Below are 144179 nucleotides of genomic sequence, written 5' to 3'. Positions count from 1 at the left end.
ATGTTGGAACAGCATACATATTTGACAGCTTCTTAATCTAAAACGCCTGCAAAAATCCACCATTTCACAAGCTGAAGAGCAATTTTCATAATTATAATTACACAGAAGCATGCACATAAACTTGGCAATCCCCTTGTAGGCAACTAGCTCAGACTAAACTTAAATTGTTAATGCTCCTTTACATAGATTCAAGCAAAAGAGAGCTGTGAGACCTGATTTTGCTAATAAAGCTGATTATCTGAGATAACACCCACTAAACTGCCAACATTTGTTGCAGCTACAAGCTTCACTAAGGGTAAAATTTTATATTAACAATCTCCAGAAAGAAAGACCACTGCTAGTGAACATTTTCCATTCTGGAAATGGCTGTGTCTGCCCTGCAGACAATGTACCCAGACCCTTTAAACACAAGTTAGTGCCACTGTTGAGGCAGAAAGAAGTCATCTTGCTTTAGCTGATGGAAAGCAGTGGGCCCAAAACAGCCACCATGAACTGGAGCAATGTGAAGGTGTTCGTGTCATGAACACGTGACTGCCCTGTGCAGCCAAAATCTGGGAAAAGAATGACTGAACTCCACGCCAGCTCTCCGTGTCTGCGAGCACCAGCTAAGCTGATGTGATGGGCCCAGATACGCTGGCTGGAGAGCCAGACTGCACTACAGGTTCAACACAAAACATCCAGAGCACCCCAGGGAGTCTGGCTGCAGTTATCCTGTCATGGGACTGAGTCCAAGCCCTAATGCTATCCACACTTGTGCTGCGGGTAGAAGCACGAACTCCCTGCCCACTCATCCCCGCTAGAGTAGGTCAAGACAAAACTTAAATATTTGCAAGGCTCCAAAGCTCTGTAAAGCCGCAAAGCTTTGGTGTAGACTAAGTCTAAACTGCTGTTTCTGTATAAAAACATGAGGCACAAATCTTGGGTGCTGGTAAACATCAGGTTTGATACTCTGCTCTAGGACCAGTTCATGTTGCTCCCGTCATCTGTATGGTAATGATGCAGTGTTAAACCCCAAGCTCACAAGATATGCAAGTACAAATTTATCACAATATGTCAAATATGCTGGTCACCCTGAAAAATTGCATTTTCATTTCCCTTCTCACCCATGCAAGGAGTCCGACTTGGCTCTCTAAATCCCTAAATTTCCAGTGAACTGAAAAAAAGTAAGCAATATTTTTCAGGAGGAAAAAAAAACCCACAGCTCTCATTTGTACCCTGCAAGCAGAGCAAATCAAGGTCATGGAGTACTGTCAAATGATTATTTTTTTCCTTCTTTTCATTTAGAATGGGTTTCAGCACTGATTTTGGAAGGAAAAAGGCAACCGATGAACAAAACTGGTGTCAAAACTCATTTTTGAAAGTAAAAGATACTAAGCTACAATACATGAACTGTATTACCAAAGAGGATGTCCCAGACAGATTCTTTCTATAACAGGACAACCTTTCCAGATCCTTTTCTGTCCCATATCCATCACAGACTGTATCTACTACTTTTCTTTGCATTGCCTTACTTCTGAAGCAGGCAGAAGAAAGACACCTTTCAAGCAGTTATATTTCAAAACAACCCAAGCAACCAACACTTGTGCATGTTGTTTAGTATTATTGCTGCAGGATGGTACAGAGACTGTTTCTAACGTGTAGGTCCTCAGATACTTTGCAGCATCCCTAAGCATTGAATGAAACTGGGATTTTACTAGAATACTGGTGTTAGAATATTCCTTAAAATAATATATAGATGCTAACATTTTAATGACTTGTATGATTTCCAATACCTAGAATTATTGCACAATAACACTATGAAAACTGCACTGCACTTTTGAAGGAGATTGCCAGGAGATTTTTTTGACTTGAAGTCAATGAAGTCCTGAAACATGAGCCATTATCAATAGCTCAGGAAGACCTCACTGATCTTTAAGGCATTCCCCAAAGATTTAGTCATTGTGCAAGTATCTCTCTGCTCCCAGACACGCAGTTGTGCTCAGTGAGGCTGCCCTTCTAGGCCAGCAAGAAGTCATCATGTTGCTTGACAAGCAGTTGTGCTGTAAAAAAAAACTGAAGTGGAATGAAAAGAAAAAACTGTCATGTGTTCACCTATGATAATCATGCAGCAGTGTCATGGGAACACACACCTGGATGCAGCTGGTACCTCTTGACCTGCCCAAGACTCCCCTGCATGACACAGGGTTGTTTTGAATGATGCATGGCTCAAGATCTGGTTGAAGGTCTCGAAATCTCTTGAGAGCCCTTAAATCACATACCTGAAATGCAGCAGCAACATTCTAATACTGCACATGATCTAGCTGAGTGATTTCTATTTGTGGTGATATAACTAAATTTGGGGCAATTTCAATTTGTGTTTTCCTCAGCAGGTTCATGGGGACTGCAGAAATAAGCCTTCCAAAATAGGATAAAACAATTCTGAAATCTGTTTCTAGTAAATTAATGTGTCTCATTGCATGAAAAAGACATTTTTAAAGTTCATGAAGACAGAACTTATTGCAGAATACTGTTGGCTGACCTTCACATGCTTCTGCTCTGTGCCCCAAAAGGCATTATATGCATGTAATTTCCAATATGGGAACAATTTGAGTTGTAATTAGGCAAATCTCAGAAGGTTCCGCCACTGATTTGTTCATTCTTTCAATATTATTCTATAGGACACACCAAAAACATTACATTAGGTTCAAGCAGGAGACAATTAAGAAAACTTTAATCCTGTTACAAGGGTATGTAAACATATCATCACTTCATAATGGTGTTATTATACTTTACATACTGGGCAGATGGGTCATATTGGTGTTCTGGCATTTCGTATTGCACATGCTGTCTCCAAATATAACTTGCCATATTAACAGACATATTTCCCATTATAAGACATATTTCCAATATTGCCATATTAACAGACATATTTCCCATAGAATGAGGGTTTTCTGCTATAAACTGTAATAAAAAATCTGTCAAAAGAAGTAGTGACAAAGTTAAGAAACTAGGACAACTTTTTTTAAATAAGCCTTTTGTTATGATGAAAAAAGTCAACAGATTAATATTACATTGAGGACAGGTCTAACAATATACAACTTTTATTTTAAAACTCTCTTCTGTGATGAGAGAAGAGCACTACTGTCCTTTTTGATATGCAATATTTTTTTCATTTTCTTTTCAGGTTGGTAACTTATGTGTCATTTCTATATCATTCATAAATGCATAATGTAAGTATAAAAATATGTCTACGAGCTTGCATACATGAACACATGTATGTATGTGTACATGTGTGTAAGGCAAGGGATATAGAGGACCCATTACTATGGGCACTAGTTGAAAGTCAGACCTTTTGTACACTGGTAAACACAGTTGAACTCAAAGATGTTGTGAAGCTCATAATATTTACTCAACATCCATTATTATATAATGCTTATTCTTTAAACTCAAAAAAGACCATTTCTTCTGTGAATTACATTAAAAAATAAGAATAAAAGAAACAAACTAATTGCATACATATATTATGTTCTTTTTGTCAGGTAATCAGTTACTATAATACCACAAAATATAGAGAGAATCTTTCACCCTTACTTGAATTCCAAAGTGATTAATCTCTCGAGGTAACTATTTTAACAACAGGATAACATTAAAAATCAGCTTATGTAAAACAATATGGGCTATTTTAGTATCAGCACGAAATTATAGAGAAACATAAAGAAGAAAACTGGAATCACAAATTCTGTGTGAACCAAATGCTCACAATATGGAGCATGAAACTGGGAGTGTTAGTACCCCAAATTTAGGATCTACTTGATGGAGATTTAACACCAGTTTATATTCACTGCTGTGTTTATAGTCCTAATTTTGCAAGAAGATCACAAAGATTGATCTGGGTCTGTGGGTGAGAGGATGACTAAGAAACTGCAGACCAGGAGAAAGGATTCTTCATGCCTCTCTTGGCATTCCTTTCCTACTGCAAATAATCAGAGGCACGAGGACTTCCTAAGAGAGAGATTATTTCTTCATGTTATTAGCCTTTGAGTACTCTTTTTCCATGAATTCATCTAATTGCTTTCTCAAATTCACATAAACTTTCAAGATTATAAGTGCCGCCCTTAAACTGTGCTGTTTATTTTGAACTTGCCATCCCACAACCTTCACAGAAGTCCCTTCATGTTTTGCTTTATGATAAACAGTGAATAAACGTTCCCCATTCACTAAAATCATGCCATATCTGATTCCTAACATGTCCTCTACCCTCCTCAATCATCCAGCACACTAAATTAGCAAAATTGCATGTTAGAGAATCTGAATGTATTGAAGTCTGAAAACTAACATTCCCTGACTGCTTAATTAGATTGTCTTTTAAAGTTCAAACTATTTTCACCTCCTCTCTAAAAAAAATACATATTTTTCTAAACTGTGCTTCAGAAAGATGTGCCTCTGGTTTTTTGGGGGCTGTGCTAGTGGATCAAATTACCAGGAAAATTAATAGCAAAAACAATTAATAGCATCACAGTGTGGTTATAATTCAAAGTGTGTAAGGCATATGTAAGTTCATTTTAACAGCACATGTGTGTATATCTGACAACTGTCAAAAATTATTTTTTAAAAAGAGAACAGGTTGTGTAAATTTAACAGGTGAAACCTCCTCTGTAGCAAGCATCCTTCAGGGATAAACCAGGCAGTGACTTAAACAAACAATCCTCTTCCTCCCCTGCAAAGTGAATCATATCACACAGCTGGTATTTGGGCACCACTAGTTAAAATGCATCTGGTTTTCCAACTGAGTCTGTCACAGACTGTGTGATGGTAGCATTAGAGACCTAAGCCAGCACAAAATGGTGAGAACAAAAGATCATGCACTCCCTACCAACAGAAACACAACACAAACAAACAAACAAAACCTGTTACTCATTAGGCTGATCCATGATTTCCAGCTTGAAAAACAAAAAAATATTTATTTCAGTTTTCATTGTTGAACTCTGACATGGACTGTCATGTGCAATTACACTCTGTAGATGTTTGACTGAGCATTATTTCTTTATGCAAAAAGAGAAAACACTTCCTAGCTCTACCAGCCTGCCTTTGAAGGAGCTTTGCAGCTTCTCACTTTTTGTCTTTGTAACACATAGCTCCAACTAAAATGTATTTAAGACAACAGTCTTCTCTTCATTGTTTTATTTGCAAATGGGCTCAGGCTAAACTCTTGACTGAAGCAGGGGCAGTATGGAAGTGATTAAACTTTTGCTCTCATTCAAGTCTGTGGCAGAGCATAATGTTGTATTACCAGATTTGAAGAGCAGAAGCAGAAGGGAAAACAGTTGTTCCCTGAAAAGCTTGGGATTGAGGTCTCATGGGTGTCATGAAAAGATGTGCTCTGAACCCTGGTCGGCAGATCGCCGCTGCTTCCTTTGGGCTCTGCCTGAAGTCAATCGGTGTGAGCTGAAAATGCCAATGAGAGAGATGAGCTCTGCTGGAGAAGACATTTGACGGGTGTCATCCACGTGCCCCTGCAGCCCAGTCTGTCCCCTTTCTCATCTGTGGCCCCACATGCCAGAGCTGCTTGCTGGCATAAAGCCTCAAACCAACCAGCATCACCAAGCCACTTGGGAGGCCGGGGGCAGAGGATTACCTCTCAGGCCCAGGAGGGTGATTCTTCCACAGCTTCAAGTTAATGCTGTCAACCCTTTCCCTTCTGCTGCCTCAACAGTGTTGTCATCCACAAATGCACACAGGAGCCATCAAATGAGGTTTCAAATTCACCAGAATAAGAGAAAAATTAAAGATGTGCCTCGGTCAGATGATTGGGGAATACTGATGGGAAGAAGAAGGTCTGGCAACCCAGACTGGAGCCTGCAGGGAGCAGACTCCTTGTCTGTCCAGGTTAAGGTGATGTGAAAGGGCAAGGACAGCTTAGAAACACTATCAAAAATTTCAGACTCTGAGAAACCATTATAATTTTTACCTCTCTTCCAGTCCTGGTGGTTCATTTTGCAAAAAAAGAGAAACTCAACAGCCAGACTAAATCATGGCTGTACCTTCAATGTTGTCAGAGTAACAACACGATGGTCAGGTTTTACAACAAAACTGGAGCAATACAGCAATGACTCAATTATTTGAGTATTTTTGTCAACATAAATGTTCCTGAGTGATAGCTACAGGCAGCTGCAAGAACACGATTTTCTCAGGCCACAATAGTGAAGTCATTTTTGTGGGGTTTTTTTTTTTCAAATAACTGAGTATAAGACCATGTGTTATATACATTTAGGATTTGGACAGTAGAGACATATACTGGAACCAGATCTTAATTAGGATTACACAGACTGTGAGATTAACAAATGCAGAGGACTTAATGAACCTATAATACTAAATTATTATTCATTTCGTATTCAAAGAATTAGCAATTACCTGGACTGTGGCAACAAACACAAGAATAATATGTAAGCATTTCTGTGTCCAGTTCAACAGTGTGCCCCACCAATCATATACCAATTCCATTTAAATTAGTGGGGTTACTAACATACATATGTTAAAACTAGGAATTATTAAATATTGGCTTAACACTTTTATACCTGTTCATATCAATATTGAGCAGATATTAATTTGCAAAACTAACCAGAAATTCCACAAGATCTTCCAGATCTAGTTTATCTAGCACGTAGACTTTTATACATTGATTTTCTGTTGTTTCTAATTTTTTATGCACATGTAAAATTGTATTATCTAATATTCAAAATCCACCTTTCTTTGAATTCTTCTAATTTTTAAATTTTTCCGCCTTGCTCTCTATTTAGAAAATACGCAACTTTTAAAGAACATATCTTTTTAAAAATGTGATCAGTGCTTGTTTTTTGCTTATTTCATGTTCTCTTTGCATCACACTAGAAGAAACAAGAGCCTCCCTGTTGCAGGTGGGTCTCAGACACAATGACTACATCCTTTCCAATAAACTGAGCAGCTCCAGGCCCCATTCTCTGGCCCTGGGAGCAGAAGCATACTGTCATAACATGGCCACATGCATTTATTAAACTCTCCTGGCCTCTAAAATGGGGAGGTCATATCCAAGCGGCTTTTTTTATTGTCCCTGACCCAAGCTAACTCTGGACCAGGGACAGTACGAGAGAGTAATGCACTTCTTTCAGTAAGTCCAAGCCAAACCCACACCAAGGACAGCTGTGACAATTTAAGGACAGAAATACCAGCATTCAGGGCCAAGACAAGAGCTCTGGCACCGCTGATGTGTCAGTACAGCCACCACAAAGGGATGTGGATAATTGCACAAGAGAGATGGGTGACTCTGAGCCCCTCAAGAGCGGTGAAGGCTCCCTGGGAGTGCTGTACCAGGAGCTCAGGAATTCCCCTGCCCTTGGCATGCTGCGCCCTTAACCCCACTCAGATGTCTTATACACTCTTTTGAGGAGGGTATAACAGTACCACAACCTTGCTACTGTCCCATTTTATTTCTTGGTCAGCCCTGCTCTCCCCCTTTCCTGCACAGAGCCCTCCAGCCCATTCCATTTTCTGCAGTGCTCTTCCAGCATCTCTGTGCCTACAAACTTAAGCTAACAAAGACCTGACTCAACACAAAAATTAACAAGGATGAGCATATTCACAGGACGTGGGCACGTGTCCCACTGAAGCCAAGAACTACAGGAAAATAACCAAAGAAAGAATACACTCCAGTGAGATTCACATCTGCAGCATACTCTATTAGGGCAACATTGTGAGATTATGTTACTAACAGTGCCTGAAATATCTGCTGCTGAAAGATAGATTCATATTAACAGCATGTGTCGTTTGCTGGGAGCATTGTGATAAAACAACTATCACATTGCTAGATGTTTGATGCTTTATAAAGGCTATGTGTCATGCAGCAGTCTTATGTCATCAGTGGGAGAGATGGAAATGATACTTCTTGGCTTCAGAGGCAAGTCTAGCTCTTAAACTGAAAAAGATAAAAAGTCACAGCACTTTACAGTGTACTGTCTCCTTTCTTGGCTTCATTCTGCTGTTCTCCCCGGTCTGCAGGTAACACCTGTCTTTTGGCAGCTCACGAGGCCACACCTTATGAGAAGCAGGCAGATGAACCTGTTGTTGATGTCACTTAGGGACGCCTTGCCAAGTTCCTGACATATCTGCACTGCCCAGCCAGGGTCCATCACCCTCAGGCTAACCTGACCACTCTCTTGAATCCTGCAGCTCAGGCCCACCCAGACTCCTCAGAGGGGCAGCATCTCATTTGGGGACAACATGGGGACTAATGAGCATGAGTTTCCAGCCCAGCAAGCAGGGCTATTTGTCTGTAAAATGGTGAGTTCTGGGTCCTGGCTACTGCTTGTGAGCCTCAGCACAAACCCCTGCAACAGCCCATGGAGTAGCAGGTTACCCCACCTGCTTCCTCCCTCTTTAGCCTTTCCTGCTGCATCTAGCACTTTTCTCTGCCCCCAGGAGCAGTTTCAAAAACAGGGAGAAGTAGGACCTTCCATTCTTTCCCCCTTTTTGCAAACAGCCTGATGGGGAGGATTTTTACAATGAATGGATATGTAGGATACTTCCCCACATTAAAGAAAACCTTTTTCTACCAATCCCTGTCATAATCACATTTATTTTGGTAGTAATAAATAATAATTCTGGCCTCATCATTAAATTATTTGGTTTGCTAATCGAGCGGTTTGCTCACAGGATTATTAAGTAATGATGTTAGGTATTTTTAACACAGCAAATTACTTCTCCAGGGGTGACCATTTTAGGACTATCTTCTCTATAAGAACAGGGTGGATGTAAAGCTCAACTCGTTGCAATGACTCCAGCAGGTTTTGGATCAAGAACCAACAGCCCTTACAGCAGTCAGGCCAGGCTGAAAATCTGCTGAGGAAAGTGCTTTCAAATTAAGTGTCCTCCCAAGGACTGAAAAGAAGTGCCCAGTAATTTTCTTCAGAACTACAAAAATACTACCACTGACAAAGGAAAGTGGTAAGATGGAGCACTTGTTCAGAATAAACCAGAACTGCCTAATCCCTAGAACCCCTCACATTTTTGGTGTTGTTAGCCAGATCAGATACTTTTGGATCAGATACATTCTGCTGTTCAGACAGATCTCAGAGCCTGGGTCCTGGCTGCTGCTCCTCACCAGCCACAGCGATTTCACGGTTCTTTTCCAGTAATTAACATAACACCAAAGGGCAACGAGGGGCTGTGGCTGAAAATTAATGCTATAGCAAAGGCCCATTAATCACAGCTTTCTGCACGCCAAATTAACTACAGAGGGTAGTGCTGATAACATGACAAAAATTAACTACAGAAAGCTGCTAAAAAAATGTAAATACAGCCTAAGGTTTTGGAACATTTGCCTTAAAGAGATTTTAAAATAAGAAAACAATTATTTTGGTTTAGAAAACAACCTGTCAACTTTTTTTTTCTATGCAGTATCAGATTAGCCCAACAATATCTTAGAGGATTTTATTTTCTGTTTATTGGTTTCTAACCAGGATCTAATCTGTGAAGGAAAAAAAAAAAAAACTTTCATTTCTGATGTGATCCTGCTGCCTACAGATGTCCATTTATTGTTATTAATGAACAATTATCCACTATTAGATATAAGAAGGTAGAAGAGAATAAAAACCAACCAATCCTCTCAATATAATTAATGGCACTAGTTTTCAATTAAAAATCACAATGTCCTTAACTCTTAACAACAGCTCATATCTTACGAATAACGGAAAGGTTTACTTTGAGGTTTTATGCTGAAAAAAATGCCAAACACTTTTATTCATAATTCAAAACTCACTGAAGTCTATGTAAAGATTTGGACCTTGGATCACATTGAAACCTTTCCCAGAAGGATTCCTTTTCCTGAGGGGGAAGAAAGCAGTCACAATGTATAAAATCAGCTTATAGAGCATGCATAAAGAGAGAGGGTTTATCTCTGAAAAGAAACCACACAAGCCACAAAGGACCTTTAGTTTGCAATTTCATGTTTGCAAGAATTTCATATAATAACTAAATAAACAGTATCATTCCATCAAGTGGAAGACTTAAACTGATTCTTCCAGGAATCCAATTAAAATTTCCAAGGACTTTGTGCAGGATTCACATGCCACAGTTTGCACATCTAAGACTTAGGTGTCTAAGTCTGAACTAATCCCTACATTCCCTTTAGGGTCAAAGAGAGAAGGAGCCACCTCCAGGAAACTATTTTATCCTGCAGCAGGCACAGCAGTCAGGGCTATGTGCTGGACATACCTAATTCTCTGAGAGATCCAGAGGAATATTTCCTTTTTCAGATACCACCTCAGGTCTGTGCAGCTGGACTTGATGAGTCCCACTGTAATAATGAGAACTGATGCTTAGATCAATAAAGGATACAAGTATGTGTCAGCCAAAGGAAAAGAGATCTGTGCTTTTCATCTGCACACAGAGTGAATGAGGAACTGTGATTTAGCTCAAAATCTAAAAAACACTCACTTGTATGCTCATTCTTTTTATACACTGATGTGAGGAAAACTAGGAACAAAAAATGTAGATGGGAAAGGGGAAAAATTGAAAAAATACAAGATTTTCTACAGAACATCTTTACTTTTGGAGTGAAACTCAGTAAAAGTCCATTCTCTGCTGAAATTAAATACATTATGCAAGAAAACAAGTTGAAAACACTCTTGATGCTAACCCTTCACAAACATTAACATAAAGCTGATTTCTTAAATGGAACAAAACACTTTTAATAAAATTTCTTCAAATTAAAAAAAAGTTTGATACAAAAGTTCCTGAAATCCAAAGCAGATAATGTCTGCATGTGTGTGTGTGAGAGAGAGAGAGAGAGAGGAGATAGTCCATCTGCCTTATCAAAAATTATGCAAAAGATTCAAATCAGGCCCTGACATGTGAGGCAAAACCAGATGTTTCAGCCCACAGAAAGCTTTTCATAAAATGCTTGAGGTTTTGTTTTTCTTCCAATGCAAAAATGAAAATAAATAGTCATATTTTAAGGAGGTAAACAGAATCCACCAGAAAGGCTTTTTTTAGCCTGAACTTTTCTGGTTCTTAGATACTGAAGGCACTTAAACACTCATATCCAAAAGGATGGGGAATGGCAGAGACAACCAACCATCCCTGGAACCATTGCAGCATTGAATGACATTTTTTTGTCCAGGGTTATCCAATACAAATGGTGAAAGGAGGAAGAGGAAACAGCCTGGCAGAGCCCCCATCACTCACCCCAGTACAAATGCAGAAAAACTCCCCTGCCCTCAGAAACATTCCTCTGGATTTACACTGGAGTAAATTAGAGAAGAATTCACTGCAATAATATAAAACTGTTTACAGTTTTAATAGGAAAAAAGGTTAAAAATACAAAGGGAACAGTGAAGCATCTTTTTCATATTACCAGTGTTTTTAAAACTTTATCAGACTTAAATTTAGCTTTTAAATGTAGGTCAGAATCAGAACCAGGTTTCAAATTTGCCAGCCCGCCCATGTTTTGTGCTTTCTGCTAAAAAAAAAGGGGTAAGTTTATTAAATCAAACTTGATGGAACTAGAATCTATAACCCCAAACTTATATATCCTGCTCATTGTTCTGTGTTGATTTGTTTTGTGATGATTTAGAATCACCATAAGGCAAAACAGTGTCTGAAAAGAGAAACTGTGGAAAAGGGAAAAAAATTAAAAGAAAAAAAAAAAGGAAAGAACTTCTTAACACACCCAAATGCTTCAGGAGAAGAAATGTGTAGAAATTTATCTAACTCAGAGTAAGTTTATTAGTCCTTTGAGAATGCAACACAAGTGCTATATTCCTGTAAAATTTGAAGGTGACTGAATAACCTCATGCTGGACCAAATACAGGCCCATTAAAATCCCTGGGAATCTCTGCATTGACTACAATAGGCTTTACATCAGGTCTCTTCTCCTTTTTTAGGCAAGGCAACACAAGATGGGGTGAAATTCTATCCCTAATGAAGTCAATGGGAGTTTTGCCACTGACTTCATTTGGACCAGGATTACACTCCTCCTCCATTATCAGAATATGAAGTGTGTTTTCCGGATATAATCTGCTGGTTGTAAAAAAGAACAGGAACAAAAAAACTGCAGCACCATCCAAAAGACAGCAGATATTATGAAATTACAATATTGCCACGTTTCCAAGTGACGTGAGACAATCTAAAGGAAAAGGCTGATGGAACATGAAGCAGTACAAGTGTATGGTAAAGGCTTCATTACCCAAATTACTTGTCAGTGCTCATTTATATTGCATGCTGTAACATAGAAATTTTGTGACAAATAAGAAGTCAGGAGTCACATTTCTAGAAATCCTGCCCTAGCTACGCATTTCTGTTGGCATTTCTGTGGCTGGTTATCTTTTTAAAGTTACACAAAAAATCTCAGACACAAAATGTTTGCACCTGATTTTCCATTCTATCTCTCCCCTTTCCATGCCCAGATAAATTTTTTTAAAAATCCTCCAGTCAAACCCTTTTTCCTTAAGTTGTCTTATGTGTGGAGACATAAAGAAAAACACAGCATATTTTTCTGACCCATCCAGTGTTGTGTGTTGTTAGGCCTTGTGCTTTTTGGGGGCAAGAGTGGGGTTGTTCTTCTCTCAGAGCAGCCCTTGCACTGCTCATCACAGAGTCACGTAGTCATTGGTCTGGGACAAGGTGTCTTGGGTTGAAAAATGTAACCAAAAATGTGTATTCTATTTTCCTCTGTTGAAACCATTCAGGAGATATTGTTCTTTATCTCCTGTAACTCTAGGGGGGAAAGGGCAGATGCCTTCTGTTAATGGGACACCTGATAACACCAGGTAAGGCAGTGCCTTCTTATCTCTTTCATGGACTTCATCTCCCTCTCTGGGGGATATCTTCTGCAAATGGGCCATTAAGGCTCACCAGTGACATGACACATTACACCATCCCATTGTGAGATGTTCCACCCAGTGGGGAGGAGCCAACCATTCCTTACCCAGACAAAATGGGGACACAGGGATCCTAGATCATCTGGTTTTCCACTGAAATCTTGGAGGAACACTGGACCCCTTTTTTTTCTACAGGATCATCTCTACTTCACAGAACAACATCTGTTACTCCAGGAAGACTAATTTGGACTGCTTCCAACACCCTGCCAACGGGGTGTCAGGTCTTATCTCTGACTCTGGCAGGGTTTTCTAGGACTTTTGTTTGTTTGCTTGTTTGGAATTTTTTCATAATACTGCATTTGTATTTTTTTTTAATATTCCTAGTAAACAACTGTTATTCCTATTCCCATATTTTTGCCTGCAAGCTCCTAATTACAAAATTGTAATAATTTGGAGGGAGGGGGTTTTTACATTCTCCATTCCAAGGGAAACTCTAGTTTTCCCTGACAGATACCTGTCTTTCCAAACCAAGACACAAGGGATGCAGGAAGTAAGGGCTCAGCCCTGGCAGTGTAAAGCTCTGGTCAAGGCACAGCTCCAGGTGGGATGCAGGTGCCATTCCTGACAGATGAGGAGGTGCAGCAGTGCCTGCCCTGGTGGAAAGTTCTCCAATCTCTCAAATCAGCTTGAGCCTGACCCGCTCATTCTCTCAGAGCCAACCTGGGAAACACACCAGAAAGCAGAAAAGGCACGTTGCAAAGTGAAACATCTGAAACTTGTGTCGGTCCAGGGGCAGGCACACGAAGAAGGAAACAGCACAGAAAGCTGTCTCTCTCACACAGCCTGCAGATCAGAGCCTGCAGACTGGGCCCCAGATGAGCGCGGCAGGAGGCAGCTGGCAAGGCACTGACTCATGTATGCACTGACAAGTAGCAGTATTAAAACAGGGCGTAAAGATGCCACAGCTCTGCGTGAGTGGTTCGTCAGCCAAGGCAGACAGCGAGAGCAGCAGCAGAGCCAGCAGTTCCCAACTGGAAAGGCATGATCCTAGAGCAGATGCACGGCCGTGCTGAGACCAAGGCTCTATCTGTACCAAAATAAATGAGGCCTTTGGCTTCTCCCACCAAACTGTGCCTGGGGAAGGTAGTCAGCACATGCCAGGGACCACGCTGCCAGTTTCACAGGAGGAATGGGGTGGAATCAGCCCCTCAAAGTCCTCCCAACTCCCTCCCAGGCCAGCATCCCACTGCTGCTACTACCAAAAGGAATGGCACCACCTGAGCAAAAGAAGCACAACCACAGACAGCAGTCTGGGTCCCTGACTTTCTGGGCACAGAATATCTCTGAAGGGAGAGATGGTGGCAGCAAGTCTGGGAAACACTGAACAAAATCGGGAGGAGAGCTGAGCAGAGAGGTCAAAACAAAACGTGAGGCCAGAGAGAAGGAACATGGAATTCAAGAGTAGCTGGGGGTCAGGCTACAAGATGTACTGAGAGCAGAGGCACTCTGAAACTATTTTAGGATTCAAGAGCAAACCTGGAGTCATGAGGGCATGGTGGTGACAGGGCAGCTGGTTTTCTGTGACACCCTGGACTCTTCAGGGCTCACAGCAAAGCCAGACTGAAGAAATCCACAGGGGAAAAGCATTAAACAATCCAATCTGAGATGACAAATGGAAAATGAAGAAAGGGGACTCTATTTGTCAGAGGACTCTATTTGTTCATAGAAAAAGAGCTGTTGGTTTAAATACCAAAGGCTAGCTGATAGTGGGCACAGTTTTGCAAGTGCTTTAAACTTTAAACTGGTATTTAGGTCTCCAGATTTAAGCATGATGCCCTGCAGCATCTCAGCTTGGAACCAGCTTAGAGCAGACCCCTCTGGAGGGCAGCACAGGGGCTGCTGAGAAAACTGCACCACCTGATCCCTCCCTGCCAGGCAGGAGAGAAGCGCAGAGCCCTGGGTTTGCAGTATTGCTGGGAGCAGGGCGAGCAGGCCTGTGACACCACATTTCAGCAGTTCCAAAGCTGGACACAACAAAGTTGACAGTCAGGTAACGGCCTGGGCTGTGCTCCTCACCGGGGCCGTGATCCAGGCTGCACCAGGGAGATGCAGGTGGATGCACCAGTGTCTGAGGGACACAGAGGGCTGCACTAGTCCACCTGAGGATGAACCAACATGCTCAGCAGTTTGCCAGTATCCCTAATTGTGGATTGACAAATATGCAGACCAGTCTGAAAGGATTTTTTCTCCTCACACTTTTTCCTGGATGTGATTTTGGCAGCTAGCTCCCTGGTAATCATATCTCTTAGTCACTGTCTGTCACTTGTAAGCCAGTGTTCTTTCATTCTGTAATTGCCTCCCATGTGTGAAGTTACTCCTGAAAGCCGCCTTTGATAATTGCTTTTTCTTCTTCACACTGGGTGAACATTAAAGACCCAGGCACAAGTGAAACAATAGACAGTCAGGATTCCTTTCTGACACACTCCATGGATGTGATCCAGTTGGCCATTCACAGTATATTTACCCACCCAGCCCAGCTCCAAGGTAAGCACCTACACTCATTGCTAGAGTGGTGACAGGCTTTATTTACTTTTGCTGTAATGGAGTGAATTCTGCCACAGAAACGACCTTTGTTAACAGTGGGGGCATGCATGGGACAAAGATTGACACTGCAGAGGTGGACTGTGGATCACAGGAATCTGCTACAGGAATCATGATACAGCAGCAAAAAGTAGGGGAAAATCACTTTAATTGCATGCTAAAAATAGTAATGCCTCCACACATGATTTGTTAAGAATCTTATGCAATGTGTCCAGCTCTGAAATTTGCATTTTAAAACAGACCAAAAGTTGGAAAGGTTTCAGAAAACACAACTTCCATCAAGAAATGTAAAAAGTTCAATCAGCTTAGGCCCTCTATGACAGAATTTTGAAAGCTTCTGAAGTGGAGAGTCATGATATGAGCCACCCCTTAATTGTATCAGAGAAAGGCCCAAGAAGATCGATCGGCTGAAAGTGCAAAGTAGAGAAATGTAAACTGAAAATAGGACACAAATTCCTTACAGTGAGAGAGTAATTAATCACTGGAATGTACTGCCCAGGGAAGTGGTAAATTCATCATCACTTGGAGCCTTAAAATTCAGATTGGATGTTTAAGTGACATGTCCTAGTAGTCCAACAGCAAGTTAACAACCACAGCATCATTCATTTGTCTAAGTGTAAAAATAATTCCATTTCCTTACACTGCAAAAATATTGCCTGCAATTAGGTGGTATTTGTCACAGAGTAGGTCAGATACACTGGGACAATGGTAACTTTCAGCTTCAAATCTCATTAACCTGTCAGCATTTGAATTGGTTTTTTGGTCAAACCCCTAATTTGGCTGTTACATATCATGCACCTTTAATATGTTACACTTATGCTAAAAGCAAACTTTGCAGGTAAAGAGAAACTAAGAGGAAAAAAAAGCATATGTACAACCAACAGAGGTAATTTGTAACAACAATTCAAGCTCTGGAATGTCTTACCTTCTCAACTCTAGCTATTCAGCCTCAGCACTCAAATAATTAATTATAGGAAGTTTTTGCTTATTTTATTTTCTAAACCTATGAATCATTTGTTGGTGAATTCATAAATCTCACTGCTTCAGAGAATAGAATATAAAGGTTTCTGTACTTTGTTAATCAGAGAGACCCAAAAGGCTTTACAGATTAAATTTAGCTTTCCCTGGTTGACTGAGTGCATTGCCATAAATGGATATTTTCAATCTGTGGAGCTGCAGTCCCTATTGACCACACCAGAATAAAGTAATTTATAATGGAAGAGATGGTGGGTAGCATTATAAGGGAAATCAGATAATATTATAAGATAAACCAGATTAATAAGTTAACTCAGATCTCTGACAGCTCATGACTGTTTTGGTATGTCAGAAATGTAGAAACCTGAACATCCATGGGTCAGTGCAATGAGCAAAGTCCAGAGGAAGTTTTTGAGGAGAGAGGGCAGAAGTTTGTGAGCTGCCACAAATGTCCAAGGAAAAAAGGGGATGATGAAGCAGCTGCCTGCTAAAGAGAAACAAACCCATGAAGTATTGGTAACTCTTTATACGGATAAAGGTGAATTGAATTCTGAACAATGAAAGAGAGCTGGATTAAGAACTGCAGGTCATGACCAGTTTCTATTTATTTCACGTAGGCAAACACAGTACAGGCCAAAGAGCAAAAATATTTGGGTATTTCCAAACAGTTATATTTTGACACTGGGAAAACACAAGAGAAATGTGGTAATAGGAAAAATGTGGACAAAAAATTATGAAAGACAGTGGAGAGTTCTTCAAGAACTTGTTAGATGATCAGGCTGCACATGATCAATGGAAAAAATAGCAGTACCTCAAAGCCTGCCTCAGTTCAGTGATGCACTGAATGCTTGGAATTTCAGAAGTTTTATTCAAGAAATAAGACATCAAACACAAACCAAACCATAGAGATTAACTTTTGTAAACAGCAGAAGGTGTGTAAAATGGGCAAAAGATCCTAAAGGAAAATGTCTTAGTTAGCAAAACTAGTTGAAGGAAAAAAATTAAATATAATGAGATCAAAGAAATGAATGTAGATTTCTCAGTGACAGGGGCAAAATTCTAAATGGAAATAATTTTTTTAAAAAAATTAAATAAATATGTTTTCTGTTGACCATGAGGTGTTCTCAATCACCCAAGTATGATCAGTCAATTTGTTATTTCAAATAAGAAAAAAAGGTACAAAATAGGGAATTAGATAATGTCTTATAGGGATGCACATTTTAAAGTCATTAGCTTGATAACTTGAACTCAGGAGTCATAAAGGACTTGCCTAAAGAAATCACTGCTCACTTGTTGCTTATTTTTACTAAATCCCAGAATACCAAACAAGTCTGAAAGCAGAAGATGAATGATCACCTTGTGCAAACATTTGAGAGGAGCAAACTACCTACCAGAGCTACATTACTGAGTATCCTGACATCGACCTCAAACAAAAGAATAAAAAAAGCACATATGGAATTTAACTGATAACAAAATAAAGGAGAACAATATAATGAATACCAGACAACATGAAATGGGTTATGGAAAACAGTGTTACTTAAACAAACTTGAGTTCATTCTCTAAGAAGTTTTTTTTGGATAAATTTAACTGTGTAGATATAATAAAATTTTATGGGGTGTTTGACTTGGTACCACACAATATTCTGATATAAAAATCAGCAGTATATAGTACTAAAAAACTGTATACAAAATATATTGAAAATTAGCTAACTGATACAAGCCAAAGTGTTTGCAAATAATGTAACAAATTGGACAGCTTCTAGGAGGTCACAAAATGATGGCTATAAATATGAGACCTACATACTATCCTCAAGCATTTGAAAGGAAATTTAAAATTACAGCTGATATTTTTTATGGATGATTTAAAAACAACGAATGGCAGACAAAAGTGTGGAGAGGGCGAGCAGAGTGAACTGTAGTGCCCACTAACCTGGGTCTACTAAAAAAAAGGCTTTTCATAAATTCCTACATGCAAGGAGAAAAAGAATGGGCTGTTCCTGCAAAACAGGAATGTTCTTTGGATAGCAGCAGTTCTGAGATGGATTTTAAAGCTCTAATGGGCCACACTGAGGTCCTGGCATCAAGCAAAAAGTACTGCTGCAGCCCTGAGAAATCTGCTAATGTGCTGTTATCTAAGATTAAATTCCTTCTGTATCTTTGGTGGGGCCAAAGCCACCACACTGAATAAAATTTTGACATTTTTAAAGAATACTGTTTTACTCTTTTCCCCACTCCTCACACACCCAGCAAACACAGGCAGACTGAAGAGCTCTACTGCACATACCACCAACGCATTATTAATGATGATTAAAATTTTGGTAATTTGATGGTCATATACCACAATCTTATGAAAATAAAGTAATGGATAGCACAGAGGCTCCTTAACCTGTCCAAATACACACAGAAAATTATTGTCAATGGCCAAAAGAAAACTGATTTCCAGTTAAGTGTTTGAGTAATTTTAGATAGATTGAACAACAAAAGAAACAAGACATGAAGAAGGTGAGCCACTCTTGAAAGGAAAGTGTAGGAGCTTTGCTGTTCTATCTGTGATTTAGCCAAATGTGACTTTTGGGCTCAGAAAGGGGTTAACTCAGTTATATGTAAGGAGGCCAAACTAGATGATCTCATGGTCTCTACTGACTTTAAACACTATGGAAAAGGACTTTGTGATTGGAATGAGATGTTCTCAGATGGGCAATCCCAAACTGAGGCATTAAAAATACATCACTGCAGAGGTTCTATTAAGCACATGGAAACCTGCTGAATTTCAACTTTTGTGACTTCAAAATTACTGATCCAAATTTCTTAGATTTTTGTCAGTTTATTTTATATTCCCTTTGAGGCAAGATTATTCCTCGCCTATCTATAAAATACCTCATGCTGAAGCTACTTGGAATTTTCTTTTCTCACCGTGGAAAATTCTGACTTTTCATTGGAAAAATGAAAAATAATAATAAAAAAAATCTATTTTCAGCCAAAATGCTATTTTTCAGGGGAAACTTTTCCCAAGAGTGATCATTTCTTCACCAAAATAAATTACTCTGTCAAAAGCAAAACCTTCATCCAAAAAAAAATTTTATGGAAATTTTTCAACCCACCATATCTAGAATATTGGTGGTGCTCTAAATAAACAGATCAAAAACACATTCATTGTTATCAGTTGCATGCCAGATAAAATAAATGATTCCTTCACTTTACCCTGAAACTTATTAAGTTTGACCTTTGTGGGTTGGTTTTAAAAAAATAAAGATTATCTCTGGTTTGTATTCCGTAGCTATGAAACTGGACCACCTTTTTATCTCCTGTCCATCCACAGGATGATCAACATTTGAATTTTAGCTTAATCTACAAAAAAAACTAAATGTGATTTGTTTCCTGTGTGGGGAAAAGCTAAATAATCCAAGGGTGCAGATCTCACCACTGTTGATGGAGCAGGGTGTTTCCTGGGGGCAGGCAGGTTTGATGTATCCCATGCCATGGGGATGACCACACAACCTGGTGCCAACCATGGGCACTGACTTCAAATGCATTCATTGGGTCAGGATGTTAAGAAATATACTGTAGGGTGAATGTATCTACAGTCATCTGCAGTGTGGAAAAAACTGCACTAAATTCCTCCACGCCAGTTTCCTACTTTGATTTCTGGTTATCTTGCCTTGGCTAATTTGTGTCAGAATTAATATTATTTCCTCTATGGTCAGCCTTCCATTTCAGTCACTGCTAAGGAATAATACTTTTATTCTGCAGATTATCTGGTGACAGTACAGTACATTTTCAGATCAGAGTGTTCATAATAATAATTTTACTCCTGCTAAACAATACAGGTTGCCTCATGACATTTGCTTCAAAGTAACAAAAGCTTTTGACTAACGAGTGGCAAGAATTTTTCAAGACAGGATCTCCTTAAGTTCACCTTAAGTTCTCCTTAATATTTTAGCTGTGCAAGTAAAAATGAAAAGCATATAGGTCACGTGTAGAACAGTGCAGTGCACACAATTGTCACCTGTTAGAATTTACTTGACCATTGTCCCTCTAACCTAGTCTGGATCCCACTGGTTTCGTTCCTACAGGACAAAAGTCAGTGCAGTCTAAGAGTCTCCAGGTTCCAAGAAAAAATTACAAGATGAAATAATGAAAACCACATGGAGACATCTATGAGAACACATGCAGGAAGATAAAGAGTGCTTTAAGATCTTCTTAGATAAGCCTATTGCAGTTGGCTGGCACAAAAAGAGAAGAAATTAGGTTCTGCCACTCCTTTAAGTAAAATAAAGAGGCTGGTGGACACCCAGCTCTTTTCTAAGATTAATCATACCAGAGAGTAATTTGTCATTCAGTGACATGCCATGTCTGGAGATTTAAAAGAAACCTCTAAATGTCCAGGAGGGAACAGGATTGTTGGGGTCCAGCGTGGAGAGGTGGAGGACTTATGTCCAGAGGTGATTTTGTCCTGCTGATGAAATCATGGCTCCTGTGATGGATGAGGGCAGGCAAGCTCCAAGGGACCCTGGGGCCACTGCACTCTGTGAAGAGGTGGCTCTGAGCTCTGTCCTCTTTTTTCTTACCTTCCTTCTTTAGTTTTTTGAACTCTATATGCACATCACTCCTATCTTCTGTCCATTGCAGGGATCCATCATCCCACAGACCACTGACATTCCAGACCAGGCTCCTGCTGGCAGCACTGGCTTTAAGCATTAGCTGCCCACAGCTGCAGAGATACACGCAGCATGCCCTGAAGGCAGACCCCACATACCAACAATCCATCCCTGACTGGATGGAAAGGGAAAAGTAAAAGTTTTGAAGAAGCAGCAGAGAAAAAATGGAGGGAAAAGTACAAGGGGTGAAACCTTGGTCCTTTCATAGTGAGAGCCTTGCTACTAGTTGCAGCTCTTTCCTGAGCTAGGCTTTGTCCTTTTGAGGACACTGCTGCTCACAGACAAGTGCTGAAGACTGCAGAAAATCTGGTCATATTGCTCATCCCAAATTTTCCAGGTGACAATTCATGAACTTCATGAAGGATGAGATCCTGAGCACACAGACATCAGTATCCAAGAACTCCAAACAGTGCCCAGGACAGCCACAAGTGACATGGGAGGGAGAACAGTGTGCAGCAATAATAACTGAAGTGTTTAAGCCGTGGGATGGCAAAAAAAAGGAGCCACACGGGCAGCAATGCACCTGGCCAACCTCATTCCTTACACACTGGCCATAGGCCCAGCACAGTCCCCTGAAATTCGGACTGCCATTGTAAATTCAGGGAAGAAATCAATCCCAGTCACCAGCCATGAGAGTTTGGCAGCTTGGACAGAAACCTCAATGGTACCACTGATGTCAGCCTGAAGGCTTGGAGAGGTGCTTTCAAACCAACCCACGTCTCTCCTTCACAAGCAGCTTCCACCAGCAGCCCAGTCTCTCTGAAAAAACACTTTTTTGGCTTCTGTCAGAGATCTGTTTGCCTCAGGAAACCTCAAGGTTATCCTCAAGGATAAAGTCAAAATTTTCTCTGCAGTTAGTCCCTGCCAGTTTGTGCTCAGTACAAATTGTAGACCTCAAAATTCTGGATGAATACAAAGAGGGAAAGTCAAAGAAAGGAGGGGGAAAAAATGTTCTGGCAATCATCCAGTCACCAATGGAACTGGAGGAAACCCTATCATATGAATCATTTAAAAATAAGATCAGTCTGGACACAGCCCTGGAAAATGTACCATGGGGAACAGGCTTGTATTGGCGGGGGAATGAACAGGATGAGCTAATCCTGCAGGTCTCTTCCATCTCTGGTTTCTGAGGGCCCAGGCCTCAAGGGACCTTGCAGGTTGGGCTTTCTCCATGTCCTATTGCTTCAAAGAGCATCAACAAGCACTAAGATAAAGCTGGGATCCCATTATCACAGATTAGCAAGCACCTTTGCAAAGGTCTCCAGAAATAAGACCTGATCTGAAAAATCAGAGTAGTTTTGAAAACACTTGATGAAGGGTAAAAGATAAAGCATCCCTTCTTTGACCAGACAGAGGCTCAAGGCTCAAAATCTCTATCTGATACTGTGCCTCTTAGGGGCTGGGATTTTAGTTCAGTGTATCATTAGAGACAAGGCCCAGCTGTGGAGCTTGGAGCTGAAGACAGTCTACTATGGTATCTGTTTACATCCAGAAATTTGGGTTGAGACGTTATCTAGTCAGAAAACACTGGCAACCTGCCTCATCCTATTCCAAAAAAAAAGCTCTGGATATTGCTAAGTCCAAACATCAATAAGAAATCTTTTTGGGAGAAGATGATGGAATAGAAAAAGACTCTGAACTTTCTTCCCAGTCACCACTTCAATAAACTGAAGTGTCAAGGGATGGCTGTGATCAGTATCAAAACCTTCTCTTCTCTGCACATTTTCAACTCGCTGTGTGTGAATTTGAATGGAGAGGTGAGAACAGGCATTCATCTACCGAGGCCATGAAATGAGCTATGAGATGTGAAGTTTGTGTCTGGTTCTAGTCATTGCTCACTTTCTCTCCCAGATCCTTAAGTTCTCTTTGCAATGGCTCTAAGGAAGCACTAGTGCCTACTTTCTGTAAAACGCTTTTGAATTCTCAGCTAACCGGTGCTTTCTCAGCGTGGAGCGCTAGTGCTGCTAACGAGGAGGAAGGAGAGGAACTGGGGAGGGTGGTGCAAGTGGGTAATGAGGGATATTTTAGGCTGGAAATCAGGAAAAAATTAACAGTGAAGCCCATTAGACTGTGGAATATGCTCCCAGAGGGAAATGCTGGCAACCCCACCACTGAGTCATTTCAAATAAGACTGGACAAAGCACTAGAAAATACACTGTAGGGAACAGCCCTGGGCTGACCTTTGGGGAGTGGAGAGAAGGAAGGGGGGAAAGTGGACTGTGTGACCTAACAGGTCTTTTCCATCCCTAATTTCTATGAATTTGTTACTGGCTAGTGAGAAAATGTGATGTAAGGGCAGCCTGCAGTGATTGGCAGACTAAATGAAGGTCAAGAGTAATTTTTTGGATGCCTTGAGCACAGTGCGTGTCCCAAGCACTGACCACACTCACTCGGCATGTTTAGCCACCTGGCAGCTCTGCTATAGCCAACCCAAATAGTTCATATAAAATTGAAGTGAAACAGCAAACAACATCATTCTCAGAAATGTTCACTTTTCCTGGGATTTCTTTTTCTCTCATTTCCTTTTCTTTTTTTCCCAGACAAACCAAAAACAAGTGATTGAGTTGAGGTACTTGCTGAGTGAACTCAGCCTGGTCAAGGCTGACTGGTGTCTGGTGGAACCATTGTTGGAAACAAATAAGCATTTGCAAGAGGAAAGTCCACCTGCTGTACTTGGATACCAGTTCAGGCTACTCTTGGGGCTGCAGACAGCTTCTCAAACTTGATAGGCCATCACAAACATGGGCTAGAAATTCTGCTTGCCTCCCCACAAAAATACATGCTTCATCCTAGGCTATCCATGTTGCCTTCTCAGTGCCTTTTTTTTCAGAAGTGGAAATAAAACTGCACCTGGAAAGGCCTGACTAGATCTCATTCCCCTACACTGCCAAAAGCACTGTCTCCTGTGATTACCAGTGTTCCCTTGTTCCTGTGCCCAAAGTGATATTCACTGACCCACGTGTGCTAGCTTTGTGTGTTTTGCTGGTGTGTTGGATTGCCATTCCTGATCTTGCCTTGGCCTCTTTCAGGTTTGTCTGCTGGAAGGAGGCAGGAGGAGTCCCAGGCTGAGCACTCGAACTGGCAAAGGATCTTGGTAAAGCACCAGAGAGGAAAGAGGGGAAGAAAACACTTGGGCAAGGGGAGGTGGGGGAAGTGGACTCAGCCAATAGAAGAACAGGAGGCATGACTAACTGGGGTAGGCAGAGAGGAGAGGGGATAATTGCCAATGAAAGGAAGATCTAGTGAAGCAGTGAAAAAGCCAGAGGTGTAGAGTTAACACACAGGTGGTCACACACAATTGAAATGCACCTCTTCAGCTTGGGAGGATTTGCATGCCCTTGCTCTGGAAGGTTGCCTGAATTTTATGCCAGTTTTGTTACGGCATTTTTGTGGCTCCAAGCAGTACAATCTCTGTACTGAGGGCCCTCAGGGTGGGTCCCTGTGTGCAGCCAGCCTGGCGGGCCCTTGGCCTTCACTGGAGATGCTCCACAGGGAGTCAGACCTGAGGAGGCAGCAGCCCCCAGCTCTTCCTGCACAGTCCAAGGACAACCAGGAGTGCGTTCTCTCTCCATTCCCTGTCAAAAGCAAACATCACAGCTGGCTCCACATCACCCCAGGAAGCAGATATCCCTTCCCATGGTCCTCAAGTACAGACAGGGCAATGAAATTGCCCCTTTGACTGTATGCCAGAAGATGCTTTCCTCTGCCAGTTTACTTTTCAGTCTCAAGAGAAGGAAAGCAGGGAACAGGGCAGGTTTACTTCCCTCCTTTTCTTACCTGGCAAAGAATCCACAGGTTTATTTTTCTTACCTGTGGTTTTATATGTCAGTCCAAGTACATCAAATCAAACATGAGTTTTGGTCTGGATGGATCTTGAAGGAAAAATGATACTTTCTTTCAACATTTTGTAGATCAGAAGAAGTTAAGCAAGGGCTGTAATTACAGTGGTATAAGCAGCAAGTGATGTGGGAAGGGAGATCAGATGATGACCGTCAAAATTAATTATGTGTAACAGGATCAATTGACCAAAGGCTGCCATAGGAAAAAATGAGCCAATGTGCACTGCAACCTGCACAAAATAGAAAGCATACTCTGCAAATCTGGGAGTGAAAGAAGTTATATTGCCTTATCATTGATGCATTCTTCAGAAGGACACATAGAGGTACAGTATGTCAGAGTCTTGTTCACCACCTGGTTTTCACTATTTTCTTGTCAGAGAGGAGCCAAAACAACTGACTTCCATATGAAGGCATGACCTAAAGTTCATTGCTTAAAATTCATTGTTTAAAATTAAAAATGCCAGGTTGTATTCATGCTGTTAGTCTGAAGAAAAAAAAAAAAAAAAAAAGACCTTTCAGAATCCTTCACAGGGACAGAGCATGACAATTTCCCTTTTGGTGTGGACCTGTCTTTTATGTTTATGCCTCTGAAGTACAAAGGAAGAAGTCTACAACCACACTAACAGTTTTCAAGTTTTTGTGCCTAGATCTTTCCCAGCAGAGATCCTGTGGATCTCACCTAGGAAACACATACCTAATGTGTGACCTGTTGGAATCTGCAGAGAGGAGGCTGAAATCAAAATGCTCTACAGTGGGGAAAACCAGCACCTGTCTCTTCACCAAACTACACTTTCAGGGTGACAACATTCCAATATTGCGGTCAGGTTTGTTGCTATTCCCAAGCTTTATCTTATTTTTGTCAGACAACATCAACATTTTTGGCCCACTACTCAGAAGGCAGCTAACACCTGCTTTCACACCAGGCATGGTTAGACATCCAAACTCAGGGCTCCAGGGAGCTCATTTGGCACCACTCTTGGCCCTGTTATTAACTTTCCATGTAGTTTCAGCCAGATCACACCAACTCAATATCCCCCTCCAATGAAGCAAGGATATGATTTCTCCTTTTGCTTGTATCTCTGCCACCACAGCTGCTACCAGCACCTCTAATAAACCTCTCTTCACAGAAAGCCCTCCCCTGGACCAAGGCTTCTCACACAGGGTCAGGCTCCCACTGGAGAGCACCTCAGATCTCCTCACACACCTGCTGTTTGCTGCTCTTCTGCAGTTTCCAAGCAAGAAGCAAATTATGATTCTGTCAGGCCAAGAGCAGGCTATAAGAGCAGACATGAATCCCTGTCTGCCCAAGATGTAATGAGCAATTCAGTTTTAAATTTATTGAATATCAAACAAGGGGAAGAGGACACTGAGCTGTTTCCCACAGTGTTCTCTCTCTACCTGAAGACAAGGCTTATAGATATTTTGATAGCAAAACTCCCCTTTTTCCTTTTCAGTCAACAAAATGTAAGTCTCCTGCTCATCAGTGAGCTATGCTGGAGCAGATTGTTTTGCATTTAGTAATGAATTGCATACCATCTTTAGATAGAGATCTTTTGGACTCATTTTTGGCATCTCCTAGGAAATATGCTCTCCACCTGCTCTCTGTCCAGTGCAAACACCATTCCCACAGCATGTTTCACTGCTGCAGACAGATCCTGCCACCTAGTGCATCCAGATGTGTACTAGCCCCACAGCACACCTGGAACAGCTGCCTGGACCCCCACTCCTCACCAGGCATGACCAGATTTCTCCATAACACCCCTTTCCTTCAGTCACTGAAGTAGAAACACCAACTCCAGAAGCAGTTTTCTGAGAGATGGACCTAGACAAATATTCTCCCAGGACCTGGATCAGTTCTCACAAAAGCAATTTTGATTTTCCTTTCCATTGAGAAAATGACACGTCTGTATTTGTCTGATAGTAACAGAGGAATAAAAGAAGAGACCTCATCACAGTCTACAGCTTCCTTATGAGGAGAACTGGAGGGGCAGGTACTGATGTCTTCTATGTAGTGACAGTGACAGTATCTCAGGGAATGGCCTGAAGTTGTGTCAGGGAAGGTTTAGGCTGGATATTAGTATAATATTCTTTAGCCAGAGGGTGGTTGGGAACTGGAACAGGTTCCCCCCATGCACCAAGCCTGACAGAGCTCAGGAAGAATTTGGACAACCCTCTCAGGCACATGGTGGTTCTTGAGATTGTCCTGTGTCAGGCCAGGAGTTGGACTCAATGATTCTTGTGCGTCCTTTCCAACTCCAGATATTCTATAATTCTACGATAATAAACCAGGTAAGCAGACACAGAAGCATCCTGTTTTGTTCTGCTCTTCTTCTTAGGTTATATCCCCTTTCTCTGGCTCACTCAGGCCAGCATCCAGCAAGGAACAGTATTGTTTTGGTTTTATTGTTTAGTATCTTTTTGCCCCCTTATTCTGTGGGGTTTCAGCTATGTCATGAAATGGATGGCCTTTCAGAAAGTCCTCAGTGCACTAACTTTGCTTCCAGTCAAAGGTTAAGTAGTGTGGCTACTGGAAAAGGAAAGAGTGCACAGCCCAAGGCTGGATTAGAAGTTGTCAGGAAAATGAAATGGGACTTAGGCATCCATGTGTGGCCTGATTCCCCTCCATAAGACTGAGCTACTCCTTGTGTGTGTGTTACAAACCACATTGTCTTCCTCTGAGAAATCAGGTCTGGGCACTGTCAGAGAGGGAATACCAAACTGGACACAAAAGATATGATATTTGACAAATTCTGTTTATCAAAGGAAAATGCTGCTTTCCTTTTACAGGAAGAGTTTATAAATCTTCAGTTCAGGTTTGGAAGTCTTAACTCTTCCACACTTTCCTCCTCAGAGCCAATGATACTGTATTCTGACATGACAACCACCAGATTTTTGCACTCTGCACTGAACAAATATCCACTTCTTTCCTCATCTCTCATCTCTGGGAGGAAGGTATTTGTTTTCCTCCACAGTAGCAATATAATGTATTGCTTCAATCCTTCATTAGCTGCCTAATCCAATTCATGTCAGCTTCTTCTCTTTCTTTCTGCCCTGTGTTTCTAACCTTGCACCTAGAAAAAAGCTGTCTTTGCTATCCCTTTTTTTCAAACTGTTGACCAGCCTTGCCAAATTTGCATTTCTCTTCTGCTCTGTGTTGAGTTTTTTTTCCCCCATGCTTCTGATGGTAAGTAGATTCAAACCAGTAAAGAGGTGTATGGTTTTTGCATCACTCTTTGAAATGACTTACCAAGAGCCTTGGTAGACTCTGCACCACTTGTGTGGCTTTTATATAAGGTCAGAGCCAAATCACAGCTGCAGGTGAGAGGGGCTGAGCCCAGAGCAGTGGGAAGGAGATCCACAAGCTGCCTGCTCGTGCAATGCCAGGAAAGAGGTGGAGGACTCCTCTGAGCCACAGCACATCTGGATGCCAGGGTAATGCCCTGATCCTGCCCCAAGGGAAGGATTGGGAATAGGGGTGGGGCACAGCTGGAGTGGGAAGCAGTTTATGGTGCATCCTGCTACTCCTGGCAGCAGAAAGGGCTGTTCTCCAGGTGTCCCCCCATCAAGACCCTTTCCTGCCTGTAGCCTTCTTCCCATCCATTTGTGTTAGTCTCCTGGCAGTAGGGGGGACTAGTAGGACAAATAGGAACAACACAAATTGGGGGCTGTTTCTTGCCTCAGGGGGTCAGCTGGGACTCAGGCTGTGAGGCTCATTCTCCTCTGAAGTATAGGAGCTGTAAATCCAGAGGGGAAAATCCAGTTTGATCTGGGGAGGATCCCTAATTCAAATGACAGTTCCCTCAAGCTACCCATGTCTCTCAAATCCCTCCCGCCCTCCACTCAGACCTCTCTCAAAAGTTTCATCACTTCCATTCCCTCTCTGGAATCCATGACTTTTCTTCTCCATCTCCAGCCTGTAAAGCTTCAATTTTAAACTGCCTGGCCCTGTGACCTCCTCCTGAAACACACACCTTCCAAAAAATAAACTTAATCACCTCCATATCTTCTCTGCAGTTGTCTGTGATATTTCCTGAGCCTGTTTGACACTTGTGGTCTCCAAAACCTCGCTAATCTCACACTTGCCTACTGGAGTACTCCTGACCCATCCCAGTATTCTCATCCCCATCTCCTGAAATCCCCTGGCCCCTTCCAGCCCTTATTCTCTCACAACCCGTCCTGCTGCTGCCCTGAAAAGAAATTTTTGCCTACACACACTGCCAAAAAGCCTTCAGCCATCTCTGATTACAATGGAAAACTTTCTTCAAGTACTCTCTCTCCCAGCTGCAGGAAATCCTGAGGGGGCTATTCAGTGACCTCCATAATGAAATAGGTCAGATTAGATAACCACAATAAGCTTTCCTGGCCCTAAAGGCCTCCTGCAAAACAAATTGCATGATCTAGCACATAAGAACATGGATTAATAGGGACATTCAGGGAGGACAAACCGCGTGTTCCTAAAGCCTTTGCAACTCCAGATGCCAAGAGCAGTCTAAACCTGGGGATCTAAAGAAGGAGGAAAACGAGTGTAAGTGCAAAGAAACAATCCATGTAGCCACGATCATACCAGCACTACACCCGTATCATTTGTTTTGTATTATTAGACGAGTTACACAGACATCCCGTATTCCCCAGTTTGAGCTAGCAAACTGCCAATGGACAAGGAAAAAAACCACAAAAGTTTGTTTTTGTAGGAATAATGTGATGACACATTTTCAGCAATATATACTATATTGTCAAGCCCTCATTAGACAAGCCAAATATTTTTGTGTAATTTCTGCAATAAAATATGAAAGCAGCAACATTCAGACAGAGAGGCTGGCTTTTGTTAGAGTGGGGCTCCAAGAATAACAGCTTGTGAATTACCAACACCATTGTTTGGGGGGAGAAAGTTGTTTGATATTAACAAATTCATTAAGCCCAAACTGACACGGCTGTTAAAGCAGCCATTAGTCTCAATCTTTGTGGATTTGTGTCCCAAACATACCAAATAACACCAATCATGGGTACTGTGTTGGGGCGCAGATATGTTTTCCAGCAGATGTTAACGATGATTTATGACTCACATTTCTTCCGTGTACTATGGCACTCGTACAACTCGTTTGTGCTACGTGCTTGCAGGAGTCATTTCACCCACCCACCATGCCAGGGAAAGGCAATTGTCTCCACGGATCAAAGGGAGGGAGGCTTGGAGCTGTTCCAGGAGCGCACACAGGTGTCTGGAGCAGAGCACACTCCTCTGCTAAGGCTCGCCTCACCAAAGAGGCTCCGAGCCTCTCTGGACCCCATTCCCTGATCTCCCACCCCAAGTTATCATCCCGGTGGGCAGCTGACCTGCAGCACGTGTCAGTGCCACCCTTTTCAGATGGGGACCATGCACAGGGACAGGGCGTGAGCCCGGCCTCAGTGCAGTCCAGGGTCTCTGCACATGGCAAACCCTCTTTTTTTCTCCAGTACAAACTGCCAAAAGCACTGAGGAAGATGGATAAGAATTCGCCCAGGAGAGATTTGGCGACAACGCTGCCGTAAACATTCCAACCCCTCTGATAAACTTCATATGATATTACAGCTTTAGGTATGCAGCAACAGTGTCTGACTACACAAAGTTTATTTATTTGCTGCTTGATTTGGTGTTTTTTTCAGTCTGAAGGACAGTTTCTCCTCATCTCCATCTCGTATCTTTGAGAGATCTGATCCAGGATAACAGGGGGAAAATTGGTTTCCACAGAATTATCAAGACAAATTACAGAAGGCATGCGGGAATCTGTATTTGAAGTACCCACATTGCTGAACAGCCATTTCCCTTGTTATCTCCTCCTTTTCCAAAGGAAATGGTTCATTCTTTCACCTCAGTGGAAACTCCCATTTGAACTTCAGAAATCTCATTTGTACTGTGTAAGGCTATCATGCTAGACATTCAAATTTGGATCTGGAAGGTCACAAACTTGAGTGAGCATCAAAATATGACACCACTGTGGTGGAAATTCTCTTTCCATTCCTTGAAAAAAAAAACTATAGGAACATTAACAGATATAGAGACATTAAAAGATAAAAGTTTTTACAGAAGCAGCAAAATTTTTAGGCTCAGGCTAGCCTAGGTTTAGCCCAGTTTGCCAAGAAATCCCTCCTGAAGCTCACATAAATCAATTTTAGACAAGGATTGTGCTAATTTTCAACTTCTTACCTGTCCACACATGTTTAATTTCTCTCCAAAATTACACTTCATTGTCAAAAGGGATCTCATGAGTACTCTAGAGATGTGCAACTCCCATCACAGTTAATTGACATCCTACAACACCATTTATGGAGCAGTGTCATCTGGAAAACGTTTCTTCCCTGCAGTAGTTTACAGCCTATATAGAAGAAAAATGTTAAATTTGGAGTGATGGAGACTTTCAAGTAAGAAAGCAATGCAAGGTTCACTTTAATCCCTAGGTCCCTGGGAAACTCAGCTGCCAAGTATCTGTCCTACCCAACAAAGAAAGCCAAAGTAGCCCTACTCCTACGTGTCACTGTCTTTTACCAGTCAAACAGAGCTAAGCTTTAGCTGGATTAAAGCAAAACTGCACAAACCACCAGAGACACATTATCAAACAAACCCTTAGACAGCATGGAGACTACCATGGCAGGATCAGATAGGAAAGACAGATCAGTGCATTATGCTTTTGTGTAACCAAAGAGTAGTATGAAGTAGCAGCAAATCATCTGTGTTATTCCTCCACCCTCCTCAGGGAATGCCCAGTGAATCCAAATCCACTTCTGCAGATCTTTCAAACAACCCATGGAAAGCCTGTTTCCTCCTTGCACTGTCACCAGTGACAAAACCTGAGCCCAGAGCCCCCAAGCAGCCCGTGGTAACCATAAAGGACACAGATTTCTGTCATGTTAAGCCTGCCCTGAACCAATACTGATCAATAACCTGTGTGATGTGCCAGCACAGCCTGTCAGCTGCATACAGATCCTAGAGGCCACAAAAAGTCAGTGCTGCATTGACAACTTCTGCTGACACTGTCAAAAGAATTACATGGGACCAAAAACCAAAACAGAGTAGCCACCAATTAAAACCCACTCTATTTTGTCAAGAAATGCTCTGTTTTCATTGAGAATGGAAAGACAAGTAGGTGATAAGCCACAGGCCCTTGTTCTGTGAAACATTATACCAGTAAACACAGGAAAATGTTGTCATTGGAAGGCAAGCTCTGCCCCTCTATTGCACTTGTCTGTGCTCACCAAAGCTTGCAGCACACAGGATGCTTGCTCTAGCTCACCTCACCAGCATAAACTCCAGCAAAATAATAGTTATAGTCATAGCAGGAAACAAACGAGCAAATTAGGTGACTTTGTTATTTGAGAGGACTGAAGACAATGTTCTAGAACTTCTCAAGGGCATACAAGCTGTAGCCCTGGGCTGAAATAGCCCCAGAAAATTTGATTATTTGGGACTGCGGGTAGAGTTTGTGGTTTGTTTTCCACTTTGCTGAATCCCTCCATTTACTCATTCTCTCTTCTTTCAGTCCCACATGTAGTGGCTGAGTTCTGGCACCCTGTCCATGTCTCCCCATCCTGGGAATACTGACCCCATTGGTTCTGGAATCAAAATGACCACACGGCACTTATAACATTTCCAGACAGACATAAATACACAGATTAGTCTTTTCTGCATTTTTCCTCATAAAAACAACAGCAGCTTCGAAGCGCATTGGCACAAGCACTGAGATTAAGTATTGCAACCTGCTATTGTTGGCAGGCTTGCTCTGGCTTCTTCTGCTTTCCCCACCTCCCTGTAATCCTCTCTCCTCTTGGAGAGTAGTTAAACGCTGTGTCCATTCATGTCACCACGGAGTAGTTTTGGCAGATGCACGCCCCAAGGCTGGGATGTTTTTACGAGAACCGTTTTCATATTTCACTGTTTGCCTGGCTGATCCTTTATCTGGTCTAACAGTTACACAACTAAACATACTGAACCTTCTGTCAGATGATTACATATTCCATGTTGAATTGCAGGATATGGAAGTCCTGCCAAACACAGTCCTGATCTAACTCTGTCAACTTCAGTGCATGGCTAAGAATGAATACAGACCTTAAACTCTTTTACACCGGTCTTTAAGAATAAATAGAAGCAAATCATCAGTAACGTGTCTTTCCTTTTGTGCATTTCTAGGCCTAAAGGCTCCTGTGGATGCCCTTTATCTGTGAGTGATGGGTCTGTATATACACCCCTCTGCTCAGAGGTGTGTATCGAGGGGGTCAGAATCCCACAGTCTAAAGCTGAAAGGTTTTTGGTCTAGAAGCAAGCTTGCCAGGCTCCTAATGAAAAAGAAACGATGGCAGCAGATGGAGCCCTTCCCTCCACTCCTCGCTGGGGACCTGGCAGAGCCAGGGGGAGGTGGGGGTGAGGGAGGGGGGAGCAGAGAGCAGCTCATTTCCCTTCTCCACCCAGCAGCATCTTCCCAGTGCCCCCAGCTCCGGCTGCACGGCTCCCAGCGGGCACTGGCTGCACACGCTCTGCTGCTGCTGCAGAAAAATTCAGGGGATTTTTCAGGTTGCATTTAAATATCTCCAAGATCATGAGGTGTTTGGGGTTTTTTTTATGAAGAAGACCTCATTTTTGAACTCCTGATTCCCTAGAGAACTGCTTCAGGTGGAAAAAGCTGATCTTATCTATTCCCTTATCATTCAGCTGCTACTACTGAATCAAACCATTAATACAGCCTGAGGGTCTGGTGTGCACCTGATCAGAAATGAACCAGACAACAGATGATTATTGCAAGAGTTCAGGGAGGGATTTTGTCCACAGGAGAATCCTAAGAGAGAATGGGCACATGGAAAGAAGGAAAAGCAAATGCACTGTTCATGTTTTAAAAACAGCTATCAAAGTGTTCTGTAACTTAGATTTTGAGTTTTTTCAAAGAGTCTCTGAGTCCTCCTATTAATATTGCCATCTGGGCACCTCCTGGATATTTTCGCCAGCTTTATCATGTGTCTATCTTATGTTTTCAGTGCTGTTACTCCAATCACAGCTGCCCACACACAACCAACATTCTTTTGTAATAAAAGCAGAGAAAGGTTTTTTATTTATTAGTTTCTTGTTTCTGTGTTTTGACAAGAGTGGCAACCTCATCCCCCACCAGTGTTAAAACAACACAAATGAGGCTAAAGTAAAGGAAAACTCAGTCATTAAAAGGTTGGAAGGGAAGTTTTCAGCAAAAAGTTCTTCAAAATATCACAGAGAGCAGCTGAATAATTATCTTCAGCATCTCTGGGTGACTCACACACTGAATTTCTTAAAAAAAAAAGTCATGTCCTCTTAATATTAGCATTTCAGTTCCTCAGTCTCCAAAGTTGGGGGACCACAGAGCCGTTCCTCTCCTCAAATCATTTTTCCCTGCATGACTTCTGTCCAGCCTCTGACTGTCCCAGCATCTCTAGATCCTAACAGCAATGTCTGCTCATGGCAGATTTAATGAGGAATGCCTGTTCCTGGCTATTTAGTTGGCTGTAGCTATAATTAGGCAGCTGACAAAGACTGGCTGATTGTGTGCTCTTTTTTTGTGTGATTACATATCATAGTTGGTCTATGCACAAGACAAAAAATGATTTTTCTTCTTTGTCACTCTCCAAACTCCTCAAGGGAGTTGATAAGAGTACTGGCTGCTTTCTGCCACTTACCTCACTATTAACAAGAGGACATTGTCATAATTTCTAAGCCAATAAGTGTGTTGAAGAGACATGCAGAGGAATCCAATCCTCCTGCCTATGTCAGCACTTTTCCCTTGTTTTACAGAAACCTGGTTGATTTTGGTGGGGGAGGGTGGTGGGAATGGAGAAATATAAATTAATATTTTAATCTTTAAGTGCTATGCTTCTTGTTTCATGAAAATAGCTGGGTGAACTGCATCTCCCAGTGCACTGTGCTGTCCTCACAGCAAAGGGAAGCAGTGCAAGGTGGCAATTCTGTGACTGCAGCAGTCTATATGAGAAAGTATGGACATGAAAATGGCCTGACATAAAACTTTTTAATGATATTTTTCACCTGAAATATTTCTTGGTTTCACTCAAATCTTTCTATCTTTCTATTTTTCTTGCAGAAGACTCAATCCTCCCATGAAATTAGAGCCTTTTAAGGAAAGACTCAAGGAAAAGGTTTTTAAACATGATGTGCTGGTAGAACATTTGTAAGTTTATTAAAATAAATAGATTACCTTCAGTAATCACTCACAGTAAAGCCTAGACTCAAAGTCAGACCAGAACATATATTTTGAGTGAGAAGACAGCATTTCCAAGACAGTTACTTTTCTAATCATAGTTCAGGACCCTACCAGCAGCAATAAAACTATCTGTAAAAGTACACAGTGCCATTCTTCATCTCCAGTTCACTGAGATGGGCAAGCAGAGTATTATTACCAAGATAAATGGGTAATGAAAAAAAAAAACTGAAAAATAAAGATCTATTTAAGAAAAAAAAAAAAGAAAAAAAAAAACAAGGAAAGACTTTTGATTCTGAGTCTGTGAAATCTCTCAGTGAAGGCAATGGAAATTATACTTGTGTTAGGACAAAGTTTCTACCCTACCAAAAAAGGCCATAAACACAGAAAAGTCAAGCGACAGATACTGGCACTCCTCACAACATGAATTTGCTCTGGATAACACCACATGTCTCCAACCAGAACCTGTCCAGAAAAAGATGGAAGGACTTTGTATCCCAAAAGAAGCAGAAACCTCCTGTATGCTTCGCACTTAAACATACAGGATGGAAATGTAGCCCCTCTCTGGACACTGGCCAGAAATGGCACTGCAAACTTTATTTTGTGTCATCAGAGGGGCAATGCAGGAATGGAGGTAAGCCTACAAGCCTGCAAGAAAAGCTCCATCATAACTGTACTGTGACCAACCCAACTCCAGCTGCTACACATTTTCTATCAGGTTACTTCTGGCAAGTGAACAACAAAAAGTAACTTATTCATTTTAGCAGCTACCACCAATTTCTACCTTTCTTCCTCTGTCAAGAATGCCCTGGCTATTGCTTAGATAGCACAAAAAGAGGTTTCCCACAGTCTCTCCTGCTTCCTTCCACTCTTCCATAATTCAGCACAGCACCTTGTAACACTCAGAAATTGCACCCCAGGGTATCATTCCTAACACCTTCCCAGTCCCCCCCAACATCTGCCCCCACTTGCCTTTCGGGCAGACCCCCTCACAAGTCAAGCGGGTTGGTAAAAATAGTTCTCCCTGTCTGCCCCACTTGTGATTCATGGTCCACTTAGGTAACGTCTCTTTCAGCTACATGGAATGGCTGGGGCCCCTGGACCCCAGGGACATTACATCCTCATAAATAAGGAGATTTATTTACAGATATAAATCAAGACACAACGTTTAGAACATGCTACGGGGAAACAGTAAAATGCAAGGAGAAGGAAAGAAGAATAATCAAAAGCCGAGGATTCTGGCCAAATTCTTCTTAAAATAGCTCTTCCAAGACATAGTGAACATTGTATCAAACTCACACAGGATCTTTGCTTCTTCATGACTCATTGCACTTGAGCTAGAGAGTAACAATTTCCTCCCTAGCCACCAACTCACACGGCTAAGACTAGACAGAAAGAACTCAACCTGTTGTGATGGATCAGGCCCCTCTTTAGGGTAAATGATGCATTTCATCAAACGCTACCATTCATCAAGATGTCAGCATCCAGAAAATCATCTTCTTTAACCCACACTGCCCCCCCTGCAGAGCCACACACCCCCGTGCACACCCACGGTGCTCAGATCATCACCTGCTAGTGTTAACATGCACACAAGCAATTACAGAGCAGACATCTGTTCAGGAGGTTGCTCACTGGATCAGCATCTTCGCACTGAGATGGCTGCAAGCCTTTGAAGCACTGATGTTCTGACCCTGTGCTGTCTACTAGTGTGGGATGGTTTGTCTGTAAACGTCCCTCGTGCTGGCACAGCTTTCATTGGTGTGAATTATCCAGGTTCTGGTTCAGAGCTCAAGCAATGAATGCTAATGGGGAAAAGCCAGCCTCGTGCAGACAAGATGAAGCCCACTTCTTTCAATTGTCGCTAAGTGGGAGTTACCGAGTCCTGCATGGAAGGGGTTTTGCAGATTTTCCTATAAGCAATAAATAAACAGCGTCAATATTGTGTTCTGTTTGACAAGATAGGAACCATCTCTGAGAAATCAAATAATTATTTGGAAACTAAAAACAGAACACAGGTCAGTTACAGGGTCTCATCTCAATTATATTAAAGTTTTAAAATGTTCCTCAGAATGAATGCCAAAGCAAAGTTTGATTTTCACTGTGATTTCTGAATGCAGACTGACGCAACTCCCTCTGAGGGCATTGGTAATATCTTGAGATTGTCCTCGAAGGTAATTAAAAATTAAACTGGACAGTGGTTGCCAAGAGGTGGTAAATGCCCTTGCCAAGGCCCTGGTCCTCTGTCCTGACATGCTGGTAGCAGAGGAGCACAGCCCTGGCCATGACACTGCAGAGGTCATCGTGCCCCAAATTCTGTGGCTCTGCACAATCACGCAAGTGCCAGTCCTTTCTGTGCCCATCAGCTATAAAAAAAGCACAAAAATAAATTTGAAACACATGTGAGCTAGACATTACTCTGGACTTCACCACACCCGACTTCAGGTGACCATGAATAACCACTGGGTATCCCAGCATCTTCATATGTCCATCCTAAAGGCCCCTTCTCCTGTGGGCTGAGAGCCAGGCAGAGCAAAGACACATGTTGAATTTGGACCCCTTCTCTGTACCACTGCCACTAAATATTGCAGATAAGGGAAGATAGACTGGGAGGAAGAGAGTATGGGAGAGGGAGAACAAGCTCTCATATCTAACACAGACAACAATTTTTAAGCCTGCACAGTTGTCTAATATTGCCCATACCAGGAGCTGGAGCCCATGCACTGGAGCTGGACACAGCAGTAGCTGGACGCAGCAGTAGCTGCACCTCCCTGCAGCACTGCCCCAGTGATACAGCCAGGACCATATTAATGGAGATGAAGCAGCACATTTTCTTGCAAACATTAATAACTCCTGTGCACATTGTCCACATTTTGCAACCACATTTTCAAACCACGGCATGTTTTTCAGAGGACAGCTGCTTGAGGAAAGCCTTTCTTGCTACCAAATGCTGGCACTTGGTTGCAACGGTCTGCTGTTGATTTAAAGAGTACAAATACAACAGGTCAGGCAGGAGAGCAGCACACATGGCACCCACAGGGGAACCCACTCATCCCCAGGCCACCATGGGGACCAGGCTGATCCCAGGTTCTTGGAGGCATTGAGCCCACGATGGACAGTGCCACTGGGACTTGTGTTTGCTCCATGCTGAGGTGGGGGGGAAGTGGGGAGCCAGTGCCACCTGAGCTGTCTGCCACAGGGCACCCAGGCTCTTGCTCCTGTTCAATGCCTGTGCTACATTCTTGTCCTGAGCAAGTATCCCATGCCTCCCCTTCCTGGACATGGTGCTATATTCCTGTCCTGAGCAGGTATCCCGTGCCTCCTCTCCCTGGACATGGTGCTATATTCTTTATCCTGAGCAGGTATCCCGTGCCTCCTCTCCCTGGACATGGTGCTATATTCCTGTCCTGAGCAGGTATCCCGTGCCTCCCCTCCCTGGACATGGAGCTATATTCTTATTCTGAGCAGGTATCCCGTGCCTCCTCTCCCTGGATATGGAGCTATATTCTTATTCTGAGCAGGTATCCCGTGCCTCCTCTCCCTGGACATGGTGCTATATTCTTTATCCTGAGCAGGTATCCCGTGCCTCCCCTCCCTGGACATGGAGCTATATTCTTATTCTGAGCAGGTATCCCGTGCCTCCCCTCCCTGGACATGGAGCTGCAGTGGCTGAGCTCGCTGGGCTGCCGTGGAGCCGGGAGCAGGGCGGGAGGAGGGAGGGATGGCCGACACTTCATTCAGTGATTGCAGCCCTCCTCCAAGGCTCAGACTTTGAAACAAGACATTGGCAGGACTGCTTAGAGAAATGATTTCATCCGTGTATGAATTAAGCCAAAGAACACAGTGCTTGTCCCTTTGGTGTTTATTTTAAAATAATTATTACATGTTCCCTTTTCTTTCAGGAACATTAAACACAATGCTGCACATGATTTTGTTCAGGAGGGCTGCAGATGGCTGCAATGGGGGAGAGTCAGTGGCAAGTACTGACATATGCACTATGGCAAGTACTCAAAAATGAACTCTTCATTCCCTTCAGCCTGAGGAATGCTGAATTCTGATACCATTTGGGGGAGATGAAGATCAATAATACCTACCAGATTTATTTGGTTGTTTATTTTTCCAGTGCTGGGCCACCAGTCCTGTTGTATTTGTACTCTTCAAATTGACAGCAGACCGTTGCAACCAAGTGCCAGCATTTGGTAGCAAGAAAGGCTTTCCTCAAGCAGCTGTCCTCTGAAAAACATGCTGTGGTTTGAAAATGTGGTTGCAAAATGTGGACAATGTGCACAGGAGTTATTAATGTTTGCAAGAAAATGTGCTGCTTCATCTCCATTAATATGGTCATTAACCACAGCTGTGGTTTTGCAAGCAAAGAATTCTGCACTCATTCTTAGAGCTGAGATTTGGATTTCAGAAGCAGAGATATGGGTAGTTCCTATAACTCCTCTCCCAGCTACAACACAGACATATATAGACACTGGAAAAAGATTTCATTTTATCTCAATGGACCTAGCACACAGATTGCAGAAGGAATTTAAAACAGAAGGAATTTAACGTCAGATATTTCATATGGACTATATTTCTCATAGTGAAAAGGGAATATGTATTTATATTTATATTTATATTTATATTTATATTTATATTTATATTTATATTTATATTTATATTTATATTTATATTTATATTTATATTTATATTTATATTTATATTTATATTTATATTTATATTTATATTTATATATTATTATTCTTTTTAAAGGGAGACAATATGCTGTCCAGGAAAACAAAGCAAGCCAGCCAGCCCTACAACCATTTGACTGGGAGACAGCTCCAGAATCATTCCAGTACTGGCAGTACAGCTAAGCCAGAGTTCTCCTATAAGCCAGATGACACACTTAGAAAAATATATTCCAGAGCTTGTTATCCATCCCCTGCACCTGCCAAATTTGCCCATGGGACTACAGGTGTTGGCTCAACCTAAGAAGGAAATGGATGGGAACAGGCAGCAAGGCGAAGAGTATCAATATCTCAAGCAGTGGGTATAATCAAGCCAGTGCTGAAGTTGCTACAAGCCAATTTCTGATGACAGGATTGTGATCCTTAGAAAGTCCAGTCCAATGAAGATGATGCTTTTAGATACATGTATGGGCAGGTATTAAAAGCCCAACATAAAAAATGTAAATCCAGCTTGGGATGTTCCATTTTCACACATGTATGAACACAAGAGTTGTCAAATGATTGTGGGCACAGGGGGTGGAAAGCACACTTTGGTGGCACAGGGCCTCTTCTGGGCAACTGGCCATTAAGAAGCGATTCTCCAAGCACTGTTAACATAATTCTCCTTACAGTGGTGTGAACAGGCCAAGGTATTCACCCCAAATTCCAGTCTGGGAGTTGTATGTAGCAGGGTGCCCAAACCACACTGGAAAGCAGAGAGCACTGCAATCAATATTAGCATGGCTGTGTGGCTTCTGGAGCCGAGACCAAAGGGGCTGAGGGCTCTCAGAACCACAGAGATGTAACCAGGGAGGAATTTGCTTTGCACCTGCACAGGTCTGATCTTTCTTCCAGGAGAGTGAACTAAAGCAGAGTTGTCCTTGACTGACAGCAGCATACCTGAGCTTCAGTTCCAAATGGCCCCAGGCTGCTGGCTGCAGATGAGTCAGATCCTGAGCAGCACACAGATCGGCACTATATTTGTCATCGGGAAAAAGCATGGGAATTCTAGCATCCAAAGTACAAAAGCCCAGCACTTGAACAGGAACAGCCCCTCTTACACTGCCAGCTCAAGCCATCCAAAAGTTGCAGACAGGTTCCCATACTCATGAACTTGTCTTTAGCTCAAAATCACACCGCAAGATATGATTTAATAACACCTGATTTTTTAACCACTGGGGTCTACTTCCAAACACTTCCACAACAGGAAGGCTCAGAATATGTTATTTTATGCTATTCTTCAAATGAAAGCTGAGGTTCTTATGTAGTCATCTTAACTCCAGGAGCTGTGTTTTTTAAGGCACACACCAATGTCAAGGGACTCACAATAAAATCTCAAGAATTGGCAAGATTGCCTTTGCTGGCTTTGGGGAGTGAGCAGGTTGTTGTTGGAGCCACACATTAGAGGGAGACACACTCACATGTTCTTCACCAGTGAACTGTGCACCGAGGTATAATGGCAATTCGCCCAGCACTGACATACAGCAACAAGAACAGGATGCACAAAATTCCCAGGCCTCTTAAACTAATGGAGAAGCTTTGTTAGTTTCACTAACAAGGGAACCAATGACATAACCTGTCATAAACATGTTGGGACCATTATATACACAGACATGAGATATAGTTAAACTATAAAAACCCATTTAATAACCAAAAAGACAGCTGCGTAATCTGCACATTACACTCACAAAAAGGAAATAAAAGTAAAATGAACTGGAACATGTGTGTCTGGAGAGAAAAGGGGTGAGAGAGGCCTGAAGACCGCTCAGACGAATCTAGGACCTGTTTTAGCAGGAAAGCACTGCTATCCTCCATGCTCTTTTGCGCTGTACAAATCCTATTTTTACAAGGATTTTTTGATTTTTTTTTTTAACAGAATTGCACATACACTAACAATGAGACAATTCTCACATACGGGAAGTAAGCTGGGAGCTGAACTATCTCCGTATTTTACCCGCCTTCTCCACTGATGGGGTAAAATAAATGTGTAACTAAAATAAATAAAATAAAATAAACTCATCTCAGTGTCCAAATGATCTGGGTACCAGCACTTGGGATCAAGACAAAGTCAGGGGAATACAGTGAACTAGTCCTTAGTTTTCTTACATTGAAGTGCGAACACTGAGGCACAATATGGCAGAAACAAAGGACTTGCTCCTTCATCTGTCTCTGCCTTTTGATTGTTTTAGATTGTAGATTTATGTGCAACAGGAAAACTGACTTAAATGTGTTTAGCTAGGACTACATAATCTGTTTGGGGTATGGAGGTTTTTTATAAATCATATTACTCATGTTTTGCCATCTCTATGAAGGACAGGTTTAGCTCTATAATAACTCACTGAGGTTTTGTCAGGATCAATTTACATTTGTCAGATGCTCAGCAGTCTTCAAGCAAAAGCCATAAAAAACAGCACTGCACCAGTATTTCATCTTTTTAAAGGTTATGATTTATAGCCCATAGAATGGGAAGAAGAGGCAGTGGAGGGGTGTATTTTTCTCCCAGCTGCAAACACTGATCTTCTCCAGAGAGGAACCAATGTACAAAACTCAGCAACATGTATCCCTAATACCGAAACAGAGATCGAAAAACTCCTTCGAGGTGCCTAAATGTCTGTATCTAATTTATGGGTAATTTACAATGGAAATAGATGATTTAAAAATGTATACAAATTGTATCCTTGCACATCAGGGCAGATAGATAGTTTAACTACAAAATAATGAACATGGAGTGTCTCTTGTGAGCTGCCAGGTAGACATTTTGATTGCCCAGATTTCATTAAACTCAAACCAGAGAGAGCTTGAAGACTTCCAAACATTCTTTAACTCGATCAAGTGTGTCGGTGCTCTATAGCCGATGACAATATATTTCACCAGAGTTGCCAAAAAATTGTTTAATTTAAGCGATGCCTGTATTGCATTACTTTTACAAGTTAAGCCAGTGTGTAGGGCACGATCAGCTCCATGGAAGAATAAAGCCATTGCCAATGTTTTCTTTGCATCCATAAAACCAATTTCACACAGGCAGTCCTTAACAAAGGACAAAGACAACAAAACCACCAATAGAACCCCTGTCATGTCCTTGTCTCCTCTATCCCTCCCGTCACCACTGCTTTTCCCAGCTTTGCCAATCAGACTCAAGAGAGTGAAGAGTTACAGAGAATGTCTGTGCTGCCAAGAGCTATTTCCAGTGGACTTTGATCAAATGATGCTGTAATCCCTAATGGGAAGCATACTTCATTTATAAGGTATTCTTTGGTGTCATTCCCAAGGAGCAGGCATACGAGTTTTGGAGCAGCAAAGCTCTTTCCCTACAGAAAGTCTGTGCAAGGGCAGCACTGCCATGTCCAGTGCAGGTGTCCAGGCTTGCCCAGGCCAGTGGCATTTTGGCATTAGCCATTGGCACAGTCTGAAAAGCCCAAGGGGGTCAGAGGCAAGGCTTAGGTCTGGAATTCCCTCGGGCACAGACCTTTACCCAGCAGCAGCGATGAACACGCAGCAGTGTGCTCCGATTTTATCTCTTCCAGCGAGGAACATGACAGCAGCCTGTTCTGACATTTGCACTTTCATGCAGCTTTGTTGAACTTAAGAGACTCGGGTTGTTCAGAACTGTATTTTATTCTCCCTGAAGGTTTATTGCAAGACTGAGGACAATTAGCTCACATTTTAACAAGGAAGCAATTAAAGTGCATGACGTTCATGAAAATGATTTATCATGCTATTAAATTAGGATGAAAATCATCAAAGTTCATAATAGCCAAAGAAAAACAAATATAAATTATCTTCATACTCAGCTCGTACCCCGATGCTTATCAGCCTGAAACACTTGTATTTATTCTCCAGTGCTGCTGTGCAATTTTGTAATTGTATCTCACTCTTTGGAAAATGTACTATTTTCATTCTGTGCTGTATTGCAGCCCTTTAAATTGAAAAAGATTAAATAGCCCTGCTTAAAATTTCGTCAAAAAGTAGATTAGGCTTCCAGAGTTAACAACATTTTCAACACCCCAGGCAAACCTGCTGGAGCCAGGTGCACCCCTGGGCACAAGGAGAGTCCCTTGCCACTCAAAACACTCTTTCTTCCATCTATCCATTTGTGCATGCATTTGCAAAAAAGTCTGCTCTCACAACCAATAAAAAATATATTCTTTTTTATGTGCCTTCACTTTTTTGCTAGCTTTTTTCATTCAAACAAAACAAAAAAAAATCTGAAATGGTAGTTTCAAACCAATACATTTTTCTCCCATTTTCTTCCCTAGCATATCTGGATATTATACAGATATCTCTTTATTATGAGATATAAATATGTTAATACCTCCTCAAGAAAAGAAGCAGCAATGAGAATATGTCCTAGTGGTAGCCATATAGCACCAGAGAGGAGTCTTTCTACTACTGGCTGCCTCTGAGATACTGAGAAGAAAAGTTGTCTGTGTCTTTCTTGTGTTAGTGAAATTACAACACATTTACTCCTTCATAGGACTTTTGTTTGAAAAACATTTGAGCACTTCTATAAAGAAGCTTTATGTTCTTTTAGGCAAGATTTCCCAAGCAATCAGGGTTTCACTTCCATACCAATATACAGAAGCCCCTTGTAGCAGTTTTCTGCTCTTCAAAAGCATCTTTCATAAGAATCCTTCCTGCACCTCACTGCCAGCTCCTCAGATTCTGACCAGAGAGCAGCTTCAAAATCTGGCAAAATCTGCATCCCTGCAAAGGTTCATTTGCACCAAGTTCAGAGATCCTGCTGTGCTATCAGAGGCTGTGAGCCTGCTGGCCCCTCCTGAGGTTACAAAGTGGTGAGAAGACACACCTAAAATTGCAAATAAGGCCTCCTGAGCAGTAAAATCATCAGGAAAATCTATCCCTCTGTAGGTAAGAGCCAGTTCAGATAACCTGCCTTCCTATCCTAAACATGAAGCATGTGGGAAATTGAGCACCTTACTTATTAACTGCTGGAAAGATTCCTGGTTTAGAGGTCTGAAATTCATGTCAACAACAGAGTTCTATACAGATTTAATTTAAGGGATTTGTTCATCAACTAGCTACATGTTAGAATGCTTTGCTGAATAAGGACCTGTGTTTTAAAGTAATAAATTTCTGTTACTGTGGACACTGTTTCCCTTACTATAACTTGGTAAACATTTATTTATCAAAACTTGGATTATACAGTTTTCAAGTAATTTTTATAGTTTAAGGCTCCTTTATGACTTGGAAAGCATCATGCATTGTCACATCAAGGCAAAGAGAGCTAATAAGAGCTTAAGTACATCTGTTTTCTAGAAAAGTTTTTTTTTTTAAGAAAAGTGTTTCAATTCCCCATTTCCTTAGCAAATTGTCCTTATTTTTTTGAAAAAGGGAAGCATTAAATGCTCTGTCTCCATGATGAGTTCTAAATAGATATTTTCAATGAATTATCCTGATTGAGCTGCCTGTCAAGATAATGGTATAAATTGCTCCTTCAATCTACATTTACAAACTGATTTGAACAGCCTCAGTAAAGACACGGACAAAAGTTAAGGGAATCTGATGTAAATCAACAATGAGATTAGTGTTCAGATCTCCTGTCATGGACAGGCTGTGCTGCAGCTGAACAGACTCAAGTTACAGTTCCTTTTCTGTTTTGTTTTAGTTTTCTTATTTCAGCTCTGTTTAAATTTTAAAAGTATGAGTGGCAGGCTAGAAAGAGTGTTCTGAGATAGATAATGAAATATTTCCAGAACTTCAGGTACTGCATCTTAAAAACTTTCATTCACCATGAAGGACTGAATTTTATGTGTAGGAGATACATTCAAATGTTGAAAGACACACACACAAAAAAAAAGGATTTTAAAAACTAGAAATGTTAGAGTACTTTATATGTGATATGGGCATGAGAGGCAAAAATATTGCAGGTCTTATTAATGAACCTCAATCTCATATAGAAAATGTTATTTTTAGCTTTTCACTTCCCTGCTATAAAAAAAATACTTTTTTTACTGTGTTTAGTTTAATTTAAATAACTTGATCATTAGAGTGATCTCCATTTTATTTCTAGTTCAGAGGATTTAGGTGTTCTAGTAACTTTTAGCAGCATGTTCCAATACTGTTTTACCTTCTCAATTACTTTACAGCCATTTATAGAAGAAAAAGGAGTAATGATAATTGGATATAACTTTGAGTATTCATGTTCTGAAAAATGATTAGAAGCCTTGAAAAATGTTGACATACCTCACTGTTCTGTTTTGCTCTGGTTTAAATATCAGTGTATTTATTAAAGCTGGTTGGAAAATTTAATCACATATAATATTTTCCTTTTCATCAGATGTGAATTCTTTCCAGGTTTTTCAAGACTCTCTTTTTTCTACACATCTCAGAAAATCTGTATTAAATGAGGTAGGATTTATTCCAAGCTATCCAGTGCATATCTTCAAAGAAGTATGTTATGCATATATCTTTTAAAATAACTTATTATGTAAATAGTCATTAATACAGAATAGCTGGGGAAAGATTTCTTCAAAAAATGTTGGTCTTTTAAAATGCTGTGTGCGAGAGATTTAATGAACATAGTGAATATCCTGAGTTATGGTTCTGTAGTTACAGTTTGTGCAGTGTTTTATATTCATCAGATTTAACTCTTGAGGTTATTTTCTACAGGGTTTTTTTGTCATGGATACATGTTATCTGTTGTTTTCCTTAGCCAGAAACTAATTCCTGAACGGCAAGATTCTTGTTTTTTTGAACTTGCTGCATGATACATGATTCTCCACTGCAAATAACTCGTATGTGTAGTGGAGAACCATCCACATGTGGATGCTCAGACTCTGATCTCACAGCCTGGGCACAGAGAGATGTGTCAGACAGCTGCAGCCACCCCCAGCTCCCTCACCTTCCACAGCCTGCTCAAGGTCAGGGGAGTTTTGGGTACAAGCACTTGAGAAATAACCTCACAGGTGGTTCTTAGACCTTGAGAGCTGAGGGTATCCCCTCCTTCTCCCAGCTTTAGGGATCTAACTGAAGCTAGTTTGGGGTCCAGTCACTGTAAATTCCCAGCGTGGTCCACACTTCCTCTCCGCTTCCAGAGCAGAGCTAAGACTGGACATGTTGTCTGGAGAAGCTGGCCTCTGCTGGCTGCTGTGGGACCTGAGGAGATGCTTACTTAGGCACTTCGAGAAATTTCCTACAGCTCGGCAAAATGAATCCAGGAATAGAAGTACTGCAAGTAAAGTGGCACAGCTGGGTCCTGGATTTTGCCAAAGATGCTTATTATAGGAGTGTTTATATAATTTAAGCCTGGAATGAAATCCTGCTAGACATACACTCCATTATTTATTTTTTTTTCACCCTCTGAGCAGATTTCCCATCAATTTCTGTGGTGGTAGCCCAAGGTAAAACCTTGGTTTGTAAACACACAGAAATTGAAGTACACAAATGGTCCTTCTGAAGTCAATGGACTTGGCTTTTTAAAGTGGCATTACTTGGCATGTGTGTAATGAGCAGGACTTCGAAATGGTGATGCCCAAGGAAAGGCCAAGGGCTTTGAAAACAGAGAGGCAGGAGGCAGTAGCAACTCAGTGCCTCTAGTGAGAGGAGAGACAAATTATTGTAATTGCTTCTTGAAATTGTTCTTGCTACCCAGAAAGCTGCTGTCTGCCATTGCCAGAAACTATCCAAATTCAAGGAACAGGGCCAGTCATTATAGTGATTTCTCCCTTACCAAGGGAACTGAACTACTACAGCTTCACATGGGCTCACACCAGAAGAGACAATGTTCTCAAACTCCTCAAAAAATTGCTCTAAAATTGTGGGTTATGCTGGTTTTTGTTGGGGTTTGTTTTGTTTTGCTTCAAACTGCTCAAATGTAAAGGAAAACAACCTCAAACAACAAAAGGTGAACTTCCTAGGTGCAAAGCAGAAAACAAGACCAGCAAGTTCTCAGTCTGGCCAACACAGCAGAAACAGTTTTGATGCAGATCTTAGATTCAGTATGATACTAGGTCCAAGTGAGGATAATCTTGAATGAGCAAGTGTTAATTCCAGCTTTAGGCATGGCTGCTTCCACATGTTTTTTTCCCATGTTGTGCCACATCACTGATTTCTAGGTCTCATCCCAGTAAGGACTGCACCCTTTTTTCCCAGTGTTTGCTGCTTAGATTACAGAACACTGAAGAGACCCCTTAACCTCTTTTTACTGATCTTTTATTCTTCATATATATCACTTTTGGCCTCTCAGCAGCACAACTGTCTGGGCCGCAACAGCAACATGAAGAACACTGCTGGGAAAATCCTGTTTTCATCTGAGCTTTGACATCAGTGCTGCACAGGCTCTGAACTGTTCCACACAGCTCAGGAGCTCAATCCCACCTCACTCATCAGCAGGCACACTCCTTGCTCAAGGCAATAGGAGAACACCCTTCAGCACTCCAAGGGCTGGCTTAACAACACACCAAAGTGTTTCTCTGATTTGCAGCCCAAGGAAAACTCCTTTACTGTAACAACATGGATCTGCCTACTACTTTGGTCAGTCTGAAGTCAGTGGTAAAAATGAAGGCAAAATGAGGTCAGGGAACCAGAAGAGCAATCAAGATCATGACTGCAGAATACAGGGAAAGCCCATAAGTCAAGGAGATGATTTAACCACATTCAAAAGACAGAATGGGGAAATGCCAGGGATGGAGGAGTAGTGGGATCAATGCAGAACATGCTGGGCAGGAACATGCTGTGGAAGAGGAGCAGGAAAGGGTGAAACAAGCTGGTGAGAAGGTCAAGGAAGATGAGACCAAGGCTAAGAATGAGGTCTAAGGCTCAGCGATGAGTAGTGCTGGGAGCCAAGCACAGAAATAGATTTACACCTGTAAACTTTCACTTTCTCTGGTTGTATTCATCTCATCAAACACTCTTGTCTCAGGCTGCAGATCTCCTGCCTGCCTGTGCTAACTCTCAGACTGTACTGCACAAGTTTGCCCATGACAGAAGTGTGCAAGTGACCTGTACCCATGGCCTAGATATGCAGATGGTTTAAGATAATAACATGATGTGCCCAAAGACTCTTCACCCAGTTCACTAACCATTTCTTGTGTTATCTGACTGGTCGAGCCTGGAGTCCGTTTCCCATGTACACAGGACCCCATGTCCTCATTCATAATAATAAAAGGATAGAGCTACTGTTACATCAATGGGAGTTTCACTTTACACTTTTCATTACTGTTACATCAATTAAGTTTCAGTTAACATTCTTCAAATACAAAATAACATACAGAAATTATATTATCAGTCCATTTTTCTGGCAGCACAAAGGTACATTTGTCACTTCATTGCATCTCCTTCGTTAAATATGACTAGGGCCATGGGGAAGGAAGGCCATCAAGGGACAGATCCCATCTCAAGGCTACCATTACCTTTTTGCAGCAATAAGAGCTTTCTAAACCCACCCTCCTCTAGCTTGAGGAAAACAACTCATCAGGCCATTGAGGCACTAAGTGACAAATCTAAATAACACTGTTTCATGAGAGCTGTAATGAAAAGTGACTTTCCTTCATAAACTGGGCCCAAGCCTCTCAGTCATGTCTGTTTTCTCTGTGTGACCATTGCTGGGAAGGGAAGGCAGTCAAAGTGATTCAGAGCTTGGAATCTCATCCAAGATTCTGCACAGCTTGGATCACCATCATGTTGGGAGGCACGAGGATGACAGGAGAATCTGCTAGCAGAATGCCTCCGATTGTTTGTCCTTGCACTTAATCCACTTTATACTTCCTCTCATGCCAACACTAGCAGCAACCAGCAGCTTTGAGACACTGGAGGTTTTGTGTAGCTCTTGAACATTGTTTTGCTTCAATTTTCCCTCCCAGTGCTGGACTTCTTTTTTCTCTTTTGTGATATATGTGGTGGTTATGAAAGGTGTGCCTGTAAAAACAATACTGACAAAGCGTTCTATTCAGTTCACCCAGGAATACAACAGGAATTACACTAAAGGTATCCAGCTATTGTAAATTCACGAAATAAATTAGGTTGGAAGAGACCTCTAGAAGTCATCTGGTCAAAACTTGTACTCAAAATTTCAAAATTAGATCAGATTGCTCTGGGCTTTGTTCAGTCACGTTATGAAAATCTTAATGGGTGGAGGCTGCACAGCCTCTCCGGGCAATCGTGCCAGTGGTTAACCACTGATTGTGAATGGTTTTTTCTTATATTCAGTCAGGGTTTCCCTTGCCACAGACTGTGACTATTGCTTTCTGTTTTTTTGCTGAACATCTGAGAAGAGTTCAGTTCTATCTTCTCTGTAACCCTCCTCTAGGCAGCTGGACACAACAGTGAGTTGATGCTCCTCATGCTGAGAGAATGCCCATCTCTCAGCCTCTCCTCCTATTTTATCGTGTGCTGCAGCCCCCAGCCAGCTCAGTGGCCTTGGTTGAACTCATTTGAAGATGTCCATGTCATTTTTGTACCAAGGGGCCAAACTGAGCACATGACAGTCAGGAGGGAATCACCATTTCCCTCAGCCTGCTGGGTATCTTTTGGCTGGTACAGCCTAGGGAACAGTAGCCTCACTGGCACAGAGGCCCACTGGGGACTTCTGTCCCATCTGGTGTCCACCAGGACCCCTACCTTTGTTGCAAAGCCCCTTGCCAGCACTCAATCCCTCCCCAGCCAGCACTGGTGCATGGGTTTGCTCCATCCCAGGTTCAGGACCTCACATTCCTTTTTGCTGAGCTTTCTGAGGTTCCTGTAGGCCTGTTTCCCCAGCTTGTCCAATCTCTCTGGATAGCAGTCAGACCTCCAGCACATTCAGTGCTTCCCTCAGCTGGCATTATCCACAGAGGTGTCTGCCAGGCTCTCACCCGGGGCAGTGGTGAAGGTGTCTGACACCATCCATCTCAGTAACACAGCTCAGAGCTGCCACCCAGCACTGACCACCAGCCAGACCAGCTCTTTAACCACTCACCTCCAAGCCCAGACAGATTTTCAGCCACCTTGTACTCCACATCTCCTAAGTTTGGCTACAGCACCTCTCTTGCCTGTGGACATTAGTGCTGTTCTGTGGTTGAGGAAGCATTGCAAAAATTTGAGTGCAGAGATCAGAGATGGGCTGTTTCCCAGTCTCTGCTGTGTGACCTTCAGTAAGTGGCCCAAGCCACAGAGAACAGATGCTACATGTTGTTTAAATAAGGCAGCCTGTGCCACAGATTGTAGATGCAGCTGCGTCTGGGGCAGAACTCTGTTTGTGAGACAGCTGAACTAACATCACTACCAACAACAGGAGCTCATGCCCAGAATTAAAAAATAAATTAAAACCAAAATAAAATTTTAAAAAATACTTCTGTAAAGATATTCCGTTCCAGCATTTAAATCTTAGCATAATGTTTCAGACTCGAGCTTAAGTCCTCCTCTCTACAAAACAGTGACAAGGTGACCTAAACTCATATGCTGCAGGAGTGCCAGTGACGGCACTTTAGTGTTGCATGTGAATAAAGAATATAATATACAATCAGCTATAGAACTTTTAGTGTCACAAAAATCCCTTTGTAAGGTGATTTCAGATGAGGAGCAAGCCATGGCAGGGACTGGATGATCTCTGTGAAGGCTGCAGCATTCAGGGTGCTGTATTGCTATTGCCTTCACGACCTGCTGGATTCTGAGTACCAAATAATAGTACCAATAATTTCTGCTGGATCAGCAGAAATTCATGTCCAGTGTCAAGATGTATAAAACTTGAATAATTTTATACAGCACAAGTACTACACAAACTGATTAGAGCAGAGGTAGGATCAGAAATCATCTGGATCAGGAGGAGAGGCAAAACCTTCCAGCCACCCCATTGCCAAAAAGGGCCTTTTTCTCTACCACATAAAGTCTCTGGAACATCACTGTCATGACTTCATATCAGGATTCAGGGAGGGGGATAGGCACATTTGTGCATGGCTTGCTGTCATTCCTCTTTTTAACATGTGTTTGAACAGCACATAGTGCCTGTGACTGGGCAACAACCCTCTCTAAGCCTCCCTCCACCTTACTGGCCTGCTCTCCTGACACCAGAAGTCTGGGTTCAACCTGAAACTCCATGTAGATGTGTTGAATGGAGCTGCAAAGCTGTATGGACACAACACACATGCAGCTCTGTATCTGTGGGGGTTCTGGTGGGCAAAAAGCTGGACACGACACGAGAGTGCCCTTGCAGCCCGGAAAGTCAATCATGTCCTGGGCTACATCCAAAGCATTGTGGGCTCCAGGGGATTCTTCCCCGTGATTCTGCTCTCATGAGACCCCACCTGCAGTGCTGCATCCCACTCTGGGACCCCAGCACAAGAAGGATATGGATGTATTAGAGAGGGGTCACATAGGTGATGAGACAGCTAGAGCACCTCTCCTGTGATGCCAGGCTGAGAGACTTGGAGCAAAGAAAGCTCAGGTGAGATCTCTAAGCAGGAAGGTCTCCAGAGACCTCCTAGTAGCCTTCCAGTACTTAAAGGGGAAACTTAACTACTTAAACTACTAGAGGGAAAGCAAATTTTACACTGGCAGACAGTGATAGGGCAAGGGAGAATGGTTTTAAACTAAAAGAGGAGAGACTTAGATTAGAAACTAGCAAGAAATTCTTTACTTTGGGAGTGGCAAGGCACTGCAACAGGTTGCCCAGAGAAGCTGTGGATGCCCCATCCCCAGAGATGTTTAAGGTTTTACAGGGCTTTGAGCAACCTGGTCTGGCAGAAGGTGTCCCAGCCCATGGCAGGGAACAAGATGATCTTTAGGGTCCCTTCTAACCCAAACGTTCTGTTATTCTGACGCTCAGGGCTGTTTGTCCCTGCCTGCTGACACGCCTGTCCGAGCAGGGATGCTGCACATGGACAAACCCTAAGGAGCCCCCAGGATCACTGTGCGGCCCCTGAGAGGTTGGAAAAGGGTGCACAGTGCCCTGACAGCCGTGCCGGCAGCAGGAGCCAGCTCCCTTCCCTTGCCAGGGAAATCTCCTGAGCCAAAATCCCGGCACAGCATCCAGCAATGCGCCCCGAGGCAGAGGCTGCCGGCGGCGGGCTCCGGCCCGGCGCTCTCCAGCGGAGGGGAAGGGAGACACCTAATGGGAACCGGCGCTAAAAGCGGCGGACAGCGGGGTGCAGGCGGCTTGGGAAATGCCACTGCCGCTCTGAACACCGCTTTGGGGAAGGCATCCGCCCGGCTAGGCTGTTGTACAATCCCCACACCGAAATAAAAAAAAAATCATGCCTGCAGGCGACGGCAGCATCGTGCACTAGATCAGTCTGGATGCCTGGGGACAGTCGGCATCAAAGCTGTTCCCCTCAAGAGGACAAAAGGACACTGCACCTTGCTCTCCTCTTCACTGTGGGCCAGGAGCACCAGGTCCTGCTGAGGTGGGGAAGTCTGACAGGTCCCACGGAACAGAAAGGCTCTATTCCTGTAGCACAGCACTAATGTAATTCACCGATTCTGACAGTAGAAAGAACACACAAGGTACCAGTGATATGAGGCAGTGACCCCGTAGATCATCTTCCCTAGCAGACCTCCACTCACAGGGAGGCTGAGCCTAGTGAGTTATAGATATTCTCAAGTTACCCAGCAAACATTCCCTACTAATCCCCTGCAAGAGTCCCTGGGAGCAAGTACTGTTCCCATTTTACAGGCTTTACATCCCCAAAGGGATGGAGAGCGCCTGCAGCTCATCAGGCTGATGGAAACAGCATTCATCCCCCTGACAGCAACACGATGAGAAGAATTAGCCAGTGAGCTGGGCAGTAGATCACCTCCCCAGCCACACAGGCAAGCGTGGAGAACTTGCAGAGAAGAGAGCAGCCATGCAAGCCACCGAGTGAAACTGGGAAGAAACCTCACAGATCACTGTTAATGACAGCTGCTCAGCAAGGAACAAAGTGCCTCACACTGCTCATGGGCTGAAGCCCGTGGCTGTCCACTCTGGCCACCCTCTTAGACACATGTACAGATTAGCTTGCCAGGGATTTCAAGCTTTTGTAGTCCTAACCCGCACTGCAGTAACCCGAGATAGGAAATAAAAGCGACCTCTTGCCAGCATTCCTGGATGTGCTTCAGGGTGAAAGCTGTCTGCTCGTCTCTGGCCAAGCTGTGCCTATAACTGTGTGACTCTGGGGAAGCACACGAGTGTTTTTGTGGTGAAAATGTGACTCAGCAAGTTGTGTGCTCAGCTGGATCCTGGAGGAAGCTGTGGGTGTCTGAGATGGAGGTGAAATACCACCAACAGCTGATGACAGCTCCTTGGGAGACAGCTGCCCACTGGTACAGGTACCTGAGGGGAGCAGGATGGGGGATGCCACAGTGCAGGGCAGAGAGAGCAGAGATGCTGTAGAAAGACATGGAGATGAATAATACAGGTATTAGGGGTAGTCAGGAGAAAGGGTAAGAGAAAGGAAGGAGTACAGGGCTCCTCCACAGGAGAACAGCAGAGGGGAATGACATACTAACATATGTCCATCCCCCTAAGACGGAGCAGGGAAATTATGCTGATAATAGGTCAATACCTATTGTGGAACTGACTGCAACAAGCATATAAAAAAAAAAATTAATTCTTAACACAGTCAATCTCTTTTCTTGGTTCCTGCCAGTGAAAGGCACGTCACCCTTAGCACAGGACACCAGAGGTAGCAGTGAGGTGAGACACAGGTCTGAGCCTGGCATGCCCAGGGTCTGGGAAGGGTTTACTTGCATTTTAATCTTACAGAAATAAAAGATATTTAAGCAAGGACTTAACTACTGCACTCAACAGAGATGTTTTCCTGAACCAGGCCCTTCATCAAGAAATGTTAATTAGATGTATTTCCTTCTGAAGACATCTGCCTGAGAGGAAAATTTTGCCATCTCTGAGATGCTCAAATACAATAGTAACAAGGCTCCACAGTCACCTGGGCAGTGAGAGTGCTGAACCTCTCAGATCCCAGTTCTGCCTCTGCAGATCATGACAAATAGTGTTGAGGCTTTTTTCTCTGAAATAACCTCCTAAATAGCTACTTCAGTCCTGCTAAATGCAGGACTACTCCCCACGAGTAAGATGACAGCCCAGTCTTGGGATTCCAACTCCTTCATACCAGAATTTAACAGACAGCTCTGAAGACCACCAGAGTGCTGGCATCTCAGGCACTACAGAAACATGGTCCACCTCCTCCACCTGCACAGAAAAAACTCATGTGCCTTCAGCAGAAAATAAACCCATGCAGTCAAATACCAGAGTGAGGTGGGGGGAAAGTCAGACAAATTAAATAGATGGGTCAGATTCCAGCATGCCCCAAAGGTCACTCCATGCAGGGTCTGCCGGAGGGAAGGTGGGAGCAGCGTCGCTCATCCAGGGAGGGTGCCAAGCTACCAGTCTCTTGATGATTAATCCTGGAGAGCAGGAGGCACTGGAGAACACCCTGCCAATTGCAAATGTGGTGATGGGGCACTGGGGGCATATATATGCATCATTAGTCATCTGCAAGAATTTTGTTTTTGTAACCTCTGCATTTTTATCTGTCACTTCGAGCAATAAATATGCACTCCCGCCAGTGATTTGACATTACACTTGCTTTGGATGGTTGCCTTTCCCAAATATTAATAGTAACTCATTGTGGACACAGCATTGGTATTTAGTTAGATCAGACCAGCTTCTTTTAAAAAACAACTTTTCATATAAAGAGAACAGATGTTTTTAATTTACACAAAGAACAAAAACAAAGTTCTATTGTTCGGCTATAGTGAACACAAACATTACAGACACAGAGAAATTAACACCAATTGCATGTTAAAAAAAATTTAAAAGCCCATCAAGGTACAGGTCTGCTTATTTGTGCTTTTTCTATCATTTTAACGATTTAGTGGCATGCAATGAGAGCAACTATTGCTTTTTGGAATTCATATGCATTTGAGTGTGGTATGTTTTAAAGATAAAAATGGCATAAACAGAAGGACAATTTCTAAACACACATTATACAGACAATAATAATAATTGTAATACTTCAATAATAACAGATGAAGAACGTAAACTCTCATGGTCCAGAGCATAAGCCAACTACTTGCTCATGGGGATAGGAAGAAATTGCCTCTTTGTGCTGATTTTTCTATAGTTGTTCCTTACAGGTATATTTTCCCCTGCACCATCTGCACAGAACAGCAAGGCCTGAGCCTTCTGAAACACAACACGTGCATGTGAAGACAGACAGAGCAGTGACATCGGTGAGTTTATCTTGTGCCATGGTATGAAGTTCAACCAGAACTTAAATTCAGTCAGATCTCTGATATCTTTCTATGCTCTGTTACTCTGGCAATTCAAGAACCTTTTGAATGTGTTTACAAGCTCCTGGTGCACGTGGGTGGGAGCAGAGCTCAGGCTCACGTTCCTGCCGAGGTGACCAACCTTGTTCCAGAACAACAATGCTACCCTGCAGGTGGAGGCCACTTGCACCTCTCTGTCTCACCTGCAGGGTAGCATTGGTGGTTTTGCCCACCTCTGCACTCTGAGAAAACACTTCTCAGAGATAAAGCTTTAACCATTCCCATTTCTCACCTTCTTCTGAACCCACAACATGGTTATCTAATTCTCATCTTACTCTAAGGCATATCTTTTCCCATGGAGAAGCATCTCTTCTAGCAAGTCCTTGAAGATGTCTAAGTATAAGCAAAGATTCTGTATAAGCAAAGACTGTTGCTCAGAGAAGTTGTGGATGCCCCATCCCTGGAATTGTTCAAGGCCAAGTTGGATGGAGCCCTGGGAAACTTGATCCAGGGGAAGGTGTTCCTGCCCATGGCAGAGGGTTTGGAATTGGATGATCTTTATTGTTCCTTCCAATTCAAACTGTTCTGTGATTTTATGATTCTATGAATCTACTTTTGATGCATTAAAACAAGACTCTGCCCCATTCCCTCTCCCATTGCTATTTTTTTTTTGTCAAATAATGGGTGCCATTTTACTATGTCCCACACTTAAAGTATCAAACTACGAGGCTTACTTCAGATCAACACACAGGACTTAGTGGGAAAAAACCAAAATAACAACAATAACAAAAAAATCACCACCAAAAGCAACCTCCTTGCATTTTAACCAATTATAGAAATAAAGTTATCATTAAAAGACCTGGGACAGAAAAATTTAAAAGTCTTTTTCTGTAGTATTCATGTAACCTGGGGATTTCAGTGCCACAGAACAACAGACACAAACACCATGACTCAAAGGGCTGGAGCCTTTTTCCACCACTGAAAGCAAGCCTCACTGGGAGAGGTGCTGCTCCAAGTGGCTGGTTTTAAACCTTCAACCACATTATATAATACAAAGCCCAGGTCCAGACCCCTGCAGGAAAAAAAGAGAAACCAAAATATTACGTTTAAATGGTACCTTTCAGCTCTAAAGAACCCAAGCCATGAATCATTTTATCCACCACAGAATGCCATCACCTCGAAGCTGAAGTGCAGCAGCTGTTTATTAGCCTGCAAGAACACGAAGATGGGTGCTCTTTTGCAGCCAAAACAGCGAGGAAAACCGAGTAGACAAATACAACAACCTGGAACACACAGGCTTATCCTCCCTACCTTTATAATGAGTACCAGAGGAACTTTAGGGACCACAAGCAGCTGATGCTTCCAGACGCCCAGTGCTAACAACGCTTTCCACAGCACTTAAGCGATCCTTGGAAGCCAAAAGCATTTGACCTGGACATGCTTTGCTTTGCTTGGTTGACAGTGAGGCCAAGAGCTGGCTATCACACACTGACCACAATTTCTATGTCACATCCAAAGTCACTTCTGTCACATTTAGATCCACAATTAATGCCAGAAACACAGTAATCACGATGGTCTGAGTTGTCCAAAGATGCAGGAATTTGTCTCACTGTTTGTGGCAGCTAATTGTGGTTGTGTACCTGCCCTGACAGTTGACTGCTAATTAATAAATTGTGATCACGCTCTCTCAAGCATGGCTCCCTCAGACCCTGACTCACAGTATCTCGGCGAGATGCTACACGTCTCTTGGAAGTGGCTTATCAAAATTGGAACTGTGTGCTATCCAAATATACTGAAGTTTTCACTCAAAATTCAAAATCTCGTTGTTACACCACACTCATCACTGTGGTATCTGAGTACGGCCATTTCCAGCAGAATTCCAGCCCCAGCTGGATTCAATGAGGAGTCACTAGGACGCAGAGTTAACAGGGGCCAGGATCACACAGCAAGTACTGAGTGGGCTCACGAGAAGTTGTGGCAGAAGCTGGACTTCAGCTCCCACTGAATGAGAAAGGGTCTTGAGGCCAAAGGACATTAATTGGGAGATTGCTAAAGCACCGGGCCTCCACTCCAGAGCACTCACACAAGATGTGTGCCACTGTTCCCTGCCGTGCAAAGGGAGCGTGTCCGGCAGGGCAGTGATGGGGGTTCTGCTGTTACTGCACAGGTCCTCTGAGAGAGGGGGAAATCACACTGATTGCACTCTGTCCTTGGAGGGGGTGTGCCCACTGGCTTTTGTTTATCCCACAGTAGTGTGAAGTGCACTGCAAAAACAATCTGTTCTACAGCACAGCTCTGCTCATGCCTGTGAACCAAAGTAAAGTCAGAACACTTGGTCAACAGCCCAAAATGGGGACCAAAGGGAAGCTGAGCCCTGGGTTGAAATGGCAAAAATGCCAACCTAAGCCTCCTGTACTCCTCACCCCACCATGCTCATCCATTCCACACAAGCTGTATTTTTAGCTCTCCAAGACTCTCAGCCTTTCTGTCCTGGGTCACTTGCAGTCCCAGAGAAACAACTCCCGTTATGAGCAAAGACTTTCCCAGGCAGTGTGCTTGGCCATTTACAGACCTGCCCATGATCTGATTGATACAGAGATATTGCAGCACTTCTGAAAACAAGATGTTTTCACCAAAACACTCTCTAATAATCAAACAAATCAAAGGGCAACCTAACTGGATCCACAAGAGCAAAACGTGCAGCTGCCAAAGTACTGCTTTTATCTCCGGCATGGCTGGGTCACTGGGACATTTCACAGAAACAAAAATGTATTTCCTGTGTAGACCCAATTAAAATACCTCTGGGGAAATGTTTCATGTGTTCTAAAGACCTGAAGCTAGAGCTACCCAGCTGGCTTGTAAGGAATGAGGATACTTCCCAGGGCTTGATGGAAAGCACCAAGCACCCTCTGCTATACTCACTACAATCAGGCTCAGCAGCAGCCTCTGACCTTGCAAATACCTGGCAGGAGGGTGCTGTGCCCTCCCAGGCAGAGGGAGCTGCCTCCCCCTGCCCAGAGAGAGCTCTGATAACGCTGCAGGGCACTGCAGGATTCCACCCAGGTGTCCTTCCACAACAGAAGCCACTGGCCTCTCCTGGTCCACACACAAGGCTTGGAGAAGACAGCACAACCTGTGCAAGGTAACCCGTACCCCTCCTCCTGGTGTGACCAAGCTCCATCTGCACACCTGGGTCTGCTTTACTTCACAGGGAGGAGGACTTTGCTGCCCATGCACAGGTCTCTGGGACAGATGGAGGCTGTGGGTCACTTGCTACACAGGTAACAAGACTTTGGTTTCCACCTACCTAATTTTCCATTTTGGTATTTTATTTTTTTCTCTCTGTTCTCCCTATTATTAGTTCATGTGCTTATACTGCAGGATCTGGCTGTTTTTCTTACTGTTCTGGCTGGGACAAGGGAGGCGGATGGCTCCCCCAGGTTGGTGAAACATGATAAAAGCAGAATGGGGAGAGAGACAAGGATGAGAACTCGATTATTTTGCTCGTAACACAATGTGCCTCTTCTCTGCCCTCCAGTCCCACTGACTCATCAGCTCTATATGTGCTCCCACTAGGTTTTGTAGAGAGCAGTTGCCGCTCCAGAATTTTTTGGATGAAACTGAATAAACTCTTGCTCCAGGGAAAATTCTTCCAGCTGGAAATCTATGGTGAGTTACAAGTGGCAGCCCCGAATAACATGAAGGCTGGGGAATGACCTAAGTGATCACAGAGTCTGTGATCTGGATGCTGCTGCCACCTATTGATAATTGATAATTCACCTCAGGGAACCTGCAGCACACCCTTTTCACCCTGCCTCTCCCACCTCACTTTGGCCACTAACCCTGCAGAGGAGTAAAGCTGGTAACTGCAGCCACAGCCCCGTCTGCCCCGTGCAACCACGGTGCTGGAAAGGAGAAAGGATGGTCTGAGGAGGAAGGACTGACACTTGGCTTTCACTCTTTCCTCTGCTGAGCCCTTACATATGTCTAGCAAGGAAAACAAAGGTGTCATTGCAGATTGGATATGTCCTGAACAGGGTAATGACAACAGCAGTGTAGACTGGATAATACCCAGAAAACCCACTCTCAGTGAGGGCTGAGTGAGTGCTGCAGGAATTAAGGGACTTTGGAGGGTATTTTTATTTTCTTTTTATTTAACACTACAATGGCATTTAAATACCATAACTCCAACTGGACTAAGGGATTCCATTTTCTGCAGAAAACAGAAACCTTTGGAAACAAAATCAAAACGAGAAAATGTTCACATCAGATTGAAAAAAAGTATGTGATTTCACCCTAAATCTAATTAATTTCTCTTGAGATCAGTGCACTTTTTTCTGGGTTATGTTTTTTTTATTTGATTTGGAGGCAGAACTGAAAAAATCAAGTATGGAAAGGGTGTGGGCAGAAGGAATAGCATTTATGAGAGTAACTGATACTGCTGGAAAAAACAGACCAGCCTTCAGGCACAAAATGCTGTTTGTTTCTTCCAGCTCTATCAGCTGGTCTCATAAAAGCTATTGCTTCTTCTTCCAGAATTATTCCCACTTATCTCCTGAGCCTAACCCAGCTGCAGGCATATATGTACTGAAACAGCAATTCTAGAACTGTCAGACATATAGGCACGACAGACAAATCTAGAAATTGCAGTGGCAGGTAGTTAAACCCTATCTATTTGTACAGATTCTTGTATCTAATCCAAGACTAAAATAGTTCCTTAATCAGAGGGCAGAAAATTAACACAATATGATGATGTTAGTTCTACCACCATCAAGAGCTAAGCACAGCCAGTCCCTGTCATTTCTCTTACTTGGCTCCCCCATAGGTTTCACAGCATGCAGAGAGAAGCAGCAAACCTGATCAATATGTAAAAGTGCCCACCCAAAACACATCTATGACCACATCCTTTGAGCAGAGTGAGCAGCAGATGACCCCAGCTTGATGACTTTTAGAAATGAATGGGCTCGGGGCTGGAGAAATGTAGGTGATGCTTCAGAGAAACACTGCATAATAGCGCTTCAAACTGGCAATGGCACAAGCTTCTGGGAGCAAGGAAACAGGCATTGAAGTGCACATTATGTGTGTGAGCTTGAGTCATGCCACTCTCCTGCACTCTTACACATGCCAGCAGAGTGTCACCAGCTCCTTAACAGCCCGTGTCACTGGAGAGCACCCAACCCTCATGGAGAAGAGCTGGAGAAGAGCTGCGTGAGAGGGCCTCAGCACCACTCTGCCCCAGGACTTGCCTTGAGCTTTACATCCTATCTTTCCCTGTTTCTGCAGATCCTTACTCCGGCCCAGTTCTGCTGGATGAGAAATTAGCATCTCGCTGTGGCTATGTCCTGTCAGAAGACGTGTGGGGCAACCCCGTGTTCCGCGCGTCGGTGCTCGGCTGTCACGTGGCCAGCGAGGTAAGGCCCAGACACCGGCTTGGGAGCAGCTCAGGCAGTACATCTTCTCCAAAAATACAAGACTGGGATAGTGTATGGCATTCTAATGGCATGTTTTGAGAATACTGAACTCAAGGAGCTAGTGTTGGGAGTGTAGTGTAGAAATGAATAGGCAATGGCTCTCTGCTGTGAGGTTTGTTCAGTGTGACTGACATGGGATTTCCTCTCTCCATGGAATGACACTTATCCTAATGCTGCTGAGTAGCTGCCAGTTCTCAAGCGTATCCTTGTAGCTGCTGATTTGCCAGAGAGTTTCTTGAAAGCCTCTCTGGAAAGAAGTAGGCATCTGCTTGAAAAAGCAATGTTTGCAGTGTGATTCTGGCAGATCGTTTCCTGGCTTAATTTGTGTGGTAATGTGCCTGTTAACACATGCCTAGGAACGTAGATCACACACGTCTATTAGACCCAGATTTGCCTCACGTAACTTTAGCCATCTAAAAGATAATGTCTAGTCTAAACTAGTCGTTTACTCTTCCACAATAGTCAATGGAGAGAAGCAGGCATCTCCAGAAGGTGATTCACCCCTTCCAAAAATATCTGTGAAAGTGTAGCCTGGATTTCTAATTTCTAAATGCTAGTTGAGAAGAAATGTACCCAAAACCAGAACAAATCAAGAGTAGAAACTTCATTGCTTGTCCATGTTTAGTCTGGTTGGTCCTGGAAGCCCCACAGAAAAAATATGGTAAAACTTTATAGGCAGAGGTTAGCTAACAAGAACGGGGGTGTACAGTGTGCTGTGCAATGACCTGTATTTCCAGGCTGGAAATTTCTCTGTAAAGGTTTTGCCTTCTTCTGCAGAAAAATACACATCTATGTCAGATAGGACAGTCCATGACTTTGTGTGTGGCTCCTGAGGAGCTGAAGAACCATAAGGATTTTTTTACTGGACTTAGTCTAGTGTTAAACACTAAACAGCATTTGTATATTAGACCTGAACTACTTAAATCAAAATAAAAGTTCCAGTTTCTCTTCATGTGGAGACACAGAGTCACAAAGAGGAGAAACATGAACCTCACAGCAAGGCAGGTCAGATCTGCCCTTGGCCAGCTGCTCCTTCAGAGTGTGGCAAGAACAGTGCTGAGAGGAGATCTGAGGCAAAGGCTGTGAGTGCTGGGGCAGTGTCCCTGGCTCAGTTAGACCCTGCACACAAACCATTTCAGACAGGGAAAGGAGGAGCTGTCACTGCAGTTCTCAACCTGTTATCATCATTATAAAACACTCTCAGAAACAGAACACTGGGCTGCATGGTCCCATGCAGCCACTCCTGGAACCTTCCACACTATCTGCTGAATTGCCAGTTTTTCTTCCCAGGCAGATGAGCTGTTTTCACTGACGGTGAACATCAAGGTCTCCTCATTTTCAAGCATGAGGGCAGCTGTCACCTACACCTACCCTATGTACTGCTCCTATGCATCCTGGGCTTCCAGAGAAATTGTGTGCGAAGAAAACTACATGGAGGTAAAAACTTTCCCACTGAAAGCAAGGCTACATCCAAGCTCCCTGCCAGGCACAGCAACCTCCACAAATTCCTGTCAGCAGTTGATTGTACCCCGTGTACCCAGCATAATAGCAACCTGCTGATGTTGAGAGTGTGTAACTGTAGATCTGATTAGTTACACATTTACATGCCATAGATAATTAGTATGCAGTGAAACTCAGTTAACTGTACAGATGAATTAAGGCAAGCCTCTGCAAGCAAATCAACAGAGAGGCTTAAGGCCAAGCTCTTAAGATCACCAGAGATGGTTTTGGTCATAAAGCACTGCAGCATCTCTGAGAATGTCATCCTCATATCTGAAATAATAAAACCCAGAGTTTGCAGAGCTGGATCTCTGCTGAATCACACACCTCACAGGACTGTGAGACAGAACTCACAGACAGGAGCTGCCTCCTGCCAGGTGGTGCAGTTGGGCTGCTCGGCCTGCTGCCATCACCTACACATCAGTGTCCAAATGAGTCAGTGAACAAACCAAATTTCATTGCTTTCTGTGCATGCCTGCAACAGGCAGGAAAAGAAAAGCATACTTCTCCTGTTAGAACTCAAGGCTGTGCAGTCACTTCTGGGTGTTGCAACAAAATTAAACCATGGTACAGCTGTCTTCTGACTGTCCTCTTTCCTTGCCTCACTCTGCAGGCAAGATTTACACACAGCACCTACCTTAGGTACTGGGGATCCTGCATTTTCAGGCGTTCAGCCCACAAGGGAAGAGAGAAACAGTCCTATTAATGCCAATAACCTGCTTTCCTACACTTCCAGTGGAGAGACCCAGACATCCCTGAAGGTCTCCAGAGCTGAATCTAGTTTACAGCTCACTACATATGAAGCAGGACTTTAGGTTTACCTGGTTATACACAAAGTATTCCCACCACTATAAATGCCATGGTTTTAACTTTCCTTTCACGGCCATAAAAATTACTGCCATCAAGAACCTCCACAGAAGCACTTTAATTACCTCCAGTGAATGCAAACTGCTAAACCCTGATGGACACTGCTCCCCATGCCTGTAATAATACTGAAGATCTGTTTGCTCCCATTGCTCCCAAAGAATCTCCTGTGTCCCCAGGTGTCAGTGAAGACTGATGTCCCAGCAGTTTCAAATGACTACACCGTAGCATGGATGTCAGCACTGCCAGAGGTATGAAGGGGAGTCTTTCCTAACAGCTCCTAGCCTGCCTCTTCTCTCTACTCTTATGAGTCATTCTTGGGGCATAGCTCCATCTCTGACAAAAAAAAAAAAAAGGGAGATGACAAATTTGCCATCAAGTACTGAAAACCTCTCAAGTATTTTTAGACCTCTAGACTGCAAAAAGACATCTGGGTGGGAGGACAGAGTAATATGCTTGTTCCACTAGTGGAAACTGAATTCAAGACAAACAAAGGTAGGTAGTTCCTCACACAATGGGTAGTGAAACTGTCAAACTCATCACCAAAAGATGATGTGGCTGCTAAAAGCTTTCTTCATCCCAAGGAGAGTCTGGAAAAGTTGACTGAAGAGAAATCTAATAAGACATATAAAATACAAAGAAAGTACAGATAGCTCAGGAGTCACTGAGATGAAAAATATTTGAGTCTGGAAAGAATGAGTGGGAAATTATGACAGGAGCATCTCTCCTATGAGGAAAGGCTGAGGGAGCTGGTCCTGTTTAGTCTGGGGAAGACTGGGAGAGGATCTTACCAATGTACACAAGTATCTGAAGGAAGGGTGTCAAGAGAATGGAGCCAGGTTCTCCTCAGTGGTGGCCAGATGTAGGACAAGAGAGCAGACAGAAACTGATCCACTGGAAGTTCCATCTGAACGTGAGGAAGAATGGAACAGATTGCCCAGAGAAGGTGTGGAGTCTCATCCGGAGAAATTCAAAATCTGTGTGGACACAATCCCGTGTACCATGCTCACAGGGACCCTGCTCAAGCAGGGAGGTTGGACTAGAATGGCCTCCAGCAGTTCCTTCTGACCTTAACCATTCTGTGATTCTGTCAAATACATATGCTTGTCCCATGTTGCTCATGTCTTACTTGCTCCTGATGCCCATTTTCCTTTGGGCTGTGCTCCCATATGGCCATCACTGCAGGGGACTCTGTTCTAGGCCAGTACAGGCATTGCTCTTGTCTTGTCTTTGATGCAGTATGGCTACACACTACAAAAAGTAGTCTGTCATTTGGCCTCTGGACTGCTCCAGCAATCAACAGACATGGAGACAATCAGTTTCTTAACAGCACAGGTATTTTGTCCACAGTGGATTGTTTAAGGCCACCTGTCTACATTTCCTTCAGGGCAACATGCTAGAAGACTATCTCTAAAGATGTCTTAAAGAGCTCCAGTCTCAAGGGTATCTCTTGCCTGAGATGAGTTAGTGGTACTATTCCAGTTATTCCCACTTCTAACAGGAAAATAGACACTACAATATCATAGCTTTTTAAGAGACTTTGGTAGATGTAGAACTGATGTAGCTCATCTCTCTCTTGCAGACTCAAAATGTTGCATACCAACAATGGCAACTGATGTTTGTTTCTCCATCAGGGAGAAAGAGAATAACAGTAAGTGATGCAGTAAAACTGGGCTACAGCTTCAATAACACCCTGTCCCGAGTGTACCTGCGAGCGCCCTACCACAGCAACGAGTCTGACGTCAGTGTGGTGAGTTGTTGACCCCAGCCACACACAAAGCTCTGCTGTTCCTACTGCCTCTCCAGAACATCAGCTCTCTTTTTCTGCCTGGGCTCAAACAGGTCAGTGGTGTAAATATGAACATGATCACTTCCACTTCCATGTACAGGCAGCGGTGGCTGCTTTTGCTGATTGACACGACAGTATCCTGCCCTGTTGGTAAGGATCTCTTCCTTCTTCACCTTAAAAAAACCCACTGAGGGAGGTAGTAGAAAACACAGTCTTCCCATTCTCACTAAGAGAAGAGGTTTACAAGCTTCCCTCAGAGCAACGTGAGCTAAGAGTCTGTGGCATTACTCCCGGACAAACATGGTCCCTGCTGTGACACTACAGTACTTGTGTTCCAGTGCAGTGTCATGCCTTGTCTCTGGTTTCTCGAACCCCCACATTAGATGCAGGGAATTGGAAACAAGCAAAACTGCTATAGAAGAGCCAGGGAGCCTCCCCTAGACTAATCCCACAGCCTTGGCTCTTCTTTTTCATAAAATTCCAAGCAAGGCATGCAGCTCTGCATCCTTAAAACTCACATAATCCTTTTCTCTGGAGAGGCAGGACTAGCCTGGCTTTTTGCAGAGAAGTAGTGGCTGCACCTGGCTCTCACAGAAGAGTATTAATGTGAACAAGTGATGAGGAAGCACAACATTTTAAGTTGTCAAGACCTCGAGGCCAATATTTCAAGAAGGTCCAAACAGGCTGCTCTGTGTTCTCTTCCTTCTACCAGCAAGCCCTGGGACAACAGAGCAGGTGGCTGGAAGCACAGCTCCCAGTTCTTCTGAATAAATTAATGATTCACCTGAAATGGGATTCAGGTCTGCCTTGAGTGCCAGGGTCTTTGTGACAAAAGAGCCATCATTTGGCTAATATCCTACAGTGTGTTGCACCAGCGAAAGCTCTAGAGATATCCTGGTGAAAGGGAATCAGGGAAAGGCAGACAGGACTGAGTGGTAACTCCAGTGGCCCCTTTTCTGGAACTGTCTATCTAACTCCACAGATGGCATCACCTTCACTGATACCACGCTAACATGGACTGTGCCAAGAGTTATCCCCACACTAGTGGTCCAGGAGTCCACCTTTCTGTCTAAAAGCATTGCAATGGGAGTGGATGATCAAGTCATAGTGAATCCAGAGGAGATGAACTACTTACTGGAGCACAACGAGACACACATCAGAATAACCATCCCTATTGGAGCAGAAGGAGGCAAGCTAGAGGTTAGTACAAACCTGTCACACACAGATACATTTGAGGGCCTATACCAGGGATGTTTCCAAATCATGAAAATTCCAAATACTGATTGATTGCTGCTTAAAATTTGTAGATACAATAAATATTTGAGGAACTAGATACTTCTTCTATGTTTTGAAAGCACTTATTGAGAAACTAGGAACTTATAATGACAAAAGATGGTCAAGAGGCTGCCTTTTGTTAATAATCTATAAGACATGTTAATACATTAAGAGTGAAGGGATTTCTGGACGCTGGAATTTAATTGTCTACGTTGTTCAATAATGAAACTAGTCCTGGTAAACTTCTGGCCTGGCTCAAAGAGTAATTTCCCTGCCAATTTCCAAGACAGCATGATAAAGCAAAGGACAGGTTCTCTGCATGTTGTTGGGGTGCAGCCACCTGCTTTGAATACAGTTTATTCCTCACCAATATATAACTGACAGATACAGAGACAATGTCAAAAGGAATGTTCAGTAGAACAGAAGAGAACAGTTTGGGCTAGAAGGCACCTTTAAAGACAATATACTCCAGACTCCTCTGCCATGGGCAGAAACATCTTTCACTAGATCAGGTTGCTCAAAACTCCACCCAGCTTGAACATCTAGAAAGGAGCTGGCAATATTCCTACAAGATGTTATTGGTGTGATTTTGACTCATCCCCTTCAGGAGTTCCCTATTTGTGTAATAGACATAACAAGAGACATGACTGATAATCCAGGGATAGTAACAACAAAAAACCCCACAAATGTCGTGATGGGCTAAACTTAATGAGGACACCCCTGCAAACCTGATGCTTCGTTATTAAGGATCTCAGCAGTACCTGAGCCACGCATGGACCAGACAAATGGGCCAAGCTACCAAACAAACAAGCAAAATCCCCTAGCAAAATCCACCCAAAGCTGTACTAGAACGTCATTTGCTCTTCCCACTGTAAGAATTTTAACCATATTCAGTCATCTCTTTATTAAGCTACTGAGAATTAAGACTTAATCACAGGTTTTACCTCCTAGAGCTCCATATCTGGTGGTGTATATGGAGTAATTTACTGCATTGACCTCTTTCTGGAGCACACGTGGACGGATGCAGGTTGGCAGACCACGAAGTACACAGTCATCAAATCCATCACCACACCTTTCATGCCACAAATACCAACTGTTATCGACAGTAAGTCACTCCTCTCATTGACTCTCACCAATCTTTTGCTGGGCTGTACATTGCTCCACCTGACCTCTGCCATGCGTCTACATTCACCAGAATGTTCTTACACTTACAATTTTCTAGATAAAGTCAAGATTCAAGTATTAAATTAAAACAAACAAATAAAAAAGCAAACAAAAAAACCCCATGAAAAACCATTTAGTCTTAACTTACAGGTTGCTGATAAAATGGCAAACATTCTTTTCATCTCAATACCTGGGTTTTTCCAGTGAGCACTGGAATAAAGATGTTGTGATGTTCATTTATCATGCTGGGAACAAGAACTGTCTGAAGACAGCATTCATTGATGGTATTTTCTCCCCCAAACTGCCTGCATTTGATACCTTGGGAGCATACTGAAATCATTGTGCCACCCAGTGCTGCAGTCACAGTTTTAAACTTTATTTCCCGATGCATTAAGGCACTAACCGTACTTGGAGTTGTCTGGATAAGTGATATAGAAAGAAAAAGAAGCCTCTTACCATACATTATGATAAATTTTTCAAATTTTATGTGGCTGAACTAGAGTCTAGATTTCTTTAAAGGTATTGCACATCATACTGCACCTCTAGAAAGTCACTGAACCACCTTCTATAAACTTCTATGTATTTGTTATTAATTCCCTGCAGCTTGAAGCAATTCTCAAGTACTCAGAGTATTTCAGATCTGACTAGAACACAAACACTCATTAATCAGAGCCATTAAAGAGATGGCTGTTGGCTAAGTTTCCTGGAATTTGAATGGGAGGCCACCCCAACCTTCTTCGTTATTTGATCCACATCAGCAGTAATTTGATGTTCTCTCCCTGCAGATACTGTGCCAGAGGAAAGGCTATTTAATGTTGCATTTGGACACTTTCTTCCCGATGTCTCTCTGGTGGCAATCACTGTAGGAAATGTGCCATTTTCCCTGAGGGAAGCACAGCACCGCAGCTTCAAGATTTATGAAACTCCCTTTTCTAATGGAACAAAAGCATTTATCCTGGAAGTCTCTTTTGATGATCCATATGTCCTGAAAGAGGTAGGATACAGCAGGTCACTTCAGCAGCAGAGTGGAGGAGGTGGGGCAGCCCCTTTGCAGAACATGGTCCAGCTTTTATTAACCAGCAACTGTTCCTTGATCATACAGGTGTCAATGAGTCTGAGACCATCTGAGTTAAGATTAGAGGCTTTTATGTTCCCACCTTGCTCTCCGTATATCTCTAGGAGATCAGTATCAAGTGTAATTAGATGGGATGAAATGTTACTTCCTTTAGTGCCTGTCAGCATGGCTAATGTCCAAGAGCACACCCAACAGGAAGAGGTTTGTCAAGTCTGTATTAGATGCTGCCCTTTGAAACAGGAGTGTCTTGGAAAAATAAATCAATTATTGCAATGCTGGCAAACACCAGTTTCAAAAATCCAGTAACTCCTGAACCCACTGTTTGGCTGGTGGCACAGGCCATGCCCCGTGTGAGCATGCCATGGGCAGGCTCAGGATATTCTAAATGTAATTTTGTTAAGCTTCAGACCATTTGTAATCTAAATATTTGTAAAAGGTATATACTCACAGAGGGATTTCTACCTCTCATTTCAGTGGGAGGATGAATAACTGCAAGTCCTCTACCACTCTTTAAACCAAACCACAGAGAGCTGTGATGCTGTTACAGGGAACAACATTGCGAACACACAGGATTTGTGCAAATAGTTTTCAGGCTGCAGTCAAACCACAGTCAAATTGCATTAAGAATCAAACCAAGAAAAAAAATCCAGAAGTATTTCTTTCAGGTTGAACACCAGGTCTTACTTTGGGAGCACTTTCAGTGCAGGAAAAGAGGATTTTGAGAGGAATCTCTCACAGCATCTCCTCACACCTTCTATTCAACCGATTACTTACTCCCCTGGGTTCAGCCCATACTCTCAGTAAAGAAGAATAAAGATTTGGACCTGGATTTCCCTCTATGATCTCTTTCACCAGTGGGCTACAGAGGAACCACCACTGCATTCACTTCTGTCTTCATTTTCTGAAAAGGCACAACATTCTCCACATTTACATTTGGCTGAAAGAGCTGCTGAAACCAAGCCAGACTTCTGAATAGTTTTAGGCCAGCTGAAGCGATGATTTTGGAGCCTGAGCTATTTGCAGGGGAGAGGAGGGTGTTGGAATAATTATTTAGTGTTGTTCAGAATATACATGCCTGCCTATTCTGAAAGCTGCTGCAGCCTAACCCTTCTCTCTCTTTCAGTATGTGAATAGAAATGAAACAAAGTACATCCTCCTGGTCAACTACACCCTTAGCGTGGGTCTGGAGAGGACACTCTACTATCATGCAGCAGAGGTGGAGTGTGTGGTTGCTGATATTGGTAAGCTTCCCCTGACATGAACAGGTTTGCATCAACAGTGAGGCTGTCACAGAACTCAGTGAGGGCACCAGAGAGAGGGTGAGAGCTTTGGGGAAAACCCCACCCCTCCACAGCTCATGGTTGGTGACAGCCAAGCTGCTGCTCCGCTGATGGCAGCTCTTCTGCATACTGGCAAGACAGTCTGCCCTCGAGACACTGAGAACAATAAAACAAGAGTGTGGAAGGAGTTGGCTTGCAAACTCAGTGAACAAGATGCCTCAGAACATGAACATACATCTACTGGCAAAACTTTCAGACATTGCTTACAAGTTTCAGTTTGTCCTCAAACACAGTTCTGCCTCCCCATCTAGGGCAGAACTTAACTGACTCAAAAAAAATTGCTCTAATCTCCAAAGACAGCATTTCTGTAAGGAGAAATCATCCACTAAGAGCTGTACTTAGCAGGTTACTGAAACAGTCAGGAGTCTGTTTGGTATTTTCTCAAATTTATTAGATTTTTGCATGCCACAAAGATGACAGTCTCCTCACTGTCCTATTTTATCTTTGAAATAGCTCTTGTTCAGCTCAAAGAAGGCTGATCAAAAATGTATTTACATACATAGCTCAGCTTGCATAACTGCAACAGGGAACAATCCTGGAAGCAAGCTGGCAGGCTGCTGCTGGAGCACGACTCCCCATCCCATCAGATGTGAGCTGGTAGACCCTCTACAACACAGCCAAGCCCTGCAGACAATGCCAGCATGCACATGACAGGCTGCTGGGGTTTCTTACCTGTGACAGAAATCCCTGCCTGGGCCAAACCTCACCACTCAAACCTTCCTTCATTGCTAACTCTTCATCCCACCTTCTTCCCACAGAGGTGCCAGAAGCAGTTGGTTCCTGTGATGAAGAAAACCTGTATCTAACCCTGCCCACTTTTGGCTTGCACCAGTACTGGGACCTGTACCTTGGTAACAAGCTCCTGACCCAGCACGTTGCCCTCACCAATGGGTACCTTGCAGCCACCAACTCCACACACCTGATCTTGCAAATCCCTCTGTTTGCTGGGGGACTCATCTATGAGGTACAGGAGCTGTTCAGCAATGCCTTTTTTAAAGCACATAGGACTGTGTGCTCTCACAGAGTCCTACAGTCACAGTCTGTAGTGCTGTGGTATTCCACATATTGGAAAACCTCCAGAGGGAAGAACTCTGAGCCAGAGCAAGTAGAATAAGAGGCAGCAGACATGGTCCCTTCTGGTAATGCCATGTATTATGCAATCTGCTGTCCCCACTTGTCTCTAGAAGATATGCACCAAGTCTTCAAAAACAAACTCCTCGGTGTTTTTAGTGAGATGAGGCAAAATGTCCCATCTGCACTGAGCCAGAAACAATATTTCAATATAGCTTTTATGAAAGAAGCTCTTTTAAAGGATTTTTTTGTAGAAATGTTAAGACATGGCAAGGGAAAATTGATGCTGTAATAATTTGAACTATTCTACAATAATCAGCCCAAATTTATCTCCATGACAGTGACTGATAAATTCCTGCAAGAAAACTTGTCCTTCTGCCCCCATGTTGCTTCAGGCTCGAGTCTTCACACTGATTTAACTCCTGTGACTTGTTATTCAAGTGGCATAAGCTCAGGAGCAGAACTCTGTACATGTGGATGATGTACTATAACAGGAGATCTCTTCCATCTCCTCCTTTGCAGGAAGTGTCCTTTCAGAAAATTAAAGCAAGGTTTGATGTTGCCTTAAGGAAAGTGAGAACTATGGAGACCTTACAGATGTTCTCCATTAGCTGCAGTTTTAATTCTTCAGCATTTATAAGTAAGTTATGCAACTGATCAAACAATAAAAAGAGGTGTGATTCTTTCTTGAGCTCAAAACCAACCCTCTGACTTTCTCAGTATGCCACCCAGATGGTACCATAATGGTATCTGCCCAAATGAAGACAGTTCCTGCCATTGACATGAGCAAAACCAAGCTCAGGGACAGCTCCTGCAAGCCCAGAGAGTATAATGAAGCCCACGCCTTCTTCAAGTTCCATGTCACCACCTGTGGCACTTCAGTAAGGGTAAGTCCATGGCCAGATACAACTGCTAGAAGTCTCTGCTCTTCTGCATTTTCTCTTTTGGTCCCCTGCCCCAGCTCCTGAGAAGAGTCAATTTATAATGAGCTTCCCATATGCACAGTTTGAAGGTGACCACATTATTTATGAGAATGAAATCTCTTATGAGAAAGAGACTCTTCCAGAAGAGAGCACACCAATAATCACAAGAGATCCAGACTACAGGTAGGAGCTGCTGCTCGCTGACACTGCTCACTTTTTTACAGCTGCTGGGAAATAGATGTGAACACAAAAACTGCTGTTTCTCCTATTCTAGACTAACAGTCTTGTGCTACTACCAAGCAAAGGAGACCCTAGTGCTCGGTGCCTTCTCCAGTGACCCTGCCACATCCCCTCCCTTTGGCTCTGGGATGATGTCTCCACGTTCAAATACTGCAGGTGTGCAATTCCCTTCTTCCATTTTTAAAACTCTCAGACTCTTTCAGTCTTAAGTTCCCTTGTCAAGACATGCCTTACTTTCAGCTAAAGAACCTCACTAACATTTCTTTCTCTGCAGCTTACAGAAGGGCAAGACAAGCTCTGAATGTAGTTTCAAGAGTGTCCAAAGGTAAATCTCCTCCTATGGAAATCAGGGAATTTCCAAGTATGTTTTAGTTTAAATAGCATTAAAGAACAACAAAATCCCCTGACATTTTCTCAAGATGAATCTTTCATGGAGTTCTACGGGCCCAGCATGACAATACTCAAACAACCCAGGGAGCCTGTGTTTCTTGAGGTGGAGCTGAAAGACGAGAGCCCCGATGTCGAGTTATACCTGGAAAACTGCTGGGTAGCCAGATCTCCAGACTCCAGTAACACCCCAAGATGGAACATCACTGTGGATGGGCAAGTAGTATAAAATGTCCCATGACTCATCAGCAAAGCCCCAATTTCTACTTAGATCTGTTGATCTTTCCTCTCAAATAGGTGTGAGATTAATGGCAGTGAGTTTGCTGCAGAGTTCTGCCCGGTACCTGTTAGCCCCAGGGTGAGACACCCTTCTCACTTTAAAAGGCTGGCAGTAAGGACCCTGGCACAGCAACTGGAACAGGTAGGATTGAGTGAAAGGCTCACCTCTCACTCATGGACACTATCCTGGAAGTCTGGATGATGCTTCTAGTCATGTGATTTAGTTGGAGGTAGTCCCTATGGGTCCCTCCTAACCTGAGGTATTCTATGACTCTGTGCTTTGAGAAATAGATTTAAGCACCCAACAGACTTAAACCCTAGCCAGCACTCAACTCAACTACCCTGACTGGTATGCAGCTTTAATTCACTTCTCTTCCTAAATCTCCTATGCCATCTAGCTGACTTGAGATTGGACTGGCAGGAATAAACGAAATAATGTAGTATGTAAATATGATTTTTATAAGTTGGTTCTAGCTTTGTGTAGGATCAGATTCATATCACTTCAGCTCAACTTGTCTAGAGCAGAAAAATCAACTTATATGTCTCAATATCCACATGAAGTTCAGCTTTGTTGTCTCCCATCTGTCCTAGCCAGCCATCCATCTCGTTGGGTGTCAGCCCAATGGGCAGAGAAGCAGAGGCACATGGATTTGATCTTAAAAGTTTGAGATCCTGTTCTCTTAAGGGCTAAAGAGAGCAAAGAAAAACCCAGGACAGTCACTGGGTGCTTTGCTCCTTGTGCACCCAGCTGAGTGAACTGCCTGTCCTGACATGTACTGATACCAGCCGTGGTGTGTTCCCCCTGCCTGGGCAGCTCAGCTAACTGCATCGTTATTTACTCAGCCTTTCATAGGTACCTCAACTCTTGAGCTTGCTAGAAATGAACATGATGCAATTCTGGCTTGTGCTGCTTCCTAAATGTGCAGCTGCAGCAGGCACCAGATCGAGTTTCTAGCTTTGATACACTGCAGCACGTGAGGTTTTAACTTGTCCTGTCTCAGCCTCTCAGTCCCCAAACTGCCTGAGGGCTTCCTTGACACCAACTTTGAATTCAAGGCAGGTTCTTCTGGAAGGTGCCACATGGAAGTGTTCAGAGAAGCCTAAATCTAATCAGATGTAGCTTCTGCAAAAGGCAAAGATGAGATAATGCTCTGCAAAGTGGGATTTGATAAGGATCGAGTGGCATTTTTTCTTCTTCTCAGGTGTATGTGCACTGTTTGGTGGCAGCGTGCTCTCCTACCAACACTCAGCCTGGCAGCACCTGCAGAGGACACTGCAGCTCAAGCAGGGAGAGGAAGGGTAGGTTGTGGAGGAGAAAAAGAACCATTGCAATGCACCCCTGACCTGATGTTTCTCAGAGATTTAGGAGCTCTGACTTTGGCATCTGAAATGCCTCAAGCATGGACTGTGAGGGCTGATGTCACCTTTAACGTGCAGCATGTGTGTATTCTTTAAAAACTACACAAACACACTGTGTATTGTTCTCAGGTTTTCCAGGTCACCCTTCTGACAGTCTCCAGGGCTATGTACTTGCTGGACCAGTATGGATTGTTGCTCCAGATCTAAGATGACACACTGAATTTGGTAAGAACACCAGGCCCTGTGTACCCATCCTGAGAGGCTGCCATGCTTTATAACACAAGCAATGCTTGAGGACCTCAAAAATAAAAGTTCTGGGACAAGAACAGGGAATGGACATGGTTTGCAGTCCCATGGTCTCAGCTTCAGCCCATGGGAGAGGGAAGAAGGAGGGCTCCCTGCCAAGCCAAACACAGGTGGAGTGGCTCTGGAGCAGATGCCAGCAGCAGAGCAGGGCATGCTGGAGTTGGGCCATGGCAGGCAGCTTTGGAGCCAGGTATTATTTCAACAGGTTTTCAACAGGACCGCCCCCAGTCTGAGAGAAAACAGATCCAAAATTTTAGAGACAAACATTGAGGCACTAAGGCACACTGCCACATTCCACGTGCTTTCGAATGGTTCAGATCCTCCAGAGAGTAGGGTTTCTCCTATAGCTTCATCCACCTTTGGACAACTAGAGCTGCTGAGCTGTCTGCTCCAGCATCACTCCTCACTTCAGCCTCTGTGTGTGTCTCCAACAGCACCTGAAGGCTCTGCTGTGCTGGCTGCTTTCCAAATGATGCCACTGGACACAGGAGCCACTTCTTGCAGAAACCACCAGAACTATTTGCATGAAGTTTAAAGACCAGATGGTGAGACAGCACTGGAAAGTTCTTGAGTCTGCTAACAGGGTCAGTAAATCTTGCAACCTGTTGCCTCTCTGAGGTGGCTACAGAAGAAATCTTACCAGAAAATGACCCAAGGCTGCAAAAATAACACTTTGTGTTTCTTCCATCTACTCACATATGGACTTGCAGATCACTAAAATTATTCCAGCCCTGATTATGGCTGCTTCTTGTAATACTTCACAAAGTGACTGCCAATCCTCCCATCTGAATGTAAAGTGCAAATCTGAAAAGTCAAATAAAAACACACCAGAACAATGTAAGCACAGAACATCTCCTTGCCAATGTGCAGCAGCACCCATCTGCTGCACCAACACTGGCTTCAAAGAGCCCAGCAGTCGCTGCCAGTGTCCCTCCAGTGTGCAACACTAGGGCACATGCTTCTTCCACTAATGTAGAATTTTGTCTAAATCATTACATCAACCTGACATTCTCAGAAAATTGTTTGTTCCTCATTTTCCTCTCACCTGTCCCTGTATGGAAAAGGCTAACTCTATAAAATGTGAGTTAATGGATACTCTAGTATGAGCAAAAATGACACCTGGTATTTTTTGTTTCTATGTATACAGAACTTTTTTTTATAATTCTTATTATTTTTTAGAGATCAAGTACAAACCTGACACACCTGTAATCACTCTCAGGATGTGCCTGCATTGTAACTGCAGGTGTGGCTGCAGCACATGTAGAAGTTCCACAGCAGTGCAGAGGGGCTGACAGCACACTCGTGTGCAGTCCCCAGAGGGTGTCCCAGCTGCTGCAGCCCCTGCCTTCCCAGGCTGCCCAGTCAGTGCACACACTGTCCCCAAAGGCTGCAGTCCTGCTGAGATGATTGCTGAATAAATGCCCTCTCAAAAGCTGTCCCTGGTGAAGGAGCAGGATCTGTAAAAAGGAGTGGGAGGGTGCTGGGACCCCAGGACCCTCAGCAGCTGCCTGGGTGCTGCCTTCCTCCACTGCAGGAGCAGTGCACTCTGCTGTCCACAGCCCACACTGCAGAGCCCAGCAAGTTACTGCTCCCTACTACTACAAAAGAATGTGTTTGCCAGGAGACACACTCCCTGTTTTTAATAACAGCAGCAAACTCACAAGTTTAGGTTAACTTTCTGTTAATTCAAAAAATAGTCCTCTAGAAATTTGTAGACTGGGATGAAGAGAAAATAATAATGACCAAATGTTATCTCTTCTCAGCACTCTCAGACCACACAGGCGAGCATCAGATGTGGTCTGGTGTCACTAAGGTTCACTTGTTTTGCAGCCTTGCAGAATGGATCTAGATAGACTGTCTGCAGTGAGTGGTATATCCCAGATCCTCCCCTTTTTCCCTGGAAAACAGGAAGGGGTCCAGCAGAATTTCCTACCCTTCACCCACCACCAGACAGATGAGGAGAGTTTTCTTCTGGACAGGAGACGGAAAAGTGAGACAGACTTGCATTCCCGTTTCAAAAGGTATTTCAGGTTTCCCCCTTCCCATAGACACGCAAGAGCAATTCCACATCCTTGGTCTCCTCCTCCTACCGTGATTACTGTTCATGGTGTAGATGATGATTTTCACCCTGAACCTCACAGTGTGTTAGGGTTAGGCATTCTCTGTTTACCTTTGAGGATGTCTTTCCCAAGGTATGATTCAGCCATGCTATTGCATGGGTGTATTGCTCTGCACCTACATTCTCCTGGGATTATTCCTACCTCTCAGATGTTGCAGATGGAACTTCAGCACCTAACTCATGTCCTAGATTGCAGTTTTCAGGCCTGTGGGCTTAAATAGGTTCTTTGGATTAGCTTTCAGGAACCACTCTGGTCATATCACTATCGTTGAACAAGCCTTCCCTATTTGGCCAATGCAGAGAAAAGGAATTGGGAAAGATGTTATTTTTAATGCACAGAGAGTCACACCAAAGTCCCCATGCTGGGAATTCCCCAGCCTGGAAAGCACTGATCAGCCTTTTCCATAGCAACAGGAGTTAGGTTGAAACCTATTGTTGTGACACCTGGGACACAGCTGGACCAGCTGTTCCTTGCTGGGAGACAAGGAGATCCTCCAGGCCCATTTCACATTCTCCTCTTACAAACACAAGTGATAAAAGAACTGATCACCATGAGCTGTAGGAAGTAATGCTCTGGACTGCATCCAATCCCTCCCTGCTCATGCACTGAAGGGATCCTACAAGGAGAATCTTGGAAATAATCTTAGTAAAGGGACAAGTGTTCAGCTCAAATGGTCACAACATGCTGGAAGTGGGGCCTCCAGCTTGAACAGATATCTCAGCAAACTGTTTTCATAAAAAGCAACCAGACCTCCATTCTGCATGAAAGCCAGTGGCTGGGGTAGAATCTAATTTTCACTGATCCATCCCCTGCCTCTGTTAACAGGATGAGACAGATGAACAGTCATCTCGTGACATAAAAGAATACTGGATATTATCCTCCCACTAGCAGTCTTCTGTTTTGAACATCGTTTTTACTTTTCTGAATCCTTCCCCTCCTGACAGGCAAACAAGAGCATGAACCTGCATAGCTAAGCTTGACTGAGACAGAGGTGTTCAATCCCCACAAAATTGGAATAGTGCACCTTTCTCTCTCAGCCACTTTTTAACAAGGTTACCTCCTAGACAAGAAGTGCACAGTGCAACCCTCACTTGGAACAGCCAAGAGTTTCAGGCTTTTCCTGCTGCCTAAACCTCCCTTGCAGAAGGCAGGCACATGGAACAGGGACATATTCTGCCTACCTGACAACCAAACCCTTTGGCCTCAGTGTGCCACAGCTTTCCATTTGGAAAGGCTCTCCTTGTTCCCCATGCTGCACTCACACTAAACATTCAAGAAACCCCTCTCACAGTGCTCAGTGCTCTGCTAACCTTGGCATTCTGTCATCTTTTCCCATCTTTCTCCAAAAGCAAGGGAAAGGCCTTGCAACATGTATAGTTGTGTGACAACTCCTCTTCCTGTGTTTCAGTAGGACAAATAGAGACCCAGGGAAAAGCACAGGGTGATGATGTTACTCTTTGCTGTGTTCTGTAAGGCAGTGATGTTATTCTTTGATAGTCTGTAATGTATTATGGAATTCACAGGGGTTTTGTAAGTTCAGGGGTAAATATCAGGTGAGAACTGTTACTCATTGCCAAATTAACCCTGGCTACAGGGAGCAAGCCAAACAGAGGGGCTGCCAGTGATAGCTGTGGAAGGAAAGTCAAGGGTTTGGGACAGTAGGTTTATAGGTAGGAAACCTTGGGAAAGCAGCTGAGAATTATTCACATTTGAAATATTTCTGGCCAGAGTAAAGAGAGTCACAGTGCATTAGCAGCAACCATCTGTTTGACTTACTGGTGAACCCCATGACTTTGACAAGAGCAGTGGAAGAGGCAGGCGCGACCCAGGAGCTCCACAGAGGTGTGGAATTCTCATGCAGAGAGAACCCCTAAAGCCCAGTGAAGATACAAAGCTACAGCACCTCACATTGCAAAGCATCCAAAGCACACAACCCTGCTCCTTTGACGGGCTGAGGTTGCCTGAATTTCACATTACATAAAAGAATTGTATTACTCTCCATTAGGCTTTTAATTCTTAAACTTTTTAAATGGAAAACTTTGCAGGACAGGGGCAGTTACTAAATACATCCTCCTCTTCAAGATTAGGGGGTTTATTATATACTTTATATACTGAGCATTATGCCCTGTGGTGTGGAACCTCCCTTTGGTCAGTTTGGGCCACTTGTCCCAGCTGTGTCTCCTCCCACCCTCCCAGGCATCCCCAGCGTCCTCGCCAGCATGGCAGTACAAAAATCAGAAAAGGCCTTGGCTCTGTGCAAGCCCTGCTCAGCAATAACAAAAACATTTCCATATTATCAACCCCGTGTTCAGCACAAATCCAATACGTAGCCCCACACAGCCACTGTGAAGAAAACTAACTCTACCCCAACTGAAACCAGCAGGGCTATTTAATAATTTCAGGCTGAAAACCTGAAAGCCAAAGAAATAAGTGACTTGTGTGCATATGAAAGGGGAAAATGTGAAAGCCCTACTGCCCAAAATTACCTTGAAAGAATTCCAGATTATGCTGAAATGAATGATGACAGTTCATCCTTTCACAGGAGAGACAAGGAAATACTGTGGAGAATTGGCAATTGCTCCCAGCCCTGTGCAGTACTTCTGTGTCAACAATGGAATGAGAATTAAGCAACATTCAAAAAACAACACAAGCCAGAATATTATCTCTAGCATTTTTGTTTTCCAAAATATTCACTTCAATCAATTCTTCAATTAATATTTTGATCTATATTAAGTGTTCTGTGCAGAACCACATTTGTGATCTCTCTTCTCACAGTAGAACTTCGTAAGTCACATTCAACTGTTCATTGCTGCTTTTCTAATTGTCTCAGCACAGTCAGTCAGGAACGTGTTTAGTTCTAGCTCACCTTCTCACCATCAGCCAAGAGTTGGTAGGATTTCTCAGTTAAGACTGAGGTGGCATGAAATCTGTCAAGTCATTGAATTATCTGTGTTGTTTTAGAGATAGAACACTAAAATAAATGCTAGCAAAGCACGTGCTTAATATATCAAGAAAAGTCCAAAAGACTTCTGAAGGGGAAAAAATGGTCATTGCCTATTTCTCAAACTGTGAATTGTCATATCTTGGTATTACATGTCATATTTCTGTTAATTCAAATGGCTGCAGTCAAGTGTCAAGAGCCTGAGAGGTAAATGCAGCACTTTCTCAGCTCTGTTTCAACTTGCTCACTGGGGCTGTTGCAGTTTCATCCCCACACTCAGAGTGATCTCAGTGAGGCTGCTGGGAAGGATATCCAGAGGCTCCAGTCTGCTCTCAAGACTCACCCAAATGGTCCCATCATCTTCAGTGAGCCCTGTGCAGGCTCCGGGATCATCCATGGAGGAACTCACCGTAAGAAGCAGAAAGGTCACTGGCATAATTTTATTCAACAAAATCCTAAAGGCCATGTGAACAATCAGAGAGCATTTATGTTACTAGAACTTGTAAGGGAGTTTCTTGCTGATGATTTACAGATTTCAGTAATGGTCCTTCCAACCATGTGAGAAATGAAGCTGCCTGGGGGCTCACAGGCAGTTCCATCAGATGGATTTCACACTGTATTTTCAGGGAATTGAGCTCTTTAATAAGAAAGCCACAATTCCTCCTATGAATATTTTCCACAGTAAACTCTGCAGACAATCATGAGATAAAAAGTGCATATTCATTTTTATTTTCAATAAATCTGGCCAATACTTTTATTATAGAATTACAAAGTATTTCTGTACAAAATCTGTACATGTCTCACAGAGATCAACATTACATGTTCCCTCAAAAATAAAAATCCCAAATCTAGTTTATTTTGCAACCATAATTAATTTTTAACTTGTTTACCTAAGGATGAAGTTCTTTAAAAGATCGTAACAGATGTAAATGATCTTGTGTTTTGTCCATCAATGACAAAAATCACGTTTAGGGGAATATTTTCACATCACATCACGACCTGAATTTTCAATAACCCCGCTTCTGTTTTTCTTCTTTATCAAGGATAGCCTGTTTTAGACTCAATGCCGCATCTTCAAACTGGGGGTTTAACTCTAATACTTTCCTGAAATCTTTCATGGCCTCATCAAAGTCTCCTGTCCCAAAAAAAAGAAAAAATAGGAAAAGTAAAATTATCTGTAAGTGCTCATGGTCACAAACCCCTCACACCTCAAGAACACCTCCTAATACACTCACAAAGTAGCAGCTACTTTGTGGATCCACATCTGGATTCTCCAAAGGCACAACTGGGAGTGAAAGGGTTTCACAGCAAGAACCAGAATATGTATTTTTGAACCTCAGACGGACTTAAGGCTCAGTTCAGCCAGTTTATTCCCAAGAGAAGGAGACAAAAGGCCCACACCAGTAATGAGGCTGCCTAAAAGCTGGCACACAGGCACAGAGCTCCCAGCTGGTGCCCGTGGCCCGGCTCCATTCTCCAGTCCCTCGACCTCTGACACGGCCAAGCCCTAACAAAAGGCACGGGGCTGTCATTTTGTGATGGCATCATCAAAAACCGGGCAAGAAATTCCCCAGAGGTGGCCGGCAGCTCACTGCAGTCGAGAAGGCTGTGGTCACTGCAGCTACAGCTGCTTGGGAGATGCATTAGCTCATATTTAATGGTACTGTTTGGAACTGGCTTGTTTTACCGCAGTGCAAATTCTTCCACAAGTCAGCTACACCTTTCCTATTTTCCACGGAATGGCACCGTTTCTCATGACTCGGCAGCACCGCTCGAACAGGGGCAGCGGCAGTGAAGGTGCCGCCACTGCCGCGAACGCGTGTGGCGCCCGTCCCGAGCGGTGCCCGCCCTCTTCCCGCCCGCGCCAGCGACCCGGGGCTGCCCGGGGGCGCTGCCCGCCCCGGCTCGTACCCAGCCGGTAGCGCACCAGCCCGCGGTTGTAGTAGGGCACCTCGAAGCCGGGCTGGCACTCGATGGCGGCCGTGAAGTCCCGCACGGCGGCGGCGAACTCCACGCGCAGGTACCGCACCTGCCCGCGGTCGTTGAGCGCCGTGGCGAGGTCGCTGCGGGCGCTGCGGGGACAGAGGGAGCGGCGTTAGCGGGGGCCCGCCCGGCGCGCCCGCCCGGCGCGCCTGCCCCGCTCCCCGGCCCCGGCGTTACCCCGGGGGGCTGCGGGCGATGAAGCGGCTGAAGAGCTCCTCGGCCGCCGAGAGCCGCCGCGCCCGCAGCTCCGCCCGCGCCGCCGCCAGCAGCGCCGCCGCCTCCCCCGCCATCGCGCTGACGTCACGGGGCGGGCGCGCCATGACGTCACGGGCACGCCGGCGCGCGCGGGCACGTGAGAGCGGGGCGGGGAGCGCGGCCGGCGCCCAAAGGACACAGAGAGCGCGGGGTGCCCTGGGAGAGGCGGCACGGCCGGGCTGGCCGAGACCGTGGGGATCAGAGCTGGAGCGCCTCTCCTCGGGACACAGCCTGGCAGAGGTGGGGCTCTTCAGCCTGGAGACGGCTTTGTGGAGAGCCTAGAACACCTTCCGTACCTAAAGGGGTTCTAAGGGAGCTGGAGAGGGACTGTTTACAAGGGCAGAAAGGGTAGGAGAAGGGAGAATAGCTTTAAGGTGAAGGAGGGAAGGTTTAGATTAAACATAAGGAAGAAATTCTTTACTGTGAGGGTGGTGAGACACTGGAAAAGAGACGCTGTGGATGTCCCATCCGGGGAAATTATCAAGAACAGGTTGGATGAGCTTTGTGCTACTGGTCTAGCGGAAGGTGTCACAGCCCATGGCAGAGGCCTTAAAAGAAGACGGCCTTTAAGATCCCTTCCAGCCCAGGCCGTTCTGCTGCTTTGTGATTTGTGGAGATGGGGTTTATCCTCACCTGGCCTAAGCTTAGGTGAGAGACAGCACAGCAGAGGTCCTGTGCTCTCTCTCAGAAACGTGCCAAGGCACATTGGGAACGTCACAGCCGACGGCTCCTGTCAGGCGGCCGAGTGCTGGCTGCTCCTGGGGACAGCAGCTCCTGGGGACAGCTCATCCCGGGCATCAAGGCCTGCAGCACTGCCAGAGCACAGGCCTAAAGCAGTAAGGTAGGACAGTGAGACATCCTTGAACCTTGATTGTAACAAGGGTGATGCTTCAGCTCCTGAAACCTGTTCAACAGATGCAGGCTGCTCTCTCACGCTGCATGAGAAATGCCAGGTTCCGGGTTGCAAGTTCATGGAGGTTTCCTTAACCTGCTGAAGATGACATTGCCCAAGCTCAGGAACCCAGCTGACACACTGACTGCTGCATGTTTTCAAGCCCTTTATTGCTGTGGTGGGTTTAAATACACTTGGCAAAAGAAACCAGCACTAACATATGCTTATACTGGTATCATCACTCTAGTAACTCTAAACAGTAGTACAAAAACATATATGGTAATAATATCAAAATTATTGGGACACTATTTCAACTCAGGAATCACTTCCTTCCAAAAACTGAATTCTGAGTAAACCCAGTAATGTCCTATGGAATTAGAGAGACAAAAAAATGGAGCCTGCTCAGAGTAGACCATATGATATGAGCCTACATTCAACTCACGTGGTTTTGAAACTAGGCTCAATCTACAATTCAAAAGAATGCTTTTACCTTAAATCTTTTTTTAAAAGGGTAGCAAAAAATGGAATCTATTTACATGGTAATTTCTTCAGATAAACGGAAGCAGTAAAGGTTTCTCTTGTGGGCTTTCTGTTTTGGAAGTTTGGTTTTTTTTAATGTTTCTCTAATAGCAGCACAATACAGTACCTGAGTTGTATTTCAAAAGATAGTAACATTTTAGAGGCTGTTTTTAGCAGTCATAAATGCAGCTACAGAGTCTTTATTCTCAGCTTACTGGGCTGTGGCACAGAGGACAGGCTTTATAATGGGCTGCTTCTCTGGCTTTCATATAATGCTTACACACACTGCACATCCAGAATTGATAGTCCAGGATAGGGGCTCCTGTTGCAACACATACAGCAAGTTTATCATCTCCACTATAGAAAAAAAAAAGAAAAAAGGAGTAAAGCTGAAAGAATAAAAATGTGGGGTGCCAGTTGTTGATTGGAAGTTATTAGCTTATGTAACACTTCACTGTTCATGTAACCAAGTAAATAAATCTTCACACCAGAGAATGCCCACCCCCAGAACCATACAGTCAACAAATCAGGACCAGCAGATCCAAAAGATGAGGTGAAAAGAAGCAGTGAAGGCCATATAAAGGTAAGGCCTGATTAGACACCTGCACTGCTATTATACTGCCTCCTCTAAGGTCTGAAGGGTCAACTTGACAGCTGCTACCGAGATTCTGCACAGTAGGATCAATCAAGACAGGTTAAAATCCTGTTTGCTAAAAGAAAATTGGTTCAGAATCAATTTCCCTATTTACAAGTTCCATGCTCTTAGCAGGAAACATCTACACACTGTTGTGAGTACAGCTCCTCTAAGGACTTGCCCCTTAAATGTGTACTTCATACCCATTTTAACTTCACATATTACTCTTTTCACAATTACCTAGATTTAGGTAATTGACAAAACACTGACCTGTTAGTTAATAATGGTTAAACAGTCCCTTTTTGATGCTTTCATCACCCCACCATGGTGGTGTAAAGAGTAACATTCTTACTTTAGTGTCACATGACACAGTCTCAAAGGTCCTAAAACTCCCGTGCTTTGTCTACCTGCATTTCAAATTAAGATGAAGTTACATCTTTTTGCCCAATACCTCAAATGCAGCCAGTGTCTATTTTCCCAAACAACACAGTGCTGTATTACCTTTCCCCAAACTGGCTAACTCCTGCCTCATTCTTGCCCAATATTTGGTTTAAGCAGCAAAGCACTTAATTAATTTGGTCACACACAAAACCTGCTAAAACCCAAAATGCAGCGAACATCAGAAAAAAGCTACAATGTTAATATAATATCATATAATAGTGAACCCACCTCTCCAGAACATCATCCAGATCAGGGTTTTTTTTATACTCTGGATTATATCTTGTGAATATCTCTAGAGCAAGGTCTTCATACTGTTGCCTCTGCTCTGGGTTTAGAGTTTCCAAGGATTCTAATTTAACAAAGGCTTTTGAACAAATATCAAATGCTCTCTTTGCACATGCACAGAGTGCCAAGAGGGAATAGATTTCCACTGCAGGGATAATGTCTTCATAATCTTGCAAATGAAGAGCTAAAAATATGACAAAAAGAAATCCAAGGAAATTATTACACATCTTCTGAGAAGTGCAAGTTCTCAGAAGTAGAAAGTTGCAAGTTGCTACTAGAAGACAATATTAATTCTAAAAATTGGACAAAATTAACCACATCTTTTTACTGATATGACTATGAAGCATTACTCTAAAAAGATTTAGGAGATGTCACTTGGAAATTGGTGTCTTCTTGAAATGCTTTATTTTGGTTGGTTGTTTGGTTGATTTTAAAAATATTAGAAGGGTTTAAAATCTTTATTACTTGGACAAAGTACATGGCACTGTTTTTTTCTCTAAGTCCCACAGGTTTTTTGTGAAGCTCTGCAATGTGGTCTGATGTAAATTCAGGTATGCCTTATAATTTAGGGAGAGAAACAAAACAGTCAGCAGAACATCTACAGAGATTGACCAATTTACCAGGCAAAGATTCTAGTTTTCTTCAGCAAAGTCCTTTCCAGGTATTGTGACTGCAGCCATTTAGATTCATTTTATGGTTTTGGTTTAAATTCCATGGACTTACTAAGAACTGAAAAATGTGGCAGCTATAAATGAAGTTATGTGCTTCCTTTACAGGGTTGAAAATGAATTCTTACCTGTTTTAAGTGCTGCATCTTTAGAACCTTTATAGAGCTGTTTTTGTGCAAGTATGAAAAAGTGGTAAGCCTCAGCTCCTCGCCAAGCATTGTCTGCAAAGCGATTCGTTGAAGAAAGAACATCTTCTTCCAGCAAACCAGCCAAAGCTGAACCACTCTGAAAACCAGTATCACAAATAATTTTATATGAAACAGGTACAGCAGGAAATGGGGATGTATGAAAAGAGCTTTTCTATACTTGGTGATTAAACCACTGTCCGTGTTAAGTGGGAAAAATACAAATGGACCTACAGTGAGCACTGTCAGGCGTTCTGTACAGGGAACAGGCACAACATATGGTGCAGATTTCCAAAGATAAATATCATATACATGTGGATACAAATATATTTTGTGCACATCTGCAGACTGGTTCATGGTTTGGATTAATTCTGCGTTTCAACACCAAAGCTCTTAAAAATTTATTTAAACTATTTCATTTGTGCATATGAAGATGAACGTGTGAGCTGAGAAAAACAATTCCATTTGCTTCCCCTGTATCTGGAGCCATCTCCCTGCTAAATTACAGGCAATGTACCTTAATCTAATCACAGATCACCCTTTGGGATCAATGCTTACTCCTAAATGACATAAGGATCTTGCAGGATGAAAAAAGTCTTAGAGTTTCTTAGTACGGTTTTCACTGTTATAGTGAAATCATTAAGAAAAACATGTTAAACTTAGGAAGAAAAGTATCTACTAATACATACAATTTAAATTTTTAAAATAATACTTAAAACAATATATTTTCAGGGGTAACTTGCTCGAAGGAAAACTTTGTTCTTAGTAGGGAAAAGGGTTATTAAAAAAACATTATAGGCTCCCATGAAGATGGCTTGCTTTATTCTGACTCGCAGATACTAGAATTCAAAAAGGGAAAAAAAAAAAGACCCTACCTCTGAACTCTTCTCTTTAACTTTTCCCCTTTGTGCATTTTGCATTTGTTCATGACACTGTTCCATAAGTAAGGCTGCTAGCACATAAAGCTTTTTAACTCGCAAAGGCTTTGTCCTTTTCTTTGACTCTTCATCTGCAATCTTAAAAAAATAACAAAAGGATTTAATTCTCTTGGACAACTGTATGCTTGTACAAACCTTGGAAATCGTGCCAAAAAATGATTCTGCCTTTAAATGTAATAATTTAGACTGCAAACAGAACTATAAATGAAAATGTCAAAGTGAAGTATGCACATTATTCTGTATTTATTTAGCTAACATGTATATAAAGCCAGATTCTCAGGAAGGATAAATCAGTGTAACCATGTGTAAGTCTAGTGAACTAGTATAAAAATAAACTAAAAAATAGCAATTTTTTAACACATACATGGCTTTCAATAAGGTCTGGTGGTTTTCCCAGAAAAGAAGAATGGCTTTGGATAGTTACATATATTATATATATATATACTGCTATAAATATTTTCTGTAAAAATTACGTATCCCTCCTACAAGACTTTAAGCTATGTAGAGAAATCTCTGCAGCCAAACCAAATCTAAGCAACATCTTTATCATAAAAGCACACCACAGCCATTTCTAACTGAAGGAACTAACTGAAGCAATACCAGAATTTAACTTCTAATTATTGACATTGCTTTTCTTTTTATTTTTTAAAAAGGAGATAAAAATAACACCCATGATATCTAAAATAATGCAGACATTGCACCCCAGGCCAGGCTAGGTTTTTCTACCTACATTTTCTAGGCAATGCAGAGCATCAGGACCTTTTCTGAGGTACAGTTCATCTCTGATTGAACTGAAAGTCTCAAAATAAATAAATAGCTGCCTTGTGTGCCATCTGCTTATTGCCTAGACATTGTAAAAACTAAAATAACCCCAAGAGCATAAAAGTAGCACAGAAATAGTAAGAGCTAGTCCAAAAAACCCAGTTATTTGACATAAAAATAAAACGTGTGATACCTTGAACATGAGCTTAGCAGCTTCAAAGAAATAATTTGCATTACGATAGAGTTCTATAGCATCAAGGATTTTATTCTTTTCCAGTAAATGACTTGCATATCTGGCTAACAAGGATCCAATCTCTTTCATATTGTGATTTTTAGCCAGCTCCACAGCTTTATTCCACTAGAAATTAAAGGAGACAATTATTAATCTCAGGTTTTAAATATACTCTCAGAACAAACCAGTTATCCATGAACAGACTGCAATGTTTGTGTGCAATATTTCATCACCATTTTGAACTAGACTACTATAAAATTAGCATAAAAAGCAAGAGAATACAAATGCTTACATCACTGCAAATCATGTGATGCAGCACTACTGAAAAAAATGCTGGACCTCTGTCCAAAACCACATATAAAACAGTTCCTTCTACTTTCATAAAAGCTATGCAAAATCATTTCACTCATAGCTGGACATGTGGATTTCAACACTTCTGATACTACTTAAACCAGACTCTCAAAAAGCATGTCTGAAAGAGGACCTCAGTCCAGAAGCTTAAAGGACACAGTAACACTTCTATACACCTCCTTTTGTCTGTGAATTTTACTGATCTTCAATGGTTTGGATACTGTGTTTGCCCCAGATGAAAAGTTTGGCAGAATTGAGATCTTAACTGAATCTCACACTTAATAGCCCTTCAGATCCATAAACTAAGAAACTGTTCACATAAAGCCAGCCCTAGTCAGTCCTGCCATTCCCATCCATCGAGTTCCTCACAGCCACCCTCAGTTTTTCCTTTATTTGTGTTGACACAGACATTTGCACAGGTTAGGTCATACCTCTAGTTAAACAGCTCTAGTTACAAACGTGCAGATCAGTTTCCAGCTCAGCTTTTTCCAACTACATCCACGCGCAGACACAAACCCCTTTGCATCCATACAAAGAAGGAGGGGGATGTGGAAAATCTGCAGAATGGACATCTATCTCTTATCCAGTCTTCTCCCATCCTGTGAGGATGCAGCACAGCCTAGCTCCACAGAGGCTACAAATGTCTGTATACTGAGCATGCTGCCCACATAACCCTGCATGTAGTTTTGTGCATGCCCCTCCAGTGGTCTAATCTTAATCTCAGAGAACTGGCTTAAACACTGAACTATGAATTTTCCAGAAACTATGACAAATCATCTGACACTTAACAAGGATTTGTATTCCACTGGGCATTAGGATAGAAATCTCACTGTTAAACTGGTATTGTTACAGATGATCTCCTGCTGCTTTACCTGGTTGAGATGCACACAGGTATCCACGGCATCCTTTGGTCGATTACATTTCAGAAAGGCTGACACAGCTTGTTCACACATCCCCACTCTCACAAACATATAAGCTATATCCTGCAAAAAGCATCAGCACTCTGTTAAATTCACTTCTGCATTTTTAGTGCGTTGTGCAGCAACAGCAGTACTCTTGGTTGGTTAATTTAAGTCTGACAGGGTGGGGAATGGGTTGTTTGCTTCAAGGATCCCATGAAGGCACCAGGCATTGCTATAAATCTTTAGAACATCTCACACTGCTTCTAAATTCAAGCAAGCTATTACAATGAGGTTAAAAGAAAATGCTATGTATTGGTTTACTGGAAAAGGCATTAAAAGAGCATGTTTTGCATTTTTCAAACATTTAGGATTAAGTCAACCACAGCATAGTTTTAAATTAGCTATTATTTAGGAGGTAATTTCCTGCTACATATACACACCTATACCCTGTACACCTGTTCTACACACCCTATCCCATCTACCTCCTCTCCTTTTAGAGCGTTGTCAGTCAGGTCTTTCTGGGCAACTGGGACAGTAAGGAAAGGGAGAGTGATGAAGTATGAAAATAACAGTAATACTAGAGATCAATACCACAGTAACACCACTGCACTTAAGTGAGTAGGCCATACACTGCATTCTTTCTCTCATTCTTAACCCTCCTAAGATGGGAAATTTTAAATAAATAGTTGGGTATAAGACAATGAACAATAAAGGTGCTTTTTGCTTACTGGGAGCAATTTATGATTCTCTGGAAGTGAGTTGGCCAAATTCTCCAGTCCTTGGTAGTCTTCTAGCATGTAGTAACATTCAGCTAAACGTTCCTGGTTTTGTCCTTGGACATAGTACTGTACAGCATTCAGCCTAATAAGACAAAAAAATATGGTGGCTTCTGATGTATACACACAAGAGAAGTTTTTGATTCTGTAAGCCTTCTGCAATTGTAAATTTAAAATCACATTATTTTAAATAGGTAACTTTGCTTGAAAAACTTCCATAGCTAGAATTCCACAGTTTTTCCAAAATGCACTAAAAACTTTGATTTTTACAGATCATTATACTAAAAGTGTAGCAATATTGATTCTCTGACTAGCATAAGATTAGGAAATTAAGGAATTCTTAAATTCTTATATTCCCACATCTGCGGAGATGAGGACAGACAAACCTACAGCTAAACTTTCAGAAAAGGGTTTTACTGTTGTGCTTCCATATTTTGAAATGCAAACACTGAGACCTCCAAGACCATTCTCCAAAGTAACCTAAAGCATCTAAAACTCAGCTTGCAAAATGTAATCACAGGTTTTCAGCTGCACTGTGGCAATATAGTTTGGATAATGGCAGTACATAGTGGAGCTGTGGAACTCTAAGACATGGGCTTAGAAGGCAACAAGAAAAGTTCATGAAACAAATTCCCTGCAGGTTATCAGCTCTAAAGACATCACCTCTGGCTCAGTAAGCACCTGACTGCAATATGTGTTCTAGAGAAATACCATTACAGGTGTGCACTGCCCTTAACATCTTCCTTGGGGGCCCAGTTTGGGCAACAGCTGGAGACAGATCCAGACCAGAGAACTCTGGATCTCCTCAAATATTTGTGACTTGAGGCATTTTAGAAAATTCACTGATGGTTAGTAATTCTGTACTACTTTTAATCCCTTCTGGGTTTTTTTAATGCTTTCCATATCCAGCCTAATATAAGTATATAGGTACTTCCCTTCCTTTGAAGCAGACGGTCTTCTGGCAAAGCAGAGATTTATATCACCTTCACCCTTTAGGTAACTGATCAACAGCTCTCTGTTCATCATACCATGGAACCATAAAGGTGTGAGCTAAATCTTATTATTCGAAAACTATCCAATGTGTTGCGTCCTGACTTTCCTGATACTTGTCTCTCCTCATAAACTAAGTCTTGTCATGAATTTAATAATTTCCTTTGTAAGTTCCTTACTCCTGACTCCTCTCCAGACCGTACCATTTCTGCCTGTCAGCGAAGTAGTCTCCGATGGCGTTGTGTGCCTGCTCCAGCAGGGCGTCGTCCGAGTGCCCCGCGCCCGTCCTCAGCAGCTGCAGCACCCGGACCCAATCGCCCAGCTTGATGCGCAGCTCGATGGCAAGATCCCTGAGAGGAAACGGCAGGGAAAGTCAAACACAACACAAGAGGTAACCAAAATCTCAGGAAAATCATCCAAGAGTATTTTTGTATTTCCTAACCTGCAATGCAGGTATCACAGTCATCCCAGATAACTTGCTTACAATTTAAACGCTATTCCAATAAAGCAAATACTCAGGAGAGTTCACAGGTTGTATGCACTTCTCTATTTGCCACACTCCTGAGGAGTTAAATGATTGAGACAGGGCTGATGTTACTTCAGGTTCCCTCTTACTCTGTTCTGTATCTTTCACTGCTGACCACTACAGGAGATGGCAGCAGCTGCAAAAGGCTAAAAGCAGAAGGAAGGTGGGGGGAAAGACCAAGAAGCAACAAAAATGGAGGCTAAAGCTGAGATGTAATAAAATGGATTTCAGAGACTTCTCTTCCAGACTCAGGGTGATTTTGGATAAAGGAGAAAGGACTCAGCAGTAGCTTTTCCTTTTTATTATTCATGCATACATATGACTCACTCTGTGTCTGCCTGGCATGTTTTTTTCACCAAGCAGAATAATTCTATATTACCTCATATAAAAGTAATTCTGCAGGTGCATAGAAAATAAATGGGAGAGACCTATGTCCTTTTTTTAAAAATGCCCTCAACTTACAAGTAAATTGAGAAAGGCTCTAGAAAGTCAGTGCAGTCAGCTAAGTAAGAGCATATCTAAAAACATTAAAATTTTATTTGAAAAATAGATTTATTTCATTGTGATTTATGGTAGATCCTTATCAGGATTTTTTTAGTTGTAGAAGTTGAAACCAGTAAACAAAACAGTAAATTTTGACTTCTGACAATTCTATGTCCAAATTTCTCTTCAGCCATGTGAAAAGGAATATGCCATATCTAAAACTGGCTATTGCAGTGTGACTGATGTGCTTAGGAGGAAGCCCACATCCCCAAACCATCAAACTGCCATCAACTAATTAACAAATACAAGGAGGTTTTCATTACGAGGCACTATTGGGCATCTCTCCTCAGCTCCTGCCTTCTCCCTCTGCCCTGCCACCCTGTCCCCCTTACTTTCATTCTTACAGCATGAAATAATAACTACTTTTTTTCTCCATCATTCCCTACTGTTTTTCATGGCTCCATTAATCAAAGCTTAAAAATTTCACATGTGCATAAGTGATTCATTCATGTTTCTCCATGTTTGACCACCATCTACCGGCTACACTGCACAACTGCTGCTGCTGCTTTCTCACTTTCCTTTTTCAGTAGAGACAGTGCTCTAGCTAATTATTTAGTGTTAATTTATATTCCTAGCAGTACTAAAATTTTGCTTTGTTTGTTTTCATTCCTTAAGCAAAAATTACACTGATTGGTTTCAATGTCTCACAGTTTCATCCAGAGTACTTCTGTCTCTCCAAAGATTACAGTTCATTAAGAACTGTTGTTTGTATATGTAATTGAGAAGAATGTGTACTTGGCTACTAGCGCAGAGCAACACCACATAAATTAAACATTATGTAAGATTGTTTGTATTTTTGGAATCCCAGTCCAAATACCGACAAAATACTTGTGAAAACAACATCTATAAAACACAGCACTACCTAGAGCAGCCAAGGTTTTGTAAACAGTTTGGAATGCGCTGGTTTACATACAGAACTGGTTATCTATGGATAAACCAAAGTTCTCTCCATCTGATCCTTTTACGTTTTTGCAGAAACTGGTAAAGACTCTCCAGAGACAACAGCCATTCCTGATTAAGGAATGCTTTTTTCCCCCCAGACTTTTCTGTCTTTCTTTACTGCTGAGATGTTTACATGCAATTACCTTCTGTCCATATCCAGATACATTCTTTCAGCTTCTTCAAATCTGCTGAAATAGGCTGCCACTTCTGCTTGCTTCATGGGCTCGCTCTGCAGGTTGCCCAGGCGCTTCACAAACTTTATGCCTTGATAATCCTCGCAACGCACAAAGGCATGTTCAGCTGCCTGGAGATCCATCTTCTGAAGAGCAGCTTCAGCCAGGAGTCGCCTGTGTGAAAAACAAACACAGCAGATGGAAAACCAGCTAGAGAGTAAATTAAAGAGGATACATTTAACTAGAAATTATTTAAAGAAGACCTATGAGTTGTTGCAATGTATTGTTTACTAGCTAATCTTAATACAGTCATGTGTTTATTCCTAATACATTCTGTGATCCATCCAGTACTTGCTCAGGGAGAGATGTTCAAATAATTGCTAATATTCTTTTGTTCAGCTATTCAGATGGACACTGGATTGGGAGGAATGGGCAAGATTTGACTGTGACACTTATGTGAAATGTGTTGCTGGTCTCAGTGCAGTTCCAATTATTTATTTCTCCCTATGCATTTGTTGAAACTTTAAGCCTTGATGGCAGCCTCAGTCTAAGTGTCTCCAGCTACACTGGCCACAACAAATAAATTTTCCTTCTCATCCATCTGGATGTTCCTGTTAGGAGAGCAGTCTGGGAGAGCAGGGAAGACCTTTGGGGAACCTTGTAACTGGTACTGCCCCATTGGTTGGTTCTGCAAATAGGGAATTCAGGCCAAGCTGTGTGCATCAGGTACTTGATTGAGCTCTAGAATTTTCTGCAAAAATAAGGCTACTTAAAATGAAGACTGCCTAATTAACATTGTGAAACAAACTCAGTGCAGTAAGGCACTGACAAAACCACTAATATCACTGCTGTATTCAGTGACCCAAGCCATGCATAGGCAGTTTTGACTTTGTATTTTTTAATCAATTTGAGAAGGTTGGTATCACTCAAACTCAAGTGTTCATCACTGACCGCAAAGAAATCAATTGATCTGCTACACATCACCCTGTTTTTGCATTCTGGAAGCAAGGTCACTGTTCAGTTCTGATCTGGAATATACTGACTTTATATCCAGCACTTCTAGTCCATCTCTTCTTCATAAATGTGTGACCTGTTTTCTCTCATAATAAAATTCATGGCAATTCCAGATCAAGGTGAACATAATTTGATTTGTAATTTGTGATTTTATGATATAGAACTTTTACTGAGACACAGACTTGCAAAACTGATAGTCATTTTATATGAAGTGAACAGATGGTACTAGCTAAGAAAGCAAGAACAATTTCAAAACTCCAAAAATCTTCAGCTAGTTAAGGACATTTTTAAAAATGAAGATGCTAAACACTAATATTTTACATACATACTCAAGATAATAAAATTATACTACTACAGAAACTTTCAATATGTAACTAGCAAATTCTGTTTTCAAAATGAACATTCTGGAGACAAAGGCACAAGTAGATAGAAAGGAATGTTTTTTGGGACAAAGTTTTAAAGCAAGGTTTCTTGCCCAGTCTTTCAGCAACTCTAAATTCATCTCTGAACCATCACTAATTAATGGTGAACTCTCCAACCCCCTTGATGCAAGCTAAGCATTCAATGCTGCAAGAGACCATTTAGCTTCAAAACCAAAACTACTAAAGAAAGGTACAGATAAGTAAACAGTCTCCAGAGAATTAAAGAGATCTGGTCTCCTTCATCAAGGAATTTAGTCAGTCAAGTTTTAGGTTCTGCACTGACTTTTCATCAAATAATCTACTGAGGCCTTTACTCTTCCAGCTCTTACAAGTTGGGGTATTAAACAATTCCAGCACTCCTGTTTTCACAGGATTACTCTCACATGTTTGCTCTGCAGGCTTGTCAACTTTAGTTTAATATCTGAGCCATGTTTAGTTTAAGCCTGCCACTATCTCCATTTCTCAGATTACTTCTGAGATGCTGCATGGGAACACAGCACACCCAGCCCTTCTCATTTCTGTCCTTCATGGGCTGTCCAAATGCTACAAAGTTACTTAGACTACTCTTATCCTACTATCAGTCTGATATGTTGTTTCCTTTACCAGGTTTTAAGCTGTTTAACGTTCAATATCAAATACATAAATTTTAATTATATTTTAACCAACTTGGTTATCTTTCTGCTTTTCATTTCCTTTAAATTCCCTCCAAAACACAAGGAACAGTATGTTTTGGGACTGTATAGCACAGAACAAAAAGGTGTCCTGAGCATACACCATATACACATTATCATGATACAGCACGTGCCTCACATTCCAGGTACTCCAGCATTCATTAAATCTTAAATGATTGTGTGTAAAATGTATACTGCTTTGGCTGGTTTTGAGGTTTTTTATTTTCATACTAGAGCTGTCTGAACAGGAAAAGAATAGAAAAGAAGACAAATTTAAACAAATTTGGCTTATAGGAGATTTTACCAAAGCCTGGGATGTGGATTTTCTTCTATGAATAGGGAAGATTCCTCAATGCCAACTGTTTCAATCAATGCTCGACTGTCTCGTAATGACCGAGTCTCGAAATTGATGATGTAATCTTTGTTAGGATGTTCAGGATTCTAACATAATGGATAAAGAAACATTTTTATTCCTGGTGACTTTTATTTTCATCCAACAAAACAGATATCTATCATTAAGACAGACACCGACTGTTACTAAAAAATAAAATTAATTATACTGACCTTTAATATTTCATCCAGAAGAACAGACTTGATTTCCAAATCTTCAAAGTTGCAAATATATCCAGATGTTTCTATAATGTCCTTAAATAAGTTTTAAAGGAATGAACTTGTATTCAGTCTGAGTAAATCCTAATCAAATCTGTTAAGTATACATATAAATACATTCTTCGCCAAACTAGGATATATGTGCACTTCCAACAAGAAACAAATACTACAGTCATTAACATTATTGGCAATTCTGTAAACACAGACATCATTAAAAATCCTCATGTTTTCTGCAACTAAATTTTGAGAAAGAGAATAACACCTGCCAATATTTGGATTCAACAAAACTGTTTTACAAGTATCTCTATTAAAATTACATTTATATATTCCAAAGCATAAAAAAAATATGCTCCTGAAAATATGACACCATTTTTATGTTTCTAGGACTGACCATTCATTTTACCCATTTGGTCCAAAAGAACATTCCCACATGAGGGTTGAGAAGATTTTGAGGTTTCCTGAAGCAAGTTTGTATAAACACAGACTTGCAGAACAGAATGGTAAGCACAACAATAATATTATTCAAGGAAAAGCCATTAAATTAAGAGTGAATTTTTTGAAATGAGTAGTTGATATATGTTGATATGTACCTCTGGATCCGAGTTTCTGAAAACATACATTCTTGTTTTCTCTATCATTGCGAACAGATCGGGGTTGTCCCTGGCCCATTTCATGTCCCACACGTCCTTGCGTTCCAGCTTCAGCTGCTTGCCGGCCTCGGGCTGGCCCGGGCTGTCTGCGGCCCGCGGCTCCAGGTCCAGGAGAGTCAGAACCCCGGAGAGGTCGATGATAGCAAGACGACTGCACACAAACAAACAGAGAAAATAAGGCAGCTAAATGACACTTCTCCAGGCTGTCAGTCTGAAATGGATCTCTAACCTGGTGCAGTATAATTCTATAGATTAGATGCTGTCGTGTGCCAGAACCAGCACAGATCCGTATGGTTTTCATTTATCTGCACAGCAGAGACCAGACACATGGAAAGATGTTCTTCCTCTGCTCACACAGGACCTGGCCCTGCAAAGGCTCTGAAATATGCCCATTTTGATGTCCAGCATTTTGAAGATAGCTCAGATACCAAGCTGAATGAATTACAGGTCTGTCCCTCACCAAACTTTTCTTGACAAAGACTCAAATTAACAACCGAACAGAATGGGTTTCCCGTGTTTATTAGGAGGCAATGAAGCAGATTATTAAATTAAAAATTCAGTGTGGTGATGCAGACTGTTAATTCCTAAAATGGAATTTCTTGCATTTCTGCAAAGGGTACTCTTCACTTTTTTCCAAAGCAATATAGAGTATAAACAAATTAACCTTTAAAGTTGTTTAAAACATGGGAGAAATAAAATTTCTAAAAGGCTACATTTGAAAATTTACAATTGTATAGGTCTTCAGTGAATCATAGTAACTTGTATTTTCTACAAGGCCATTTTTAAAGCATTTCTGAATATTGATAGGTAGACAGCCTTAATCCCTATTAAAATTTCAAATGCAATTTAGAAAATTAACCTCAAAATGCTTATGGATCTGAGCTTATTTCCATAGAACAAAGTCATTTAGGAAGAAAACAGCTTTGGTTCAAAACAAAATTAACATGGCTCTGACTAGATCACACTGCCTTTTAAGCAAAGGCAAGAGATCTACACCTGCATTATGAATTTTGTTAGAAATTATAAAGTTATTTTGAAGTGATTAAAATTGCCTTGCGAATTCTTGTGTATTTTTGCCTTTTCTGCCAACTTTTCTGCCACTCTCATGCACTCTCTTGCATAAAAAAATAGCTGTTAAGTAGAAAGCAACTTCAGTATTGGCACAGATGAAGCTCAGGAGAACCAGATTTACTGGATACATCACCACTAGGTACAGCCTGTTACAATGGAAAATTAAATGGGATGAATAAAGTTTCCAGGCTTTAGAAGGACACAGAAACAGAAAGAAGTCATAGATATAAAATTTCAGGTTATGACATAGTTTTATCAATTCATGTCATGATCAAAGGAAGGTTATGTTTGGTTCATCTAATAAAACAATGCACTTTCATGTACACAGGGTGTAAAACACAGGAGACCTTTACTAACAGTCTCTCAGAGCAATGACTGTCCAGATGGAAATAATTAGTAATAAATAAATGGTTAATTAATGGTTAACCATTAAAAATTATTACAGAACTACAGATTTCACAGAATTAGTATTTATTTCCACAAATGTTAGTGCTTCATTTTGAAACTGGGTATCTGTGTTAGAAGCATGTGACTTACCTGGAGTTGCAGTTCAAAGACAGCTGATAGGCACGACAGCCCAGGGTATAGCTCTGCACCACAGCCACACTAGGGAGGGTGTACCTCTGAATAGTGCCAGATTCTCTTCCCTAGAGGAAAGCAATGCTGCCTTAGTGAGAGAATTTGTCCATCAGTAAACCCCTTAAAATGGTCTTATTTATATGCTGTTTTAGACAAAACAGCTTTGGGATAAGTGACAGAGCATGAGTGAAAAAGAGGGAGTCATGACCCCAGAAGTTCTGAATTCTGGTATTTAAACAAGATACTCTAAGATGCTACAACTGACAGATCTGCTTAAATCAGGGATGTTAAACAATTACAGTCCATATCTAGCCCACAGAGTTTCAGGAGCCATGAACCTCCAGACATGGTCTACATAATAAACAGGGAGAGGTGTAAAAAGATCCTTGTCCCACACTGGTAAATCCCCTCAAAGAGTTCCATATGGCAGCACCAGCCCAGGTCTGAAAGCAGGACAGCTCTGCTCACGTGGGGCTGTCTGCACACCAACAAGGTTCATCAGTTACTGCAAGATCAGAGCTAGATTTAAAAGGAAATGCCATAAAGACAATGGTTTATTCACAGGCTTGAGTAACAGGAAACAAATCTAAGTACCAGGTTTATCTTTATTGTGCTGAATTAAACACCCATCCCCTATGTCAAGATGTCATCAGTCCATCAGGCTGAAAAGATTGACATCTCTGAACTGAAATTATCACTGCCACTATTTTCTCAAGGTGTTTCTGTAAAGTGAACAACATATCCAGCTTGGTTTGCCTACTCTTCAACTCTTATGTTGGAAATGAGTCAACATTAAATTTCAAAGGAGTGAAAATTTTATTCCTTCTTTTTCTTTTTTCTTCCCCCAAAGCCATACCTAAGATTCTCAGCATAAATCACCATTCTTGACTTTTTTGCATATTTAATACTCTATAGACTAAAAAGCAGATTAGTTCAGAAGTGTTAGAAAATTGAACCACTATCATATGCATTCAGCTTCAGCACATTTATCCAGGTCTGGTCTCAAAGGCATTTCCTCTCATTCCTTTTCTTTTAACAAAGGTCACAGATAAATTATTGTCAGAAGTTCATTTTCTTATTCTTCAAGCAGAAACAATCCCATAGTCACCTATTAACCATCACACTTCTTTTGTTCATGCCTTCTCCCATGACCCTCTGATTTTGTAAAATCCAGTCAAAGGATGTAACAAAAAAATCCCAAATAAGAATCTACACTGGAATCAGAATATGAGAAAACATCAAGATCTTTCCTGGAAGGTGGATAACAGGAAGAAACCCTGTTCTTTCTCTCTCTTTGTTCTGTTCAGTTAGTTTGCCCTAAAGCCCACACGTAAGTTTGTTCATCTAATGAGATCACTTTCCAGCTTGGAACAAAAAAATGCACCAGTTCTTTAGCATGATTCAATACCTCATACATCTGTATTGGTGTATTCATCTGTGTACAGTACAGTACCGTGCACTACACCATTAATATATAAACAGACAAACTTGGTAAATCTTTGTGTCCAGAACACACTGTCTCAGAAAGACTTCTTAGGACTCAGATTACAGAATTAAGTCCTGACCTAGACTTTATAAAATCCTATGTGTAAGTATTAACTCAGGCAAATAATCTGTAATTAAATTGTAAGTACTTAGTGAATTAGCCCTCCTAAAGAAAGAATCCAGCTTAACAGAAGTAACTGTTAAAGTTATCTTTGAGGAAGTTCAGAAAGATTTTGTCTGTGTAAATTCTAAATTCAGAAATGCTTTGAAATTATAACTGCTTATGAACATAGAGAAGAATCTTGTGCCTATAGGCACAAGAGGCAATTACAAGTTGTGTTAATCATGTAGCTTACCACAAGCAGTATCTTATCAGATGCTGTTATTGCACAAATTGGATCTCTAGTTCCCTGAAAGTAAACAAGTGGTATCAGTATCAGTTCTACTGCAAAGGTAAGAATGATCTGCTAAAGAAAGAAGGTTATTTAAATAAACAAGAGTGTTGCTAAGTATCCACATAAAAAGTGGCTATCAAACCTTGTCAGCATACAGTCTGTGGATGGTTTATGGTATCAGTAGCCTTTGCAATTGGAATCATGACAATAATATTAACAGCTTCCTTTCTTGTCCTGTGCCTCCCCCCAGAAAGACAAGAAACAGGTGTTTAACAGAAAACATAAGAAAGCAATAATCCCTGACTTGTGAGGTCTGTTAATTAACTTCAGGTATATTAGTAAGGACATCCAGCACTTGCACACATACATGAAATGAAAATGGCCAAAAATACTGGAAAAGATTACAAAGGTTATTGAGTTCCAACAAAGTTATATTTTGTTTAAGTAAGAGGAGCTGCAAGAAGACAGCAGGTGTCTACATACTGTACACACCCACTTTTTCCATGTTCCTATAGTTTGCTGTATATTTCCACTAATACACAATGACACGGTAACAGTACCAACCAGAGGGAAGAAACATAACACTCACGTACAAAAGGCAGAAGTAAAACAAATTTTAAGTACAACCACTTTTACTAATTAAAATCTATAAAATAAATCAACACTAAGTACAGCTTTTTCAAGCTACCAGTGACACCACAATCAACTAGTTCAAAACTTCACTCACTTCAAAAGCTCTGCTATTATCAAGGTGTCCATCTCCTGAAGAGGTGTCATCAATATGATAGATCCTGTAGAGAAGGAAAGTTAGAAGAAAAAGCGAGTCCAAAAAAAGGATCATCTTTGGTAGCATCAGTATGTTCAATCCTTGGAAAAGAAACCATTGGAATTGGAGAAGAGAATAAAAGCTATGCCTGTTCTTATGTTCAAAAGCATCCCCTTTGATAAACCTGCTTTGTATTTATATACAGACATGGCAGTTGCTTTCACTTTCACAGCCCCGATGCTCTATTTTCCTATGATCAGCACACTTTCATCCTGTGACAGTAAGTTCCTGCTGTTACAGTCAAGTGTCCTGCTGAAAACCATCAATCACTGTTGTCCTTTTCAAACATGCACTTCCATATTTCCCCAGGCTCCTCTCTATAATTATGAGGAGCTTCACCTTCATAGCCACAAAAACTTATGTATTACTGTATTATTCAACACTTACAACTTCTCTTTTGCCTTAAAAAGTAGCATTAGGAAAGATTTTAGAATGCTAAAATCATCATTAAAGCCAAATTACAACTAATTACATTTTTTAATATTTTTATCAATTTATAACCTTATCCAAGGCTAGGACATCCATGACCTACAACAATGTAAGTTATTACACTATTTACAAATAATTACTCATTAATAGGGATATATGGTGACAAGAGATGCTAGGTTTATAGAAAGATGATATAGTGTAGAGATGATATGGAAGAACACACAAAATAACTAAAAAGAAAACCATAACAAAGTTGCAAGCTTTGTGGAGGTGACAGAAAAGTTAATGCCATAAATGAGCACCTGGGAAGGAAATATTTTAGAAGCAAAACACTGTTGACTTTGGCTTGTTTAGTTTGAGAGGATAAAAGTCCATACAGGATTAATTGTCAAAGCCACAAGCAGACACAAGTGTATTAGAGAAGAGCCAGCTGGACAGACTATGTTCTTACAGGCAATGACAGATGAGAAGCAGTTATCAGAGGGAATAGAGTTGCCTGGAAACCAAGAGCATGGAGGAGAAACAGGAGAGGTGTAAAAAGGCATCAAGACACACAGCTCCATAAGGAAAACATGCAGCAAGCAAATGGAGACACTGAACTGGAACTAATCCAAAAATGTCTTAGGGGTCCGGATAACAAACACACAGTTGTTATACAAAACTAGTACTTTCATCTTACAGGCCTGCAAGTCAACAAACCTGATTAGAAAAATGAGAAGACAAGGGTTTGCATTTAGACATGGCAGAATCCACCTTTATCAACGACACCAGAGCAGTGGGAGAAAAATGCCAAAGCCAGAAGACAGACAAACCTTTCCCTTCCCTCTTTCCTGGTCCATGCCAGCTGATTGATCTCCATGGTTGTGCGCTTCTTGGCCACCCAGTACTGCCAGACGTAAAACGCTTCTCTGGAAGCCGCGATCACGTGCGTTTTGGTCATTGTGACAAACAGGGGCTCTGGCACAAAACCCAGAGAGTTGCAAAGTTAGAGCAGCAAGCACTGCAGTAGATGCTGATTCATACATCTTTTCCAAGATGGATAAAAACATACACCCATACATTAAAAGCAAAAAACAACAACCAAAAAATCCACCCACATGCAACCTAACAGTGGTTTTCATTAGCTGGTAACAAATTTCACAGGGGCCTTGTGGCCTTGTCCAGAAGGACACAGAAATTCTTTACAAGTTCTGATTTTACCATTAACACTTTTCTCCCTGCTGTTTCAGCAAATCTTCATGCACTGATGCAGAAAACATCAAATACATTTAGAAAAACTTTCAGGTTAATGACCAGTTCAGGAGCATCTCGAATCTCCTTAACAAGATCTATTAAATACTTCCATATCTGACATATTTAAGGCTATTCAAAAGTTGACAATCTAGAAGAGACTCTTTTTCTTAAAAACAATTCATAAATTTTAAGTTAGATATGCTGGAATTGCTGTTTGTACCTTAGTTAACAGTTGGACCAAATATCAATTCTTTATCTGAATGGCAACAAATTAAATATTTAGCAGACTGTACACTTAGTCTTATTTTATTATACCAAAAAACTCACAGTGTAGGAATGAAGGATATTTTCTTTACTTCAGCCCCAAATCCACTTAGGATACATACAAAAACTGAGTATCTCATTCCTGCTGTTCATGCTCAGTAAAAAAAAAACACAAAAAAACCCACAAAAAAGCCCAAAAAAGCCCCCAAAAAACCAATGAAAGAAAGAAACAAACAAACAAACAACAACAAAAAAAAAAACACAGAAAAGGCATAGAAAAACTAAGAAACCTAGTATGCAAACCAGCCAATGTCTTTAAGTTCTACAAGTAAATCATTATGATACCAAAAAACCCCACCAAGATAAATTCAAAAGAATTGTGCAAACCAGTCTGGTAGTGGAACACTGAGTCATGCATGTGAGCAGAAAGTACAATTCTTTTACAGTGAATATCTTTTATTTTTTTCCCCTCTCTATTTTAGCACAGAACAGAACTCTGGAGGGAGCTATAAGCCTGCCACATAGAAGAGCAGAGCTACAGGAGCCAGATGGGGGAAGATTGGTTGAACAGATTTCATTTCTTTGAAAAAGAGGATTATATAAGCTACCCAATGGCTGCAGAATAGTTTTTAGTAAAAATGTCAATACTGGGCAAGAAGGCTTAGTGACAATGCTTAACATGAGCAGCACAGTTGTTTACATTATATGCAACTCAGTGTATTTCATGTTACCTGTAAGACATTCAATTAATTTCAATAATTAGTCACATCCAAACTGAAGGATACAGTCTCCTGTTTCATCAAAAACATTAATAAATTCTATGGTTTTGCTCTGGTTTTTTATTAACTTCCAGCTGTATGTGCCATAACAACCAATGCTTTTATCCTTTAGAAACGAAACATGAGAATCTCCTGATCTGTGAGGGAATAAGGTTTGCTCAAATCACAACATTTTTGTACTAAGCCTCATATTTGGACTCAATCAACATGTGAGTACTCGTGGTGCAAGACAATGTTAAACCACATTGCCATGTCAACATCTGAAGCTGTGGGCATTCCTCCACTCACAAGGTGACTCCTCCTTTGATTTACAGCTTCCACGGAGCCTAAACTTACTCATTTGTGCACACCTTGAAATACCTGAGTCTGGGAAAAAACGTTGTTCACATAAGGTCTGTTGTGATCCAGAAACAAGATGGCAAAGCATTCATGCTTTATCCAGGGGAATACAATCAATTAGGCATTTTATGAACCTAAGCCTAAAGTGATTGTTACTGCCAAAAAGCACATACACACCAACCCCTGACACATTTTCCTGCCACTTCTTTCATATCAGCTCTAGCAGCAGCTGGACAACAGAGTAAGTTGGATCAGTTCATTCATCTAACTGACCTCAAAATTAAATAAATAAAAGATTACATTAAGTTGGATTAAAGAGAAAATCACAAATGCTGGAACAGGCAGGAATGAGCAGCCAGCACAGAGGGCAGGGCCTTCCCTTCTTTGCAACAGCAGGCTCAGCAATGATTGGATTTAAGCCAAATGTGAAATTGCAGGGCACAGCGCACAGACACAATCATCAGGATCAAATCCATGCAAAGCCACATCTGGAAGAGCAGCATCTCCATAAGGGAACTGATTCTTTTAGAGAATTGCCTGTATAACTTCAACAATTGCATAAAAGTAGTACATATGGCATTTTTTCTACAACTGCTTTAGCATTTTATATTGGTCAGTCATTGAACAAGAAATCACAAACAGAAAAGTCTGTGGAAGAAGAAACTCAAATCCAAATTGGACTGGACATTATAAAACATTTCTTTAGACAGGGGGCAGTCACACATTGGAACAGTTTCCTGGAGAGGTGGTCAGTGCCCCAAGCCTGTCAGTGTTTGAGGCATTTGGACAACGCCTTTAGCACATGCTTTTGGTCAGCCTGGAGTGATCCTGGGCTGGCTGATGCTTGTCAGTCCCCTCCAACTGAAAGCATTCCATTCCACCTTCTCACCTCAGAGCCTTCCACACTGGGCTTGCTCTGCTCCTAAGATATTTTCCTTCTTGACTGCATAACAGCATAAATTCAACATGAGGGAAGGATGTCCTAGCCACTCCAAGTTTGGGCTGTTGCTGGGCAGAGAAGGAAAGAATGGGATTTGTCATTTCCTAGGAAAGACAATATGCTCATTTCAATCCCTTCAGGCTGAGGAAGATCTAGAATCCCTTTCCAAGCAGCTGGTTTAACTACTTAAATTTCCTTTAGTGCAGGGAAATACCATCTCATACAGCAGCACTGATTTACCAGCAGGTGCTGCTCACCTGAGCATCAGTGCCCTTCACAGAACCTGTGCTCTGACTACTAAGCAGAGAGAAATGCAAGCACCTAAAATCTAACAGAGGCAAAAGATTTGGACATTCCTCTGCTCAGCAGCTTTCCATTCTTAACATGTAAACTTCTTAGACTGTTGAGTTCTAACTGCTGGTTTTGCAGATACGCAACTTCAGTATTAGTGTCTTAATGTTTCATTTTCAGACACTGAAAATATGTGGGGAAAACACTGAAACAGGTGCTTTACTTTTCAGGTGCTGACCAAATACTGAAAAGGACTAAAGAAACCATCCCATCAAAACAACTTCAACATGTGAAACAACTGCCCTTTAAATTCTTTCTGGCTCTCCTTTCTCTTCTCACCTCATTTCTCTTCACTATTCCTTCATACAGCCTCCTCCCTGAAGGAAATAAACTTTCTTTCCTATATACCCAGGAATCTCAAATAACCTTCTACAATGTCTGCATTTCATCCACACACACTCCATCTCACTTCAAAGCTGTTAGAAAACACCTGCTTCAGTGTCTAATCTTCTTGTAAAAATACAGACAGAAATCAAACTTAATGCATGACTACATTACTTCACCACATGAAAAGGCTGAGACACTTTCTAGTCTGTGAGATAGGATATACAAACAAGAAAGACAAGTAATCCCACCTAAATGTGATGGAAAGGAAGCAATCTGACAGACACAATACTAAACTGTTGTTTTCAAACAAGTCTGTTACAGGCTGTTCCTGCAAAACTGGAATGTACTTAGTCTAATCAATAAATCTACCTAATTTTAGAGCTTGATTCAAGTATCTCTATGAGCATTGGCTCACAAATGAAAGAACATGTCAGGAAACAGCAGGGACAACTGAACATGTTGGGACATATGGGACACCTCATGAACAACTACAGTTTACGGAACATAAATATTCAAAATCCATTACAATTTACATTAAAAGGATCAACTAAGTAACAGCAATTCAAGTGCTTTTCACATGTAGTTCAGTCATCCCTGTTAAGGCATCCAGGAGGGAGGAAAGACACCTGGGCATGACTCCAGCTCTGCCTTTAATCCACCTGTATATTGGTCAGGCTGTTGTATTCATTTCACTGGGTGCTAACACACGCTTGAAAGATAACTCAACACTTCACTGTCAGTGCTCCTAAACACATGTAAGAAGATGATATAATCCAGCCTGAGTGACCTTTTCTTAGCAGATACCATCTGTTGTGTTTCCATTAAAAAGATATTATATAACAAGATATTTAACCTTCTGTAGTTTATATTTAGTTATTCATCACAGGACTTTGACAGAAAGCCTGTGAGCCTGTAAAACAAGCACAGAAGACACTGTGTTGGTTAATTTTTGTACCAGAGTAGGATGGAACGCAGTAATGTTAGACAATGAAGAAAAGAGTAATTTATGGGCTAGCAAACATGAGCTATTGTGAAGGGCCTCAAACACAAGGCACAGGAAGCAGGGGAAGCAAAATGCCTTTGGACAAAACAAAAAGCAATATGAGGAACAGCTGAAAGTGTAACCAGACATCAATGTCTAAAGAAAGCTGAAGTGATGGCCCTTCTTCAGATAATGACTGATTAATTCTTTATTGCCATCATTAACACAGACAAGCATTAGAAAGCTTATGACAATTAAAAATTCAACAGAATAAAGGAAATAAGCACTTCTTTTTTTAAGCCTTACTTGAGCTACTACTGGCTTAGAGCCCAACAACGTAAGATTTACATCTCCTGAGGGTGAATCAAACATGTCACAATTACTTTGTTATTAGGAGATTAATAGCACTTTGTTGAAACAGTATTATAAAATATTATAAATTGACAATTCAGACAAATTGTGTCTTAACACACATTCTCAAATACATTATTTAAATGCTCTGTCAGCTACTTAGCATCCCTACATAAGCAGACTTTTTTCTCCACTATCCACCTCCTACCAGGACAAAGTTCAAGAGGCTTTGCCCAAGAGGCCTGCAAGGCACCTATGTCTCAAGGAGGACTAAATCCTTTATGTTCAGTACAGCTCCAGCTGATTCTTGTTCCAGCCAGGGGCGGTCTAGGAATCACAGAGTCTGTTCAATTTGCAGTAACTACAGCCCGTCAAAAAATATAGTTTAGACTCGTGGTAGTGAAGAAAAGGCAGGAGCACACAGATACCAACTGGTCTGTTGAGGACATTCTACAACATAAGAAATCATTTTTTCACCAGCATTTATGAAAATCAAATAAAGTAACAACCTAAGTGTATTTAAGCTACTCTGAAAAATGGCACTTAGAAGTCTGAAACAAGTACAACACTTCAAAACAAAAATTACTTAACTTTTTATGGACAGAACTTTATGCAACAATTTATTAGTTTACTAAAAGAAAATAACCTGAAAATTTGTATTAGTAGAAAGAAAAAGGGAAAAAAAGAATTTTACAAACAGATAATAGCATTTTTCATAAGTCAGTAACATCGGTCCAATTATCTTGAGATAAGTTAATTTTACTTTTTAACTGCTTATTTCTTAAAACTATTAATAATGATTCTCACCAGATAATTGATTTAATGCTGATTTTCCTCCTTTATAAACAGACCAAAAGGACAATGATTTTGTTAGAAATCATGTATCAACTGGAATCTTAGAAGAATGTTCAGAAAGCTCTCCTGCCCTTAAGGTTTTACAAGGTCTTCTCTCTCTATTGACTTCTGCAAGGCCAGACAGCTGCTTAAGTTCAGCATGTTGTCAAACTGGAACAATTACAGTTCCTACTGCCAAGAAGCTCCAACTGTGATAAACAGCATGATATACTGTAGAATAGGACCTTGAGTATGTACAGCTGTCAACCTCTCACACCAATTGACCTTATGTTGTAAGTATTTCTAGTTGTTCTATAAAGCTGCATTTCCAAATGTTACAAAAAGAGGAAAGTAACTATGATGAAACCAGCACAATGTGTTCCAAAAGAGTTGCATTTATAGGCATTTACTTTTTACTTGTACCATCAATCCCTTCTGCAAATTTGGAGAGCAAACTTTAAAGGAGTCTTACAGGATTTAAAGAAGATTGAATCTTTGGCTGTGTTTACCATACAGCAATGAAAGACTCGCTTGTAATGTTTTAACTAATGAGGCTACAGAAATTTTTCAGGACTCAAAAATGTAAATATTCCTAACCTCAGGTATCTGTCCATCCAGAAGGCTGAAAGCTGTAATGCCCAGCATTTTCACAAATGAACTCACTCTAGGAAAGAGCATTGTAAATCTATGCACTAAACAGGTCATCCAGTACTGTAGGGAACAGCAGCAGACTGCAGAAAGCCTCCTTAGGCTAAAGGAAGAAATGGCTTGATCTTTTTAGCACAATTCAAGTCAGTTGGAATAACAATAGCATTTTTCAATTAAATAGCCTTTCTTTTTAAGTGTTCCCAGTTACTGAAAAAGATTATTTTCTTGTGTACAGGCAGCTGTAGGAGATGGGTCATACTGGCAGAATCATAAAGAAACCTTTGTTTATAATGTAAATAAAACTCTCACAGACAGATTCAGAAAGTTCACATAACCAGAAAAATGCAAAGCAAAGAGTTTAAATGCAAAGTTAGAGGTGTACATGCAAAGCTAATTTTAACTGAGTGGGATTTATCTCACCTAATTTTAGACATCTGTGACAGAGATGAGCTGACTGCCCTGGGCTTCTTCATACCCAGTGGAGAGCAGGAAGAGCCCCTTCATGAATGATTCACTCACCTAATTTTAGATGTCAGCTGCAGGAAGGAGAAGAACTACTCCCTCTGAGTCCCTGAACCCTCCTCCCACCACCCCAATCCCACCTGCCCCGTGAGTCCAGGAAACCAGTGGGCACACTCAGTGTGGACATCTGATCAGGAGAGGAGACAGGACAGGGACAGAACAGGCACCCAGCCCACAGCACTATTACCCCTCACATCATCTAACTTCATGCGATTCTGGTTTGGGGTTAGGTTTTTCATTTTAGGTGGTGGATTTTTTGGCAGGGGGCATTGTTTGGTTGTTTTGTTGATGTTTTTTTCTTCCAGTTTTGGTAAAATTTTTGGTATTGAACCTCCTAGACATTATTCCTTAAGATTCTGATATGGCCACTCCATTGGAAAAGGTGGCAAGAGGACATCAAAGGGACAGAAACAGAAATCACAAGACTAAAACTACCACAATATTTCATAAACTTTCCACAGGACAAAGTAGTCAAACTCATTCATCAGAGCATACTCTTCATTTTAATTATGACCTACAATATAAGGCATGAATTTCAAAATATATGTATGACTCACAACTGATTTCCTCCTGCTATCACTGAAAAACTGAAGTTAGAAAATGATACTTATAACTTAGTTAATATATAATAACAAATGAAACCATTTAGAAGCCCTGGTTGAGGAAAATAGTAACTTATGATCTCGATTATTTCTAGTCTTTGGTTGAAGTTTTTCCCACCTATATTCTTCTGTGAATTGTTGCTACTTCCTTGCTCAATAGTTCTTCATCTTCCTTTCCTCATAATTTCTATCTTACCAAACTTTGCTAGACACTTTACTCATCAGTTTTATCAGAGAGAATGGCTGTTTGGTGTTTAATATTAACACCAAGCATTAGCAGTATGGCTTAAAACTAACTTCTCTACTGAGACTAATTTAGCCAGAAAAGTTTCTTTTTGCAGAAACAATACAACAGTGGCTCTAGAAGGCAATTTACATAAAAAACCCCATGAGGTTTCTTGTCATAATAGATTCTTCCCTCTCATTCAAAAGCAAATAACTTTTTTATAAATTTCAATAAATAAATAAATTTAAATAAGTTATTTAGCCTTTCAACAAAACAGGAGAGTTAATCAAAGAATCAAGGTTCAAACAGAAAACTGTAAACAGGGTTCACAGTCCCTATTCTGAATCCAAAATTCAGATCTATTTGGGTAACAAACCAAAAATAAAGCAAAAACCTGAACAAATAAAAGTGGATTCATTAGCCAAAAAACTGATTAATTTGTCAGATTGTCTACAGTTCCCTCATCTGTTTAAAGGGAAAACAATCAATGATCTTTATTCTCAAGCAAAAATCACAGGAAACAGTGGTTTGCAATGTTCTGTACCACACCTGCAGCAAACAAGCAGTAGGGAAAGCCTGGAATTCAGCACTTGTTAGGATTTGGGAGTGTTTTTATACTTGTGTTATAATCCACTGATTTTTTTTTTAATTGAATTTTAATTTGTAATCTGAAACTACTTAGATAAAACAATTGTAAGGAAGATAAGGAAAAGATACTATCAACACTGAAACACAAGAAATGGATGCTTAAATTACTTGGGAAGCAACAAGTTTTTTTTAAATAAAGTCCAAATCAAATTTTTTCACCTCCTCTGATACAACTGGACCTTTTCAAAACACATTTTGTTAAAAAGAAGTTGAATGACCACTATTGTGAAGGAAAATCTGAATAACCAAAAGACATCCATTTAAAAAAAGAAATAAAGAAAAGCTGCAATTTTTAAAAATTCTCTTATCCAATAGTTTGCATTAACTGGAAGAATCAGTTTAAGCTTAGCCAATTTGACAAGGAATGTTACTGGTTTTATAAGCCATTATCTTTATTAACAGATAACAAACAGGTCAATTCCAACACAAATTACAGAATAAGACTATTGCAAGCTGCTTACCAACATCAATATATTTGGGGTCCAAGGGTGTGCCAATAGAATTGCAGAGAACCAGCACATACTGTAGGAAATAAAAGCAAGTGTCATTACTACCACACCTTCTGTAGATCATAGTACATGGTTTGCTGTGAAGGTGCATCTCATAACCCGTGCCACACATTCTAATGCTCACCAGCAACAGAGAACACAGAGACCATGACTGCAGCAAATACAGAGCAGCACAGGCATGAGAGTAATGAGCTATTTGCCAATTAGCACCATAAATTAACAACAAGCACAAAACAGGCAAGTAACCAGCTTATGCATGGGAGCAAATCTACCAGACAAAATCCAACAAGCAGGAGGTACCACGAGCACATCTACAGACAACACTTGGGCAAGACAGGCAGCATCTCCCCTGCTGCTGTGTGAGGCACACGCTGCACTGCATTTACACCACTGACCCAGGGACTGAACTCTCAACAGATGCTCAAGCAAAAGATAATCTGATAAACCCCCAGCAGGTAGGATCTTTGTTCTAGCCTTTGCAGATCTCTACCTCCTTGAAGCTCCAAGAGGGAACAGTGTGGGGAGAATTGTCAATAAGGCTGTCCCTCTGCCCTGCAGTATCACAGGTACTACAGAAGAGATGAGGGGTTTTTTTAGGATTTATTGTAACCTTCTTGTAATCTCACTCAGAAAGGCTTTAATAGCACAGTTACCTCAGTGATTGGGCTGTTAAATTCAGGAAGATGAAATACATAACAATTCACTAGACACTAATGCTTAGTTGTTGTAGTTTATGTATTTATTTCTCCAGATCTAAATCACGATTAAGTATCTTAATGATTATTTCATAGGGAAATGCCTTGAATGAGAAGTGTGGAAATTAAGGAGCAACTTTTACTGTCAAGTCTTTAAACTTAAAATAAATAAAATATACACGGCTACCAAAATGTGAATTACCCAAGAGCCATTACCCTGACTCTCCAGGAAATGAAAGATAATTAATTTTTCATGGCTCTTTCACCTCCTGAACAATCCATGTAATTGTGGTAGCAGACTACAGTAACAGTACAGCTACCCTTTTCAACTGATAGATTGACATCTTATTCATGACATAAGAGCAGCTCAGTTCAGCTTTTCATCTACCATATAAACTTCATTCTTTTAAAGAAAAAGAACTGAACATGGATTTCTTTTCATTGATTTTTTTTCTGGTTTGGCCACCAATAAGTACAAAATAGTATTTTTATTTCTTTGTTCATGAGTTAAACTTTCTGCCAGTATTCTCAAAATTCTATTTTCAAAAAAATATGTTGTGCCTCTGCCTTTGTAGGAACACACACATGGCTTTTTAAGCTCTCTGTTTTTTATTTCCATAATGTTTACATTAATTCTTCTCTGGTAAATTATCCCCACATTCAGTCTACAATAAATTTCTCTTTTATGCCCTTTCTAGGCATTTCTGAGACTCCAAGTCAGCAGATCAGAGCCTGTTTAGGAGTAATGGAGTAACAAACAGTATCCAAGACAGCTCCTATGACCCACATTGGGTGGTGCCAGGGCAGGGAATTTCCACTGTCTGATTTATCCAGCCTCGTTACAAATATCAACATAAAGTCCTTCTTAACTTACTGACACATCTACTTGCAATATCTTTAAACAGGTCCTGCTGAATTAAAGTCTTTTTTTTTTCTCCCATTATATATTGCTGTAAATTCTGCCATTTTGAAATCACAAATCTAATGACCAAAATGTCTTGTAAACCATATCAGTTTTTCAGACAACTCTAATTAACCGCTACGCATAGGCCTATGCACTTCATTTCCTAAAACCTGGCAACTCACAGTGTTAACACTTACACTGGAGCCATTTCAAAACAAATGAAAGGTCCTTACTATCTGTAATTTTCAAGTGCTAAAATTAAATCTCTTATTTATGCTCAACAGAGTTACACTAAGTCTCTCTACTGTTTGTTTCCTCCTTTAAAATTACAATTCAGGAAAAAATGATTTTATTGCACTCAACTTCACCAAACGTTTATGGCCATATATCCTATGTTTTCAGTCCATATGACAGTATACCATTTATAGCACAATGAAGCAAAGCAGCACAAAGCATGTTTGGGGTTTTTTACCATGCCACCAAATGACTCTGTCTCATGCTCCTCCTTTGTAAGCAACATATAAGTGATACAGAAAATAATTCTGAAGTGATTACAAAAGAAAAATCATGTAACAGTATCACACTTACTGAACTTACTGAATTTATTAACCAAAGGATACACTGATCAATGTGATTACATATAAAATAAATTAATAAACAAAGCAGTTTGCAGTAAACTGTAATTTATATCTCCTAAAAAAAGCCCCTTTTTTCCATTTTTGACTGATGGAATATTCATTACCATTCTGATGCTTTAACCCTGTCTCTGGAGAACTATTCCAAATATTTCTAAAGAAACATTAATCTGGAAGGCTGCAGTTTTTATTGGGTTACTAATGGCTACAATGAGTTGATCTGTAGATGCAGTTAATCAGCTACTTTATTGTTTGTTGAGATTCTGTTTCTAAACACTGAGCCCATTCATGCCATCCTCTCAAATGACAACTGACACAACTCTAAGGCAGATTCAGACTTTCATATTTCCTCTTATTCGGCTGCAAAGAACTGACGTGGAACAGAGCATTTCAAGTGATAATTAAGACAGATTTTACCTGAGGCTGATTTTCATCTGCTTTAGTTGCTAAAACACAGAAGTCCCCGTAAGTTGTTATGGAAATAAGGCCCTTGACATATTTCACATATTTCTCGTTGTTTTTTGTGTCCCAGAAGACCACACAGCACTCTGGGCGATCCACTCGGGTATAGGCATAAACAACAGTATTGGAACAGTAGCCCCACTGCCAAGAAAGACAATGTTGATAAAACCAATCAGAAATTGCAAGAACTCAATAATGCATTGTTCCAGCCATGAAATGAAGAGTTTATTTCATTTACACAATTAGTATTTAATATTTCTTACCTGTCAAGTGACCAAATGATTTATTATGAGAACATAGTTCACATAATAACATACTGGAATAATATTAAACTGGCAAAAGAAGCTTTTCTATCACAGCATAACTTCAAAACTGAAGGATCAACCTTGAAATGTGACAAGACCTCACTCTGCCTTGTTTCTTTCTTGTTCAGCAGGTATACAGGTATATTTATACACTTCAGCAGGTATTCAGAAATACCCACTGTGATGATGGTTTTTGCCATGAAAATACTTGATTTGTGACAACTGATTTGAAAACCCAAAGTTCATTTCCCAAAGGAAATATAATAAATACCTTAAAGAATGCAATTCCAGAAGCAGACCAAAAAAAGCAATTATATAGGAGCACTGTAATAACTCACACCACCCTTCCATATTAGTACCATGAGAAAACCCCTGCCTCCCAGAAGAATGTAATAATTCTTGTAACAAGTAGGAGAAAGGGCAAAAAGGCAAAAGAAATGGAATATACATATGAGGATGCATTTTATTGCATTCAACTGATTTAAAGTACAGAATCTAATAATGAAAATCCTTTCTAATACAGCAGAAACAGAAAATATCTCAGAAAGGAGGTGAAGCTGTCAAATAAATGAAACATAAAGCAAAGCACTTTAAGATGATGATGTAATTGTAGAAAAACTAATAGAATTCTCTGCATCAGCATCTACTAGAGGAAGAGAAGAGAAAGGTTATTGCTGTTGGCAAGAGGGGTTCCTACACTCCTCAGGAAATGAAACAGAGATGATAAATTACAGCATCAACAGAAGAACTTCTAGAATAGACCTGCAGACTCTAAATTAGTATTACAAATCCATGCAAACTATGAATAGTTTAAAAAAAGATCAGCTCAATTCATAGTTTTTACTGTCATGTTAATTTAAAACCTCCTTTCTCTTATTATGGTTTATTGAAAAATAGAGGAAAATAGATTATTCAGTACATCAGTAATGTGATATTAACTCTTCATCTCCAGGTCATTAATTCCAATCCAGCCTAAGATAATTACAGCTTTGAATCACTTCCATTTAGTGACTGTCACCTTTTAGAATATGTAGTTCCTAGAAAGGAGATTATTATCCAAACACAGCAGAAGTATTCATTGAAAGAAAACATATATCATTGGCCATAAAAATATTTAACATTGCAGCAGAGTACACTACCAACATATTAAGAACTTATTTGCTGCAGAAATAAATTAACTTGAACATATCTCTTTCCTTTTCAGCTATGCAAAATGGAAAAAAATGAGCTTACACATGCAGTTTCCAAAACTAAAGTTTCAAAGTATTATTAATTTACAAGCTGTGCCAAATTTACAATCTTGAAATACACCTGGTCTCCTAGATACTGATGAGTTTAAGAAAAAGCAGCAGGCCTGTGTTCCAGCTGTTGCACATTGCCAGGATAAACATTAGGTAGCATTTCCTGCAAGACTAATTTCCAGCTCAGATTTCCAAAGTCTTTTGCAGAAGATTTACAACAAACTATTTGAAATTTCTTCCTCGTAGATTTGTGTTTACAACTCCCTGACCAATGGTTTTTCACAACCAAGTGGAAGAGTACATTTCAATATAGCTGCAGGATGTTCCTCACATTGTACTCTCTCTCTTTAATTACAGTGGCTACACACTGATAATGAAAGAACATGTCCTGTGCTGTGAAAAGAAGTATACAATATATACTGGGCAGTAATTGCTATTATTTGTTAAACCGTTAATTTCAGTGAAATAGCTCTAAAAAACCTTCTAAAAAAACTTCCTAAAAAAAACACCAAATGAAAAAACTCAGGAGGTAGACAAGATAAAACATTATTTAGAATTAGATGAATACACACTTCTAAGAAGTATATTGGGAGCTGAAATGTAAGCAGGAAGTACATCTATCAGGTTGCATTCAGTCCTATTGCTTTCAGGTGCCTACTCAACTTTCCTGGCTCAAATGAATAATTCACCACTAAAAAAATGTCAAGTAAGGCTCAAACAATTCCCATCATATGACTCAGCCCAACCTAACTAACCAAAGAGCAGTGAAAACACTGATTTAGGAGCCTTACCTAATGACATCCTCAGCTCCCACCAAATTTAGTGGTGCCCAGGTCTGCTTCCTTATTGTGCAAGTGAAACTCCAAATGCATTGCAAAGGCAATGAATAAATCACTGCATCACCAAGACAGACGCTCACATTCCACTAAAACTTCAGCTCAGTAGTGTTGACCAAGCTGCAATTTTAAGTTAAGCACTAATTTCATATACATACATATACACACACATAGTGTGTATGTGTATTAAAGCAAGCTACTTTTTCAACCTGATCAGAAAGAGAATAAGTAACAGGACACTTATTAATACAATTAAGTTTCACATTACTACATACCTTGTAATGTGGACGAATGTTTGCAAAATATATGTAATTATCAACAGCCAGTGCAATATTCAGTCCACCTCCCTCCCAGGACAAGGAGGATATCTGTTTGCCAGGAACTTTCAGTGTACGTAAGTGCTTGGTTAGAACAAGGAAAGAGAAAGATTCAAATTTATCACAGGAAAGACACTCTAATATAAATAAATGACAGTGTTGATAATAGGTGAAAAAAATCCTACAGATATTCTTTACAGTACCCTGTAAGAATTCTCAAATTGCAATACATATGCAAAGAAAGAGAGATATTTAAGGTGAACACCATAACGTGTTCTTTCACCTCAGCTTTGGTTTGCTGTGTTTTATTTCTCCAGAGAGGAACTACTAACAGGACTCAGTGATAGTTCAAGCTTGAAGAAATAAACAGTAGACGAAGAATGACAGTATAAACATTATTCCCTTTGGTTGGTTAATTTGAATCACCTTTATGATTTCAATCACAATTAAAACACAGCAGTAGTACTGATCCTGACATGCCTCAGAAGCTTCCCTGACACTGCAAGTGCATTAGTCAGTTCATGTACATGAATAGCTTAAACAAATAAAAACATATCCCTGCTCTATGTCAAGAGCATGCAATTAATTAGCTGCAGAGGTACTCATTTTCAGTGAGGCAATGGACATTTTCCTCTTCTCTATCCCCCTTCCAAAAGAATCTAAGAAAGGCAATTGGTACACTTCCCATCTTTATTTCAAATGTCTTTATTTTGCTGAAGAATTTTAAATTGAATGAAGGAAACAATTGAGAAAAAAAGTGTTTTCAAAAGCTATAACCTTAGTCCCACAGAGCACTTGTTTGTGGGTACCTTTTTAGTTGTAAATAGTATAAATTATGTAATAAAAGACAAACTTATTTACTATTTACTGTATGTTTTTGAATAATCTTAGACTTCAAAAAATATATTTTACTGAGTAGCACACTGATACTTATGGCCAGATCTAACTTTCCTTTTGATGGCAAAACTTTGTGCCTAAGGAAACTGCTACCAATGAATTTACACAGTTCAGTACCTATTTCATGCCTTTGATCAGATGCAAATACCAAGTGAAAATACCACTCACACATTATTCATGGAAAATGCCATCTTCCAAAAAGTAAAGTCCCCATCTGGGTATCAGAACTAGCACAAAACAATTCTAAGATGTGAAGAATTTACTTTTAAACACTAAATACAAAATCTGGAATGCCGGTTTCAGTTAATCCAAAGGACACCAGCAACCAGAGATGCAACATTATTGCCAATACCTTTGTTTCCCTTAAATACTTTCAACTAAGGCAACCCATACAAAAGATGTTGGATCTTAACCCCTTTCACAGCACAGCCCAGAGCTGGCCAGTACTTCTGCTGCACAAGGGACAAATTTCATCACACTCTGATACATAACACCAACTTAGGTATATTACCAAGAGGGAAAGGGGTATTACCTGGCAAGTCAAAGATAGCACAACAAAAATATATTGACCTGTTGTCTCTTAACTATCAAACATTTAATCTACTATAAAAAGAAGGATGGACAAAAAACATTTACAAAACAATTGCCCCAACAGCCAAATGAAGAAATTTAGAAAAAAATTTAGCTTTTCTGAGATTTTTAAGCCATTGCTTTTACTGTTACAGGATGCCTTTTTGCCAGTTTTACTGATTCCACAAAAAAGAGCAAATACCAAGTATTTCATACCAATACTCATTTGCTGCAGTATTTTCAGTTTCTAATCTAGAGATGTCCAGGTCTCTTACACAGCCACTGTAGAAAGACAAGTACCTCTGGACTTGATGCACAGATGTTGACATCTTGACTGCTGCCTGAGCTCCAAACTGCTTATCCTCTATAGTCTCATCTCAGGGATCTGGTGCTCAGAGTTAGGCTCCACACTTATCCTAGCATTAGTGTTTGGAGAGGCACTTGGATTTCCATGCTGGTCACTATGCCTCTGTTCTAAAAGGGCATGTGGTCCTGTTTCCAGAGCCGTGTGGATATCCCAGATGGATACCTCTGAGCACTAAACACTGTATTTGGGCATCCAAATTCTACCAGTAATGGCCTCATAGCAAAACATCATAAAATTTAGAAAGAAGAAAACCCCAAACATTTAGACCATATATTTTTACCTCACCAAAGGGAGTGTAGAACAGCACAACATTGACATCCTTATCTTCAGAAGCTGCTTTGAGGGAGCCTGCCACCGCCAGGACGCTTCCATTGGGGTTCCACTGAATACACACTACACTGATACCAGCGTCAATCAAAACAGGATCTAGTTTTGAAGGAATGAACACCAAGAATATCAACACTAGTAGATATCCTGGGCCAAGAGAAGCTCAGTAACTCGCACCCCACATTTTGTACTTACTGTAGTCATTCTCATCTCTCATTATCTGGCATCTCCCATTGTCATAGCAGATAGCAAGGCAAGGGCAGTTGGGTTCAATGTAGCCTTGGGTGCCGTGGTACCAGTGTATCCCAGCAATGCTGAAGGCTCCAGTCACGTTCACCAAACAACTCAGCTTCATTTTCACCTGCACAAGAATGGTTCATGAAAGTCACATACAACATGTTATTTAAAGAATTATTTATAGCTATACTGACACTTGCAAAAGACATCTAAGAAAAATTGTACTCCCATCCCAGGAAAAAATTTCAAGTTCTCAGAATTTTATGAGTTTGAAAAACTTCCTTATATAATCAAAGCCAGATTAGACATATGAAAACATATATTTTTTAACTACAAAGAAGAGCCCCAATGTTGGCATTTTCATTCTTTGAAAAGCAACCTAAAAACAAAGAAAACCAAAAACATAAAAAGGCCACCACTTACACATGTGCACATAGACACAAGAAACCCCCTGGAATGTTGCAAAAAAGAACTTTTGTTTCAAACCATTCCTGGGCACAATATTTTTAAAAAACAACAAAATAAACAACAACAATAACTAACAATAACAAAACAAAAAACCTCTTGTTTCCTTTTTCTTGACTAAAGTTTGCTAAATAACATATAAAAATAATTGGAAAAAGCTAGTGTCCAAATTAGAACACCAATTAAGATAACTTTTGCAAGAACTAGCCCAGAATACCTGGTAACATAAATAAGGGTTTGTCTGAAAGCTAAGAGTATTCCTGGATCAATTCCAAGAGGAATGCCAGGTAAGTTATGGGAGAGAGGGGAAGAGGGAGAGAGAGCACAGCCATACATGCTGTTGATACGGTGGGGGAAACAACAGCAAATTACTTAAAGAATTTCAATAATTTGTAGCAGTTGGAAATACCAGGACTCACACAGTGGGAAGAAAGACAGATATAGTGGGAGGATAAAGAAAAGAAAATAGGAAGGGTAGCAGATACTTTCTTAGGAAGGTAATGGAAAGGAGAAGAAAATTCACTGTATTAAGCATTTAAAAGTTAAGAACATGGTCCCAAATACACTGTTTTTAAAGTCAATGGTTTACTTAGCATTTTGTTATAGTAATGTTCCAATACTTTAAGTAAGTAAATAAAAAAATAAATAAATCTAGATTGCAGGAATTCAACAATATACTATAGCTATTTTCTTTTATTTTTCCACTCACTACCAGGTTTTCTCTAAAGAATGGGAGCAATAGGAAAATAAATTATTGGGTTTTTTTAAAAGCATGCTAATACTTTAAGAAGGAGAAGTTGTAAGAAGCCAATATCCTTTAAGCCAGTATTAGTTCCTCCAAATAATGAAAGGAGGAAAAAAACAACAGCTAAAAATTATTAAATCTGACCTATCATCACAAACATCTTTGGAAGTAAATATTTTCAGATGCCCTAAAGAGTTTCACTTAATTTCACCAGTCTGACCATTCCTACTTTCACATTTTCAATAACTATTGCAAGGCTGAAAGGCATTGTTGATAATGTGATAATCATTTAGCTACCAAAAAAGAAATAATTATAATAAAGAGCTGCAGAACTCTTGAATAAAAGCTCTGTGAAGAAGGTTGTCCAGTTCTCAGTAATGAAGTCCACCAGTTAAACAAACATGAAATAAATTAAGAGGAAGTGAGCTTTTAAGCCTGTTGAAGTCAATTATAGTCCTTAAATATAATAATTATTATATCCTGGTATTATAATTATAATCCTTAATTATACCACAATGAACTTACAATAAAATTTCCCTGACTGTCATAAATGTGAATCTCTCCATTTGCCATCCCAAAGAGTAAAACTCTGCTGTTGGAGGACCAGGCCACGTGGCACAGGTGGGTTCCTTTCAAGTCTTTTCCCCAAATGCGATTGCCTGGAACAAAACATTCACTGCACTTAAAAAATACACCACAAAATTAAAACCAGGATGCAAGTTACTGGTGTAAAAACTAAAACAGTTAAAGTCAAAGCAACAATTAATAAGTAACTATTAATTGTATTTACCTAGAGAAACAGAGCCACTGTGTATATAATACTACAAACAAATTTGTGTAATAGCAGAACAAGTAGTAGGGCTTAAAAATCTTACCATCCACTGATCCAACAATCACAGCTCCATCTTCATATACAATACAAATCTTCTGTCCATCAGCATTCCAGCTCATACTTCGAACCACTGATTTATTTCTGTTGTTAATCATCTCTTCATACCAAGTACCTATTAGCAGTGAAAGAAATTAGAGTTATACTTGTGATTTGATAAACCTCTAGAGGACTCAAGGTACAAGGTAATCACTGAACTGCCCCTTCAGTATAGTGTCCCCAAAAGACACAGACACAGTTACAGTGAAAGCCACTGTTCCCACACGAGCTGCTCATTTCCAAAGCAAGCTGTGAGGAATGAGGACTCAGAAAGGGGAGCCAAAGTCCAAGAGGGGCCCAACAGAAAGAGCTCTGTGCTTAAGTAATTTTAGAACTGACAATACAACAGGAAACATAAACAGAGGGAACAAGTGGCTTTGCTAGGAATAGGTAATAAGTAATTTACTGATTATTTTCCATAACTGAGAGATTATTTATGTGACAGTAGCCACCAAGTATCAGCCACAAAGACTTTTGTTCTTTACTCCTGAAATGAGACGAAGAGCTGAGATTTTACTTTTTTCCATTTTTCATTGAACTAAAATTGCCAAGAGAATAGGAAAACCCTTTACTTTCTTTTTCTTTCCCACATGTGTTGGAAAGTGGTTACCTTGACTGTGAGGTTTGCTGGCTTTCAAATGAATTCCAGTGAACCACAGTGTATGTGTGTGTGAAAGGGTCAAGAGCAATAAGAGATATAATTATAGTCATACACTGGTTAGTCATATTGGTTCATTACCTTAAACATTTCTAAAGATTGTTTTTATGAGAGTATTTAATTGATGCTTTATGCATTATGTTGTTAAGTTCTGGTAGTCTACTAACATGTTTATGCTCACTGCACAATATATTTTTCATATTGTATTCCAAGCAACAAAGACAAAAAATTTAGAGCAGTTTATCAAGCACGTGGCTAAGTACTGATATCTTCTCCTACGGTAGCTCTGCAGGACAAATGCTTTGTCACATATGACTACACTATAAAAAATACAGGCAAGTATTATAATAAAACTTGAAAATCATCTTTAAACTATTTTGCATTTACAATCTGCAAAATAAAAACTCAGAAAAAGAATTGTAAAAACTGCAGGTGAGGGGAAAAAAATATTTCTCATGGCACAGACTACAATCCCATCTCTAGTTTATCCTGCAGAATACCTCTGTACAGCATCCACACAATGATGAGGCCATTTTGATCGCTGGTAGTCAATTTTTGATACTGTTCATTCCACGTCACCACCTGCACAACACCTAGAAAGTGATAAAAAACTTTTTGGCATTTTTTAAGTAGTTAATAAAAAATACAATATCCAACTTAATCAACCTGAAGCTTTTCAGAAGTTTGCATTGCTGACTTTGATTTAATTGTAGGCTTCCTTCTGTGTCACTTATTTCCTCTTTCAAAATTCTGCTCAAGAGCTCCTTTTGCTTCTGTATGCACCCACTGGAGTAACACCCTCTCTAAATCCTGCTCAGTGTTGATTCCACACCCAAAACCCAAATCACGGTTCTGCAGTTTCTGACCACCTCTGACACTCTGGGACACTGACAAAACTTTACTGTTGTAGGAAGATTGGGAGTTTTGTTCCTCTTAGTAGTCTGAGCCTCACTATTGCTGCACTTTTAAAACAGAATCTCCCTGACAATTACCCAAAAGAGCACTGTACATACAAACCCTTCAGACCCTCAAGCTCCATAGGAGATCCCACTCATAAATATTTGAAAAGTCTTTGGACTTTTATCAGTTCCATACCGTAGATCAACTTGTATCACACTTTTTCCTGCCCTCACTGCTGGGTACCCATTTTCTCTGTATCCTTTCCATTTTTAGTGTTTCAGTCATGAACTTTACCAAGAGATGCAATCAAAGATATTCTGAATGTCAGGGATTTTTAAGGTAACAGTAATCTATTTCAGAACTGAAGACATCCATTCAAAGTATCTACTAAATCAATTCCTCAGAATTAATTTGTTGCAGTCCTATTTAATTAAGCACTTAAAATAACCTGACTCTTGGTAGATTTCAATTGCAAGTCCTCATAAAAAGTCTACTTCTTCAAATAATGCAAGGATTTTAGCATCTTCTTCATAACTCACTGTCCATGGGTGATGACCATTCCACATTTGTCATGTGAGAATTTAAGTCCTCCCTAATTTTGCTGCATTCAATTTTTACTTTCACATATTATACTTCTCCAGCTTGCTTTCTAACCTCTCCAAACTTTGTCTGTACACTGCAGTCTATGCATAAACACATTCTGTAATTTGTCAATAAAGGGAAAAATTACAATATATTTAACACAGAAATCAGGTTTACTGAACCAATTTTCATTTCTTCAGAAGAAAATGGAAAGCTGCTGTAACATGTAAGCAAATCTCACAGACATTAAAAAAAAAACCCTCAAACAGACCAATCCAATACAATATGGTAAAAATATACAGCCAAGCTGTTACATACCATGCTAGATACTCACAACCTTTATTTTGGATTTACAATAAAAAGTTATACCAAAATTACTCTATCAGCTTCACAATATCTTGTATTTCTATTCTCACTAAAAGTAGACCAAACACCCAAATACATTTACCTTTATGACCATCAAGAACGTGCATCTGAGAAATGTGGTTAGAAGCTGCTAGTCCCTTTAGCTTTGGTTCATCTAAAAAACAACAAAATTCACTATGAAAATAAACCTAACACAGAATACACATTACCAGGTTTCTATGAATACTGAAGCTCTAATCACTATTTACAAAGATAAATTGAACCACTTAAAAGGAAGTACATAGTAACAGCAGGATGAAATTTCCACCCCTCAGTTCCATGTGTTTGATATTCACATCTGTCATCCAAACTGATATGTGCCTTAAGGTTTTCCCAGACCAACAAACTAAACAAACAAAAACCTCCAAAGCCCATAACAGGTATGGTTATTATATTTTGTTACATTCCAAAAAAAAAAAGTTTAAAAATTTTAAGACAGTGACAAAAAATTTTGATGTTAGAAGAAATACATTACTAGCTATGTACAGATTTAAAACACATGCAATATTGTCAAATAACTCAGGGAAGAAGCTGTGCTTTCTTAAGTGTACTGGCGTTTGTTCTTAAAATAAAAATAAAATAAAATAATAAAAAAAAAAAACAGCTCCCCCACTCATTTACCTGTTTTTGTTTCTGATTTTAGAACTTTCAGTAATCCATTCTCTCCACCACAGGCTATGAAACTTTGGCTCTTATTCCAGGAAACACATTTTAATCGAGTATTATTTGAAACTGGGATCTGAAAAAGAAGTATTTTGTATCTCTACACAGTTGCAATAACCGCGTTTTATTTTATATAGTCTATTTGAACACCTCAGAGACACCTACAATAGCACAAGAGATAAATTTATTTCTGTTAACAGATCTGTACATGCAAAAAAAGGAGAGAAGACAGAACTGTGAGCACTAGTGAAACTGTGACACCCTCAAGCAATTGAACTTATGCAGTAAATAATAACAGGACAGCTTCAAAGTGTGCTGAGCAACAAAACAGGTGACAGAGGCCACACAGTGCACAGGGCTTCGGTCTCCAGAGGAAAAGCCGCGTCCAAAACCCATCGGGGGAAAGACTGCGGAGCTGCGGGAGCAGCGGGAGACCAAAGAAGCCCCGGGCCAGGCCGAGGGAAGCGGCGGGACAGAGCAGGGCAGCGCTCCGGGAGTGCCGCACCGCCTGCAGCCACCTCGCAGCGGCCGCAAGCCACGGGAGGGACCCGAGGGCGCCCTCAGCCCCCGCGGGCACCCGATCCCCAGAACCCCCCAGGGCAGCTCCCCCTGCCCGCGACAGCCTGCCCTCCGCCGCCCCCGCAGCACCTTCTTGCACAGGTAGACGAACATCCCGGCGGAGCGCGGAGCCGCCCGGGCCGCCCCTCACGGCAGCGCGGCCAACCCGGCCCCGCGTCTCCCTGGTAACCGCGGCGGAAATGGCGCCGCTTCCGGGGGAGCGGCCGGCGCCATGAACGGCCGGGACTGCCCCGCGCCGTGAGCGGCTGTGCCCGCCCCGAGCCCGCCGTGCCCGCCCCGAGCCGTGAAGGGCCGTGCCCGCCCCGAGCCCGCCGTGCCCGCCCCGAGCCGTGAAGGGCCGTGCCCGCCCCGCGCCCGCCGTGCCCGCCCCGCGCCCGCCGTGCCCGCCCCGAGCCGTGAAGGGCCGTGCCCGCCCCGCGCCCGCCGTGCCCGCCCCGCGCCCGCCGTGCCCGCCCCGAGCCCGCCGTGCCCGCCCCGCGCCCGCCGTGAGCGGCCGCGCCCGGCGGGACGGCCGGGGTTGGGCCGTGAGGGAAAGTCCCGGCCGGGCGGGTGGGGGCTGCCCGCTCGGGAATGGCAGTGCTCAGCTTGGATAGAAAGCACTGCCAGTTCGTAATAAACGTCACTCTGCTTTTACACGAAGAAAAATCCCAAAGTTTGTGATCCCCAGGTTGTCTGCGCCCGGTGTTTGTAGTGTCACTTACATCAACATAGAATCGTAGAATGGTTTGGGTTGGAAGAGACTTTAAAGATCCCATCTCCCTGCCACGGACAGGGACACCTTCCTCTAGACCGGGCTTCTCAAAGCCCCATCCAGCCTGGCCTTGAGCACTTCCAGGGATGGAGCATCCACAGCTTCTCTGTGCCAAAGCCTCACCACCCCCACAGTAACAAATTTCTTACTCATATATAACCTAAACCTGCTCTCTTTCAGCTTTTCGCCTTAAATTCCTAATCAAAAAGGAAGGAGAGTTAATCCATGAAACAGAGCAACTAACAAGCTCTTGGTGATGTTGAGGTGTTAGATATATTACTTGTCGGTAATACTGTCATGTTAAAATTTATGGCTGGACAAGTTTTGATGATCTCAGACCTAGGGGGGTGTTAATAAAGCTTGGCAAGAAGGATGTCACACTGATAATGGACACAAAGAACCCAGAATTTATGGGCCACAAGGCTCACATTTGGCAGAACTCCCAAGATAAGAAAGGAATGAATAAAGTCAACTCAGCAACCATGTGGAAATCAGCTCTGACTGGATAAAGGGAGATTCTAGCAGGGGCAGATTGCGACCACCAGACCCAAGAAACCCACCGACCCAAAAGAAAGGAGAGACTGAGCATGTGGACTAATTAGCATGAGAAGCAAGAGAATCATTAACCAACTGAAGGTAGAATAATTAATAAGAAAACTATGTAACTTGTAGGACTATGAAACTCCAGCATACATTGGCCTTTTGGTCGGGGACTCTGAAAGTATCTCCCCATCCAGGAGTGAGTAAGAGACTCAAAGATGCAACATATAAAAAGAGACTGTATAAAATAAGAAGAGGAGTTGATATAATACTCTGGAATTGGTATTGTGTAGTAGAATTTTGAAAAACTCATACATGCTTGACAGTGACAAGTGGAGTATATGAAGTTTAAAAAAAGAATCTTTTTTGGGTAGTAATGTGGAATGGGGTAATCAGTTAAACTTTCTCCTTGTTCTCCATTAGGATGTATTTTGAATCATTGGGACAAGTTTGGTGGAGAACTTCTTACAAAGAGGAAGTTGAAGGAATACTCTGCTCAATGGTGGCCAAAATATAAATTGAATGGTGATGAAAACTAGCCAGAAATGGGAACATTGAATTATAATAACATGCTACAACTGTTGTTTTGCAGACAATCGGATAAGTGGGATGAAATCCTGTCTGTGGATTTATTTTTCTCGTTGAGAAATGGTCTTAAAACAAGAAAGAAATGCAGGTTATTGGTGTCTGACTCAAATGTCTTAATGATGATGGAAGAGAAAAAGAAATTACCTAGTTGCTGTTCTGCTTGTAGTATAGGGAAAAGATGTCTGAAAGTGGATAGTGAAGAAGAGGGTGTACAATTGTTGGTTTCTCTGAGAAAGAATCAGGATAGTGATAATTGGGACCAGGAAAGTACTGATAGTCAGACTGAAGGAAGTGATGCATTTAATCCAACTGCAGGTACACCAAAACCCTGTATATGTACAAGTTCCTTTTTGGAACCAACCACTGATTTGATACTTTGGAAGGAGTCTGCCGGGTTGTACTGAAAAATCCAGAAAAATTTGAAATTCTGCATGGTACATCACATAATGTGAATCTCACAGGAAAAACTGAGCAGATGACCAGGTGCTAGGAGAAAAAGCTTTAACAGATTATCTCTTGTCTTTAAATGAAACCCTGAGATTATTACACAGGTACTTGCTGCTCAGAACACCAGTCCCAAACAAGTCACCAATATATTCTTTCAAGCGTGGAGATTAAACCTACCCAAAAACCTGGAAAGATACTCCACTAGCTGAGAAGTGTAAAGGACCTTGTCAGGGACTGCTGACCACACACAGAGTCATGGAATTGGAAGGGCTGGACTCATCAATTCATTACACAGAACAAAGATATTCCTCCAGCTTGGTGGTGGTCTTAACAGAAGGACCTCCGAAGCTCAAACTGACTTGGGACTCATGAACTGCACATGGACAAAAATAGAATCTGTACTGCAATTTTATTGTATTCAGGGAGAAATTTTACTATGTTTTTGTGTTTTACTACATTTAAAAAGTGTTTATATGCAATGCACTTGATCTTTGGAAAACCACTGAGCACCCAGTCCTGAGTGCACAACTCTAAAAAAAAATCAAGTCTCTTTTGAGTGCGTAATTATTGGCTTGTAGCATGCTGGATAATAAATCCAATTTTTCTGAACAACAATATGTCCTATTTTAAACAAAGCATTTATATCATCTTGGAATTTTACGTGGTACTCACAAAGAGAGGCAGGTAATTGCTCAGAGGAATTGAACGTAAATATTATCATTTGTAATACAAAATGAAGTTATGAATACTTGTGCATTAATCAAAGCCTGCCCAGCTGACAGCTTGCAAGATACATCTGGCCTCCAGGACCATTTTCCACTATCTTATAAAATTTTACATCTCATCTGACAACTGGCCTTAGTGTAAATAGGACTGATGTCACCCCCTCCCAATTGCCAAGAAGTTGTAAAGTCTTGCATTAGATTTACAACTTGTTTATTCTTACCAATTACAGAGGCCAAGGCATACTTCTGGCCCTATAAATGTCTGTATAATACCCGTGCCTAAGCAGAGGACATGAAAGTAAGCAAAGTAAAGTGCTGGATATAAAACTCCATGACTTGAAGAAATAAAAAAAAAAATTGCATGCACAGCACTTTGAGGAAGCAAGTGTAGCACAGCCAGGACGTCCCACGCTAACTTTAATTGTACTACAGCAAATTAATATCAGTACAGGGACACATCACAAAATACCAAGCACAGCCAAATCCAGCATTCTTGGAGGGTTTATAGTCTCATTTTTAGTCCTTGCAGCTGAAGCTGTGTCCCATGTTCACTTGTGCTATTTAGTGTTTTATTCCAGCTTAACGTTACTGTGGAGGCATACCTGAAGTCACACATGTGCAGTGAAGTGAATATAACTGAACGTGCTTGAATGTGGTAAACAAGCACAGATCTTGTTAAATACGTCCTTGGCAAACCACTTACCAGATACAATATTTTGTGTAATTATATTGCAAGGGTCTACAAAATATGTGGGATTTTTCAATTTAAAAAAACCCCATTGTTTTGACTCCTAATTTAAATCTAATCTCTAAAGTATTTGGATGATTATAAATGCCAAGTGTATAAAGTGAACAAATTCCTTTAACAATTAAATTTTTTTTAATTGTTAGCTTGTGTGTCTTATCCTAAAAGCCTGATTGACACAAGTAAAGTGTCAGTAAAGTCTGTGTAATGACAAAAGGAATGACTGGCTAATAACATAAGTAAATCTTGCAGGATAAAAATATTAAATTGGAGAATATCTTTCATTTCTCTACATTTTAAACATTATTAATATTTGAAATTACTGTTCAATCTTTTATCTATATTTACAGTGACATCTAGGTTTTAAAATCAAATACTTCTTTTTGCAAACATGACTTGGGGCAGTATTCTGTTTATTTCTTCCATTTATGCCTCCTTTATCTTCAAAGTTTTGTTTCCTTGGGTTTTTTAAACTCTTTATTTCATAACACGTCCTTTAGGTTGAATACAAAATAACTTCCAACAGCAATATGCATATTATATTGTATTTTATTAAGTTACAAGGTCTCAACTTACTTTCCCATTTACTTGAAATAAGACCTAGGCACATTTTTTCACTCTGCCTTACCATTTCAAAGTTTTATATAATGTAATTTATATTTTTTTTTCTGCATTTACTTTGAAGTAAGAGAATAAAATATGCAGTAACTACAGAAAAGCAGTATCTGCAATACAAACTGAAGCACAGCAGGTATGAGTAGCTTCATGGCTATAAAGCAACAGTACATGAAGATCCTCAGGGTTGCTGTATTTTCAAGACTCTTGTCTTCCTGAAGTCTTCTTGACATATGTCAATAATAACTACTGCTGTTTTGTAAGCTGTGGAATGAAATAAAGCTTCCTGAAAACCATAAAAAAGCTTGATTCTGAAAAATTAATTTAAAATCAAGCAAAATGATAGCTCAGACAATCTGCTGTCTGTCTTGATATGCCTTCAGCTTCTCAGACACTTCCTCTAGTGGACAGTTATTAAGGGCAATAAAATAGATGGCTATAAGGTTTGTTTTATTTACAGTCTTTTTCATTGCTGCAGTTTCAAAAAGGTCTGTTTTCTAGAGGAGGTCAATACATGCTTGAAACAGAGATTTCCAAACATATTAGAGCTCTGTCAAGATCCGGCATCTTCCCAAATAATCTCAACAACCCTAATTTCTTAGAAAGAGTTGGATCAGGTGATACTCAGGGATGAGGAGTGGAAGGTGATGGTCTCTGCTATGTTTTCCAGGTTATCTTGAAAGGATGCTAGGAATAGAAATGGCCCATCGAAGAATAACTTTGAAAGAAAGCCTCAGTTTGTTGTAATAAAGTCTATTCCTAACTGAAACCCACAACATCTTCTTGCTAATATAAATTTTTGGGGCAGAAACATTGATCTCTGAAGGACGTGCTACTGCTGAGATGACATTACAGGTTTAAATATCTTGATGTAAAGTTTTAACTAATTGGATTCCCTAGAATTATACATTATAATCCAGGAAAAACAGAGTTCTTCCTCTCGCTTTTCCCAGGCAGATAAACTGAACTCCAAGCACACTGCAAGAAGAGGGATGTGCAATTAGATGTCATAAAAATAACTTTGAATTTACTCAAAAACTGGGAAAGTCCTGTGTCCTTGGCAGAAGTGTTTATCTGACTTTCAGAAACTTTGGCAAACTGAAAAATTCTTGTATTATCTAAATGATGAGTTCATGTATAAAACTCACTCCTTTGCTCTCCTTTTTTTAAATCTTAAATAGTCCACTCTTCCATGATTTTGAGGCCCCAGAGATTGGGATGATAACCACAGACATAATGCTCCTTTAAATCAATTCCTATTTGAATAAGAGCACCTTTGACAGAAAAAAGCATTTAGTCTCAAAAATTTTCAGCAAAGAAAATCTGCGACAGTCCTTGGTAAATTGTTGCAGTGATCAACCAGTCTCACTTGTAAAAACTATGCCTTATGACGTACCACAGCTTGTCCAGCTTCACCTCTCAGTTATTAGTTCCTGCCATGTCATCTGAGGGCATTTATTCCAGCATTCAGGCTTGCTGTATGACAGAGTTTGCCACTTTCTCTTTGTTTATTGGCTGGGGTTCTTCTTCTCTCCCATGTTTGTGGAATGTCTAATCCGGGGGCTGACCACATTTCTCTTCACGGCTGCAGACACAGCACTGCAGCAAACTAAGCTGGCAAATTCCACCACCAGCCAGCACCTCGGATCTCCTATGGGCACAAGGCTTGCCCAGAGCCTTCAGCCTCAGCACCCTGCCTTGCAGCTCTCTCGTGCTCCTGTATCCCAGGATTTTCTGAGAAAAGAAGGTGCTTGGAAATCACTTGGGACAGTGCCTGCCTATGGAGGTGGGGTGCAGAGGAGTACCACAGCTACTGGGACTGTTTTCACACTACCTGTGAAGTTGTCTCTAAAGTTTTGGGATATAATAGGAGGGCTCAAACTGATGTAACAGTAAAAGCCACCCAGAAGAATTATGAATAGAGCAGTGCTTGATGTTCAGCATGGCACATATAATCTAAGGGACGTGGGCATATGCATTTATTTTATCTGTATCATGTTGCTTTCAATCAAATGTGAAAACATAGTGGTGTTTGCAACAACCTATATTTTTTTCCAGAATATCTAAAATCACCCTGAAAATACTTTCTCTTTTGAGGAATATTTCTTCCCTGGTTTATATCAAAATAGCTACCTCTAAAATACCAGGAAAGTGCTGAATGCAGGTGATCATGTAAGAAAAAGGATATATTTTGTGGACAAAGCTTCAAGGCGTGAGGTCACTGAATCCTGGAGGGCAACTGTGGCTTCACATTTACAGGACTCTTCAGTTGTTACAAGACTGCTCATTATGGCTCCTAAGAGAGAAAACAGCATTTAGTATATTAATTACAATTACTGAACATTTAAATCCCAAGGAAATGCTTGATCCTGTGGAAGGAGCTGAACCCATGCTGTGAGACTACAGCAAGCACTGCAGCCCAGGGCAGCTGGGAAGGAGGGGCAGCAGTGAACGGGGCCTGGTGTGTAGCCAGAGACCTGAGTGTCATAGTCCAGTACAGGCAAGAGAGAGCTCAACTGCAGCCAAGAAGGAAGATAAGGGTGTCCCTCACCTGCCTACCTGGATCCTCTGCACTCTTTAAATTAGACCATTACTGAGGGAAAAAAAATAAAAAAGCCTGGCTGCAGAGACCAGCCAGCCTCCCCACCAACTTTAATTGTGTCACCCCACAAGTACTCTTGGTTTCTAATATTTGCAATATGCATGCATAGGGAGTATCTTTCCTGATTCAAGAGGCTGGACACAATCCATTTAAATTTCACATGAATATAGATGGAGGGAATGACATCATTCAAACAGGCCCAAGTGAATTTAAAATCTTCCAAAAAGTCACACAAAAGTCACAATCTAACTGGAGGAGCCAGTTAGTGTCACAGAGAAGACACCAGTCTCTTCAGAATGAGAAAGCGAGCATTTCTATACTCCACAGTGCTTCCCTTGAATCCCTCCCTAGGTCTTGACATCAGTCTTCCAGACATACACGGGATCAGCCTCAGCTGACATCAAGAATGCCTTTTTCTCCATAATTCACAAAAAAAAAAAAAAGCAATGATGACAAAGGGTTCAAAGAAATGACAATTTCACTGTAATATAATAATGTCAAGCATCAGTAGACAGCTGTGAGTTCTTAGCTACATGAAAGGCAATTTAACCTCACCTACTCCATAAAGTAAATAAGTTAAGGTTGCAGCACTTGCTGAAGGCTGAGAACAAATGTATCAACAGCTACTGCAGCACAGGAAATGTAGTGACATCACAATTCACATCTGAGACTGGAATAAAAAGCTTCCAAAAGCTTCTTAAAAGAGAGCCTACAAATACATTTTCAATAATTTATCAGGAGATATTACCTGTATATAATACTCATCTCTTAATAAATGGGTTTTTAACATCATTTGTAAAGGCAAAAATAGCATATTAATAAATTTTATTTTCTCTAGATATATAAATGCATAGCTGATCAATGTCAAATAATGTGTGTGAGCATTGTAACAGTAAAAAAGTAGAAATATTTTACACAAGTACATTTCCTTTTTTCCCAGGACTGTTTTGGCTTCCTTTTTTTTTGTTGGTTTGGTTTAGTTTGGGGTTTTTTTGCTTATCAATCATGCCATTAATACTCCCATTTTGCAAGAAAACTGCAAAATCTATGAGGTTGCAGACCTGGCAGTGCAGAAGCTCATTTGCCTTAAAGCCAATGTTGAAGTTGGTGTCTCCTTGATTCCACTGAGCCTGTATTTGTTCAGCTCCCCTCTTTGGAACATTCTACTGGCTTTATGGTCAATGTACAAAGAGCCATCAAAGAGTCAGCTGGAGGAAGGCCAGTTGAAAAGATCACGCCAACAAGGTTGGTTTACAACCAGCTGCCAGTTAGCTTTTGATGTCTGCATTTAAACTCTCCAATGACAGATACAGATCCTCCTTGGATTTTGTCTGTTTCAACAAAATTGTTTTTCCAACTCTGGCAATTGTCCAAGGGCACTCTGAATTCTTCCACAGTCCTGTGAAATTGAGAGTCTTCCAGTATTTGATATTCCAAATTTGGGGCATTCCTGTTGCCACTGGGATGCCCAGCAAGTCACAAAAAACATGCTAAAGCTGTGTTTTTACACTGCCTTTGTGTTCAAGTCCAGACCAACAAGAAATTATTTTTGTAGATGGTGTTTGTCTATAGCCACCTATTTTATATCTGTGTTCTTACACAGCATCTTCAGCCACTTGATGTGATGGCAGGTTATTCCTGCTCTAAACCAGGGCTGGGCTAGGTACCTCTTGAGGTACTTTCAACCCAACTTAATTTCAGATTCTACATCAAACTGGGAGAGGTTCTGCCAACATTTGATCCCAGTATTGCCCATCTGAAGAGAAAAGTGTGGGTGAGTTCATGCTCACCACACTCAGCTTGGAGGAGAGGCCAAGAATACAAGGTTTAGCATTGCAGTAGTTCTAACCTCAGTGTTGTTCTCCTCGGAATGCCCCAGGCATTCTCCAAATGCTGGTATGAAATGGAAACTCACATCCCAGAGACAGGTGCCCCAGAACCCTGCCTTGCCAACACCCCCAATTATTCTCATTTTGTAAGAAATGCAGATTGTGACAGATCATATTTTTAAATACAGTGAGTCCTTAAATGTGTGATGATAGATAGATGAGCAACATTAAACTTCAACTAATTTGAAATACAGTAACTGCTATAACCGAGCAAGGACCAAACTAGCTCAAACATTTGTGGAAAGAGGCATAAAAGAATGAAAAGGGATTATACTTCCTGAGAGCTTGTGAGTTGATAGAACATTTCTCAAACAGATCAAAAATGTTTAACACATTAAAAAGAGGTGCTTCAATAAATAAACATATTCAGAAAAAATCCCAACATCAAGTTATTACTTGAGCATGTTTTGTCATCTGAATTTAAGATAAAGCCTTTGTAGCTGTCACAGGTCTATGATCCACTCACACAGACCTGCTGCCAGTCATGGGTTCCTGGTGCACACACACCAGTTCACACAGGATGTGCTTTGGAGAAGCTGTTATCCAAAAACAAGATAACATTTTTAATGCTTTTCCATGCTGGGAGCCTATCCTCTATGAATCTTAGCAGGAACTACTGGGATGTGTAACTGATCTCACCTTAGAGCAGCAATTGTCTTACTGGGGATTAATACATTAATTAATGCAAGGGATACCTCAGACCTTGCTCCCTCTGACCCAGCTGTGCAACCCCACCTGATGTGAAATGCCCCATCTGCTCCAAAGACACACTAGGAAAGGTTTCCAGGACACAATAATTTACAGTAAAAAGACTGGGAAGGAAAGAAACAGTTCCGAAATTGTTACATTTTTACTGTAACACAGTCACTGAGAAGGTAAAGAAAGGAACAGCAAGATGAAATTCAGCCTGAGGGGGGGACATCACCTCAAGCTGTCTTGCATGGTGGTACACACATTCCACAGCACTGCAAGGTGTGTGACTGACCCCAGCTCTTCTCTCTTCAACAATTTCTCAGTTCTGAGTTTGCTGAATATTACATAAATTAGGGAAGGCTTTATAAATAAGTTCACAAAGACTGCAGGGTGAGTATTTACTAACATTGTTACATATAAAGTTCTTTGTATCTCTGAATTCTGCTCAAAGTGGGCAAGGCAGAGTGACAGTGTCATGGGTGGAAAGGGATCAGCATCTGCCCTTGCTGGAGCAGGTGCTCCTGTCTGGGTTGAGGGTGCAGCCTGGGTGGCAGTCACAGGGGTGGAACAGGTCACCCCTCACAGCCCTGCCCGCAGTCCTGCCTGCCGGGCGCACACACTCTGCAGCTGAGGGAGGCATTCCAGAGGAGAACAACATCACTCCATATCCAGACTTCAGCCTTTAGATCATAGTGATTCCCGTTTGCAAATGTATCTTCACTTGGATTCAAACCAGGATGTTTTTACTGCATGTCAGCATGCTATTAATGAGAGCAAGGTGCACAGAGTGTGTTTTTATCTGCTATCAACGTCACAAAATTGATACAAAATTTTGGAATACTGGCAACACTTTTTGCAGCTGTAACAGATGGCAAAAGGAATGGAACTAGAAGTGATGAAGTTACAAAACAATTATCCAACAGAATTTCAGAGAACAAATATCTTGATTTTAAAAGACTGTTTGGCATTACTTCAGCTCTAATTGAGTTGGAGAAGACACTGTTTTATGGAGTGAAAAGACCATAAACAGAAAGTATATGTGGCTGCTAAAAACGATGTGACACCCACTGCCAGTTATAAAGTGGGTGCTTTATGTGTGAGGCTGCTGTTTTCTGCCAAATTTAACACGTCAATTCTGAAAGGGCAAGCTGAGAAGGAGTTCCTATATTTGGATATCTTTGCAGTAAGAAGGCCCAGTAGAGCACAAGAAAAAATAAAGGATGGAGAAAGAAAGGAAGAGAGGAAGAGAGAAAGAACAGAGAGCAAGAAAGAGAAAGAAAGGAGAAAGGAAAGAAAGTAAAGGAAGTAAAGGAAAAGAAGAAAAAAGGAAAATGAAAAAGGAAAAAAATACCTTCTCCCAGACCTAGACTATTTTTGGATCATTTTTGCACATCTTTGTGATATAATTGCCACAAAGACCTGAATGATTTGGAAATCATTAGCAGGATACTGCAAAATGAGATTCAAAAGGGGAAAAAAATGAGCATGTGAAGAAAATAATTTAAAGTTTGAGTATGCAGAAGGAGAATCTGTGCTATGAAATGAGGTTTGGAATTGGATTCCCAAAGGGGAGGCCTAATTGAATTTACATTCCCTCACTTGTTTATTGTCTCTCTATAGTGCCAGCTAAGAGCTAATCCTAGGCACCATATTTACAAAATTAGCTTCTAACCTAGGCAGGAAGAAATACTGAGGCCCTCTGGCTTCACCTCTTTGAGATGTAAGACCTGTAACTTAACTTGAGAGATTTGCATAGGAACTTCCTGGAAGCCTAACTTCCAAGTTAGTCACACAAAATATAGTAAGGAAAGGAATTATAGTGGAAGTGAGGAAAAAAAAAGGACTTTCCCTAAATAAATCACAAATGAGACATCCAAAGAAATTCAGAGTAAAGATCAAGCCCTAATCAAGTGAAGATAGTATAGAATAAATATTAATTTGTGGATAATATATATTTATGTGTACATCCCTGACTACCAGCTACATGTATGCTCTTGTTCTCCACAAGAGACCAGCACTGAGAAGGAACATTTCCCTCCATCCTCTAGAGCTCTAAGGCTGGAATATTTTTTACGGTCCAAACACATCCACCAGGAAGAGCAATCACACTCATGATGATACAGACTGCAATCTCTCTTCCAGCACAGTCCATGCTCTCCCTTATCTCGTTCCCTTGTGCTGCTTTACTGAAGAGTTTTCTGACAGAAGTGGTCCACATCACATATTAGATATGGCAATTCATGTTCCATGGGTGTGAAAATACTGTGAAATCCTCAAGAAATGCCAAATGGCATTTTAGTCTTCACCAAATACAAGCTTCACACAACTGCAGAAGAGCCAAGGATCTCAAATTACTACTGAACATATGGAAAAACAACAGTACTCTGAGTTTTCAGGAGTTGTACAGAAACTCTGGGATAATGTGTCAGAAAAATAACATAAATTAGCTGGATTTTTAAAAGCTGCTTGCTTTTAATGGAACACCATTTTTCCTTAATCAGTTCTTACCTGAGCAGGTTCTCTTGTCTGGACTGAGAGTGTATCCTTCATAGCAGCCACAGCTGTAGGAGCCATCATTTCTCAGACAGACTTGGGCACAGTCATGTCTTCCAGGTGCACACATGTCCATGGCTGTGGTGAGCCATGGTTTAGGAAAGAAACCTATTAATCCCTCCCAGATACTTCACTGTTTTAAATGCTCAACATTTGTAATTACTATTTAATTACAATTTAACTAGTGTCCTACTACATTATTATATTATGTATATTATAATTATTGTATTATATTATGTCAGCAGACAACTGAATTTAGTTATTAATTATTTAATGGAGGAGGCAGATACTGCAAGACATGACTACACCACATCTCATGCAGTTCTTTATTTCATCAGCAATTCCAACAGTCTGGTACATCCCCGGTAAAGATGAAGCTAAAAACGCACATGAGATGAGCGATAACCTGCCCCATGTCAGGCTCAGCAGCTAAACAATGTTTATAGAATTCTGTGAAGACCATAGAAAGGTAGATAAGCGCCAAATTGCATTTTTTAATCTGCAAATTTAAACAAAAATGCAATTTTACTGTTATTAGAACCAAGGAAAAGGCTACAGCTGAGTTCTCATTTTAAGGTAACTCACAGAAAACACGTCCATATCTCCATGAGTTTCATATATTCAAGCAGCCTTTACTTGTTACCTGAGCAAGTCTTCTTGTCTGGGTTCAAGGTGTAGCCTTCATAGCAGTCACAGACATAGGATCTGTTGTTACTCACACAGATCTGGTCACACTCGTGCCTCCCAGATGCACACATGTCCACAGCTTTGTCAGGCATGTTAGAGAAACAACTCATTGTTAATAACAAGCAGTTTGGGATGGAGTGCACATTTCCATTTTTTAATATATTTTGACTTGGAACCAGCTCAGAAATGGCAATAGTAATTGAAGCGATTAGAACAAGTGATAGGAGAAAATATCTATAGTGTCTACATCTGAAGACTTTGTTTTGGCATCTGGCCCTAATGAATGGATCTGCAGGCACAATAAAAAGGATGGTGATAGAATCAAACTACATCTCACCATTACTTGCAGCTGAGTTTTATTTATTATTAATTTCTAGAATTTTATTATTGAAAAAGAGACAGATGTTTGTTGTTTCAACAGAAGTGCACAAGTATCATCTCAAATCCAAGTATAGTGTTGTTTTTTTTTTCTAGTTGACTCATTATGCAAAGCAGTAATACCTGAGCAGGTTCTCTTGTCTGGATTCAGGGTGTATCCTTCATAGCAGTCACAGAGGTGGGATGCCCCACTGCTGACACAGACCTGCTGGCAGCCGTGGGTCCCCAGGGCACACACGGTCACAGCTACAAAGGGCATTGACAGAGAGGTGCTTCAGTCACCCCAGAGGAAAGGAACTGGCATTAATCATTCATGCTTACAGAAGAACATCTTGCACTGTTTGCTGCATTAGTGGCAGTAAATGTCAGTGCTGTGTTACTGTCACAAGTTACAGGCCTCCTTTGCACACTCCATAGCCAGGAGAGAGAGGTTGTAAATGGCCCAGAAATAACTCATTACCTGAAGTGGCAGGAGAAAAGATCAATTGAAAAGGTTCAACAAGGAGAGATTTTAAGCATTCAGTAACATAACACTGGAAAGGAGAACTCAGCAGTGAAAAAGATCTTCTGGCTCTTTGTATCCAGTCCCTTTCTATTGTGGGTATGGACTACTGGTAAAATCTATCTCCAAGGCAATACTGGTGAGATCAAAAAGAAGCAAGAGTGCTTGAACCTTCTCATGTATTTCTGAAAACAGGGGAATTTTGTGGCAACAAAATGGCAACATTTCCCATTTTCTAAAACCAGGAAGATTTAGAGGTCCATTAAAAAGGCTGGTAGAGTTGTCTTTACATTTTGAAACACAGACAGCACATTTTCATTGTGCTACACATTGGGAATAAGAGAATTAATCTCCATGTCTTATGAATAAAATCTCTGAGTGATATTTTCAAGCATAAGTGAGAAGCTCAGACTCAAATGGTCAGATTTTTGTGGTAGGAAACTCAAACGTCCACTGACTTGGACAGCTACTCAAGGCTAAGTCTTTCCCATTTCTGGGATGGCCTCATGCTGAATAATGCTCTCAATGCATCAAGAACTTGATCTTAGCCAACTGTTTTTCCCCTGAACATTAGTTTTTCTGTTTTCAGCTCACCCTACAAACAAATTAGTTGCCTTGGTCAAAGTGAAAGAAAATCCAAAGTGCCACTGGTGAGTCCAGATTTCTGACCACAAAGCACTCTGGAGCTGGAAAGGGACCCAGTTTACTACACTGACCCTCTTAGAATCTTTACAAGACCCTCTTAGATTCATTTGGTTTGTAGGAGTCTTTAAAAGGACTGTTACCTTCACCCTGGTTTTTTTATGAATCCCACAGATTCTGGCAAACTGCATGCAGTGGAAGTGTACATGTGCGAGCTCTCTGATTTACCCTCCAGCCTTGCAGGGGCATAATTTCTATGCTTCAGCACAATAAGCAGAAAGTTTATTCTTAGTAACAAGATTTTTCTTTGCTGCTAGGAAGGACTTGCTTTGGTGAGAACACAGGTGGACATGAGTGCTATGTTCACAGCACAGGTACCTGTCCAGCCAGGTGGGCACTTGTGAGGATCTGGTCACATCAGCAGCACAACATGGTGTCAAGGCAAACCTCAAGGCATTTCCTATGCTAATTATTGGGCACAGTGTCCAGTTTGCAGATGGTCTTAAATATTTATTTCATACCTAGAGAAAGAGGTCTATTCACTCTAAATATCCTCAAAAAGGTGTGGTGGTAATTTTTAGTAAGGCTCTGAAATAAAAGTAACATACTGCTAACCAAGTTCCCAAGGAAGTGGTTGTTATTTTAATTCTCTTACAATGTTATTTATGCCTAATTTTACCTATTTTTTGCTGGAGATTTATTTTAAAGTAAATTTCTTAGAAATTCACTAGAAAAATCTACTTTGCACAAATTTTTAAAGTGTCAGAAAGTTGTCATTTGATTTTTCTGAGTAGAGCTGTGTCACAGCTATCTATAGGCAGTTCTAAATACTCCAGATGACTTTTTTCCCTGTAAATGACAGTAACAGCCCACTCTGGCCTAGCATTGTTAGTGGAGTTCTAGCCTAAACCAAATACATACGGCATTTTTATAAGATCAGCCCTGAAAAAGTGAAGCTAATTAATCCCATCCCACAGTTCCTTGTCTAAATCAACTTGCAGAGAAACAGAAAGAGATGTGAGCCTGGCACACTGGCAAAGTCCAGCACTGCCTAAGGACTTAAAGCCTGTCCTGAGATGACCTGCTGCTGCATTTGGGCACTTTACCCTGCACCAGACTGCTCAAGCCAGTGGTGGTTAAGCTGCCGTGCTGATTTCCCTACTCTTAACCTATAGGGATCCCTTCAAATCCACACTCCCACCCTCCTTGCTTCTCAGCGAGATGGGAAAAGAAACGAGCAGCCTGCACAGCTCTGGTGTGTACCTTCAGTAATTCCATAAATGTATGCAGTCAAACCTTGTCCAGACTGCTGTGATTTCTCTTTCTCTCTAAATCTGACCAAGTGCACTGGAGGCCCACTCCAGTCAGGTCTGTTACCTACACTAAGGTCATTATTCAAAATGAAAGGCCATTACTTGGCCTCCACTGAAAAAGAGGGTTGGCTTGTTTGCCCAATGGATGGTAAAGGAAATATTTAGATGTGATACATAACACTTCTGAAAAACCTCTTTCTTATGGAGTGGAACCGCAGCAGAAGTCACAAGGAGACAAGTTACACTACTCTCTTGGACTGATCCCCTTACCACAGAAAGTCTCCCTGAATCTGGATGTCAGCTTTTCGATCACACCGTAGGTCTCCACATAGAAGACGTGTTCATCCAGAGGCTCGCTGGCCATTCTCCTCAGGGACTGCAGGTCTGCCCGGCCCACCCCGACCGCGTAGATCTCCATGCCGGCTGTCCGGGCGCTTGCCGCCACATCTTGAACCCTGTCCTGTGGCCGTCCATCTGTCACCACAATGACCACCCTGGGGATGTTGGAGGTTGCTGGCCGGGTGCCCATCTCCTCAGTGAAGACTTCATCCACGGCAGTCCGGATGGCAAGGCCGGTCATGGTGCCAGCAGACAAGGGCTCAATGCGAGACACAGCCTCCTTCATAGAGGCCTTGTCAAAGTAGGTCCGGAGGGGAAATTCCACCTTGACGGTGCTCGCGTAGTTCACGACTGCCACACGCGTGGTTCTTTCACCAACATCCAGGGTATCGATCATTTCTGACAGGAAGATTTTCACTTTCTCAAACTCCTCAGGTCGGACGCTACGGGAGCTGTCTACGATGAAGACGAGATCCAGAGGCCGGTTCTTACAGGCAGTGTCTGCCAAGAAGGAAGGAAAATGCTTCAGTCATCTCCTGCACAGGACAGGAGCTCTCACCCAAGGGCAGTGAGTGCTGTCATGGCAAACTACTCCTGCCAGATAAAGTTGGTTCATTCTTTACAAAGAGGCTTCAAATTATACATTAGAGAGTCTTAAATATTAATTTTGACAAGTAATAAATAACTGAATTTTTCAGATAGGTTTCCATTGATACCTCAAAATTTCTAACTCTTCTTGAAACAAAGGGTTGTGGTTTTCATGTAACAACCAACAAAAGATGGAGCGATTCTATATAAATGAACCTTCTGCTTATTTTCATAAAGCTCGAATTCCAGTTTTTATAAGATAAAGAAATAAAATGGCAAAACATCTGAGTAGATTACATAGGGAACAGATCCTAATTTTTTTTGGATAGTAGCAATAGAAACTGCTAATTAGGAATTATTTCTTGTTTGTAAATCACAATCCAAAATACACAAAAAGAAGAAATAAAGGCCAACAAGGAAAAATATACAAATGAGGTTGTAAAAAGGCTTTTTTTTGGAAATTGTTGCTGTTTTAAGGCTTGTAGAACAGAGAGAAAAGTGAAATTACTTTGAAGTCATTTTACATGTAAAAATGAACGTTTACACACACACTTCCAAAATTCATCACTGCCACAGAAATCTAGACAGAAGCAGAAAAGCCATAGCTCAAATCAGAGAAAACATCACTTCTAGGAAGACAAAAAACAAGCAAGGCAGTGACAGAAGGCGACCAAAATGCCCCCTCCCTGTCCTGGCACCACGTCCTGACACTGATGGTACCACGTACTTAGTTTATATCACTAAAGTTGGATTTGCAGCTGAAAAATGGACAACCCTAAATAAGAGTATTTCTATAAAAGAGCCATTCTGGCTCACCAATGCCTTAAATAGTAAAATATGAGGTGTCCAGTTTGAATTCACATCTTGAGGGCTGTTTTGGGAACCTGACACACCTCTCCTGGCTACTATCAACTTCACTTTTATTATTCCATTCTGGCTTAAATTAAAAAAAAATCTTCACAAGTATCTTAAAAGTAGAGGTGAAAACAGCACCTTTTTTTTTTTTTTCTCCAAGGCATTAGAAACCTTTTCTTCTCTGATTCAAGTGAAAACAGAGGGAAAACATGAAATTGCACAAATTCCTTCAGGAAGCACAGCAGCATAGTTGATTTTGCCTTTGGATGGAGTAATAGACCAGATGACTCTAGGATTCTATTCAGGTATCTTCTATATAGTTCTGTATTCATCCTGTAACTCAGTTTTGACCTTGGGAAGCTGAGAAAACATGGAGAGATGTTAGTGCATGCATAAGCTTAAGATACGGCTTAAGATATGGATAGCTTAAGACATGGAAAAAAGAAAAAAAAAAAAGACAAGTAAGGTTTGTCAAAGAAAAAAAAGAAAGAAAGAAAAAAGGAACAGTATTTGTAGGTGGAAGAATTCTCTTTCTTAGATTGAGAAGAAAAAAAATTCAGAAACCTGGTCCTTCCACGAGTCTGAAATAAAGATGTTTCTAGCAATGAGCACAGGTAGGGGAGAGCGGGGTTTGGAGCCGGGCAGCAGCGAGCGGAGCGCGGAGCGGGGCCCCGGGCGCGGTACCTGCGGAGGGGCTCAGGGTGCGGTACCTGCGGAGGGGCTCAGGGTGCGGTACCTGCGGAGGGGCTCGGGGCCGGTACCTGCGGAGGGGCCCCGGGGTGCGGTACCTGCGGAGGGGCCCCGGGGTGCGGTACCTGCGGAGGGGCTCAGAGTGCGGTACCTGCGGAGGGGCTCGGGGTGCGGTACCTGCGGAGGAGTTCAGGGTGCGGTACCTGCGGAGGGGCTCGGGGCCGGTACCTGCGGAGGGGCCCCGGGGTGCGGTACCTGCGGAGGAGTTCAGGGTGCGGTACCTGCGGAGGGACCCGGGCTGCGGTACCGGGGGGGTTCGGGGTGCGGTACCTGCGGAGGGGCCCCGGGGTGCGGTACCTGCGGAGGGGCCCCGGGGTGCGGTACCTGCGGAGGGGCTCGGGGTGCGGTACCTGCGGAGGGACCCGGGTGCGGTACCTGCGGAGGGGCTCGGGGCCAGTACCTGCGGAGGGACCCGGGCTGCGGTACCTGCGGAGGGACCCGGGCTGCGGTACCGGGGGGGTTCGGGGTGCGGTACCTGCGGAGGGACTCGGGGTGCGGTACCTGCGGAGGGGCTCGGGGTGCGGTACCTGCGGAGGGCCCCGGGCCCGGGCGCGGCTGCCGGCGCGGGCGGAGCGCGGGGCCCCGCGGGGCCGCGGGCAGCGGCAGCGGCAGCAGCGCCAGGCTGCAGCTCAGGATGCCGAGCGCCCGCCCCATGGTGCCGCCGCCGGCCCCGCGCCCGCCGCGCCGCCTTTAAAGCTGCCGGGACAGCGAGGGGGAACCCACCGCAGCTGCCGCCTCCTCCCCAGGGCGGGCCGGTGCCCTCGCTCCCCGCCCCGACGGGCGCTCAGCCGCGGGGAGAGAGGGGGCGACGATTAGAGCTCCTCGTTGGGATCCTGCGGCAGGGCAAGGGCAGGGCTCAAACCTGGGCACAGGGGGACCCGAGACGCCGTTCTTCCTTCAGCGGGACTGTTTGGCCCGGGCTAATTTTGCATTTCACTCTCCAGAACAGCAGTTGCACAGTAGGGGAGAAAAAGCTCCCAGTGTGAACAAGGAACTGCCTGCTCTGTTGCCAAATCTAGCCAAGGGCATTTGGCTGTTTCCTGGCACTGGAACTCCTGCCAGTTCCTGCAGGAAGCTGCAGTGAGCTTTAATGGAAAGCACGGCTTAGGACACGAAGGCACTCTGATCTCCAGCACAGGGGTTTAGAAGACACCTTTGCCAAATCTGTATCCTCTTGTACTGCAGGATCAACTTCTCTCCCGTCACCTCCATCAGGGGAACAGGAAGCCTTGAATTAAAGAGGAATCACCAATTCCCAAAGTGTACAGTAGCAGGCAGGCACTGGCTCGCTTCAGCAAGTTCTACTGCAAAGGCACAGTAGAAGAGGCCACCAGCACATTTCCAAAGGCTGTAAATGGTGTCAGGGAAGAGGGACCACCACCCTTCCACAGCAGGAGAAAGCCACAGGACAGGCCTCCAGGGGAGTATAATG

General features: G+C 41.6%; 4 protein-coding genes and 1 long non-coding RNA gene across 6 annotated transcripts; 2 read left to right on the top strand and 3 right to left on the bottom strand.

Annotated features, from left to right (window-relative positions):
- Nucleotides 1-58887: 58887 nt before the first annotated feature.
- LOC134547677 (uncharacterized) lies at nucleotides 58888-75891 on the top strand. Its single transcript, XM_063391827.1, has 22 exons — nucleotides 58888-59301; nucleotides 59402-59460; nucleotides 59597-59689; nucleotides 61304-61431; nucleotides 62782-62928; nucleotides 64035-64106; nucleotides 65438-65605; nucleotides 65698-65794; nucleotides 66627-66844; nucleotides 67871-68024; nucleotides 68869-69077; nucleotides 70282-70399; nucleotides 71257-71462; nucleotides 72092-72209; nucleotides 72290-72456; nucleotides 72575-72675; nucleotides 72767-72888; nucleotides 73007-73057; nucleotides 73152-73540; nucleotides 74601-74697; nucleotides 74887-74982; nucleotides 75498-75891. Exons 1-19 carry the CDS (start codon nucleotides 59252-59254, stop codon nucleotides 73346-73348), a joined length of 2475 nt encoding a protein of 824 aa, XP_063247897.1. The 5' UTR covers nucleotides 58888-59251; the 3' UTR covers nucleotides 73349-73540; nucleotides 74601-74697; nucleotides 74887-74982; nucleotides 75498-75891.
- A 4931-nt stretch (nucleotides 75892-80822) lies between these two features.
- On the bottom strand, nucleotides 80823-82442 carry TTC32 (tetratricopeptide repeat domain 32). Its single transcript, XM_063424487.1, has 3 exons — nucleotides 82285-82442; nucleotides 82036-82196; nucleotides 80823-81259 (listed from the first exon to the last, which is right to left on the bottom strand). Exons 1-3 carry the CDS (start codon nucleotides 82425-82427, stop codon nucleotides 81132-81134), a joined length of 432 nt encoding a protein of 143 aa, XP_063280557.1. The 5' UTR covers nucleotides 82428-82442; the 3' UTR covers nucleotides 80823-81131.
- A 958-nt stretch (nucleotides 82443-83400) lies between these two features.
- WDR35 (WD repeat domain 35) lies at nucleotides 83401-124809 on the bottom strand. The gene is made up of 27 exons (XM_063424478.1): nucleotides 124615-124809; nucleotides 123925-124042; nucleotides 123347-123418; nucleotides 121917-122009; nucleotides 120706-120834; nucleotides 120356-120489; nucleotides 118579-118744; nucleotides 118337-118482; nucleotides 116181-116306; nucleotides 113479-113664; nucleotides 110780-110840; nucleotides 102085-102229; nucleotides 100745-100808; nucleotides 99979-100032; nucleotides 98096-98205; nucleotides 96428-96638; nucleotides 95793-95873; nucleotides 95533-95669; nucleotides 93092-93295; nucleotides 91141-91287; nucleotides 89900-90032; nucleotides 89142-89252; nucleotides 87880-88044; nucleotides 86862-87002; nucleotides 85930-86086; nucleotides 85077-85317; nucleotides 83401-84130 (listed from the first exon to the last, which is right to left on the bottom strand). The coding sequence occupies exons 1-27, from the start codon at nucleotides 124636-124638 to the stop codon at nucleotides 83980-83982; spliced, it is 3507 nt and encodes a 1168-aa protein (XP_063280548.1). The 5' UTR covers nucleotides 124639-124809; the 3' UTR covers nucleotides 83401-83979.
- Nucleotides 84125-86035, top strand: LOC134565108 (uncharacterized). 2 transcript variants are annotated; one of them, XR_010083773.1, is made up of 3 exons: nucleotides 84125-84356; nucleotides 85703-85794; nucleotides 85910-86035. It is a non-coding gene; the product is annotated as an uncharacterized LOC134565108 (long non-coding RNA). The 2 variants fall into 2 exon arrangements; XR_010083772.1 differs by having other exon boundaries at nucleotides 85635-85794.
- Nucleotides 124810-128915: 4106 nt separating the features above from the next.
- On the bottom strand, nucleotides 128916-143840 carry MATN3 (matrilin 3). The gene is given in 9 exon segments (XM_063424471.1): nucleotides 128916-129359; nucleotides 131145-131252; nucleotides 134648-134721; nucleotides 134723-134759; nucleotides 136649-136771; nucleotides 137337-137459; nucleotides 137882-138004; nucleotides 140486-141055; nucleotides 143275-143840. Coding segments are annotated over 9 exon segments (1341 nt in total). The 5' UTR covers nucleotides 143402-143840; the 3' UTR covers nucleotides 128916-129303.
- Between the last annotated feature and the right edge of the window lie 339 nt (nucleotides 143841-144179).

The sequence above is a fragment of the Prinia subflava genome, chromosome 2 (assembly GCF_021018805.1).
Source record: "Prinia subflava isolate CZ2003 ecotype Zambia chromosome 2, Cam_Psub_1.2, whole genome shotgun sequence".
NCBI lineage: Eukaryota > Metazoa > Chordata > Aves > Passeriformes > Cisticolidae > Prinia > Prinia subflava.
Note: the sequence above shows the minus strand (reverse complement) of the source record. Positions and strands in the feature narration are given on the sequence as shown.

Coding starts and splice junctions, on each gene's coding strand:
- LOC134547677 (XM_063391827.1), top strand. CDS start 59,252: ATGCACAGGTCTCTGGGACAGATGGAGGCTGTGGGTCACTTGCTACAC. Junction 70,400..71,256: donor GTGTGTGGTTGCTGATATTG/GTAAGCTTCCCC, acceptor TTCTTCCCACAG/AGGTGCCAGAAGCAGTTGGT. Junction 72,210..72,289: donor TAATTCTTCAGCATTTATAA/GTAAGTTATGCA, acceptor TGACTTTCTCAG/TATGCCACCCAGATGGTACC.
- TTC32 (XM_063424487.1), bottom strand. CDS start 82,427: ATGGCGCGCCCGCCCCGTGACGTCAGCGCGATGGCGGGGGAGGCGGCG. Junction 82,197..82,284: donor ATCGCCCGCAGCCCCCCGGG/GTAACGCCGGGG, acceptor CTGTCCCCGCAG/CGCCCGCAGCGACCTCGCCA. Junction 81,260..82,035: donor GCTGGTGCGCTACCGGCTGG/GTACGAGCCGGG, acceptor TTTTTGGGACAG/GAGACTTTGATGAGGCCATG.
- WDR35 (XM_063424478.1), bottom strand. CDS start 124,638: ATGTTCGTCTACCTGTGCAAGAAG. Junction 88,045..89,141: donor CCTGTGTGCATCTCAACCAG/GTAAAGCAGCAG, acceptor TTTAATTTCTAG/TGGAATAAAGCTGTGGAGCT. Junction 87,003..87,879: donor CTGCTAAGCTCATGTTCAAG/GTATCACACGTT, acceptor TATTTTTTTAAG/ATTGCAGATGAAGAGTCAAA.